This window comes from Falco biarmicus, chromosome 7 (assembly GCF_023638135.1).
Source record: "Falco biarmicus isolate bFalBia1 chromosome 7, bFalBia1.pri, whole genome shotgun sequence".
Classification (NCBI taxonomy): domain Eukaryota; kingdom Metazoa; phylum Chordata; class Aves; order Falconiformes; family Falconidae; genus Falco; species Falco biarmicus.
In genome coordinates this window covers 64,804,707-64,930,096 of record NC_079294.1, presented here as the reverse complement: position 1 = coordinate 64,930,096, position 125,390 = coordinate 64,804,707, and the positions used below count along the sequence as shown (strand labels likewise).

The following is a 125,390-nucleotide window of genomic DNA, read 5'->3' as shown; positions in this document are numbered from 1 at the left end:
GCCGGGCAGGCGGGGAGGGGGGCGCGGGGGGAGCGAGGCGGCCCCGCTCTCAGCGGGAGGGGGGACGGCACCCCCGGGCTGCGAGCGGGATGCGGGGATGCTGGAGCGGGGAGAAGCTGACCTTTCTGGGGTTTAATTTTTTTTTTTTTTCCCCAGTGAAACCTCGAAATAAAACATGAGAAGATGAAGGGGCTGGACAAATTCAGCTGGAGGAGAGAGAGCAAGCTGCTGTCTTAAAAGCAGCCAGCGGAGGCTAATGAGACCTTTGGGGTAGGAATAGTGTACTTTTTTTTTTTTTTTTAAAGTAAGACATCAGTAAACCCACAAAATTGGAAATGGTGACAGTGCAAAATGAATCATCCTTCTGTAAAGGGAATAGGAAATACTAAGTACGAAAGGGGAGGGGTTGTCTATCAGGCGTGGAGCATAATAAAAGTATTTTTTTTTTTTTAAAGGCAGCTGAGGAAGGTGGCAGGGTTCTCCCCATGTTTCAGGAGACAATATGGGCAGTGTGATGTGCTCTGACCTGCCTCCTATTGTACAAGTTCGCCGTTGGCTTCAGAGAGGGAAAGACGGAGCTTCAGCTGAATAAAGTCCAGCAAACTTTGCTGGATGGTAGCCCTTCTTCTCCCTCCTCCTTTAAGCCTCCTTCAGAGTCGATGTAAAACTACTCTGGATGTCAAATGTCTCTTTTAAGGCTTTTCCCGCAAGATATTTCGCATAGGCTTCTCCCAGAGTTGTTTATTATTATTACTATTATTATTTATTTAGTGACACCCCTTCTTACACACACACACACACACACACCGTTTCTTTTTAAGGCTAAGTGAAACTGTCAGCCGAGAAGATAAAATTTTAGGTCACCGTACAGTTAATTTCCAGGGGTCGTTAATTAGTAATGTTGCAGGAGTTAAGGGAGAAACTTGTTGGCTGAGATTAGATCCTGTAGGAAGGAAAACCTGCGATTGGACTCCATGACATCTACGGCCGGGGACGACTTTCTGACCAGAAAAAAATAAACGTTGCAAAGAATAGGGAAAGACAATGACCTTCCCGGGAGAGATGGAGGGCGGTGGGATGGTTTGGGATGCCCGGAGCCGACCCGTGTCCCAGCCGCTGCGGCCCCAGCGCTGCAGCTGCGGCCGGTGGGGAGCAGCCCCGGTCCCAGGGAGAACCGCAGCTCCCAGAGATGTGGCGTGGAAAAGGATCTGGGGCAAGGCGAGAAAAAAATGGGGAAGGGGCGAAGATCGCACTGAAGATGACTGAACACTTTGTGATCAAGGGAAGAGAGCGGCTGGTGAAGCGGCTTTCTAAAATTAGGATTATTTTTAAACCTGGGAATTAAAGAGTGGCTGAATCTGGCTTCGCCTGCGAGGAGGGAGTTTGTGGGTAGCGAAGGACAAAGTTTTACCCCGAGTACCTGACAAACAGAAATAATCACCGGAATAGTTAAAAAAGACACTGTAAAGAATCAAACGGGTGTGGGGGAAAAAAGCAAATCGCGAAGTTGCCCGAAAAGCCCGAAAGGGAACGAACAGGGCAACGCACGGGAAAAAGGAAAGAAAAATGATTCTGTGGTGCCTGGATATTCCGACAAGAATAAATGGAGAATGAGAAATCGGAGAAGCGGGTCTGCGCAGCCTGTCTGGTCTATATAGCAGGGACTTAAAAATTACATCTGGAGCAGAGCTGTCCTTGGCTGGCCTTTTTTTCACTTTGATATTATATATATTTTTTCTTTTTAGCCACAAGTATCCAACGATCTAAACTAATTGATTCTGGAGTTTCTTGGAATTTCTCCAAAGAGCAATATAGTTTTAATTGTATGTTGCTTAAAACTCCATTTCTCGAACAGTGTGAAACAAGTCATAAAAGTCATAAAGCGTATCACTGTTTTTTCCCCCACCCATAAATACTCAGCCGACACTCGCAATTCCCTCCTAATACTCCTAAGAGGTGCAAAAATAATTTCGAAGACATGTAACTACACCATAAACTTGGAAACTGTTAATCCGTGCTAACTGATTTAGAAGGCACTTCTGATTTTATTTTTTAGGGGAAAAAGAACAAAAAAAAAAATTAAAGACACCCTCCCAACTATTTCTACTTACCCATGAGCAAGAAAGATTTCGAAATCTAATTTTAAACCTGAACACCAATGTTCCAGCCTGGTTAAGGGGGTAGAACTGGGTTACTGTGCGAAGTATTTGGGTGGAAATAAAAAGGCCTGTAAAGTTTATATAGATTTCTGTTTTCCTCATCCCTCATTTGGAAACCCATCCAGCAGCATCCCTAGCTAATCAGGCAGAATCAACCTCAAAAAGTGAACTTTTTTTTTTTTTTCAATTAACAACAATATATTTTCCTCATTAGAGGCCATGGCTATAAATATCTGACCATTTCTCTTAAAAAAAAAGAAAAAAAAAAAAAAAAGACAGAGGAGTCACTGCCTCCCCCCTCCCTCCCCCACTTTCCCTGCACACCCACACTTTTCGTGTCTAAAATTAGCAGGAAAACTATGCACTGGAGAGAAAGTGCCATGTAGCTAAGGCAGGGAGGCTTCATTAGTTCCTGCAAAGGCTTGGGTTGGAGCTGGGGCCGGAGAGCCAGCCATCAAAGGAAGCCAACTGCATCTTTGCAGATCATTTTGGCGCTTCAGAGAGCGATTCAGGCTGGAAATCTGTAAAATCCGCGCAAACCTTTCTCCTCTCGCTACTAGGCACCCTTTGACACAGTTGTATTGAAGTTGGGGCTGGAAGGTCCTTGGAGGTCTCTGAGTGTGACAGTACTTAGAATAGCGGGTAGATGGCACAATTTTCTAACATTTAGAGAGAAGAACCCACGCTGGGAGCAATAAGTCCATTTAAAAGCCCTTTATTTAAAAGGAACAAAGATAACTGACAAACAAAGTACAGAGACATCTCAATGAAATTTCTAGAGAAGAATAAAAAACTCTCTGCAAAGGAAAATACAAGTTCTCGGGTTTATTTATCGTTATTTTAAGTACAATACCGAAATTAAATTAAATTAGATTAAAATATAGATGTATCTAACAAGCTCCTAGAACTGCGGATGTTTAAATCGGGGATCCAGGATAGTAAAATACAAGCAGCTATTTGAAAGGAAGGAAATTCAGAAAATAGGGTTAATGTTTCAGAATGAATACAGCTCTCGCATGCTTGTTGTTTAAAGGACTCCATCAAATCAGCACGGTTTTATTTTTTTGTTGTTGTTTTTTGGTTTGGTTTTTTTTTTTTCTCCCAAGGCGAATCGGAGAAAGATGTGGTCAAGGGGGGAAATAAGACCAGGGAAGGAGGGTGTGTGTGTGTGTGGGAAATCTGAGGTTAGGAGCTACTTTCTAGGAAAGGGAAATAATCTTAAGGATGCTATGTGGCTGCATTTCAGTAATTTTTTTACAGTGCTTGAATTCAACAATGAATGGTGGTCCTTTCTGAGTTCATTCCTTTTATTCGCATACAGGCTAATGGGTAGGGTTCAAAGGAAGGGCTAAGAAAAAGGAGAGAGAAATTTCAGCAGAGGTAGACAGCATCTCTCCCGGGCGGTGTGACTCTTAAGAGCCGCTCGCAGGCATTTAGGAAGCGACACACAGATAATTCGGGGACAATTTCACCACACACACACACCCCCCCTTTAATCACTCATCTTGGACTCTGCAACTCGACGACTTTTTATAGCGAATACACATATCGTCGACATTTTGGGGCTGAAGGAAAAGAAATAAGTAAAGGGGGTGGGGAGGGGGAAGAGAGAGAGGGTGATGTTGAGAAATTAGGCGTTGATCCGGGTTTGTTCGAGTCTGGGAGCTTCCACTGGCAATCTCCCGAACCAGACAGACACACGCTCCCAGCTCCTCTGATTATGTTAAAAAGGGGGGAAATAAAAGGGGGGGGGGGGGGGGGAGGGGGAGAAAAAGCGAAGGAGAAAAAAAAAAAGAAGGCGATAAGCGGTATGTTCCCTCGAATCTGTGGTGCTGTAAAGAAATCAGTTTCCGTATAAATGATTGTATTTGGGTGGGTGCTTTTCCGACTTATTTGTTGAGTAAATCTCTCTCACTGCGCTGAAGGCGAATCCCTGTTGATAAATCCATCATTACCGTTTGGATACAGGGAGACAGCAGCGCCACTAAATTTATCTTACATTTGTAGCGCTTTAATAGACATTTATTAAATGCTTTCAGAGAGAGACATGGGGCGCCTGATTACATCCTAGTTATAGATAGAACATAAAGACACACGTTAACAGCAATTTACAAGAAGGGGGGAAAAAAGAATAAAGAAAAGAAAACAAAAGAAAAGGCAAAGTTTGGGAGTAAAGCTGCTGGGAGACAGAGTGCGCCGTTCTGTATGGCCGCTAAATACCAGTTTTTTCTCCTGCATTTCTCAGAATATTAATCGTGGCCTATATATGTGTGTACATGTATACATATAGAGGGTATATGACATACACCCTCATACATGCAGATACGTGCGTATGGATCAAACAAGGCGACGCGCATTTCTGTTCCGTTCACCAACACATAAGAATACAGGAGAGCATTTACAATAGATTCATCACCCTCTTTCACACTCGCCCTCCACCCCCTTACCCCGCCACCCCCCACCCCCCCGCCAGCTTTTAACTCTAATTTCAATCTTCTTCAACTGGAGAATCTCCAGGGACCTGGGCAAACTTGTGTAAAATAGTTAAACCAAGCGTGTTTCAAAGAGGATTGCTGAGTTCCTCTTCCTGCCTTAATAAACCGAAAGGCCCAGTTCAAAGAAAACACACTGGAATCAAAATTCAAAATATCTCGCGACTCAGACGGATGGAGCAGGCTCCGAGCAGTGTGCGCAGTGTCATGCGTTGGTGGGCACGTAGTGACAAACATTTCGCCCTGCTTTCTGTGTGTGTGGAAATCCTTCCTTTGGGCTTTTTCTCCTTCTGTCTTTCCTTTTTAGAAACCTTTCTATTTAGCTTTTTAAAAATCCCTTCTTCCACTGTCTCTCAGGTACACGTTTAAAGCCACCTCTTGCTTTTATAAAGTTAACCCGCTCCTGCACAGAGATCTGATCAAATCCGCTCATCCAGCCCCCGCTCCGCACCGCAGCGCGCCCGCACCGCGCACCCTCCGCCGCAGGAGCAAGGATTTATTTGGGGGGGGGGGTTCGGGTGTCTTGCGAGGATCACCTCTGCGTTATCTTCCCACCATCCGAGTCCTGCCAAGGACAGTGTCGCCCGGATTTCACACCAAGCTCGGAGCTTAACCTCCTGTAATACCCCGTGGGTCGCCTTTCGCGGGGGACAGGGAAACACGCGCACATCCACACAAACACAGACTTGATCCCTGCACCTCAAGGGAAAGAAAAAAAAACGCACCAAACCACAAACCAACCACGCAAAACGTTCTCCCCACCTCTGCCCTTTCTCAAGAACACTTCTTCTATCTAAAAGTTTCCAAAAGAAAATAAATACAAGTGACACTGTGCTGGGGGAAAGCTCATTAGTTCGTTGTCCAACTCTAATAAAAGAACAGAAGTGCAAATTATAGAGTTCAGCTTCAACACACGCTCTGTCAACTAAAATCAACCGAGTGCAGGCTTGATTCAAATAGCTGCGAAGTTGGTCCGCAATTCAAAACCACCTTCCCCCTCCTCCCTTCCCACCCCACCTCCACCCTGCCACAGGGACATTTGGTTGGAAAAATATTGTTCCAAGGAAGGTAATGATAAAGCTTAACATTAAGGAAGAGAAGTGCGCAAACCCATTTCCCCATCGGTAATCCCAATAAAACGAGCGTGGTGCTTCGCTGGGAAGGGCTGGGATAGGGGCTGCGTGTGTGTGGATGAGGGGCAGGACTCCTGAAACAACATCTTCTTTGCAGCAAGGTAGAAGAAGAAACGGCCCCTTTGTTTTGATAATTAGCTAAGCCCAAACTAGGAAAGCAGATGTGTTTGCTTAGCTAATCATAAGACAAGTTTCTTTCAAAGAACTTCATTGAGCGATTGCAATTGTGAAGGAAGGAGAAGGATTGCGTTTTCCTCTCCCTTGTCTCCCACCTCCCCTCTCTATTTTTATTATTTTTTTCCCTAAGCTTCTTCTCAGATGATATAAACGCTTCCGATTACCTAGACGGGAAGAAGGCAAACCCTCTTCAGCGCAGCACCGGGCTCGCCCCCGGAGCCGCACAGCCACCCCGAGCTCTCCCTGCTGCACGTTACCACGCCAGATCTGTTGACATTTTACTTGGGGGGGGGGGGGGGGGTAGGAGAGGGGGGGATGGGATGGGTAGAGAGAGGGGAAGGAAAAAGAAAAAAAAAAAAGAGAAGAGGGAAAAATAAAGTTTTAATGACATGTATGACATTAAATTAGGCAGTTTTACAATTGGGTTTGAATGCGATGCTAACTGATTACAACTGTGTTATCAAAAGGGTGATAAGATTTATAACTTCGTGAGCACAAGCCTCTCCTCTTAATGACAATAGATGTTCAATAGCAGAAATCTGGTTTCTATTTTCCAAGAAGAGACGCTGTGTGTCTCCGTTGCCCCTTTATTACCGCAGGATTCAAGATCCTCTCTAAAACAGCTTGGCACTTGGAAATCCACAGGCCAGGAATACCTTTATGGTCCCTATTAACTACTGTGTTATTTACACTTTCGCTGGTGCTTCTCACTCAATACCCGTATCACATACGATGGATAACACAGCCCCTCTCCTTGCCGTTTGCTGGGTATTTTGGGTTTATATTTTGCATTTTTTTGCTTTACAAAAGGGGGGGTGGGGGGAAGGGGGTGGGGGGAAGACGAGACCAAAAACACCCCACCCCACAGCCCTGCTTTACACCCCTCTCCTCCCCAGCTCCCTAAACCAACACATTAAGCAAACTTTAAAAACTGGGTTCCTATTACAAAGCAGCGCCCAGGACTAACTGCTTTAAAATTACTGCATAATTAGATTTAGTTGAATTTCACCATTAATTAGGCAGCCGCACTGCGGGGAGCCTTTGAAATCTGAGAAAATGGGAAAAATCATCTGAAGCACGTTTTTTAAACCCAACTTCAATAAATCCTGACAAGGCCTGCGTTTCTCCGTGTATCTCTTTCCATTCTACAAAGCAAAGCGAAGCGAGCGCGATCCCCAGGACCCACTAAAGTTTTAATTAAAAAAAAAAAAAAAGAAATAAAAATAAAATCCATCTCTATTTCCACATCCCGCTCGTTATCAGCGGCGGCGGTTACGGAGCGCCTCGAAACATCCCCCCTTTCTCCTTCCCTTTGCCTTCTCTCTTCCCCACTCCCCTTCCCCCCCCCCCCCCCCCCCCCTTTTTTTTAAGGCACCTTCCCGAGGATCCCGCTGTCTCTGCAGGCGCAGACCCTAAATATAACACCCCGGGGTAGGTCGACTCCGCTTCAATGGCCATTGAGCCGCGCTCGCACGGGGGAGATGCTTCCACAGGTCATTTACATGCAGATGGGATACGAGCTCCGGGGGAAGCAGCTACACCGCCAGCCGCGGCCGCCGGCCCGGCAACTCTTCCCGCCGGCCGGCCCGGCCGCTTCCCCCCGCGGGCCGCTGCGCGGAGGGCGGAACGCCCCCCCCCCCCCAGCCCCGGCTCCGCGCGGCGCGGAGCGAGCAGGGCCGGGGACGCCATGTTGGCTGAGCTCATCGGACCCTGCGGCGGACTTTCCCACGCGTTGCCCCCGCGGCCGCGCAGCGCTCCGCGCACCCCCCGCCCTCCCCGCCGCCCGCCCGCCCACCCGCCCCTTCCCCGGCCGCCGGCGGCGCGGCCCCACGGGCGAGCCCCGCGGGCTGCGGGCGCTGCCCGGCCCCGCCAGCCCCACACGCGGGCTGGCACCGCCCGCCAAGCGCCTCCTCTCGCCCCAGCCCTCCGCTTTTGTCTGAACCTGGGGGAGCCGCCTCCCCTCCGCGCCCCCTCCGCGCCCCGCGCACGCACCGCGCGGGCGGCCCCCCCGGGCCCCGCCGCCGCGCTCCCGGCGGGGTCGGGGCTGCTTCGGGCGAGCGGCGGCGGGGAGGGAAGAGGAGGAGGAGGAAGGGGTGGGGGTGAAGAAGACCTTTCCCGAGATGTGGTTTGCACCGCGGGCGGCTCTGCAGCTCGCGCTGTCGTTCCGGGTCGCCTTTGGGTCTTTCCCCGCCAGTCCCCGCGCCGGTGGCAGGGGCGGTGGGGAAGGATACAGCGAACTAAGATCAGATTAGAGAGAAGAAAAAAAAAAACAACAAAAAAAAAACCAAACCACAACCAACAAATAAAAGGGAGGGTTGGGAAGGGGGGGAACCGCAAGGAAAAAAAATAAATTAGAGACTTAAAGGGAAAGAGTCGCCATGTTTAGCAGCTTTTTTTTTTTTTTTTTTCCCCTTAAAAAAAAAAATCTCCTCAACTCCACATAGAACAAGCTTCTCGATCCCAACCCTCCTCTTTTGTCCAATTCAATCTTTGGATAGATCTTTTGTTCTAACTCAGCATGAAAAGAAAAACTTTCTTTAAATGCTATAAACTTAAAACTAACTGAAGTCCCTAAACAAATCCTCCTCTGAGCATTCCAAACATATATACATGGGGCTGGTGTGTGTGTGTGTGTGCGTGTGTGTGTGTGTGTGTGTGTTTTTATTTAACCCTGGTGCATTTTCTGTTTACTATTATTCTCTGTGAACCAAAGCTCGCTGCAAGAAACTTATAAATACAGAGATAGCTTACAGGCTTTAAAACATAAAAAGCAGAGAATGTTTTGGATTTGAAAATCATAAATTATAATTTAATGCCAATAACAATTTACAACAAATGGTTGTTTACAATAAACTAACACAAAACAAACAAGTCAGGATCCTGTGTTCTTAGTAAGCATAAAAACTTCACACACACACACTCACATGGATAGCACTTGCAATAGAAAAAGCTAAATCTAGAGGTCAGCAATCCCCTGCAATAATAGTATATTTATATATTTATATATATTTATATATTTATAGAAAAGGAGCCACGATTCAGATGTAAAACTCTGCTCAAATTCACAGTCATACGCCCCTCAGCCCCCAGTACAGATGTGTCTAACTGGAACACACTAAAGATCAGGGTTTAATCGACTTTGCAGAATGATCTCTCTCCCTCCCTCTCCCCCTCTTTTTGTGAAACCACAACATGGTGTAGTTACGTGTGGTAAAAAGGGAGAGGGGGAAGCCTCAGACAAGAACAAAATTGCAAGCTTTCACATACAAAGCATCTGCTATAGACCAAGGGGAGGGCGGGTGGGGCGGGTGGGGGGAGAGAGAAAAAAATAAATGACACACACACACACAAAACAAAATATCAACCCCTTGCAAAACCACATCATCTTGCCTTCCTTCAGATTTGGGGTGGTTTTTTGTTTTGTTGGGGGGGGTGTCCCTTTTTTCTTTTTAGCTTTTTTTTTTTTTTTTTTTTTTTTTTTTGCCTGCTCGGGATAGCACTAAATTCACAAATGGTGTGTCCAACCCTGTGCCACTCGCCCGGGCAGGTCCCCGCCGCATCAGTGGGAACGGTGCCGGTGCGAGGGCTGCAGGAGAGGGCCCTGCAGCTACACGGGAGAGATGCATGGACGCCTACGCATGTATGTATGCAAGTATACATACAGACATATATCCCATATGTAAAATATAGAGATGACCTGTGGTCATGCTTTCACAGTCTAAGGTAAAAAAAAACCACTTGAGAGTATATATACATTAAAAACCGACTCCTCAGTGCTAGAAGCTAAAGCCACTCCATTTGAAGACCTCTCAATGACAACGATAGATGGCAACTACGGAGTATTATAAAAAATCACACATACTTAAAGAAAACTCATTGCAAACAACTGACCTATATTTACAATACTGCTATTACCTTGCTTGAATGATCTTGTGCGCGTATGTCAGACATTTACAAAAGATTTTTCGCCCCATTCTGATCATAAAATAGATACTGATCTCCAGATTTCTAATACTTTTTCACAACAATACCTTTCCTACGCAGGCACTTAAGTGTGACAAAAATAAGGGCCTTTTTTTTCCAGAAAATCCATTTTTAATTAACAGGAGGATTAGATGAATGGGGGTTGATGGTTTACCATTTCAGCATAGTACTTCCTAAAACCAGAGATAAACCACGAACTTAAGTCCTCCACCCCCATCCCGGAATTAAACAGGTAAATACACTACAATACATCTGCTACAAACTTACTGTGACAAGTAAACAAATCAATTGCCTATGGACTTAAATGACTGCAAACTATAGAGAAGTAATGTGGTTTCTGAAAGACATTTATGACAGCCAAACAAGTTTCAGATATCAAATAATATTTTAATTTCTGAATACTTTCAATTTTCCTTGGAATATAACACACAAAGACTCGACCAAACAGTTCAGTTATTATAACTTTTACAGTATACAGAAATGTTGCACTTAAAAAAAAAAAACCTTCAGTTTTTTAAAACACAAAACTGTAAACTCTAAGATACTGAATCAATCACGTTATCTATAAGTGCCAACAGTGTTATTTTGTCATGCTGATTTCAATGGTATTTTTTAAAAAGGGAAAATATCAACAATTATTATAATACAAAGGGCTTGCAAATATACAAACAGATAGAGGAGTTTAATAACAATTCATGATGAACTATGTGGAACCCAATTCAAATTACAAAAGTTCACTTTGCTTGTTTGTTTGTTTTTAAAATCAAAACCGTAGTGTGTCTTGGACACAAATTCCTTCTACCTATAATAAGTCCCCACAGTTCATTTTCTCTCCAAAATATCAAAAAACCTAGATTTGGGGGTAGTTATATGACACGTGTGGTTCATTCGGGTCTATATAATTATAGCTCTCTCAGCTTCAAGCTAGATTTTGGGTCACCACCTTAAGTGCGCTTCCATCATTGTGTTGTTGAGGGTTTTTTTTTCTCTTTTCCTTTCTTCCTATGATACTTTCGTGGACTCAGTTTTAATTCTTTCAGAACATATATTTTAAGGATACACAGTTGTGTTTTTTTTTTTAAAGAAGCCAAGGTTATATCAAAAATTATTATAGAACCACAGAATAAACTGGTTTGAAACCAGAAAAATACAAAAAAGAACAGCTATAGGTACATAGACACATAGGACAATTAATAATTTGGAAAAAAAAGACTTACTTTCTTCCGTTCTGCTAATTTTCTCCAAATTTCCTTTAAATGCACTTTAAGCGAGATTTTTTTTTAAAAAGTTTACCCCAAAAAAAGAAAAAAAAGAAGAAAAAAGAAAAAAAGAAAAAGCCCACCATCGTTTCTTTTCTTCTTCTTTCTCTTTTTTCTTTCTTTCTTTCTTTTTTCTTTCTCTCTTTTTTATTTTTTACAAAAAATGATAAGTAGCAAGTTTTTTTTTTCTGAACAACACGGGAGTTTTTAATGCATTCTGTAAAAGTTCATTTGACAGTCTCTTTTTTTAATTCACAGTCCATTAATTTTTTCCTGTCTTCTCTTAGCAAACTTGTAACATCCTTTTACATCCTTTCTTAGCAGAAGGAAATTTAAGAAACAACCAGAACCCAAATGTCATTTGCTTTCCTTTCACTCTCTTTCATCTCCCTTTTCAATTTTAAATTTTTAATTTTTTTTTTCTCTCTCGAATATTTTATTGAATGGACATATAAGGCCAGTTAAAACTGCTGCCAGACAGTAACATATCCCTGATTAGGGTTTCTATGGGGGTTTTACCTACCAAACGGACGAAAAACAATTGCTCTATGACAGAAGAGGAGACAGTGCGAAGGGAGGGGAGACGTAGTAATAGCTTCCCGAATCGTGTTGGCTGGTTGGGATACTGGCTCCTAACATACTCTTCCAAAGCACACTGTGACTTCTCCTGTAAACTTTCAACATGGGCTACATCAGAGAGACCACAGGCATCTAGAAGAAAGTGTATTAAAAAAAAAAAAAAAAAAAAAGAAAAGAAAGAAAAGAAAAAAAGAAAACAATCATCAGATTAAAAAGTTGTTGTTGGTTTTTTAAAATTTTTAATTTGATCTTTTTTATTGCTAGAATTAAGTGTAGATCGTGCGCCATCACCTCGCCCCCCAGAGTTTAAGTAGGTTTTACCAAAAGGGACAATCTCTCTCATGTGTGTGTGTTTGTATTTCTCTCTCTTTTCTGGAGGGTCTCCTTTAGGACAGAGCACAGCTCCCAGAGTCGAGATTTCTAATGGCCCGACAGACCTGAGGGACTGACAAGGAGGTGCTGGCCAAGCATAATTTTGTATATCTATATTTTTAGGGGGAAAGGCTGGGGGGGCAGGGAAGGCTTGACTCAAAAGGGGGGAAAGGAAGCCACTATTTCTCCTCCCCCCCCCCCCTTGGAAAATAATTGGGGAGAACTTAACCATGTGATGAGAAGAAACACTAATAATAGCGATAGAAATCATAATAATAATAAAAAACTGGCCCAGCCAAAGATAATGGCGCCCCGGATCCAGCAACAGATTCTCCCCCAAAGAAGACAACGCGTTTTTCTTCAGTCTTTGAAACTGATTTAAGTGGCCCTTTAAAACTGATCTTGTCAGTTTAGCCTATTCAGAGGCAGCCATGCAAACTGTGATCTCTCTGTTCATTTGAGCTGTTTCTTTTCCCCCCTCTTTTCTTTTCTCTTTCTTTCTTCCCCCCCCTCCACTCCCCCCTCTTTTTTTTCCTCTTCTTCTTCTTTTTAAACCTAAAGGCCCTTACAAGAAGAAAACTCCCTGATAGGGTCTGGACATTTTTTTTTCCTTTTTTTTCCTGATACGCTAAAATACAATAAGTTCCCTTTAAATCAGAGACGTCTGTGCTGAAAGAGCACAGGTTGTGACCTGACCTCCCTGTGGCTTTCCTAGGCACAGGGCTAACACATGCATATTCTGCGAGTCATTAGAACCCAGATTTTTTTTTTTCTCTTAAAAGAGGCTGCAGCAAACATTATATGCATCTATGTGCGTCTGCTTTACATCAGGGAGCGTTATTGGGGTGCTGCAGAAGCTGCACGCATCACCCTATTTATTTTATTTTTTTTTTTTTGCATGCGGCTATCTTCCCCTGAATCAGATAACAAGAAACGTTTATCTAGTTGGGAGGCAATTTACACGCCAGGCCTCACATTTTGAAAATAGTAATAAATTAAACAGTTACGACAGGATCGGACGATTGTTTTCTCAGAAGGCTAAAAAATAAAAAAAATAATAAAAAAAAAGTGATTTGGGAGAAAAGGCAGGATTGGAAATAAACTCCTCGGTGTGGGTGTGATCTGGCCAGGGGCTGGGGAGGGATGTGAGCGTGTGTGGGATCCTTACCGAGTGTTTGAACGAGGGAGAGGAAAATACATCCTAAGAAAACGATGGAAAAATAAAATAAGCACCCCCCGTACACCCCTTCCCACTCGGGATCTCTGTCTCCCTGTGGCTAGATGCACCCTGCTCATTGATCACCTTAGGACTTTAGCATGAGTAATTTGGGGGGGGAGGAAAAAAAAAAAAAGAGAAGTTTTTTATGTGTAAAGCAATAATATATAAAAGGAAGTTTAGGTCACGACCCAGAACCTGGACAAAGTCCAGAAAATGACTTCGTTCCCCAGACCCCCTTTAACACAACAAGGAACGGATTGTGAGCCCTTCTTTTCCCACATAAACTACATTTTTTTCCTGTTTCCTGATATCAGGCTTTAAAAAACTCCGATGAGTAATTATTTTACAGGTCCTGCTTCCATTCATATGTTTATCGCGTGGCCACTTTCCCAAGCTTTCAAATGAGTTATAGAAGAAATATAGGTATTTTTAAACTTAATCCCAAAACTTCTAGGGCTCCAGCACATTGCCTTGCCAATGCAGCCTTAAAGTTAGCAATCTGAGATAACGTATTGCACAAATTAGCAAGCAGATTTTTTTTTTCCTCAAAAAAAAAAAAAAAATTTAGCCTCCAGAGTTAATATCAGGATTATTACTCACCCAGGTTAAACTCTAGTGCAAGCTAATTAGATTTCACAACGCACTCAATTATTGCTTTATAACTCATGCACTATTTCTAGGCAGCAAAAGTTGACACATATCCCCCCCCACCCCCCCCCACCCCCCTTTGATTATCTAAGAAACACCTCGAGGTCTTTTCCTCGGGAGAGGCATGGCTGTGCCACCCCGGAATTACACTGCAGAGCGGCAGCTTCAGTCTCCTCTTACTTTTTCATACTATCCCTGTCTACTTATGGTAATGATCTTTTCGCACCCGCTACTCGCTTTCGACTATGCAGTTCCTGCTGGGTACAAATGCAAACTTTTCCCCTTAGCTTAAATGACACAGAACTGCTCACTGCCACATTCTGTTTAAATCAGAGACAGCTCTTTGGAAAGTTGATTTATTTTATTTTATGAGATGGCAGGGAACATATTTTAAACTCAGCTTTGCGCATTTAACTTTTTTTTTTTAATTCAATTTTTAATCCTGCAGGGCTTTTTTCCCTTCCTGGCTGCCCATAAAATGATCCTCTTTTTAAAGTGGTTTCACTGATAGGACGACTTGTATTTAACAACATCAAACAGATTTTGCTGCTGTTCGGATGCGTGTCATTAAATGCAACAACCCAGAGCTATACTGTTAAATAAAATATTATTTTCAATGGGAAAAGCGCAGTCTCTCGTGGCGAATGGGTGCCTCTCCCCGAGCACCCTCTTCCCCCATCCCCAGCATTGTTCAGCTAGGGTTGGGGTGTTTTTTGGTTGCCTTTTTGTGTGTGTGTGTATTTTATTTCCTTTTTTTTTTTTTTTTTTTTTTTTTTTTTAATTTTGCACTCCCTGGAAGATGGGATGCTCAGATCCGAGGCCCTGAAGGGGAGACCACAGGGCACCGTTTCCTAAAAGGAAAGAGACCACACTGGTTCTCAGGGGGGCTAGGGAGCAGTGATGGGGTGCAGGCAATAACACTTTGCAAGAGCAAACAGTTCTCAGGGAGGCAGGGGGCAGGGGGCCCAGGGAAGGAAAAAGGAAGAGCAAAGAAATGCTGCCTACCTGAGGTGAAGAGGACTATGGCCTTTAAACAGCTATATTCTGCAGAGTCGACATGCAATGCTTTCAGTTTTTCTACTTGCTCTTGGAAGATTCGTATGTGGTCCATAAAGGCGACCACTCGGTCAGCAGACATTGGCGAAGCGTGGAGGCCAGCAGCTGCCAGGAGCGGAGCTACGTGGAGGGGCATGGAGCACTGGGCAGCGTTGAGGACAAATAACTCGCTCCAGGTCAGCCTCAGGAGGGCCACCTGGTCTGTGATCTGGAGGTCTGGGAAGAAGGGGATATTCCTGGCCCACTCCACCGCGCTGAAGAGCATCCTAGCTGCCAGTTCACAAATGTTCTCGATGCCCATGATGTTGTTGGGTTGCATGCACTGACTGCCAAAGCGGGAGGTGGGGTAGGGCTCTGCTCTCAGAAGAAGGGAGATATATCCGGATAGGTAGGAATGGCAGTTGAGAGGGTCCCCGTTTGTCAAGGCGAACTGACCATGAGTTGGCTGTGTGGGTGGCATTCTGCCCCTCTGGACCGCTGCAGTAAATAAAGAAGAAACTACAGCTATTAATATCTGAATTGCAACCATCCGTTCAAATACAGCCTGCTTTGTGTGCTTCTGCGTGCGTGTGTGACACCGTACCAAGTCAGCTTAAGGGGGAACATGCATTTTTCCAGTCAGAGTTCAGCCCGTACCCCTGTTTTAAGGCTCCACAGTTCCCGGGTCAAGTAAAAGCAACAATAAAAGCTGAGCAATGCTGTCCGCTCGGCCAGCACTGCCTGAAGGAGCCCGAGATCCTCACTTCCCAAAACATACCACAATTCAGTTATTCCCCCCTCCACCTCCACCGCCACCCCTCCTTCAAGAGATGCAGGATACGTCTTTGTGTGCCCGAGTATTTTTCTTCATTACACCTAAAACAGCTTATTGATTCGAGGCTGGGGGAGCGGGATGGGGAGGGAGGGGGGAGAGGGAAGAAACACTTCAGTTCAAAATCCCCGGCACTGGTCCCACACGCGTTTCTCACCCCCTGAATATATTGTTGCTGCTACTATTATATACCACCCCACCCCCACCCCCCTTCTTAAAAAATATCAAAGGAGGCGAGATCACCCCACAACATCCCCAGCAGGTCCCCTGGTGAGGCTGGGGGCATTATCCAAAGGCACCTTCCTCAGCTGCCCATGGAAAGTGGGCCTTTCATTTTGTTAATAAATTTACACGGTGACAGCGAGAGAAAAAGGAGCGAGAAAAAGGGCTCAGAGGCAGAGAGACGGCGAGAAGGGAGAACGCCTAAAAATGTGCTTGATTTATATTTGTTATCGCATGTATTACAAGGTTAGTTACTCTTGCAGAAACACAAAGAGAGGAGCCCAGCGAGTCCCAAGCCCCCTAACCCTTAACCTACATAGCAGCGTCCAGACACAGAGCATGCACTGGAAAACTGCAGGCTCACATTTCTCGTCTAATTTTATATCACAAAGACTCGACTTCCAGAGACCCGAGCACCCCACACTTACTTCTGGGCTGCTCCTTCCCCCCCCCAACCCGTCCCTTCTACCTCCTCCTGCCTCTCCCGGAGGGACACGAAAATAAGAAGAGAAAAGTGAGATAATAACAATCAGGAAAGGCAGGCACACGGCAACGTGTAGCTAGAGATGCACACGCGCGGAGATGTGTGTATGTATATATATTTTTAAAGGAGGAAAAATCCGGCTGGGAATCCACAGTGGAGTGCTGTAGAGCCTCGGTAGGGTGAGTCCCATTGTAATAGTAATTTGAACCGCCTGTGTAAAATTGCAATCTAAGGCAGGGTGCTGGAGGATATATATATATATTGTCTGTCTGTCTGTGTGTGTGCATCTCGTGAGGCTCCGTGTGTGTGTACACACACGCACAGGGACACACACACCACACACAGAGACAGAGCTGCTCGGGGGACGGGGGCTAACGCTGAACATGCAGGAGGAAACATGAAGGAAAAGTAACCGCACGTCAGAATAATCATCTCGCTCCTAAGCAGCGTGAAACTAAAAATCCACTTCCAATAAACCTCCATCAGCAAAATCAAAACAAACACAAATCAATTACGAGTGCAGGAGAGAGCATGCAAGAGCCCCTGCCTCCCCTGCCCACCCTCTCCAACACCTCTTTCTTTCATTACCAGAAAGTTTCTGTCTGTTTATTCGGGGGTGGGGGTGGGAGGAGGGGGGCGAGGAAAGGTTCTGGTTGGGGTTTGGGGAGGGAGGTGAAAAATAAAAAGAAGAATAAAAAAAAACAACCCCAAACAACAAAACAACAACAACAACAACAAAAAAAAACCAAACCAAAACCCAAAACGCAGCGAGTGAAAAAAATTGCAAAACAAATGAAATCCCAATACCTTCCCGTCTCATGCCAACTTTGAGGCATTTTTTGAGGCGGCAGTACTGACACTGATTGCGGTGGTGCTGGTCAATGGGACAGTTCCTGTTGGCACGACAAGTGTAGCTGAGATTCCTCCTTACACTCCGCTTGAAGAAACTCTTGCAACCCTCGCAGGTAAACTGGCCATAATGTTTGCCACTAGACTTGTCCCCACAAACCACACATTCAATGTGCTGCTGCTGCTGCTGTTTGTCTCCTTGGTTCTGCTGGCTTGGCGGGTTGGTCTGGGCTGGCGTACTGGGAGGGCCCCCGGGCCCCGGGGTCTGTGGGGTGTGCGGGGCCCCGGCCGGGGGTCCCTGCACCGGCGGGGCTTGCGAAGGCTGCGTTCCCTGAGCTCCGGGCACATCGTCCTGGGGGTCTCGCCACGCACCGACTACCATTGCCATATCTATTGGACACCGTTGCCAAACTTCCTGTTCCCCCTTTATTTTCAAAGTTTGTTTGCTTTGCTTTTCAGATCAGCTTTGCAGCAGTCTTTTTTCCCCCCCCTCCCCTCTCTCTCTCTCTCTTTCCCCCTCTCTCTTTTGTTGTTTTGCCCCCCCCCCCTTTTTTTTTTTTTTTTTAGGAGGGTCGGGGTGGGGGGGATCTCCCGGTACCGGCGAAGGTGCAGAAGCACGGGGCGATGGAGGTGTGTGTGCGGGGGGGGCGAGTTGCGAGTCGATTGTCTGGGCTCCAGGAGAGCAAAGTAAAGGGGTGGTGGGGGTGGGGGAGAGAGGGGGAGAGAGAGAGAGAGAGAGGAGGAAAAAAAAAAAATCTCTTCAAAGATCTCCCTCTCTCTCTCTTAGAGCTGATCTGCAGCAGAGTAGTTGAAGGAGGAGAGGCGGGTGTCTGGGGGCCAGGTCCAGGGAAGCTCGCAGTCAGCCATTCAGGAAAGCCATCAAAATAAGAATGAATAAAAGGTTAAAGATTACACACACAGAGGAAAAAAACACGCACAGCTGAGGAGACTTTTCTCGGCGCGGAGAGCGGACGGTCTCGCCGTAGTTTTTGGAAGTCCAGCTTGCAGCAGCAACATCAACTGCGATCGCTTTGTTTTTGTGGGCTTTTTTTTTTTTTTTTTTTTTCCTCCTCCTCTTTCCTCCTCTCTCTCTCTCTGCTCTGTCTCTCCTCCCTCCTTCGCTCGCTTTAATTCTTCCTCTCCGCCGCTCCGCCCGGGCGCTGCTCTCTTTCTCTCTCTCTCTCCCTCTTTTGGGCTCGGGGGTGGGGGGGCTGGCTGTTGGGTTTTTTTCCTCCTCCTCCTCCTCTCCTCGCTTTTTTTTAATTATTATTATTATTGTTATTATTATTAATTGTTATTATTATGATTGTTTATTTGTTCCTCCTCTCCGTCCCCGCCGCGCTGCGCTGCGCTCCGCTCTGCCCCGCTCAGTCGGTTCGCCGCTCCCGCCGCGCCGTGTCCCCGCCGCCGCTCCCGCCGCCGCTCCCGCCGCCGCCACCGCTCGGGTGCTGCCGCCGCCGCCGCCGCCGCCGCCGCCGCCGCCGCGCTGCCTTATGCTGCTTCTGCCGCCTCGCAAGTGGGCTCTCGCCTCCGCGCCGCCGGTGCTCACGGCGCGGGCGGGGGGAGGGGGGCCGCGGGGCGGGGGGGAGGGAAGGAGTCAACTCGCCAGCGCAGCGCCCAGCCAGCCAGGATGATAAAAGAGGGGAGCGGGAGGAGGAGGAGGAGGAGGAGGAGGAGGAGGAGGAGAGGAGGAGGAGGAGGGAGAGAGGGAAGGATCATAACCCAGCGCGCAGCATCGCTCCTCAGCCGGGGGGGGAGAGGGGAAAATCACCGCGGGGAGAGCGGGGGGGGAGAGCGCCAGCCCTTCCCCCCCCCCCCCCCCAAAAAAAAAAAAAAAAAAAAAAAAGCAGCGGCCCCCCGGCGGCGGGAGGGGCGGGGCGGGGCGGGGCGCGGCGGCGCGGGCGGGCGGCGTGTGGGCCGAGTGGCGAGCGCGCTCCCCGCCGGCCGCTCGCCCCGCTGGCGGGAGAGTGAACTTTGACACGACTGCTGCAACTTAGCGCACGTTGCCATGGCGACCGCGCGCCTTATAAGGCAACCCGACCGGCGTTTGACTGGTCAAAAGCTCGCGCCCCGCCCCTCGGCCCTCATTGGGCCGCGACGCCCTGCGCGGCCTGCCATGGCCGCCGCCGCCGCCCGCGCGGTCCTAGAGGCAGGCGCTGCCCCGCCGCTGGCCGCCGCCACGGGGGCCGGGGCCGGGGCGTCCCCCCGCGCACCCCGCGCCGCGCTCCTCGCTCTCTCCGCTCCTCACCCCGCGTCCCCTCGCCGCGCTCCCCACCCCGCCGGGGCGAAGGGTTACGGCCATCCCGGCGAGCGGAGCGCAGCGCCGCCGCCTCACCTGGGGGGCCGCCTGCCGGGGCACGGCCCCGGCGGGTCGTGAAGGGGGGCGGCGGCGGGTGAAAATCAGAAAACTGACGCTAAACCGAGGTAAAACTCCACTGAATAAACCAAACCCGAGCGACCGCCGCCGCCTGGGGGAGGGGGGTGGCCGCCGTCTCCCCGTGAGGGGCAGGGCTGCGCAAGTACGGGGTGTCCCGCCGGGCGCTGCGGCCGGGGGCGGCGGTGCCCGAACCCCCCTCGGCCTCGCTGCGGAGGGGGCCGTTGGGCCGCGGCACCTGCGCTCGCCCCGGGCGCTCCGCGGAGTGCGGAGCGTCCCCCCGCGCCCCGGGACCGGCCACTCGCCCGGCCCTGGCGCGGCAGCGGGGCACGGCCGCTCCTCCCGACCTGCGCCCGCCGCGCCGGCGCCTCCTCTCCCGCGGCTTCACAGCGGACACCGTCTACCCCTTCCCCCGGGCACGGCCGTGGAACCGACCCGCAACGCCTGCCGGCACCGTGACACCCGTGTCTCTGCCCTCGCAGCCTCCGCGGCATCGCGCCGGCGCGGCTCACCTCAGCCCCCGTAACTTTATTTTGGGGATTCGGGTTTTTATTTTATTTTTTTTTTAGATCACACGTACCGTGACACGGTAACACAACCTCAGTGCTGTAGTGGGAGCACCGCTGAATAGGTAACCGATCTAAGTACGCGGGGATAGTTGTTTATTTCCCGCTGAATACAGCCACCGGGCAGCGGCACCGGGGCTTGGAGTTCATCTCCCGGTGAAATGGCCAAAGGACACCCGAGCAGGCGGGGGCACGGACACATACAAAGGAAAACACGTTAAAGAGCCAGCGGGGCGCCCGGCCGGTGCTCCTGCGCCAGCACAGCGTGCAGCTCACGGTCGAGCCGGTCATCGAGCGGGGCCGTGGGGACACAGACCTGTGCGCGACTCTGCGGAGGATTAATTGCCCCTCACCTCCTCACACACAGTTTTTCATGTTGCCACATGCACACCCCCTTCTGCCGCAGAAATAATATATGTGGCTAAAGCCGCAGGTGCTGGGGTGATGGGAAAGTTGTACAAAGCACCCAGACTTGTCAGTGTCCTGCCTGGAAACTCGGGGTGTGGAGACCCCACGAGCGAAGATGTGCTGCGGCTCAATTTCAAAGACAAGGCTGCGGCATTCCCATTGATCCTGACGGAGCAAATATAACCTTCCCCCGAAACCAGGGACCAGGAGAGACTGGGAAGACGGAAGGGGGGAAAGGAATCCTTCCCCGTTAAAATGTGGGCAACTGCCTCCCGATTTCCAAATAACCCAGAGCCGATCAGGTCACCTTTCGGGGAGGGTGGGAGAAGGTAGGGGTTCAAAATGCAGAACGGTCATAGATGGCTGCTGATGTTGAATTTCCTGAGGGGGGAAAGACCCCACCAAAACCCCCACAACCCCAAAAAAACAACCGACCAAAACCCCCAGCAAAACAAAACCAACCCAACACTAACCTTTCCTGTCTCGAACCTGACAAAGTAAACAAGATTAATTCACCATATGAAAAAACATTAATGCCGTCTTAACAAATGCAGAAATCAGAAGAGAAAGCGGTTTTAACAGGACGTGCAATATTAATAGTTTGAACGTACGATCGTAAAAATGAAAAGCCATTGATATACGCTTAAAAGCCGCCGTATACGCTGATTGCTCAAGCATTAATGAAGAATGCCCCAGATTAACTATTTGCTCTTCGAGGGATGCAGCAATATAACATCTATTAGCACCATTAGATGCTTTGCTATTTATTTGAAAACACCCGTGCGAGTGGGTTGAGGCAGAACAGATGAATGTAAAAATGAACTGCAGCTAATTTCGCTAAATAATGCTGGAAACCTGAGCGCCTCGCAAAGAAGGGGGATATTTTCAACTGTCCTTCCCCGAGCCTAATGACAATAGGAATGCTCTGTTTTAAAAGTAAGACCGTATTGGTTTTCCAAATAAAACAGATGTATCCCTCCTGCCATTTTACTGCAGATGTAAATTTATTTTAATGAGAGGGAGTGGAAGGATTTATTTTGCTAAAATAGAGTTGGGGATAGAACCCGTGTAAATCTTTAGGTTTTAAAAAAAGAGGAGGAAGGAGGGGGAAGCTGCTTTCCTGGCAGAAAGCTGCCTAACAGTCATCTAATTCTTTCTAGATTAAATCGCAATATGAATACAGCATCGAACAAATACCGAGTTTCGCTCTGAACTCAGTGGAAAGCAGTTACGTCTAACAGAATTCAATGAATTCCTCTTCTCCCTCAATGTAGTATGTGTGTGTTTTTCTCTTCCACCACACTGAAGTTCCATGAATAGGGAAAGTGGCTCCTATTGTGTGCCTCTGAACTTCCAAGTCAATGCAATTTTTAACCACTGGCTTGTGGTACTTTGAAAATCACCAGGGGCTGTCAGAGTTGGGTCCTCTGAAAAATTTACAGTGCTAAATCAGAGCATATGCTGGGAGAGAGGAAAAAAAATTGCTGAAGATTGGAGCAAGTACAGTATCCGGCTGCCCCCTAGTGTAAGTCCCTCATCTGCCTAAAATCCAACTTTAAAAGAAAAGGATCTCTTAAAGGGAAACGACTTTTGGCTCACGTATGCATACGAGAATGAAACTTCTGTACATTTTAATCTGATTAATTCCTAAGGATTTAAAATTAATTGGCTTGGGCGCTCCTAGACCGGACTATAAGATTTCTGCATCAGGGTTTCTGCGGGCGCTGTACTGAATAGGTATTTTTAAGGGACAGTGGTAAGGGATTGGGGGGGGGGGGGGGGAGAGAATCCTGTTTTGTGATTATTTTTTTTTAAACGAGGAACCGTGCCTCGCATGCTGTTGTCAGAGCAAAACACTTTTGCTGCTTAAAGTCAGATCTACGTCTTTTGCAGTAATACTTTAAAAAAAAAAAAAAAAAAAAGGATAAATAATTGCCTTAAAGCCTCAGCCGAACTGCCAACCACACCTTCGGATGGTGAGTATATTCCAGCTTCTTTCCATTGTACTTGCTTAGCCGGAGAAGGGACCGGAGGGGGAGAGGGGATCTCGGCGCTATACCTTCACCACCGACCTTTTTTTTTTTTTTTTCCTTCCCCCCTTCCTTAAATAAATGCTGCCAGCTGCACGCGGCGACACAATTCCGTGCAGTTTAATACCTATCACTTAAGTTAAGAGACTCGTCCTCCCCTCCCCACCCTCCCGAGCAGGTCAGTCCGCCGCTCCCCCCGAGCAGCCCGGAGCCCAGGCAGGGGCGGCTGCCACCGGGCTCTGTCTCCGGGACGCTGCTTTGGAAATGACTTTGAGGCGCTTTGCCTCGGACCTGGAAGCCGATTCCGGTCGTTGGGTTTGGTCGCTTGTTTGTTTGTTTGCTGCTTGCTTTATTTAGCTAAAGGATGTGCTAACTGATGGTGCTGCAATTACACATACTTGGGTCTGCCCCCCTCCCCTCTTCCCCTCCTTAGAGCAACCCACGTAACCTTAGAAACGATCGTTTAAGACGTACGTTAGCTAACATTTGCTTTTTTGGATTTTTTGTTTTCCTTAAAAGAGAAACACAAGAATCACAACACATTGCCCGAAAAAAAGTGTCAAAGAAGAAGAAAAAAAACTATAAGTAAACATACCAAAACCATATTTGCCTTGTTCAAGGTCCCAAATCGCTTGCATCTTCCTTTTTCTACCTCTCCTTTAGTTTGGCAGGTGAAACAAACAAACAAAAAAAAAATCAGACCGCTGTTTGCCCCCCAGAAAGATGTGCGTTGGGTAATTAAAGAGAAGTCTCCTTCTTGGTGTTTATCTAAGCGATTGTGCAAACTGATTAAAAAAAAAAAAAAAAGAGAGAGAGAGAGGAAAAAAAAAAAAGTAAAGTTACAGCCTTCAGGGGGGGAAAAAAGGAGGCAAGGTGAAGGGAATAGATTTCCCACAACCTAAAGGGAAGTGCTTTCGATGTATTATTAGCGATCAGCCTTGGGAGACAGGAAAAAAAAAATCCTGAACACACTCTAACTTTACACAGACAAGATTTCAGGGGGGGCTTTGTACATTGCTGCTTAGGAATGTGCGCCTCGCCTTTAAGAAAAAATCCCCAAGCCCAAGGTAGGAGATGTCTTTGAGTGATCCTTGTCTCTCATTTCATTCCTTAGAAGGAAGAGCGTCTCGCTACACCTTGTTTGGAGCTGGAAAGGCGAGACTTAAAAAAAAAAAAAAAAAAAAAAGGAAAAATATTCACAACCCACCCTTCCAATTGGGGAGAAAAAAAAAAAACCAAGAGAGGGAAATCTCCTAACTTAATGACTGTGGGGGTAGGATGGATGCGACCGGTTTCAGCGCCCCCCCCCCCTCCCCCAGCTCCCCCCTCCCCGGCAGAGGGAAAAAAAAAAAAGAAAAAAAAAAAAAAAGCCAACCGCAAACAACTACAGGCTGAACTATCAACACATGCACCGAAGGGGAAAAAATATATAGTGTCCTGTGTAGGGTCGGCAGGGAACGCAAGCACACGCTAAAGCAAGTTGGGAAAGAATCCGAGCTAATCAGCAATCTCTTTCTCTCTCTCTCCTTCTCTCCCTCTCCCCCTCTCTCTCTCTTTCACTGCCCCTGAGATCCCAGCTCCAAAGAGGTACTCCACATTTTTTCATTACCAAAAATCCGTTGCAATAATCATTTGTTGCTAATTGAAACCCTTGGAGACATTTTTCCCCACCCCCTTCACAAACATGGCAACTTTTAGACATGGGAAGCACGTTTAGTTTTATTTTATTAAAAAAAAAACAAAACACAACGCCACGGTTAGGAGGAGGCTGAATCTTTCACCCACGAGAAATATCAGCTCGTCAGCCCCCTTCCAGGGGGGTGTGGGTGGGGGAACGGGACCCCAGTACAGTGAGGGCTTGGGAAAATTTGGAATACATTATACCGCCTTTGGCAGGAGAATACTCTCCAACTAATGGATTCCTGCTCCTTTTTGTGTGTGTGTGTGTATCAGTGTGGGGGGTTTCTGGAAAGAGGGGTGGTGGTCGTGGTGGTGGGGAGCCGAGCTTTTATTTTAAGAAACTGTTAGGGTAAGAAGTGTGTCATACTTGACAAATGGAACAAACGCTCTTCCATTTCTTGCTTGTCCTTGCCTTAAAACAGGAATTAAGTTAACCACAGTGCTGCATGTTAATTGCATGTTTACTGGGCTAATGAAAATTACAAAAGGGTTTTGCCACCTCGATCGGTGATGGAAAAGTATGAAGGCGATTGTCATTGCAGCCTTCGGGGAGGGCCGGGGCGGGCGGGCGGGGGGGGGGCCGGGCACGAACAATATTGATCAGAAGAAGGATAAATCTTTTAACTGCTCGTTAATACCATAAATATGGTCTACACAAGTTTCCACTCTTGTTAAGTCTAATCAGTACATGGAAGATGGAGACATAGCCCACTTGAATGAATTTTTATTATTGCCAGAGGGGCAATTGCATCTGTGGGCTCCCTCCTCTCCTCGCTTTGCAGCCCCCCCGCCCCGAGCTCCAAAATCCCCCCTTGCAGAGGGGGATCGGGAAGGTGCGCAGGAAGCACGGGAGGCAAATTCAAGCTTTTCGTCCTTTCTCCCCTTTTCCAAACGCTCCTTTTCTGCAAAGCTGAAGGGGTCATGGTGGGGAAAGCCTAAAGGGGGGAGTACACCCCCCCACCCCCCACCCCCCATTTATTCTTGAGATCCGTGGATGAAAGGATGACCTAGTAATTCAGTTTGATGATAACCATTTTCATGCTTGAAAACAATCTGCCAAATTAAACCTAAATGGAAAGGTAGTGGAAGCAGGGCATCTGGAGATCCCCCCCCCACCTTTCCGGAAGGGATTGTTTGGCAAAAGGAGGAGGGAAAGGCAATTAAATAGACTAAAGATGATTTAAATCCCAACCAAAAATAATTCCAGGGAGAAGTTTCCCCCCTCCGGTGTTGCCCAGCCCTGGATTTGAAAACTTTGGCCCAACTTGTGGCGATAGCTACAACTTTGCTCCGGAGGGGTCAGAGGTGAGGGCTATTTTAACCCTAAAAGCCTGCGAGTGACCAAGGTTGAGGCCGGGCTCGCAGCACTAATAGCCATAATTACCTCCTCCCCTTCCAGGGACATTCCTCGCAGCAGCAGTGTTAGACGCCGAATTGAAGAAAATCCTGGAGTCGAACATATCTTGGGGGGTAAATAACAGCAATATGAAGGAATTTCAGAGCTCTCTCTTTTGCTTGGGGGGATTGAAGCCTTTTTTTTTTCTCCCCCCCCCTTTTTTTCCCTCCTTTTTTCCCCCTTTGCCAAGCATTCCCAAGGCGCTGGGTCTTTGTCTTAGAAGGAATGGAGTGTCTGAATGGTGTGAAAGGGACAGAGAGGGTTGCTTCAAATCGATTTTACTTGTCCTCTCTGTCTTTTCGGATCAACGCCCTTCAATGGACACATAGGTGCTCTTTCAACCAAAAACTTGTGCAACATTTTCTGCCTGTATTGGTGCTAAATACAATAAATGCTGGGCAGATTTTTTCCCTTTCTTTCCAAAGCAGAAAGCACCCTAATTAAATTGTTTTATATGGACAGTCAGGACAGACCAATTAAGTATGCATTAGTATAAAGATATATTCGAGAGATAAGCGCTCTATAGCAGCCCTGTCTAGGCAAGGTGTGTAAAGTGTCCTCTCGAAGAGAGGCTGTAAGCAGGGTTTCATATGGATTTTTCCCCTCCATTGCCTCCTATACTCGAGTAAGGGACTGAATAAGTTAGCGAAAAGCCATTAGTGAAAGTGGTTTCTAAACAAAGTTAACAGGTGGATGTACCTGGTTTTAGATTTGAATAACAGTCGCACATCTGTAATATACAGCCATATATTTATGCAGCACGTATGCATGCAATGTACACTTACAGGGACAAATGCCCTCGCCCTGTAGCTTGTGCGCAAATGCACGCACACGGAAATAAAATAAATAGCTGGGCACTTCTGTAGGCTACAGGACATGATGTGAGTAAACACACACACATCACAGATATATAACTGTGTATCTATTGTGTATAGGCACCCAGCCCTGCATCAAAGGCAGACACACGCACACCAGGCGTAGCTGTCTCGCCTGGGTGTGCTGCACAGACAGCTAGCCAGAGATCAGCGGACACACAGCACAGTCCTGGGGTAATTACAAGTGGAAATATTTCCTATTCGAGGCATAGGCTTTCCCAGGAGTGAAATAACAGATCAGGATAAAACATACACATACACACACGAACTTCTCTTTCTGTCCCTTTTATCACCCTGGGAAAGCTCTCGTGTATGGTTAACCACAGGAACCGGGCTTTAAGCTCTTCTCCATTTCCATTATTATTATTTTTTTTTCTTCACTGCAGCTTTTCCGTGTAGTTCAAAGAAAAAAAAAACCCAACAACCAAAAAACACCAAACCAAAACCTCTACAAATCAACAACCCCCCAAACCCCCTAAACAGGCAAACAAGCAAAAAAAGCAATCAGCCCCCAGCCCTGCCTCAGCCTGATCCTGGGGCAGGCAGAGCTGCGGGATGCGAGAGGGAGGAGGAGGAGGAGGAGGAGGGAGGTGGGCTGGAAGTTGCTGGGGCACCCTCCATCCCTGGGCACTTCGTTACCCACCCGCCGAGGCAGAGCTGTGGGAGCGAGTCCAGAGCCTTGAGATGCTGCAGGGTGGGACGGGGGATTCGCCCCTTTATCGTGACATTGCACCGCAGAGACAGGACGTTTTTTTGCTGGAGGGGTCGGGGGAGAGGGGATGGGAGGGGTACAGGGATGCGGAGCATCCTTGCGACGGCTGCCCGGGTTGATCCTCATTTTCCAGCAGCGCCTGGGATGTGTTAGCCCACCAAAGGGAGGTGGGAGACGGGGAAGAATAAACCATTCCGTGCTTAGGCGCTTTAATGTCACGGTAAACAGGTTAGAAACAGACGGTTTTAAAGCCTCAATTTCTCTTCACTGGTTACCTTCGAGGATAACTCATAACAGACTGTATGGGGGGCAAAGAATTCATCTGAAGAAGATCTCCGCAAGTCACTACCCGGACAATAGTCCACCTCCTGTTGGGTTGCGTATTGATCAGGAGAGGAGCTGAAGATGTCGCCACACTAAATATTTACTGATCACACACAAATAGCCGCGACTTGAACGATTTTCTCCTGTGAGGAGAGCAGAGAGAGAAGGGTAAATCATTTTATTAGTGTGTATAAAGCAAAGAGCACACTCTGGCTTGGAGTGTTTTAAGATGTGTCTTCAGCTGGATGAAAAGAGTTAGGGAAATCGATATGGAGTGATTAGACGAGCCAGTCGTGTCAAAGAGAGAGGCTGTGAATTTCATGGATTTGGTTATACCGGGAGGGGGAAAATATATCGAGAGATTAAAGGGAGGAACCCATTGTAGCAGAGCCAATGAAAAAATAATATCTAATCAGACCCGGCAAAGGTAGGGACGGGATAAGACCCACATTTCTAAAGAATCACATCAGCTGGAGAGGGATCAGGGACACACATGGAGGAGGCAAACGGGGGGAGAGCTGGCGAGTGGGAGCCTAGAAATGCTACAGAGCAAATCCAGGAGAGGCAGAGAAAAGTCGTCTCTGTGGAGCAATGCTGAGACACCACGAAAACGGGGACAAAAGGCTCAGGAGCGAGGGGAAGGCGAGGGCTGGAGCAAGCGGGCGCCTGACTTGGAGGTGAAGTTGAGGGGTCTCCAGCCCCCGTGCCCACCAGGCAGGCAGCCCTCTAGCAGCAGGAGCGAGGGCACGTCCAGCTCAGATGCCAGGGGTTTAAATCCTTCTCCTCCAAGTTTGTTCTCCCCTCTCCTTCCCCCCCCTCAAGCAAATGTGGTGAGTAAAATGGATTTTAGCGTTTAACCACCTCATCTTAGCCACGTAATGACAAGGCTCGTAATATGTAATCTACAGATTACTGCCATTCGAGAGTGACCACAAGTGGCATAAAAGAAAAAATAAAATAAAATCAGTATTTCTGCAAATGACAAAAAGGCTAAAACCAGCCCGTGCTTTACGTGTTGAAGTTAGGGAGTTGCTGCTGCAGGATTTTATCGGGCGCAGGGAGCAGCTCAGCCGTGGCTCAGGTACAGCCCGGGGTGGCTCGACGGATTAAGTGCTGGAGACAAGCAAATGTCTGAGTGCCAAAGGGCAGAAAGCTGGGAGCAGGGCAGGGGCTCTGCCAAGCGACGTTAAAATACGTGCTTTAGGGGATGCTCCTGTTTTTTTTTTCCTTCCCGCCCCCCCCCCCCCGAATCCTGATGTTTGGGCCGTGTTCAGACGCTACCTTCTCTCTGTATATTTTTCTTTAGCAGAAAGTAGGATGCGACTGCAGAAAACTAAGTCAAGGGAGCGAGAGAAAGTTTGAGCCGGACTTTAAATGATGCTGATTGCTGGGAGGGAGGAAAGGCATCTAAAGCTAGGAACCGAGGAGTAAAACTGATGTGAAAACAGCTTTTCACTTCTCCTCCAAGTGCTAATTTTGCTACTGTAAACAAACACTGAAGTTAGAAACAGCTGCAAATAGCCTGCCAGGCACCCAGGGCTCAGGGACCGGGCCGGGGGTGGGGGGGGTGTGGAGGGAGGGAGGGATGGGTGACTTTTGTTCATCTCCCGGTCTGAATCTGAATTCCACCCAAACTTTGCTTTCTCCCGAAATCAGTGGCTGATACTGTTTTTAGTTGTGGAGAAGGGTGTGTGTGTGTGTGTGTAGAGAAATAGGCATATTAAGAGCACTTCATGCGAGCCTATAGAGTGCAGGCAGCTCGGCTGGATCACTAATGCAACAGGAAACCTCGGGATAAGACTCAGCCTAATTAACAGTTTTCCATAGCTGAAGCGATTTTTAAGAATCCCAATGGATTAGCCCAATATGTTCAGGTGTGAGGCTACGAGGGCCTATAACTCCTTTCACTATAATCTTATAACCTCCTTACCTAATTCCTTAGATTGCAGATAGGAAGAGTCTGACCCTGGAGGTCGTAAAGAGCTTGGTTTCATTAACCCTTCCCTCCCCAGCGCTGCTCCAAGGTTAACTGCGCTGGGCTGTGTGTTTGGGGGAGGGAGGGAGGGCAGAAGAAAGGGATTTGCAAGCAAGAGGGGTCGATCCGACCGGGGTAGGGAAGGCGGCGGGGGGGGGGGGGAGGGAGGGAGGGAGGGCGGGCAAGGCTTAAAATGATTTCTGCTCCCTTCATTCCCTTCCCCTGAACCAAAGGAAAAATGGAAAGGGAACTTTTTTCTTTCCCATGAACCGGGAGGTGCACAATAGTATGGACTTTTGTGAGACAATTCTTTCCCTTTACACTATTTCAGAGTTTTTTTGTGGTTTTTTTTTTAATATTTTTTTTCCCAAACGTGGAGGAAATGAAACATTCTAGAAATGTCAGATATTGCAAAAAGCAAAACGATCTCCATCTTTAGGACCAGCAGCAATCTCTTGAGCTTCTTGTCCATAGTAAAGCTGTAATCTTTAAAGAAAAAAAAATCTAGAAAAGCTTCTCAGACTGTATTTGCCTGGTAACACACCTGGTTCATATTTTAATAGGTAGTTACATTATATTGATTCAGGGTACATCATTGATGTTGAAAGTTAATAACTCTCAAATTATATCTATCTGCCTACATACATAATTGCATACACAGTATAACACTGTAAGAATTTGCATTTTGCAGCACATTCTTTGTTCTTAAATCTTTTAACACATTGAATTGTTCCTTTGAAGAAAATGCTATTGAAGCACATGTTTAAGGAAAAGATGCTTCTAAACTATATGTTTAAGCAATGGAATTGTTGAGTGAAATATAGGTTTCTTTGTATTTCACACAAACCTTGCCATACGCCAATCTTAACCTATACATCCGACCTGTTTTTTTTTTTTTTCCTTTTTTTATTTTCCCTCCCAGTCAGAAGGCAGAAATATGTGAACTGCTGAGAGAGGTGGGTACTTTTTGGTAAGTATGTTTAGATATGATCTTCAGATAGATTTATTTTACTTTCAAATTCTTGGGATACTAATTGAGCTAGCAAACAATATCCCAGCTGAATGTCTCAGCTCCTTCCCTATTTAACAAGCTTTTAATATAGAATTATATTGCAGCCATCCTTCTACTAAACAATATAGCTGAGAAGTCAGCAAAAAAAAAAGTTAAAACCAAATTATAATTGCTGCCTTATATCTGACTCTTCTTCCTTTCTGCAGTCCTAATGAACTCTTTAAAGTTTTTTTCTTATTTCTGAGTGACAGATCAAAAATTATTAGCAGAATCAGAAGCAGATGGAAAACTTGAAATAATGTGTCTAAATATTTCATATTGCTACTTATAATACTAGCCCCTTGTAAAAAGGAACCATTCCCTATTTATTCTGTTTATAAATACAGATAGATAGGTTCTTTTTTTCCAGCGCCTGCCTCAGAGATGACATAAATAGAGATTGAACTATCAGGAGGAAAAAAAAAAAAGAAAAAAAGAAAAAAACCCCAAAACCCTGGACAGGAATAGAGACAGACAGATAGATATGTAACTGTATCTGAACGATGTTACGTACCACATTAGGGGATGGTAAAAAAACATAAATAGATTGCATATTTATAACCTCATAATTAAAATACATTCTTATGTCTCTCCTCCGAAAGGTTGCAGCTTTCTCGGAAATATTTTGGTGGTGCATATTTCAAACTCTGTGTCCCAAGCTGAATTAAGATGAGCTGTTGTACCCAAAAGTAAACCACTTGTTTACAATTTTATATTTAAGTTTCAACTGCCTATCAATCACTATCATTTTCTTTATATTTCACCTACTGACATCTGGAGACTTTTATTAAAAATGGTGTTAGTTTATATCAAATTCTAATTTCTGTTTATAAGAAATTAGTCAGTATTATCCAAAACAATCCCCTGTGTTTGACTGACATAAATTGGATGAGAATTTTTCACATTCAAAGGGTTAAAGCTAAACTGAAAACTTTAAAGCAAAGGAATACCAGCAAACAGTGAAAAATAGCACGTTTGCTCTCTCTGGGCAAGCTTGCATTATATCACATGTAAGGAAGCCCAAATTTTTAAATCTAAGACCAGTTTTAGTTTTTAATAGGAAATAATTACATGGAACTTTATTTCCAGAGAGAATGTCCCTTCCAGCTACAGTGTTTTGCTTTGATCTGAGCATTAGCTGGTAATAAAATAACCATATTTTGGATCCTAAGCATATTGATGCTTAAAGGAATGTTATGCTTTCAATCAAATCCTAACTTTAGATTATCCAAAGGTATTCATCCTTCTTTTGTCAGAAACCAATTTGCTCTCTTGCTCCTACAGCTACTCACATGTGTTTTAGTATACTTTTGTTGTTTTATGGTAGAATTTGCACTGTCGAGGTGGAAAACTTTTCAATGGAGCAAGATCATGTTCCAGCCTGGCAATTTGGGCTGTTTCTCATACAGCTCCCCCATCCAGCCCTTCTTTACACTTGTTGTACACCACCACCACTGCTCATCTCTGAGGGTGACTACCTCGAACATCCTTGCAGCATTATTTTGTTTTAAATCCCTGGATTTTTATTTATTTATCTAGGTATCTATCTATCTATTTATTTATTTAATTATTTATTTTACCTGGGGAATCAATCATTTGGACCCATCCTGAACAATTAACCTCCCCTTTATATCACAGCCCCAAGTGCAGTACTTCATAAAGACATGAAAAGGACATCCCAGACAGCAGGACCCGAGCCCAGGCTTGTCACAGAGTATAAAAGGAGAGAGAAGGGGAGTTTTTATCTCTTTGCCCAGCCAGTTCTTAATAGTTCTAAGTTTCAGTGTGACAATGAAACAGTTTTGATAACATAGCTCATGGGTTTCTCTGCCACATAAAGTTTTCTTAATAATAAAAAAGAAGAAACTTTATCCCTGCTAAATTAAAATAGGGCAGATGTTGGATATGGTTCATATTAGCCAGCCTTTCACCCCTTTGCCCCTGGCACTAAAGTTCTGACTTTTTCTTTCTACTATGTCTGTTTCTAACTGGAAGGTATTATTCCTGCCTCGCTCTCTTCTCTATTTATTTTTTCAGCGTCTAAAATTAAACCTGTTCATTTAGTAATATACATTCTATTTCAGATTGCTAAACCTGGCCAGAGAGGGGAAACACTTTCCAAAAAGTGATGCACCACTGACCTTAAAAGAAAACATAAGGCAGGGAAAGCTGTTCTTAAAAGGTTTATTTCTAGAGAATTTTGTAGCTCTGTTGACATTATGGGGATAATGGCTGTATTGCAATGGGCTTTCAAAGCCCAAGAGGTTTATGTTTTCTTCTGACCATAAGTATAATAAAATTTTAAAGGTGCACAAAGTCTCATCGCTTTAGATATTTAAAACTAGATTGAAAAAACCCTTGGGAAACATACATTATAGTGGACAGCCCTGCTGAGAAGGCAGGGGATAGAAAAAAAAAACCAACTACCCCAAACCCAAATAAACCCCCCTCCCCAGTTATTTCATGCTAGCTCTATGAAAATCCTGGCTATTCAACTCCCAAGGATAGCACAACTCTTTTCTCCAGGGCTGTGAAGATAGAATTTATTGTCCATTTGGAACGATCAAGTTTAGGCTAATAAAAGGCCTTCTGTAAGCAGAAATGCCCCAGCTGATGCTTGGCAGAGTTTTCAATGGTAGAGTTTATACAGGATGGGGGCTCTGCACTATTTGAAATTGCTCATATCTCAGCAGCTGAAGATGATTTGACACACAGAAGTAAATGTTAGTAGGCAATGGCTGAGGGTTAATCAGCGTTGCTTTCTGAACCGGGTGGTTGAAAGCAGGAAAAAGTGAAAGCTGCTCTCTCTAGCCCTTCCCTTTGCTAAGGTGCTGCTAACTTTTATGATTTTTTTCCCCCCCTCTTCCTCTTTTACTATCTGTCTTTGTGCCTGAGGGCCAGTGAAAGAACACTGCAAATTCTAGATTGCTTTCAGAGTTTCCCTTTGCTGATGATGGATTACCATGTCAATTTAAACGGCATAGGATTAATTTGTTTCAATGATTTCTCTTTAGGCTGAATGCCAGTCTTTTTTTCTATCTCTCTCCTTTTTCTTAATAATAATAATAATAATAATAATAAAAACAACAATAATAATAATAACAACAACAACAATATCAATAATAATAATAACAATCCTTCTAAACCCCAAACACTTTTGATATCCCACATTAAAAAGACAATAATAGAAATAGACAAGTTAGGTGTAATGTTGCAACACAGTTATAGGTTTGAGAGTTTTTATCTCATTCTAAGGGGTTGAAGCATACAGTCAGTCACATTAAAATGAAATTGGATCCTACGTTTATTCAATAAATACTTGTCTTGTAGGTAATCCAGAGCAGAGTGCTTTTGACACATAAGGACTTAATTTGTCTTGGATAACAAGTTATTAATATGGCATATTTAAACTTGCCACCTACAATAAGGTCATTTAGATCTATAATACGACTCGCAAGAGAACTTCATAAAGCCAGAAACAAAGTTTGAAACTGCCTCCGAGTTGCGGAGCAGACGCACGGCTCACGGTTTGCTCTTTTCAGAAGAAAGTTCAGAGCAAGTAGAAGCCACCCAAATCCAAATGGTGTGCATCTGCTCTGCTTTGAAAGGCAAACGTAAATGGAGTAAGGAGGAAAAAAAAGAACCCAAACACACATTTTTGAATGTGTAAGCTTTAAAGCTGTGCTGCGTCTGCTAGCAAACTCATCGCAGCTTTGAAAGTGAAAAAACAACATTTGGTTCCGAGTGGAAATTCGCCTGCATTTGCACCCTACCTCTTCCATGTGCTTTGCAATTTACTTGCTTTTAATAATAAGTGAGGAAGTTGGAACATAATCCACCCATAAATGTTATTGCTGTAATTTGGCTGCGCTGTGTTTGTTCATGCATTAGCCGTATATGTAAAGCGAAGTGGGGATGTATGGTGGTGATCCCTGTACAGCCTGAACAAACAGAGATGTTTTGGTACATGCTGGATTTCAACCCCCAAATACTCTGCAATTGTTTTAAAACTTGGGAAGCTGGAGATGCGGTGTTTAGTGTCAGACCTGTCCTAACCAAACAATGCCTGCAAGAGGTGCATCAGGAGGGGAATACTGTGGGCGTGCTACACAGGACCTGTTTTGTGGCTGGCGCTTCGGTCTCTGAATTGTATGTGTAAGCTTTATTATTCTGCTTTTATGTATTAAGCTCTTGGTTGCTCTTGCCCTGGCAAATTCTGTCTCTTTAAGTAACTAAATCTCGTTTTTAAGCTCTTCTTGGGAAAAGGATGTTACACATGAGTAGAAAAATGCAGGCAAGAAAGGCTAATTGAATGAAAAGAGAGAATTAGGTTAAAAATAGAGTACAATCTAGTATCACATTTTCACTAGTGTAACCTGAAATGAAGGTGTCTCCAAGTCCCTAGTGATGCCAGAGTGTTTAGATGTTGGGCACAGATGGAGACACCTATTGAAATGTGTCTGAAGAAGATTAATAGGACTTGTCAGTGTTGGGAAAGCACTGCTTTGCTGTAAATTTCTACTAGCACAAGATGAATTACCGATGAATGCTCAGTTATCAACCCCATCACTATCATTGGACACTAAATCAAATTGAGCAGTTATCTACAATCAGAAAATTTCTTTTAAAAATAGGCATGCACCTTTAGGCTTAAACTCTTTAATAAGACAATATCCTCTATGGTATGTGTGTGTTCACGCAGGGATATGATTTAAAGTTTCTGTACAAAAAGCTTCTGTTCGGAAATGAACTTCAAGTTTAGTGTGAAATCAAGGCTGTCAAACAATAGAAGATATTCAGAAAATACTGGTTGTACGATATAAGGTTCTGCTGGGGGCCTGATCCAAGATGGATTTTCATACATGTCATTAGATTTTGGATCCGTCCTTATTTATGAGCGCTTTTTTTCATCACTCCTCTCCCCTTATTTTTGGTGATGATAAAAACCCCCTTCTCTCTACCTTAGAGACTGAGCATCCAAATCATATATTAATGCAAAATAGCTGTCAAGACTCAGGATATATCTATAATAATAATACCACCCTCTCAACATATTTAGGAAATTACAGCTTAATATAATGAAATATGTAATGAAAGAATCAATTAATAATATTTTAACTGAGAATATTTCCTTCTCGCCTTTATAAACGGGGAAACTGTCACAAGCAAAATTATCACAAGCATTTACCAGCCCACTGCTAAAGTGTATTAGCTGTATTTACTGTGTGATGCTGATGATGACAATGATATTAAATAAGTGTTATATATTTTTAGTTTCTAGGATTTCTTTGCCTCCCACCCAGGCATTTTATTACTTTATCCAAGGAGATTTATCGGGGCATGTTTTCTGAAGTCAATTTTTCCGTTTTATTATAGACAAGGGCAGTCATTTATGTTTAGGGAGGGAGACAGGTACAGTGCCTTTATCTGATCTGTGTCCTCAGCCACAGCCACCTTCTTAATCGACGGCAAATTCCCACTCTGGAGGATCAGGCCCTATCTGGGCTACTTCTCAGCCAAGGAATGTATCCTTCCCTTCATCTCCATCTATCTTACCTGTGATGTATGCTACTTTTTGAGGAGGGAATAGTACGCTATTTACCACAAAGCACAGCTTCAAAGCCTTTGTGTGTTTCTCATCTCCAGCCAAAGCTTATTATTTAGCGCCTTAAAAATTTACCTGGGTAAAGGATAGTAGCAGTTACTGTCTTAATTTTTACATCCTAATTTTAATGCAGCAAATGCCCTGCATTAGGGCCAGATTCTCACTCACATGGAAATTATTAAGTTTAAGCAGAACAGAGCCGATTACAGCCAGCTACAGCCCGTGCCCTTCTAACACAGTCACTTTACAGCATCCCCTTGTTTGTTTTTTTCTTTGGAGGGCATGATTCTTTAAACATGTTTGTTTTACACAGAGCAGCAGCTGATTCCTAACATTTTTTTCCCCACAAACATGTAAAGAGAATATTAATAGGGAATATTAATAAAGCTGAGTGCAGCACGATGCTAGTTAGATTGTAGTAGCTGAGAAATATGAACTAGTGAACATAATCCATAAACTCCATTTGGTTACTATAATACTCCAATCTGTATTTATTACAACCCTACTCTGATGCTTATACAACTGCAATTGCTAGATTTATACACTCTAATGGTTTCACAATAGGAAAAACCTGTGTTCTTTATCTTTCTTTTCCTCTCCAAAATAACCCCTTCCACATATACTTCAGGCTTCTCCGGACCTTGTCTGGGTTTAATCACAGGCTCTGGGACAAAATGTGCATTATTAAGAAATATAAATATTTTCAGAAGCAATCAAAGGGTTGAAAGATTGATTCGGCATGTAGATTGGGTTTAATTCGAAGCAGCTTTGTTCTAATGAGGACTACTGGGATACAAAGACGGCAGCCGCTTATGGCCACCAGTTGGGAACTTCGACTCGCTGCAGCAACCTGTCAAGGATTTGAAGAAACTGCCAGGTATTAGACAGCAAAGTGGTGGGGAAGCCAGTGGTCTATTGTTTTCAGCCTCCTTCCGAGGCTGGATTAGGATTTCATAGTCCCCGTTTTACTGAAATGAAAATTAAGGTTAATTTCTTGCTGCCTATGGGGCCAAATCCTGCAGTCCCTCACTCGGGGGAAACCCCTACGGACTTTACGGGGGGCTTTGCCTAAGGGAAAGGTGGCAAAGCTTGGCTGAGCCCCAAGACCAGCACATTTGAGAGCCCCAAAGCAATTTTTACTGCTTCCAGACCTGGTGTGGTTGCTTTCGCGGTGACTTTTTCTGTTAAATTTTGCTACTTGCGCTCCTAGACATGATGGGACGTTTTTGCACAGGGAAGTGTTTTTCCTTAAGGAGAAATAGAGCTCCGTGTTGGCTTGGAAGCTCTTGTGTCCTTGTTGGGTGACCCAGCAGAACTGCCGGACCCGTCCTGCTTCCTGGGGAAAGCCTGCAACGTCCAACAAAACATCCTTGAGATGATGCTGAACAAAATGGAACACTTGATAGCTTTCCCCTCAGACTTAAAGTAACCCAAGAGGAAAATTTCAGTGTGCACTGTGTGAGGGGGTGTCATGTCACAGGCACTTGGGGAGCACAAGACCCTGGCAGCTTTCCTAAATGTTGAGCATACAGTCAGAATCACAGTATATACAGGATCAAACACTGACTAGTTTCGCTCTCCCCTTAGCCCCCCCTTGCCTACTTTTGTCCATAAAAGCAATAGAAAGAGAGAAAGCTTGAATTTTCTGAACTGTTTCACCCATCCACAGCTGGAATTCCAAAGTGAAATGAAAATGCCTTTAAAATCAACCCTACATGGGAGCCTGAGAGAACAAGTTTTCCTTTGTTGTAGGGTATAGTATTATTTGCTGTAGGTTTTTGATATACATTCTAAATTAGGCCTGCAAAGGAATGCTTCATCTTTAATTCATCACTCTCAGCTGAAAGAGATTAGCAATGTCTAGCACGCACCCTTCGTATGGTGCTGACCTCATCAAGTATGGCCTGAAATTAATTAGCCTCATTCATTCCAAATGGAAAAGGATAATGGAGCTGCATTTTAGAGATGACCATCACAAATTGTATGCAGCATATTTAAAATCCCTCCCCCCTCACTCCCCTCCCCATTTAAAAAACTATGTAGATTAAAATTCTTTCCAGAACTTGCAATATGTCAGAGTTATCAAGGCATTAGGAGCAGAAACCACTCAGTTTTTATTTGTGGAACTGGGAGCCACATTTTGTGTGTGTGGCTGTAAAAGCTGTCTAAATGGCAGAACACCTGGAATTAATTTGACATTTCCAGGTGCTCTGGAAAACTGGGGCATCAAGCACTTGATGTTTAAACATTCTTCCACTGGCCTGCTTAAATCAATATGAAAGTGGTGTCCCTTTGTCATTCATACATGCAAAGTGCTAGCACAAACTCCAGCTTGGCTTCAGAGTCCTACATCACTCATAATCTAATTAGAAATCAGAGCAGAGCTGAAGCAGCATTCTTTGTGGATTCTTGGGCAGCAAATAGGGATACTTGTCTTTTGTTTCCCTCCTCGATTGCATCGTTCACAAGCTTTCACACCACATCTCTAAAGGTGGTTAGGTGCCTCAAGATGTTGACAGGCATGAAGGACAAGATTATTTAGGTATTTAGGTGCCTACCCTGGGTGATTTCAAATGGAATTAAGCAAATGGATGTTACTGGGGGAGGAGGAGGGGTGGGGGGTAGGAAAAAAAAAGGAAAAAAGCTTCCAGTGCATATGAAAAGCTCTAATTTGTTGTCCTAAACTCTAGCAATGTGGGTGATGTTTTTCCAGGGTAAAATTTCCTGCAGGGTAAATTTACTGAAGTCTGCTAATTTTTAGCGAGGTCAGTGGGTACTCGGTTTTGGGCAGCGCAGCCCAGCCTGGCAGCTCAGCCAGCTTCTCCGTGGCAGGGCACGGCGGTGGCGTGTGCCCTGGTTGCTTCCCAAGAGACAGGGAAAATAGTAAAGAATGCGGGATTTCCCACAGGAATTTGGAAGATGCCCATGTCTAAGACAATGTTAAGGATTGGGTCAAAATCGAGATCCAGCCTGGATTCCTCCATCTGAGTAGTCCTGTCTTGACCTACGAGTGCTAATGGATTGCAGCGACGCGGACCTTCCTCTCTCCTCACTCCTCAGCGTCAGATCACCAAGAGGGCCTGAGATAACGCTGTGAGTAAGAGACACATTTTTCCTCACATCAAATAATTCATTGTGAAACTTCAGATTTTGAAACACCAAGGTCAAAATGACCTGTATCTGCAGTGCCACGGCTTGGGGAATGTTCCTGCAGTTTGTACATCCAAGGCTGGATACATAGGGAAACTGTTTTGTGATATGTGCTGTAAATCACCTCATACCCAGGCAAACTGAGAATTAATTATTTCTCTTTAACACAAACAAATATTTGCCTTCTAAAGACTCCATTCATTAAGACTGCCATTGAATCCAGTATTGAGCCCATTGTTATTAATCCTAAATGAATTCAAGTTTGTCTACCATGAACAAAGATGCTTGCCATCTGATAATCCAAATTTGCTCAGGAAAAAAGAATGAGCAAATGTTAGAAGCAGCAGGTGAAATCATACCACAGTTATTAAGCCTTCTTTCAGGGGGAGCACAGGATAGATTAAATTGTTATGTTAGGCCATGTTGTGAGTCCACGTCAATTTTGTTTGAGATCTTATCTTAGCTCAGAACTGTTTCCTCCTAAATTAAACTAAATGCTGAAGACATGAGAAGCATATTGACCCAAAGATTCAAAACTTTGGACTCAGCAGCCTTCTGATCTTTTGTCCACAGAGTATCGAGTTGTAAAGCTGTGGAATATTAAATAATCATGATTATCTTCAACTTGCCTAAGTTCATTTGTCATGCTGAAACACTGGCACGGATTTTCCTTATTTTTTTTTTTCAGAACGAGCCATTGATTCTGCCTGCAAGATGGTTTCATTTGCCAGTGATCTTGCAGACCAAGGTCCTATACTAACCTTAAGTCTCATGCACTAACCATGGTCTCTAATTCTGTCTCTGGTGCTCTTAATCTCTCTTTTGCAAACATCACTGTCCAATAAAGCAACAAACAAAAATCTTACAATCAAAATGACCGACCTATGCTGGTACTTCGATCAGCTGTTATCAGGCGCAAGCAGTTCTTGAGATTCAGAAATGCAGTATAATTCACCTGGGATAAGAAATCAAATTTAAAAATGAGCTGAACAGACATTTTTAGGAATAAGTAAGTTTCTAAATAAACCAGGTTTTTAATTCCGCTTTTTCTATATTAGTACTGTAAATCAATAATGGTCTGCACTTGGAGAAACCAGATGAGTTTGAATTGTCATAATTAAATATCATCCTGTTTCTTGTAGCACAGCCAAACAAGGAATTTTACTCCTGCACAAGAATTTTCTCAAGTAGGGACAACTTACTAACTCATTACAGCAATGGTTTAAACTCCAAGTGGTTCCATCATTTTTTAGAAAACAAACCTTTACCAAAACGCATAGCACAATTCATCCCTGGTGTCAGAGCACTGAAGAGATGGAGTTACAGGAGAAATAATGTTGTTTAGATGCTTTTAAAAATACAAACATAATGATGATACATTAAATAATGTGATCTACTCAGCCGGACTTCTAATTATCTGCATGGAAACTGTGTGTTCATGGTAGACATTAACACTAAGCCATTAGTTTGAATGGGGAGAAAAACAAGGAGAGTGCAAAGCTGTGTATTAGCTTAAACAAGTAGGATGTCGTTGCAGCCTGAATTTGTTGATGACACCAGGCATTAAACAAGTAAATCTTCAGCCACTGAAGCAACAGTTCACTTACTTTCGGGAATGACATCCAGGAGGCAATGCAGTGGATTTACAGCAGTGGGTACCTATGGACTAATAATGGCCAATTAGCCCCAACCACAAAATAATGAGCCAAAATGGAGATTCATCTTTCCCCTGAAAAAAAGATGTTTTTATCTTGTTTTAATCTCATTTCAAATGTTCAAGAGTCTAGGTTTGATCTTATTGGCAGTGGGGAAGGATTTTTGTCTGTAAAGTACCAAGCTCATGGAATCATTTGGGCAATTTCTATTCTCACCTAGCAAAGACTATGGTACAAAAAGGCATCCAGCTCCCAAGCTGGAGGTTTCTGTGTGAGGTCAGGCCTTTCTGTGGGCTGTGGTTTGTTCCCAGTTGTACTAGGCATCAGTGACCTATAGTGGTTTTCCCTAAATCCCTGGACATTGCAGGTCCACACACACACACGGTGAGCTCATGTGTTGAAAACAGAAGTGTGTTGAGTAGCCATCGTAGTTCTTTGTCCCAGCTAAATTATTTGGCTCCCCTTCTGCAATATTTTCTTTTCATACATCCTAATTCTACCATTTTTTCCCCTAATAACAACATAAATGAGTACTCTATAGGTGTAATTATGATAGTAGGTCTTTTACTGCAAATACTAGAGGCCTGTAACCTGTAATTCACTTTTTCTGATACTCTTTGATTTTAACACTAGACACGTTATTTTAAAATGTTTAGGACCTGAAAGCTAAATTTATATAGTGATACATAATAGTAATGGAAACTAAGCTTCCTCCTTAGCTCAGGCTTTAGATCTATGTTGCATCTCTGCAAATTGGTGCCTTGTTCACCTATACATATTATACCTACCACTCCCATAATGGTTCCAGTATCAGAGTTAAATAGAAGGAAGCAAGACATGTCTCCACCTCTTTAATTTAAGGTAAGAATCAAGCTGTACTAGCATGAAATGTCTTCTGTTGCATTATTCCATGGCAAATTCAGGGGCAATAAGGGCATTTGCCTCTCCACAGTGAATCTGCCACCTCTCTTGTAACACCAGCTACCTTTCTTTCCAGGGATGAACCATCACGAGACCATGATTGGAAAGTGTGGGGACCAAGCACACAGAGCTATGGCTGATGCAGCTGGTTCCCTGACTGTCACTGGGTGGTGGTTCAGCCCTCACTCACTGCAAGCTACCAGAGGCTGGAGAAACATTGTGTGGACTGTTCCTGTCCTCTGCTCATCAGTGCTTTGAGTTATATGAAGCCCTGAGAACCAAGGCAACATGATGGTATGACCAGGTATTTTCTCCTCTCATGGCCTATACCAGAGGCACAGCACAAAGTTTCATCCTTTACTTCTGCAGGTAGGAGCTCAATCTAATTTACAGATTTAGTGTTAGTGATGAGCAAGACAATAATGCTAAAATAACTCATGTGAACCTTCGCCCTCTTTTAGAACTGACATTGTTCCATCATTTTCTCTCCATTTTCTGGATGAAGCAACCAGCATGAGGAGGGCATGCTGGTGCACATCCCGCTTAATAGCTGAAAAGAACAAACCAACAAACAGTTTTAATATGCTGCAGCTTATCAACATCCCAGTACAATAAAGGGTGAATGATATTTTCCATTGATTATTCATAGATGTACATGGATAGGCTGATAAACTGCCATTCAGTTCAGAGGCTGGACAGAAACAGATCACCAGCTAAAATACAATATTCCTAGTGGAAACCTTTATGGAATGTGTTCTTGTCCCAAACCCCTCCTGGAATAGGCACAGTAATGCTCCCTGAGACCTGGCAGCCCTTCTAAGTGAGCATATGGTCTGCTCAGCTCTTGTAGTACCAGTGCATGGTGAGCAAACACACAGCAATGTCAGAGTAAACAGGAGGCAGTTTAATAGCATGAAATTCCGTGGCTACTTCAAACCTCATCGGTACTTCAGATATGGATTCTCCTTCTCTGCTGGAGCATGCACCATTAGCAGGAGAGGCAGGAGAAAACTGAGACAATCTCTTTGGGAGCGGATGGTGTCTGTAGGCATCTGCCATAAAGCTGATGCTGCTGTGGAAGGGTCCTGGTGTGTCAGAAGTTGCATTTTCTGGTGATGCTACATTGACTTCTTCATTTTTCTGAGACGTCCCCTGATGCAATGTAACTTGTACAGTAATTGGAATAGAAAGAGGGACCCGAAAGTAAAAATCCCATTGTTAATCAAGGCTGGCAAAGGGCAGAACATTAGCTGCAGTAATTGTATTTCTGAGGGATTCAACAAAGCCAGGCTTGTCAACGCTAGCAAACAGATCTGGTCCTGCCTCTGTGCTTCTCGCACTGGCAGAACATTGCACTGAAATCACTGGAGTAGGGATCAAGCCAGGAATGAGCGGCTGAGTTGCAAAGCAAATTAATTCCTGCCAAAAAAGTTCAGCTATGCTCAGAAGTATGTAAAGTGTCTGATTTGAGAAGTGTCAAGTAGCATTTGTGACCAATTATCCAAGATGAAGGGGGCAGAGCTATGTTTACATGTACTAATCTTCAGCCAAAGTTTGAAAACTCCAATTCATGGACACGCATCAAATTTCCTTTCCAGGCTTGGCATTTGCCTGTACGCACGCACGCACATTGCTTGGGGATGACAGAAAAACATGATTACAACTTGCAAATAATACAAATAAAAAAAAAATAATGCAAGGGGAGCTGCCACGCAGCAGCAGCCTGGTAATTAAGCCTATATTGTGATATGAGAAAAAAAATCATGGACCACTGTGAGTAAAATAGCTTTATCAGCCGAGCTGAAATATGATGTGTGGTGTGTCTGTATTGTTATTTTTCCACAACCTGTGAAGCCCTGAGAAATGATCTACACAAAAGAATAAGAGGTAAAAGCTGCCTCTGCCATCTTCTGTTTAATTAACATAGGTATATCAATTTAATGCAATTAATCAAGATAGTAGGGATTAAACAGTAACTCACAGTTGACAACAACAATGACCTTATCATTGCTATGGCATAGCAGGGCTACAAAATGGTAGTGGTGACTGGAAACACTATGAGTAAGAATGAGCTGGCTGGAGTTTTGGGTGGCTTTCAGAGCTTTATGCAGATCTATTGCAATTAGGGGCAGCTGATTTTTCATGTGGCTAAGTGTTTATCTGCCCCTGCCTTTCCCTTTCCCCTCTTGGACCTTCCAGGGTAACTCCCAGAGTGGCAACAACTTTTAAAGTGATTCCTCTTTCTTCTAACAGGTTCCTGATGCTGAAGGTCTGACCTTAAAACAAGCAGTGCATAGGGCAAGAATGGGTACAGCGGTGCGCTTCTGGCCTTCAACCCTTCCAAATACAGCTATTTTAGTAACCAGAACAGTATATTCATGATGGGTGAGGGAACAGAGCCTTCCAGTGACGGAGTTCTCAGCACATTAACTCTGTCAGTGCTGGATGCTGTGGCCCTATGCAGGTTGCCTGTGTCTATTTAAGACCCTAAGTGCAGATTTGCCGAAGTCTGCAGCTTTCTGTAACTTCACGGCCATGCTTCAGTGCCTGCTGCACCTAAAACCCAAACCATTCTTCCTGGGGATTTCCAAGTAGATCTGGGATGTACTGCAATCACATGCCACTGTGAGTAGATCAGATTTGGATTTCTTGTCCGCAGGAGAGGCACAGCCTGGTTTGCTACAATGCAACTGTCCTCATTAATGTTCTTCAAACCTTGATGTACTGGGACCGCCATTGTTGGGTAAGAAAATGGCTGAATTTTCTGGGCTCATTCTTTTGGCTTCAGAATGTTAAATTGGGTGATAATGAGTAGTAACTGTGTCCCTTTTTATGGTGTAGTTGACACTTGCCTTCTAGTAAACAGACACAGAGATGACCCTCCTCATTTCGCACAGGTCACCAAACAGCCCCTAGGATGGTAAGGGTTATTGGCCATTTACCAAACTCTGTTTGACTTGGGTTCATGGCTGAGAGATGAAAGGCACTATATTGCATTACCAGTCCCTGGGGCCAGCTGGTCTCCCTAAAGAAGCATTTCATTTAGCAAGGCGACTGCTGGCCTGTGTGAATCGGAGAGTTAAGAAAAAGAGGATGCAGTTTCAATTGCAAATGCTTCCTTAGGGCAGATGTCTTAAAGCCACACAGAAACTCACTTGCTTCTGTGTCGCAATAGTTGCTCCAGGACACTTAATGGCTAGTAGATTTTCCCTATAATTAATCTCTCCTTCTTCCCACCAAAGCATTCATTAAGTTACTCGTGGTGTTTCTGCTTCTGCCCTGTTCTGTTTTGCTCCATCGTCCTGGGGGAGATGCCCCACACCTGGGGCAAACCCGGTGCAGCTGGTATGAACTGTCACATTTTTTAAGAGCTGCTGAGTCTAGGCAGCACGTGCCTTCCTCATCTCCCAGATGAAACAAGGAGCCCTGGTATCACACTTAGAGCTGTGTGAAGCACCCTCCTGAACTTCCCGACTTTTTCAATGTCCTAGACCTGAGATGCTGACTGTTTTTCTTGGCTATAGTTGGGTGGTCCTTACTATTGAGCTAGTCCAAGGGTTGCCTTTTTACAGGTGATGGAACCAGTGCTTAATGCTGCAATGGTTACAGGAAGGAGAACGTCTGCTGCTCAGACAGACCAAGAATTCAACCTGGGCCCATCCTGAATTTCTTACAATCACAAAAGCCACTATTGTTCCAAATTCATTAGCACTGGTCAAAATCCTCCGTCACTTTTCTCCCTCGCTGTTTGTGATGTGGATCACATGATGTTCAGAAGTTGCATTTGTTGTTTGATTGTTTTACATAATGGTTGTAATAGTGCAGCTGCTGAGTCAGCAGTTCTTCCTTTGTTTGTTTGTTTGTTTATTTAATACTCTATTGCCAGCAAGTTGTTGTTACCCAGTTCCTGCTGACAACCAGGGAACAGGCACAAGTCAGCTCAGAAAATGAACGACTAGAAGGTAAGTGAAAAGAATAGTAAATGCAGGCCATTCATGTGACAGGATCCGATTCATTTTTATGCCAGGGAGATTTTTTAAATGGGACTTCTCCCAGTGGAGAGCTCACAGTGCTCAAGGCCTGCTTCACTATAAAGACAATACATAATTATTCAGAGCTTATTATTATTTTTTATCACTCATTTTCCAGTCACACAGAGCGAGGGCACAGATGAGATCGGGACCTAGTTTATTGCCATGCACTGTACAGATTGTACAGTAAGCTGTACTGTAAGAGCCCTATAAAAGGTGTTAACTGTCTGCTTTATGGAGGCAGGCAAATGCACCCAGGCTGAAGGTTGAAGCGACAGGTCTAAGGTGACAGAACTCAGCAGCAGCAAAAATGGGGACTCGGCCTGAGACCCTCTACCCCGGGATCCTGCTACTTAGACATCTTTTCATGTTTATTTTGAATCACTGAAACAATGAATTGAATAAGTGCCATGTCCTTTGAAGCACTATTTATTGTATTTATAGAAAACAGATTATCTGTTCTCTCAGGCTAGTGGAAATTATTAAGAGTGATAAACTCATCAGGAAAAAATGTAGGTTGGGTGTGACGGAGAAACTTGTGTTTTATTCCACAGTGCTGTCTTAATCTCTGGTTTTGGTATGACAGACTATGTGGTCTCAGTGATACTGCACCATCCTGTTCCCTGCTTTCAGGCTGGGGTCACAAGCTGGGTTTGGAAGAAGCAACTTCCATGCAGAGATATGACTGGAATATGAATACTATTCCAGGGTAAGTGAATTATTTGTTTAATTTGGGTTTTACACAATGTATAAAGTCCATACAAGGTCTGTTGTTTATCCTAGCCTGGTTGTGAAACTGTATGTGACCACTACTTGTTCAATCCAATAAAGCATACCTGTGTACCACAGCAACACCTGCTTTATTTATATATTAAAATAATTTAACCAGGTCAGCACTTTGGGATTTAGCATTTCATTCATAAAGGATTGTATAACACACACCAGTTGTACTGCTATCTCTCTACTTTCTGATGAACTGGGTGATTTTCTTAAGCCTATTTATATTTTCATTTATTGTAACATTTTTTTACATTCTTATTTGAATAAGTGAGACAAAAATAATAAGAGCTAAAAAATAGCTCTCAAAGACTGAACAGATAATCATTATAATTTTCTCTTTAGTACTTGCAAGGCTTGGGTTATCTTATGCAACCTTTCTGTGTTAACTACTCTTTGTTAGTTCTGCTCAGACACAGAAGGTAGTGAAAATGGATAATGTGTGTTATAGGTTTCTTTACAGATGAAACCAATGAACTGTCCTGAAGTCTAGTAACCACTCAATACCAGCAATTTATACGACCCTCTGTGCTACTACTGTTGCTTTGAACCAATTTGTTTAGTCATTTGGACTAATTATTCAGACTCATTCCTTCCTGCTGCAACAGCAGTGATACAGCAAGGTGTGTTTTAAACCATGCATTCATTGACATCCTGGCTTTCATGAGGGGTTATTCTTGTCTCGGAGATGAATCATTAAAATGCCCATCTACAGATTCCAGGTGAGTTACTCAGATTTGGATGCTTCCAAGTAATACACAGAAAGGTGCTGAGAAAATGATGACTCTCTGCCTAGTAAAAAAAAAAAAAAAAAGCTCAGAAAAGTAGATCGGAGCAAATTACAGGTACTAGTGCTTAAAATCTTTCTAAGGACACCTGGGGCCAAAGGGCTTCTGCCTTCAAAAATGTGTGGCCAACAGGGATGCACAGTACTTGCTTTACTGACTGACCCATCAGCTGCTCTCTGTTCCCCAGAAACAGTTCAGGAAATGACTGAAAGTATCTGAAGACATAAAAAGGATAATTAAGTTTCATTGTGGGAATAAGAGGGTAATCTGTCCAGACAAATCTAGGACCTAGTATTGAAAACTGTAGTATCTGAATATAAAAAATGAGTAATTTTGAATAAAGATGTCTATCAGGACTGTAAATTCAGAGAGTAAAAAAGTAGCTTTGCTTAATAGACCATCTCTCTCTCCATCTTCCTCTAACTCATTTTCTTGTTCTTTTTCTTCCTTTTGTGTTATTGCAAAAAAACGCATGTAAAATCTGATACTGAGAATGCTTTTAGCTTCATTTCAATCTTCTTTTCTCAAAATGTTTTGTTCCACTGTGAAGATTCCCCCTACAAGATAACCTTAGCCGTGACCGCTCTAGGCTGGCGGGGCCACTTATTTGCAGAGAGAACAGCTATATTTTGAAGGAGTCTCTGAGGCAGCCAGGTCCCCACTCTTCGGCGGCTCTTAAAAATGTTTTTGAGCTGGCATGAGAAATCACCTGGGACTCAGAGCAGATCACAAGGTGCTTAGGACAGTATTTTCTCTGCACCTTTTTTTTGCTGAGCAGAATTGCTGCACTATAAACAAATGTGAGTTTTGCCTCATTCTTAGATACTGTGAGTTATGGAAGCCCACTCTAGATGTAATGAATGTATAGATCATTTTGACCAGATCATAATCTATTAGTAAATAATGTTCCCTGAAAATGTGTAGGTGAAATAAAGAACTTCTTGCTACTATTGCTGTATTTGTATCAAGGATTACTGATGATGCCAACATGATCCCAAAGCTTTGTGCTACTGATGTTTAAATACAATGCAGAACTAACTACAGGGTTTGGTTAGCAAATTCCTTCCTGGATTAGGATATTTGGGATAAATGCAGGAAACACAACCTGAAACTGTACAAGGCTTACCTGTCTTCAGACTTTATCACACACCCCGCACTTCAGTTGGCTGACATGCTCACTAACATTTATAAAACTTTTCCATTAGGCTCCCCTGATTTTGGTAGTGATATTAATAAAGTAAATCACACAGGAATTTTCAGAATGAGCATGACCGATACAGCAAACCTTTTTAACACCTATGACTTCTTCACTGTCTGTGGAGGAAGCCCAAGGATACCAGGTTGCCTAAGACCCGTGGCCAATTGTCAGCACAGTCTCCAGGCCATGGGAAGGTTAGGTTTAAAGAAGATGGCACTTAAGGGACATCTGTGTGACACACACTACAGTGTCCAGAGATTGGTGTCTATGTATTTTGCTCTAAATCTAGTGAGGAAGTCACTAGGAAAAAAAGAGAAAGAAGCACGGGGGAATAAAAGTACTTTTGAAAGAGAAGAAATCTACATTTCAATGAAAATCCTTTCAAGGCATTTCAAATAAGAGTCTGAGAGAAATAATTACAAAGTTTGGAGAGAAAGAACGTTAGCTTTGATATCTTTTTCTTCTATGAAGCAATTAAAATAAGCAATTTTTCAAATACTAAGCAGAAAATTACTAATGGCTGAACCCAAAAGCTTTCATTTCCTTCTTGGGGCCTTTATTCTTCTAAAAAAAGACAAAAAAAATGTGAAGGTGGTTTTCCAGATAGATTAATGCATAAAGCAGTCGCTAGTTGGATGTCATAAAAACTACAGCAGCATAGAATAGCTGAGATTAAGAGCTAGATTTAAATCATGCAACAGTCCAGTTAATATCAATGTCTAATTAAGAAATGCATAAGAAGTCTGTAATGTTGATTTGATGGAGAAAAACTCTAATAGGGTTTCTTTTGGAATTTTCCATTTCAATTGCTGTGTAGACTTTTAATGGATGTCCTATCCAGTCTTTGGTATTAGCAGGAATCATCCTCAAATTAAAACCAAGGCCTAAAATGGAACACAGGTAGACAAATTAGCTCGTCTGCGAAGCAGTCTGGGTAGAATGACAATGTGAGTTCAAGCCGAAATTTTAGTACAAATAAAAGAGAACAAATGTCTCCAATCTGGTGTGGAAACCCTATCTGCTTATCATTTTAAACAATGGTAAACCCTGTAATTTTAAACAATGTAATGTTAACCCATTTCCCCACCTCCCTAAGCCTGCTGAAATCCCTGACAATTCATACTTAGAAATCTAGACCACTAAGCATTATTAATTAGTCTTTTTAAATAGCAAGGCTTTCTGTAGTTATGTATATCAGTAGTATGTAGAGGTGGGCTCTTTGCTTGCGATGGGATTTAGAGCACACAGTTCCCCATCACTATCAATGAACGCCATTAATCTCTCGCTCCTCTCTGGGCAACTAAAGCTCTTAAACATTTTGAGCAAAACTAAATGCGCAGCATCCGCTGTGTCACACAGATCATCCAGGACATTTGGTCTCTAGATAGGAAAGGGGAACCGGTTTTATGCTGCATGTTACTAATGCCCTGAAGTTGTTAAACTAGGAGCAGTGTAACAGTTAGTACGCACAAATCCACATTGCAAAGAGAGAGAAAGCATAGCACTGGATTAAAGCAGCAGTGTATTTGTTATCACCACTTTGTTGTTGACCCAACAAATCCGGAGGGAATTACCTTAAGAATCCAGGAAGACAGCAAACTCAGAATAACCCCTCTGACCCAGGCAGCAAGCACACTGGGGAGTAATTTTAAAGTTCATTAGAAGACATTAAAATACAATACATTGGCCATGGTAAAGTGAGGCATATGATTCCATCTGTCTACATATTTCTTTCCAGTACTAAATCCATCTAAAGACCTTTCAGAATTATATCATTGTCTTGTCACTTCACTTAGCAAACAGAGAGTGGAAAAGGTAAAAATCAGACTAACAGTGAAAGTTCAGCACTTCCAAATCACCACCATTGCCTGAAATGTCACAGTCCAAATTCATGCCTGACACTACTCCATTGATCAATGAGGCACAAATATGTCATATTAAACAGTGGTACCATGGCCCTGGGGGGTGCCCCAAGGTTTTTTCTCCTTGAAAGAGATGGGAACAAGGATGCTCTCAGTAAGGCATTTGCCTCCTGAATGATACAGAAGGTCTAATGTGAGGACATTCAGGTCATCACAAGAGTCTGATTTTTTTTACCCCTCTATCTTGACTGTGTGGCTGGGCAGGTACCACGGGTAAAGATGCTTCTAAATCATGTGTTCAAATGGAGCACTGCTCTAGCATGGTGCTTTGTCTGCAAGCTGTGTTGGCTTTTGCAACACTTAAAAAAAAAAAGAGAGTATGAAGCAGGTTGTCTTTAGCAAAAACATGCAACAGACAAAAAAAGACAAACTTGTCCAACACATTTGAGAACGGCAAATTCTGTTACAGTTTTGCTAAATGAGAGGAAAATTTCTCCTTTCCTCCATAAACCCATCCTTTTAGACATTACTGCAGTCATGACCTCACTGCAGTTCCTGGCTTCTTTCTGAAAAGATTAACATGAACTAATACACCAGTGATCTCATCACAGTGTAAAGGACATCTTACACAGGGAGGGGGGGGAATCAGAACTTCAGTGCTTCGTTTGCATCACGAGCAGAAAAAGCACTATAACTTCATCGTGGTGAAATACAAAAGGTACAATTCCAGACAGTCATTTTTCATCTTCTTATAAACTCTTTGGATTTGTCCTACCTGATCCTGCCTGTCACACCTGTCATCTTTTTAGCTGTCTCCACATCTGTTTTCTTTCCTCTTTTCTTGCCTTTATCTATACCTTCCTACATGTTTTAATGTACCTGATTTGAGTCACATACACTACTATTCTCAACTACATCCAAAACACATTTTGCAGAGTATATACAATCATGTTACACAAAAGTATTCACACATACCTCATCTATAGCTTATGTTATTCTGGATAAGAAAATCTTTCCTACTTTCCAGTATTCAAGATGTGGTCTCACCATTGCTGAGTACAGGGGGATGATCACTGCCCTGGTCCTGCTGGCCACAATATTTTGGATACAAGCGAGGATGCCATTGGCCTCCTTGGCCACCTGGGCACACTGCTGGCTCATGTTCAACTGGCCATCAGCCAGCATCCCCAGGTCTTTTCCCACTGGGCAGTTCCCAGCAGCTCCACCCCAGACTGCAGCGCTGTGTGGGGCTGGTGTGACCCACAGGCAGGACCCAGCACTGAGCCTGGTTGAACCTCACACAACTGGCCTCAGCCTGTGGGTCCAGCCTGCCCAGACCCCTCTGCAGAGCCTCCTGCCCCCCAGCAGATCAACACTCCCACCCAACTTGGTGCCATCTGCAACGTACTGAGGGTGCACTCCATCCCCTCATCCAGATCGTTGATAAAGATATGAACCAGAGCCAGCCCCAGCGCTGAGCCCTGGGGACACTCCGTGTGCCCGGCACCAGCGGGATGTGACTCCATCCCCACCGCTCTCTGGGCTCGGCCGGCCGGCCAGCCTTTAACCCTGGGCAGAGCACCCCTGGCCCGGCCACAAGCAGCCTGTGTCTGCAGGAGATGCTGTGGGAGACGGTGTCAAAGGCTTTACTAAAATCTGGTAGAAAACATCTACAACCTTTCCCTCAGCCACTAAGTGGGTCACCTTGTCACAGAAGGAGATCAGGTCAGTCAAGCAAGACCTGCCTTTCATAACCCCATGCTGGCTGAGCTCGATCCTCCAGTTGTCCTGCATGTGCCCAACCCCAAATACTCTGCAGATGATAGATCTGCTTCAGTGAATCCATCAGTGATGAATATTAGATGAAAATACACACTGCAGCATCAGAAGTCCAAAAGGCCAAAGGAGCAGTGCAGAGCATGTTACCAACAAGAAAATAGTGGGTGAAAAGCTGTTGTAATTCCTGGCCCCAGGAGCCTGTCTGAAAGTGCAGACCTCCCAAGGCACAGGGGAGATTGAAAACTTGGGATGCTCAGCAAGGTCTCATTCTCCCTGAGATGTTCCAGGCCAGCTCAGTCCAGACCAAAGGAGCTGGGCAAGGTCCTCGGCTCTGCTCCAGGTTCATTGCTCTATTGATGGTGAAGAGGTATTTGTAGTAGATCAGGACCTTGAAAAAAGACTGGCCTACCAGCTGAAGCTGTACATACTAAACCATATATTCCCCAACTACAGATAAAACAAATGGCCAGTTTTAGCCTAATCATCACTTCTGCCAAAGGAAAGAGAAACTCTTTGAGGTAAGTTCCCTTGGATATAATTCTTTCTTTCCAGGTTAAAGAAGGGCTGCAGCTAATACACATCTTGAGTCGTAATGTGGATTTGCACCTTTCCTGTTAAATATAGCTGGTTCGTGTCCAAAGCATCACTTCTATTCCTAATGCTCACTTATATCGTTACAACTTCTACATTAGTTGCAGGTGTGAAATGCCAACTGATCCGCACTTCTCTTGCTGTCAGCAGGAGAGTAATGTATGTCAAAGGCCTGATTCTCAGAGGTGAGGTCACCAGGATCTCCATTTGCACATCTGCTTTGCTAAACACAAAACTCTGGAGATTTGCAAAGCTCCAATACACACAAAATGGGATGAGTTCACTGGGGGCCATACATAAGAAACTGTTTGTGCTTCTTATTTAGTAGGCAGGTCAGAATTTTCCCTCTGTACAAAATATTTGCTGTTTTACAACAGGCAGGCAGCATTTTGCTAGTCTTCATAAGTGGATACTTGTATATTTTATATTAATAAGGAAAAAGGCTAGACTACTCCATGTTACATGATACAAGAGAAGTCAGGTTACCAACAGGTTAAAAAAAGAGCCCAATACATTAAGCAGCTTCAGAAAGATGCTAATATTCAGTGTGTGTCCCTGCTTGGACAGGTATTGAGACCATGAGACTGCTTGATCAGAGCTCCTGGAGGGACGCTGCTGCTGGAGCCTGCCTTACACAGAGGCATCCAGATTTAGTTTTGAGGGCTCCAAGTGTTCAAATATTTCTACTTCCTGCTCTTAGTGGAATTTTTTTCATACCTCTGAAAAAGTCTTCTGATTGTAATGTGTTTGCACTTGATGCCTAGATAATGGTTCCTGCTCAGGGACATCTAAAACAAAATATTTTCTGCCTTCCATGTTTTACATGAGATCAAAGATTAACATATATATATATATATATATATATATATATATATATATATACCCCCCCCCCAATACTTGATTTCTGCTAATCTATAATAGCCTTTGGTATCTGCAATAAAAATTCCCATGAATAAACTATACAGACTCTTTTTGTCTTTATGTATGGTAAATATTTGGTCCTTTAATGTCATCTGGTTATGACATCATGATTCTGCTTATTCTGGACTTATAGGACATTTTAAACACATGCATCCAATCATCATTCACCACTGTGCACTGTAGTTTTCCTACCTCAGCTGACTATTTCTAAAGTTTTTTTGGATAGTGGAACCAAAACTGATCTTAATATCCAAAATTTAGTCATCAGCTGTATGTTTTGTTACATGGAATTTAGACCTACCATCCACATAGTGACTCAATTTGAATTAAACCCAAGCGATTTCAAGACCCCATAGCCTACTGGGGAAAGCCATTAACAGAACACATGGGTCAGAATGTTTCGTGAACATCTGAGATCCCAGCCCTGAGACTATGCTGCTCAAAATGAACATCTCCTTAAGGAAGCTAAAAATAATTTCCACAAGGATCAGAAAAGATGCACTTCTAATACTGAAGAAGAGAAGCACTTGCTTTTTTTTAAAAAAAGTTTGATTCTGGAAAAAACTCATTATGTTTGTATGTTAAAAGAACTGTGCTGTAGAAGACAGGGTGGCTAATATGGCTCTTCATGGAAGTGGCTATTGAATTGAGGCGTCTTTTTTTCCGCTGAAATTTACACCAGAAATTCAGAGCAGAAGTTTGTCATGTTTCATCAGAATGACTTCATTACTTTCCTGAGTAATAAGAATTACATTTCTTTCCCTGGGCTGTAGAATATAGACATAATAAACCCATGAAAAGAAATGGGGAAAGAGATACTGATTTCCTTGGAATGAAATACAGAAAAAATGGTCTTGAAAAACAATTGACTATAATATGCCCTGGATTTTTAAAGAAAGTTTAAGGAAACATTTTCCCAGTACATGCCTATTAGTTTTATTTCCATTTTTGCCACATATAATTATGAGAAACTTACAGACAACTCATAAGATGTTTAGTTTCTGTTGAGAATTGCCTTTTCCAAGATAATTCTGTATGTTATTACTTTAGCCCACTGGGTATCATGCAGGCAAGGTGTAAGATTATGCACATGAATATTTCTGTCTACCACTTACGTGTGCTGAGACAATATCAGCTTATTCCTTCTCCTGTCATTGGTCCTTGTTCCACAGAGGATATTCTTAATTACCAGCAAGACAATTTGGTAATATCATGTAAAGTGTTGCAGCATCATTTCTGTGATGATTTACACCTGCTAAGGATCTGATCACTGCATTTTAAACTATATTTTAAGTTCAGAAGACAGAGATTTTTTTTTTTACAGGACACTTGCTATTTTGAATAGAAATACTCTCCTCTGCTTAATTTATTGGCACAGTTCTTCTAAGTGATACAGAGCTTTTCAACATGAAGACACCATTTTTGTACATTTGTACTGCTCTGAAAAATTTAGAGCATACTTCTGTACTGGATTAAATCAACTCAAGTCTAAACACCTAAACACTGTTTTCGACAACTAGGCATGAATGACATACATTTACAGGGATTCTAAAGAATACAAAACTAAAAATATCTCAATTACGGAACAAATTCACTGTATTCCTTCCTCCACTTTGTGATTATAGTCATTTATATATATATATATATATATATATATACACACACACATGTTTAACCCTTGCAGGTTTATGCCTGAGTCTGCTGGAAATGCTGGAAATGATTCCGTTGACCCCAACAAACTCTGCTTTACATCAGAGTTTTGCTGGTGATGTCCCACTAATGAAATAGGGAATTTTATAAACACATCAGGGAGGGTAAGTGCCCAATAAAGAGATGTCAGAGATCTAGAAATTACAGTCTACTTGTAACAGAAATAAAACAAGGAATGCCTACTAATGAGTCATGAATGAATTTCTGTATAATTGCTTCCACATTTGGGGCAACCTTTTCCTAAATTATCTACAGTAACCTTGCAATTCATGGGACTTTGATAGTGGTTATGATCAGAACAACACACATAATATATGATGAAGATTAGTTTGGGAAGGATTTTTTGCTCCTCAAGTTACTTTTCTGAGGATTTATTTCACTCTCCAGCTACTTTCTTATCCTCCTGATTTTCAGTTTCTAATATGAAAACAGGAGTTCTTATCAATTTAGGAGAGAAAAAAAAAAAAAAATTCAGACAGAACTGTAAAGCACTGTCTATTTTAAAGTTCCTCTCAGATAATAAGAATCTGTTTAGTACCGAACTTCCCTCATGAACTCAGTTTTCCATAGTGCATTCAGTGTTGTAATAAAGCAAATCAAATACAATTTTAATAACTCCTTCCATTAAAATGATCTATTAATGTTTTAAGACTCCAACACTTACGAGCATGATTCTAATTGCATGATTTTGCCGCGGGCAGGTTTTATAGATCTGCCTGATCTTCAGATATTTGCACTGTTTGGATTATTTTAAATAATTAATTTTTGGAAGAGTTTCAGTCTCAGTAACAACGGTTCAGTTTGATAGGGGTTGTCTTGTGGGTAATTGTACGTATTTGCTTCCACACAAGGAAAAAGTAGGTAAATTTAGAAATCCTTGGAAGGAGATGGCCGAGGTTTATATGATGATAAATGTTATGAAGAATGTTCTGAAGAAGGGAGTATTTACTCACTATGTTAGTACAAGTTGCAAAAGAGGTTTAAAGTGAACAAAATTTTATGTTTGTCATGCAGCACAATTAAACTGCAGGACTTTCTGCCACAGAACACCAAAAATATAATCAGATTAAAAAAGAACTAGAAGTTCATGAAAGGTAGTTCCTCTGATACCATTAAACATTCTTGTTTTATGTAACTTCTGCTGTCAGTCGCTGTAATGCACTGAGTGACAGGAACAAGGAAAAGACCTCAGGAGAAGAATTAGTTTGTGTTTGACTTCTGGTATTTTCTGTCTATCTGCTAGTGATGTCTGCCACAGATGTGGTAAGGGGTTAGCTGGACCTTTAGTCTAACCCAGCACAGCTACCTCTAGGCAAGAAAAACAGTTGTTTGAAAGCTTGCTCCTTTCTCCAGTTTCTCAGATTTTTTTTTTTAAGAAAAGAGGAACTCAGATTTCCTGCCATTTTGCAGAGTGGGATGAGGACAACAAACAGGACGCGCCTTGGGAAGAAGGTAAGCAGGGAGCAAGAGCTGGGAAGAAAGCATTTGCTGAGTGGCTTGTGAGGGCCCTTACCTTGACACAGTTCCCAGTCTTTATCTCTAGTGGTAGGCTCTTGGCCACCGGCATGCTGGCTCTCCTCCTCGTACGTGCTGTTCTTCCCCTTGAGCATCACTTCAGATCTACAGCAGAAGGTTCCCTCCTTCAAGATGCACCGAAACATCCACACAGTCTTGCACTCTTGATTCAAAGCTTCTGCAGAGAATTTACTCCAACTTTTATTCATGACAAATGGCTACATAAGCCTCGAACAAACAAGCGTTAAAACTTGAAGTGATAATTTTCTTTGGGAGTTAAAGTCTTCCTATGTACCAAATGTTGCTAGCTGTATGCAGAGAAATGATTCCTTGCCTGCAAAAAATAGCGTGTTCTTTAGTGACTATGGCTTTACCCACCCCAACAGTGCTAGTTCTTCTGCCTTTTTGGTGAATTCTGCCTGGTGTGACAGAACCGAAGAAAATTTCCTCTATCAAGTGTGCCTTTTCCTTGCAGGATGGAGTCCTATTAGACTTGTTGCGGAGTTCACGCACTGGCAAAGAAATGGTGTGCAAGTTGTGCATAACCTATGACAAATTTTTACTTCAACAGACTTTAGATCAGTCCCGTTTGAGAGTAGTGGGAGGGACAAGAGGCTGTGGGCATACAGGCCTTGAGAAATGTAAGCTTTAACATTAACATATGCTCAGAAGTGTGGATAATTTCAGCAGTATTTGAAATTTCCAGTGCTGGATCAACTCAGAGCATGAAGTTCTCAATTAGCTCTCCTCAGAAGCCATCCCAAACAAGAATACCCTGAGATACTGAACTGATGATACAAGTGAATTATGTATGGGGTTTTCCATGAAAACTTTGTATTGGAAAATGCCAAACAGGCAAACAGGCTTGGAAGGTGGCTTTCATGAGACTTATCAACTGAAAAAAAGACGTTAAAGACATTTCAAAATCATTGCAAGTGTCCCAGTAGATATTTTTCTAAATGAGCATTTGCTTTAAAATATGTTTTGGTTCTAATTTTTAATTTACAAATGCAAGAAAAAAATGAAATATTTTGAAATTACAGAAGCAAATGGCTCAGTGATTTTTTTTTTTAAGCAGCTTATTTGTTAGCTAGAGAATTAGTTGGAAAAAACCCAAAATCTTGGAAACTCCCAAAGGACAGAAAAAAGCACTTCCCTGCTAGCTATGAAATGAGGGAAAAATATAACTACATTTTCATTTAGCACAAAGATTTGCTAAAATACCTCCATTTTCTTAGATGTTGCAAAGATTTGAACTCAGACACACTTTGCATTGCTTTCTAAGTGTGATGCTTACTTATGGTAAGTGATAACGTTTTTACTAGACCTGGTCATCTATACTCCTAAGATAAATAACTGGAGGTTTTCCAGCCTCTGCAAGGGTTATAACGTCTGTTTCATATGCTGTTACAAGGAGGAGGGCAGGAAGCATGAGCAAGTAATTTTAGAGTTTTAGTCTAAACTAATGTGTTTAAACTGCAAATTATGATTAATTCTCTAATAATTTAAAAGTGGGGTATCCAAGGAGAAAGAGCCCTGGATGTCAGGAAGGGTTAAGCTTTGCAGGGGGGAGAGGGAAGACCTCTATAGCTACACCGTGCCATGCTAATGGCGTAGGGCAAGAACATCTTTAGATGCCTACTCAATTTGTCAGGAATTTCTCTTCTGAACTATTACCTCCAGCTTTCTCCAGAACACCCTCAGTCCTTTTATCTGTGAGCTATCTTGAAGTTTACTGTCTGTCTATTGCCTCAGCTGAACCACACTAATAGTCAGCTAATTACATGTGAACACTCTAATTTGCTTTATGTCTTTCTCAAAAATGTACGTGTGCAGGCATGCACAGGAGTAAACTTTTGCTGACGCTATAAAATTGCAGCACTGTGTGGAATTGGTACACCAGCCAAAGCATGATAAAATTCGATGCATGTTTGCTGCCCTCTCCATTGCTTTCCCCCCACCAGACCACCACTACCACTTGTTATTCCTGATGTGCAACACCACCTGTTGCTCCGACACCAGGCTTCTCTAGGCCAGAAACTGGAGCAAAGAAGAGAAATACGTGTTTGTCATTGAACTGAACTGAGAAGAAGGAAGAGGAGAATGATAAGATCATAGCCTGCAGCACTTTGTTTATGAGAACATCCTTCCAGTGATATATGTCTGCACCAGGTGAAAGTATTGTGTCACCCCTAACATATTTTAAATGCCAGGGCTGTCATGCAAGAAGACAATGATGAACAAGTTTAAACAGAATATGGTATTGTAGCCATGTACAGTGTTACCTTTTAAAGGTTTGCACTGGTAGAGCTTCTTAGCAAAACATTTCTGGACTGTTATATTCCCCTGCAGAACTTCTCTCACACAGAAGTTAAACTAAATGAAAATATTTCTGTTGCAGATAAGCTGATGAGTTGTACATAAACCAGTGCGTTTCCTCACACAGGTTTTTCAGGCCATTTCACATGTCCTCCCTGCCACGCTGTCTGAGCTTCTCATAATAACGCCTCGGACAGGAACCCTGCTTCGCTTAGCAAATAAGCAAATAAAGGTAGGTCTAGACTGTGCACTGAAGAGCAGGGACTGGCCTCAGGTCACTGCATGTCAGAGGTTTACTTGGACTAGCTCTAGCATGCTCCTGTGGACTGAATTTCCGTTAGCTGCTGGAGCTCCCAGGCCACATCATCTAGTTCAATTTCACACAAAAGAACTCCGTTTGCGTGCTGCAAGACTGCCTCACCTTGTGGGGCAGGGTAAGCAGGGTCATTTGGAAGATTCACATCAAAAGTGCACTCTCCTGGGCCAGAGTGAAATGCTGATGTAGAAGCACCTTTTGTCACAAAGCAGGTATGCCAAGAGCCATCAAAATATTGCAGTCTTCTTCCCAGATATTTATCTTGAGCTCAACTGCACGAACACCATCATGGTGTTATAAAGCTATTGCACAACATGACTCATTTGTTCAGACTGACAGTTTAAACTGAGCCTTGGGAAAGCCAACATCCAACACTGATACCGAATATGAGCATGACCCTATCCACCTTGGATTCATGTGGAAGAGCTTTAACCATATGTGTCACATAGGAATGAAGGCAACTGTGACACCACAGAGTTTTACATCTTTGAGGCAAGTTATGGTCAAAGCTACTCCATGAACCATCCAGGAGAGCACTAATAACACTTTACAAGAGAGAAAGTGGAGCTTCTAATTTCCTGAACCAAGTTCAGGGAACTAAGATTTCTTCAGCACTTACCGAGGTCCTGTGTGGGCTTGTGTAATGTGTTCAGCATCTCCCATCAGTTTTCCTTTCTGTAAAACAGAGATACCTTATTTTTCTCACAAGGTTATTAGGAGGATTTTTCCAATTAAGGTTCTTTAGAAATGAAAGTGTCTTGCTAACAGTATTTAATCACCTGACTAAAAATGGACGCCAGCTTCTTTAGGCAGAACATTAGTTTTTTAGGGACTAGTCATGGTGCCTAGCTTAACATAGGCTGCAGGATCATATGCTGCATCTTTAAGACATAGTTTACTTCTGAATCAGTAAATGTACTAGACAAAGCAGCCATTATTTATGCATTCCTGCATACATGGCAAGGTGAAAATAATAGAATAAACATCATATACTTCATTATGATATCGGTTTACACTTCCAGGGTACACAAAAAGAGGCCATTTCATCAAGCTAATTGCCTGAAAGTAAAAGAGAGAGAACTTTAGCTATTAGTCTATTATGGGGCTTTTTTCTTAATCACAAATAGGGGCCGTGTGTCCCCAGGGGGATGTGTATTCTAATTTACAATTGAACTACAGATCAGAGCAATCAATCTTGTGCAGCACTTTTACAGTGTAATTGCTGCAACATAACAAATAAAAAAAAAAAGCAGCCTAAGTTGAGTTTCAGCTTGAGGTGGAGATATTTACCAGGCATTGGTTCGGGGTGGGAGGGAGGCAGAGAGAGAAGAGAGGCGCCAAAGCCATGAATATGCAATGAGGGCTCATTAGTGCCCCAGTGTTGCCATGACGAATGGCATTATCCCCAGACTGGTGCAGCCTAAACATGAATTTTATAACGACCCATTTATCATGACTTGTCATGGGTTTCTTTACTGTACTTTCTACTGACTCACACCTTCCACCATTATCACCTCAGAATCACATCCTTTTGTTATTTCATCTTATTCTGGTTTAGTTTTTGGTAATGATTCTCAAGAAGAGGACTGCAAATAGCAATATGCTAGTGTTCAAGAGTTTAGAGCTTCTTAAGCTGAAGACCCACTGCCAAATGTGTAGGTGGTCTTCAGGCCGCTTACTACCGGATAAGTGTCCTCATTGTCACACATATCTACAATCTTGTCAGTTGACTCAGCAGAAAGGTCTCGGGTTGACCGAGCATTGAGACAACTATCTTTCCATTCTGGCAGATGTGATGGATGAATCTGTTTTGTTGACCTAGGCCTGTCTAAAAAGGCTCTTCCTCAGTCCACTCCAGCTATGTGCACGGTATAAAAATCCACCCCCCATCTTTCACTGATAAAAGTACTAAATTGGATAAATAGGCAAAAACTGCTTTCTCTCCAGCTTCACTTAAACTGAAAATAAAAAAAAAATACTAGATGTAAACCCTAAGTGATAGGAAAAGTGTTTACCTTCCAGCGGCAAGAGATATTAGTCAATTCTAAAGCAAAACAAAATTACAGCAAAGTAATTAGTGTCTGGCTTTAGCTCATTTTTGGTCACTGCACGTTGTCTCTGTTTTACTGCTGTCCCTTTGGCCTACCCGATTCCACATTTAATATACCACTGCTTATAAAGAAATCCCTGTGGCTCAGAAGGCTGAATTGCCACTGCTGGGCTAGGGCCTGCTCTCTAGTATATAGAGGCTTTCATTTCCCAAGTTACGAATCTGACATCTCATGGCCAAATCCATGCCAGTTTATTTCTGAGAAGTCTGTCCTCATTATTTACCCCAAATAGTTTCACTGTCAGTATGTCTTTTTTCCCCGCTATGAAGTGGCTGGAGTATCTGAAAGTATCAAGCCTCTCTTTGTTGGGTTTTACACTTTTGCTATTACAAGAATTTGTCTTTAGGGATAGAAAAATCACGCAACTTATTTCCAGCTATTACTTGGATAGGACTTCATGTTCTTAAACAAGTTGTGAGCTCCCATGATCTCTGAAAACAACTCTCCTGAGGTCTTACATCAGGATAGTCCTACATTTCTTTCATTACTCTACTGGATGTTTGAAAATATTAAAAGGCATCTAACATCCCAGTCCAGCAATTTATAGACTCAGAGTCTGGTGCTGCAGCCCTCAAAGACTCTATTTCTTCTACAAAATCTGCACTTTGCTATTATTGTTGCCAAGACAGGCACGTGTTTCACTAGAGGAGTAGTTTGTCAAAGCAACAGTCCATTATCCAAAGATTCATCACAGGTTCCCACTTCAGGACTCAATGGAAGAGAGTTTGAGTGTGAGAAAGTGAGGAGAAAGCAAAGCTTCCTCTCAAAGAGGTGCATTAGGTAAATGACATACCTTGATTAAACAGGGCATAGCTGATTAGGCCAGCACGTACTAATGTGTTCTTGCTTTTTTTTTAATTCTTCAAAAACATCGGTGTTCTATATATATGTAGTTTTTTTAAAGCCCCAGACAGCACCTTGTACAAGGCCCTGACCTTTGACGGAGAACCCCAACTCCCACTGCAGTACAAATGATGTTCTGTTAATTATCAGGAGACAAAAAGAAGAAAAGAAATCTCTCAAAGCAGCAAACCACAACTTCTAATATTGCAGAAAATGTCCACTGCCTTTGCAAGGATTCAGGACACAGCAAATACTGTCATTATTCCTGAGAATAAATGTTTGCTCTATGACCCAGGTGATCTGGATCATCTATTGAGTGGAGAGAACAGAGAGTTGTCAGAAACAATATGCCATAATTAATTTTTTTTTCAAACTCCTGTTAGGAGTTCTAAAACTTACTATAGTCAGCCTATAAGGTCAGGTTGATATATCTGATTGCTGGGCCATTATCTGCAGTTTATGTGATGGAATAAGTAGATTTCTGTTTGAGTTTTAGTAATTCACAGGTTCCATCCAGGGAGCTTATTCTATTATTTTATACCAAGATGCGCAGGCCCCTCAGGGGAACAGGCTCATCTTTCTCCCATTCACCTCATCAAAAAGAAAGACATTGAAACAAAGATTATTAAAGGCTAGCCCATGCAGATGACATCTAGCTCGATGTCACTTTAACATCCAGCACCACTACAATCACGTCAGAGATTTCTAGGTTGAGATCAACAACCATATGGAGGGCAGCTGCCTAAGACAGAAAAGCATTCACTGTTCCTCAGTCAATGCACAAATGGCAATCATTAAAATAAAATAATTGCAATCTTTAAAATGTTAAGTCCTTGGTTCTAAACCAACAGACCTCTAAATGATAGGAAACACCCAAATTTGAGGAAAAAGACAACTTTGTCACACGAATCCAGCTTCCAATAAAAATATTGGCTGTGAGATTGTTTCAAAAAAATTAAGAAATATAGACAAGTTTTTAAAATGGGAGAAAAGCCTATAAGGTGGAATGAGCTGTGTATCCTGAATTCAGGGGAAGTTTAGTGACTGACTGCTGTAGAATCAGAAGCAGACTGTGAGCACACTCATGACAATTCTGCTCCAAATGTATATTTTAATGCAATCAAGTCCTGACCATATAGTAGAAGTCTGAAAAGTTATATTCAGTAGTTTGCAACATTTACAGATGGAATTCACAAACTTAAGATGCAAAAAAAACCCCAAAATGGAAAAGAACTGCAGGTGTGATTGCTATATAATGTTGTTCAGTAGCTGTTCAACTGACATATTTACAAGAAAAATTAAAAAAGCAGATACTATTTCCCTATATAAAACACTACACTTTTAAAGATGTGATAAAGTGCTAACCCTGAACACAGAACTCATTCTGAGTGAATACTTAAGTATTTGAACACCTAGGTAGTGCCAGGAAGATACCCGTCTGTGCTTGTAAAGACTACTGGCTGTACTACATAAACCTGACCAGTCTGGTTTTTTTTCTATTTCTTTTTGCAGAGAAATCATCCCTCCTTCCTCAGTTGTGTTTCTAATACGGCCTAATATTTTTTTTCTCCCTTCAAAGCTTAGCTTTAGCCATCCTCACGAGCCAGTGGTCTTTTCCTCTGGATAGACTTCAGCTTTGTCTAAGCTTCCTCCGCCTTTCCCTGTGCGGAGCCAATGGCTTGGTGCTCCCCATTTTTAAACAAACAAACAAAATATCCTTCTTCCTCCTCCTCCCCACTTTCTTTAATGACATCTTCAGTCATTAATGAGTTAATAAAAATCTCAAAGTCATCTGGGAATAGATAAGGGGAAAGAAAGAAGAGTATTGTACACATAATGACAGGCTCCCCGCTGGCCCTAAGATGTCATGGGTCAGCCATGTCAAGAATGTGTGTGCCCAATCATCTGCTGATTTTTATCAGCAAGGCCTCAAGCAGAATCTGACACGGCCAGTTTGGGAGTTACAATGAATAAACAATGACTTCTTGGATTGTTGGCGGCTGTATGATAGAGTGAGAGGGTTTATATATACTAAAACATGATGACATTAGCAATCAATATACCAATTACTGGACAAGTTATTGGACGAAGAATGCACGTCTTGAGCTTTGTGCACTTTGAACATGCTACCAGCAACGGGAGGCCGTAGAAATAGTGTTACTTAACCCTTCGCAAGCTAGATATGCTCATACCTGACAATGCCTAGAAGTTTCTGAGAGCAGGCGGCAAAAGAAATCCTGGAAGATTTGGAAGAAACAGAAGACATAAGCCTGACAAATTTCTTTTTCATTAGGACTTGGGGAAGAATAGATTTTTTTTCAAGTGATCAGCTGGGTGTTGGAACAATGGAGTCTAACGAATTTAAATTGTGCTCCATAAAATTTCAGAGGAAATAAATTTCTTTTCACCCAAATGTTCCTAGTGTACTACACAAACCTCACGACTGAGAAGTTAGAAAATATCTTTTACAGGATGTTTAGGCAAATATCCCAACAGCTCTCACCTAGCTATTCTGCAGTAAAGAAAGGAAAATAAAATGCTACCATACCTTTAGTATTTATGTGCTACTGGAAATGCATTTCTGCGTCTGATCATTGATCACCCTCTTGCTTCCTTTAGTCAGCTCAAAGGATTCAGTGCTTATGGGTTTGTCTTCTGTTATTCTGGAAGTGATTGTGAAGATTCAATGCCAGTGTTACAATCGAAGCCATAGTAAAATGCAGTTTACAAAGTCATCTAATTCAAACTACATATACACAAGACAACTAAGGTGGACATCCACGCGGCAGACAGACCTGCTGTATCTGTGGGCATAGCAGAAGGGTTGTCTAGACTGAAGTTAAATGGTGTCAATTCTCCATTGTCTGTTAAGATGGACAAGTCCATGATCTAATGGAAAGCTCACGGGGTTTGCCCTGAGGTGCATCATTAAAATGTGGGAAAGACTGATTTTATGATTGTTTTATGATTTTCATGTTTTTATATGTTTTATGATTGTTCTCCATCCTTTTCTGTGTGGCTATGAACGACAACTGTTAATGTGATCTGGGAAGCAGCGATGCCACATACCCTTTGACTTTCAGTCAGGTGGGAGCAAACAAGGCAGTGCATAAATGTAAAATTTAACTTGGTCTGCCAGGGCATCAGCCAATGCAGTAAAAATTGTGCAAAAGTAGGGAGGTAGAAGAGTTCAGACACCAGACTGGCACGTGTGAACTTACTGTGTATCAGGGGCTGAATAAAATCTCAAGTTGCATCTCTTACAGATTACTTTTGTGATCTAAGGGCTAAAGTGCTACTCTAAATTACAATCAAACCTGCTCCTGCTTCTCAGAGTTGTGTTGGACAGTAATGGGAGAGGGACCAGTCTCAGACAAAGCGGAAAAATAGATGAGACTGCATCTGGTTTTAACTGCAATGGTTATGAAGTGTTCAGCTGGATACTTTCAAATGGCTCTTCCTTTCCCACTGAGTAAGTTCTTGAAAAGTTTGGAAATGAATTTGTCCAGCATGTCTGATATGAATAACAAAGTGCTTTTAAACGTAAATGTTTCATAAAATAGCACCATTGCCATACATTACAGTGAATACAGTTAAAAAACCAACTCAATAATTCCTCCTCTGTAATTTATAATTAACTTTTTGCCTCAAGGTAACAGCTACATTCACAAAAATAATGGTAATAGATTGACCTTGTTATGAATGGATAACAAGCTGGAAACAATATAGTTTGTCACAGAGCATTAACTGTTACTGTTGAAATTGTAAATAATGTGTATAGAACTTACAGTGTAAATGGCTCCCCTTAAAAATATTAATTATGTCGATTAAACACTTGATGCATAATGGATTATTCTGAAACCTATTTAAGTCCATGTCAGACTGAGTACACCATTTTCTAAGATCCAATTCCCAGGCTGCTGGAAAAATCTGTGGCTGTGCTCTGACTGCTCAAGGTGGACAAAGGGCTTACAGTGGAATATCGCCTTAAATTAAAGATGTATGGCTGCCTCTCCTGTTCGGATTGCTTGCCTGCTTTTTCCACTGAGTACAGCACCTGAAGATTAGACTGTGTAGAGACACCAGGCTCTTCTGAGATGCTTTTAGGCTGCTTTGGAAACTAATGAAGAGCAACCCTTATACAGCAGTGCTGGCTACTCACTGGAGGATCTCAATGGGATATAGAGCACTCTGCTGGCTTTTATGCTTCTTTGTAATTACTGGTAATGGGGCAGAGGAATATAGATAATATTCTTACACCTGACTGGTTTCTCACACAGAAGTGATGTAACTCATCACCCACAAGCCAGTGAAAGCTGTGAGGGCTGATGCTACTCAGCTGATCTCTTTGTAAGTCCTTTGGAGCCAGCACTGTGCTCATCTGGGAGGAGATTGCTATCACATGGCTTTAGAGAGTGATCCAAACCCAGTATATAACACATGGCATAGAAAAGATTAGACTTTTCTCCCAGTGCCTGGGGACCTCTAATTCATGAACAAGAGACAAAACCATATTTTTGTGCTTCCCAACCACAATAAGTACTCCTCAGCTGTAGCTCAAGACTGGACTTAACAGCACAATACTTCAGTGTTCTGGCCAATTACCATGTATAGACTATTGCATTATAAAGGAGGGATTCTCGCTAGATTATCCACAGAGCAAGCGATATTAAAATGACAAGCCACCAAGAGGTCAAATAACCAGTTGCCAGAAGTTAGAATAACTAGGCTGTAGAGCAGCAATATCTGAGGAACTGGCATGTATCCCAGGACTGGTTGTCACACAAATAAAAAACCAACAGCTGGAATCTTTTCAGATTGACTGATATTTTCTTTGAACATAGTGTAAATCTATCACTTTGGATTTTCAACCAAATGCCTGAACTAGGAGTTAAGAAACCAATTCAGCAGAATATAAGGTCTCCTTATACCTCATTTTTCCATGCAAGCTTCATCTACTTTGTTTAGCTTTATCCTTTGGGATCAAGGACTGTTCAGACAGTCTGAGCATAAATAATCTGATTATAGGTAGGGCTTTTCAGTGCTCCTGTAATCCAAGCAAATACAGTACATCCTCTCATGCAAAAGGTGTGTTCTCTCATTTGGGCAGGAACAAAGTCACTGCACATGTATAACTGAGCAGGCACCTCTTCCCCCACACGACGATGTCAAAAGCCCCAGCATGAGGCTGGGTAAGGGACACTCAGACTTCCCTTTGCCCAGTGTTTTTGTCTGGGAAGCTCTTATTTCACCTGCAGTCAAAGTTTAGCTGTTTGCTATGCATTCAGTGCCATCTCTTTAAAGATGTACATCTGAATGGGCAAGAAAGTTAGGGATTAGCAATGGGCAGAGGTCAAGTCCATCAAGACTTTAAGCATGTCATTGGTTGTAAAAAAGATTACATTACTGGCAGCTCTTTGCCAGACCTGTACTTCGATGCCAAATGTTAATCCTTGCTGGGGACAAGATGGCTTGTAAATGTTATAGTAGAACATAGCTTTTCCTGTAGAAAACAGGCATTTATGGGTAAAACACAGGGATTATTTTCACATGCTTACATTTACATTTCATGCCAATTCACTCTTGCTTGCTGTGAGCTTCACTTCAGTACATACATTTAATGGTTTAAGGTCTTTATTTGTATAGCTAAGGAGAGTATGGTTGAGTTCTTAAAGCACTGAGGAGCAGAAGAGCCAGAGCTCAGCCTCAAGCTTTGCCAGAGAATTTAGCCTGTTTGCTTGTTGAACCTTAGTTTTCCCATCTGTAAAATGGAGCTGCATCTAAAAAGGTCCTGTACAATTTTATTTATGACTGTCAGGAGAAAAGTCTTCATTGGATTTATAAAGCAATCTACCTATTTTAGTGTGGTTAACTATATATCTGTGGCTTTACAAGTAATGTCCTTCCCTACAATCAGATAGCTTTGGTTGAGCTCAAGTTTCCAAATCAGATGTTTACACCAGGACAGCCAAGGCATAAGCCAACACAAGATTTTAAAATAACAGAAGACTCAGCTGGCCAAAAGTTTATCCTGCTGTGGACAGAGAGCATAATGGTGTAACGAGCAGCTGTTATCAAATGCGTGCAGGACACTGCGTGTGACCAGGCATGGTCAGGAAATTAATACTGTCCCAGTAGATCTCCAGGAGCTGACTGGGCTCATACAGCTATACCTCAGCGTCCAAGCTGCAGGAAGACCTTTGGCTGTCCCATGTGAGAGGGAAGCAAGCAGATCTGGGCTCATACCTGCTTTTGGCATCTTGAGTTCTTCATTGTCTCTGTGCCTCAGTTTCTCATCCTGTTTTGGGAGGTGATGAAACTCTATGCTAAGGCAGAAATCAATAAAGTTTCACTTTAAAGGGTCTGATAAGGTCAAAACCACTAGTGCCTGATGCACATGGATTCTAGAGTAAAGGGGACCACTTAAGTTCCCAGGTAGATTTGATAACAAAGTTCATAAAATAAGAAAAGCAAATTCAATCCGGGAAAACCTGAGCTTCTAGGTTTCATGCCACATACACTTAGCACCTATAAAATTAGAATACTCTGGTAGAAGGGGATTCAGCATTTCTGGCAATAAGTAAAAGTGATATGCAGCATACTAAGTATTAAATTGTGTTAGTTCGGTTTTGTTATGCAGATGGATTTTTTTTCTCCTTCTCTTCTACTCTTTAAAATGTTTTGAATTAAAATAGCTTACCCAAGGTCACCAAAGGCATATGGTCCTGCTCAAAACTTTAAACAAAACATTAGTTTTTACAACCTTTTGTAATTTGGTATTGTATACAACATGGTTATAGACGGAGTTTCTGTAATCTTTGCAGTGGGTGACAGAAATATGAGAGCCAAATTTATAAGCCATTTAGTGAAGCATTTAATCAATTTCATGCATAGGAAATAACTCCGATTGCTTTGCTTTATCAATCTTGCTTTCTCAGAGCCCTGCAGTCACCCCAACCTCAAAACACTTAAGTGCGTGTGGGGGGAACCATATGCAAAAATCTAATGCTGTACACAGTGTCAGGAACTTCTGAGGACTGCTTAAACTTGCCAGCATCAATAATCCCTCTTGAGGCTGTTACTGTATCTCAGAAGGAAGGCAGAAAGCCCAATATTTATAGGAAGTTGCAAGGCCTCTTTTTAGAGCGTTTTTCATTAAAGACCCTTTGTCTAAAATGAGTCTTTGACACTGTAGTGTTATGCAGATTAAGCTTGCCTCTGATGCTGAAGTGTTTGTGTATGTTGCCTTTAACCACTTATGAACACTTAAAAATCCTCCCTGCTTCCATGAAACATGAATAGCATATATTTTGACAAATTCAGAGACACACTGCTGAAGACTATATTGCTCACTATGGCCACAGCAAGAAAAACAACACATGAGGTCTAGACTATCTTGAAGCCTGTGTAAGAGTTAAAGGCCACACTTACCCAGGCCTGTAACTGGGGAAACCAACTGGGGGGCTTTATCTTGTAAGAGACCGCAGGACTGGAAGGGTTCCTCTTCTGGTCTTCAAACCATGGCTCTGGATGGACCACCTGACCCTTGGCATTGGGCAAGCAGATGGGAACAGTACTTTTCACCTCTTCCACAAGGCAACTGGTGAACTGGAAGACCCTTAGCTCTGCTCTTTATCTAGTGGCATCTGCACTCAACAAGAAAGGGGATAGGGCTGGTCTACTGGCATATACCAGCACAAGTTACTACTCTTTCTATAGAAGGCAAATAAAAATATTGTTCAAACCAGCCTCATTGACTTCTCCTGTCACTGAAGTCCATACTTGAAGTAAGAGGTGGAGCTTAAAAAACTACTTCAGAGCACACTTTTTCCTCATGTGCTACAACAGCTTGTACACTACCCTAAGCAGAGTACTACACAGCAACTTTTTTTCTTGAGTGAAAAATTCCTGAAGGAGCAAAAAGGCAATCTCTCCGATAATCATCAGCTGCTCAACTATATTAAATTTAGACAAGGCTACAATAGTGCCAGAGTTGTCCCCTGCCCTCTAAAATTAGAACTGAAAGAATGGTGGGCATAGTGCTAAATATATAACTCATTTAAAAATAATGTGCTCTCAGGCTTTCCTAATGCTTGAAAAACTGATCATCATAAATCCCTAAAGATCTGTTTGCACAGCCAGCCCGCCTCCACTAGCCCCAAACATGTTTCAGGAGGATATGCCCTTTCCTGAACATCCACTTTTCTTCACAATGCATAGGAAAAAAGTAGCAAAGGTCTGCTGTAGTTAAGCAGTACACTTCCTAGTTATCTAGGAGGACAGAAGCTTAAGCTGGCCTCTACTTTCTATTTAGAAACAGATAAAAAGAAAAAAACAAAAAGGAAGAGTTAATATTTACTGTCTCTCATAAGTACTAGTCCTTGAAAAGTTGACAGAGACCACCCATCTGAAATGATCAGAAGTGTGAGCTTTAGCCCTTCAAGCTATAGAAAAAGCTTAAAGACCTTCCACAGAACACCCCCCACCCCCCTAATAAAGTAAGAAGCCTCATTTTCCTACTTTTATTTCTCAGGTCTAGCAATACATAACACTAAACATTTCAGAAAAAATAAAATAAACAGGGTGGATTAAGAGCAGTTATACATAGAAACAGTACCACAGAAAGCCTACACAAAACCATTTTTCCTTCCTAGATAAAGAAAAAACTTTTCCTTTTCAACACCCACCAAGCAGCACATAAGACCACCCCCACCAAGGAAGAGGACACACTGGGGGAACAGCCCTGGGGCTGCAATGAATTTATAGCCAGTTGGGACCTGGCATGTAAATTGGCCCAAAGGAATGCTGGGACCTTGGAGGACTTAAAATTTTTCATCTCATGAGACAAGGGGTGTCCTGGAAATTTTTGGCTTTTATTTACCAGCTGTTTCTCTTTTTCAGTTATTTCAGCTACTGGAGCATCTGCAGCAAATGTTGAGCCTTTGAGAAAAGTAACATAAGGGGATGGGAAATCTTTGTTTGAGAGGTTTTCATGGATGTACCCAAAAACGACTGCCCTGTTTGGTGTGGTTCTTCCTGGGGGTGGGGAGAACAAATCTGGGCTCTATAAGAAGCCAGACCACCATTTACCTACTGGTTGTGTGTGGAAGTGGGGACCTTGGTTAAAGGTGATAGTGATGTTTCACTACAAAATTTAGCTAAAAATAGTGGTGTTTTTAATTTTTTGTTCTGTTTTAGCAGGGGTGTGTTTGGGTTTTTTTTTTTTTTTTCCCCCATGCTTATGGGAAACTGTAGAGAACCCACGTCTCCGCTCTTGGTCTTCTGTAGGGCTGTGAAAGGTGTCTGTGCCATGAGAAGTGGGTCTGGACTTGATCTGCTGCAAATATAAATGCTTGTTAAGGAAGCAAACAGGTCATATTACACTATTCTTGTACCTTAAATAAATCAAGAAAGGTGTAAATGTGCTAGTCATGAACTTATTTCTCCCTTGGGCTACTTCCATGAGATGTTTCTTTCTCTTCTTACCCCCCCCTCCTTCTTCTACCTTTGCTGTTTTGGATGGTATCAGCTTATTGGAGGGGTTTGCTGAAAATAGTAATATTAAAAAGGCATGTTTTTGGTTTGTTCATCTGGAATATTCTAGGAAGGATTAACTCTTCTAATTCTTCACCCCATAAATTTGGCCTTCCCTTTCTAGTTTTGTCTTGCAGAAATGTTAAGGCAATAAAAGTATAAGTAAAATAAGATGCAGCTTTTTTTTAAAACAGGTATACCTCTTGCAACCTTAATCATCAAGTGATCTGCTGGCTTTTTTAATGACTAGCAAGTGAAATAAAAATTTCTATGCTTTTCTGCTGGAGAAAGGCAGACCCTACCTGGAAGAGTTTCTTACAACATGAATCTAATTTTCTGGGAGGAAAAAAAATAGTATAGGAACTCAAGGTTAAACTTTTTTTAAAGGAATCCAGCATGTGGATCCAGCGATGAGTGGGCAGTGCAGAGCTTGTGCCTGGGGCCAGTGCTTTTCACGAGGGGCATCCTGGTTTGATGTCAAGGGATCTGCCGTTGATTAATGCTCTTAAGGTACTCCCCAAAACACATCTGGCAGAAAGACCCTTCCCCACCTTTTATCCTCTATATCCCCAAGGAAGTGGAGGTTTGGATTTGTTTCTCCTCTTTGCTCATGAGAGTGTAAACTTAAAATGTTACCTCTAGGAGAATGCCTTAACTTTCACTCAACAGGCTGTTTCTGGGGAAACTGGTGTTTTTGATGACCCTATTCTGAAAATGATTACTTTATCACCCCTAGGAGCCGTTTGCTACTCTGTGGACTTTTCTGGACTTGGGCTAGAGTTGCTGAGTTTTAACTAATGAAAGTAAATGAGAATTAAAGAAATGCTACTGTCTGCTCACTTCCTAAAGGTGGTTTTCTTGAAGCAGAATAGCTGCAACAATTCGAAAACCTCAATCAAGTTTTTTTTTACTGTTTAAAAAACACAGTATTTTATGGATGCAATTTATACACAGAAAAGAGGAGGGCTATTCCCAATATTATCTTTATCTTCTAGACATAAATAACAAACAACTCCGGTAATCAAAATTTACTGCAATTGTAATAGGTTTTGGCATCGTTTATGTATTGCAGGGAATGTTAACATAATGTTGACTTTCAGGACTGAGGCCAGGTTTTTTTGATTGTTTTTTTCTTGTTTTTTTAGGCTAGATCCATTATATTAAAAAAAGACTAGTATATTTGTGGCGTTCAAGAGATTAATTCTCATAAATAACACTGTTTATATCTCCTAATCAGAAAGTTGAAATTATCTGTGACAATGTGAACACTAAGAAGTATACTATGAAAATATTTCAATAATTAATGCATGCACTATCTAGAGCAATTGACAGTGAGGTCATAAACATAATGGGCCATCTGTGTTTGATTTGTATCTGAAAATGCTTAAAGGGAAAGGCAGGTAATTCAGGCTTCTCTTACAAATGTAGACAGGCAAGATTTTTCACCTTCTCAGAAGGTTGTTGAACCATTTCATTACTTTAAATAAGAAAAAAAGTTCTTCCAGACTAGAGCCTTTTAACACACTTGCATTTTGCTCCTGTATTCTCTGACAAGCAGAGCACACCGGTGGGACTTTAGATTTCTTTTAGAGTACACAGAGGGTTGTCAGTCTCCCTTATTTACTTTATGTTGTTTGCTCTATAAAAAAAATGCCACTTCAGGCTCCTGAGCAATCCCACTGGCTCACTCTGCATTCTGGGACCTGGGTTTAAATAGTTTCCTTTGGCCCTTTCCAAGTTCAAATCTGCGCTGGGCTGTTGAAAGACAGCAAAACTTTTATGCAGGGATCTGGCTCATTGCACTTTTATGACCCTTCTCTGGATTTGTCCCAGCTTGTCTCCTGAACCTTTTCTCCCTTTGAAAGTCAAGGTTCAGGTTACCTGCATATCTGGCATTGGATTTAATTTAGCACTAGATTTCTGTGCCGTAATAGGGAGAAACGGATTGTGCTGGTATCGTTAGGAGTAACTCTTTATCTCGGAACTTATATGCATTGGCATAATGCCAATATCAAGCTGGAATGACTCAATAAATAAACAACCAAATACCCCTCTTGTTTTCACTGGCTGATCTGATGACAGTCAGACCTCTGCTCTTGGCACTGACTGAGGTTCTACTGAAGGAAATGCCATTATCTTTCCCATGCCAGGCAGAGATTAATACATTCTTAGAAACTGAATCCAGGCAGGACTTCTAAACGATTTCATGTGACCTCCTGTATATCAGGGCTATTAAATACTACAAATTACCTGTGATAAGACCAGAGATTGTAACCTATTTAAAACTCTCTACAGTTGTTTCCCTCTGCTCTGCCCTTTCTTGTTCCCCAAATATTAAGTGTAGGCAGAGAATAGGTCATAGCAAGGTAGCACTATTGGCTAGAGAAACTGGCTGAAATGCAGCTGGGTAATCCCCCCCAGTAAGAATTCCCTCATTGTCCCTGATAATCTGATCTGGGGTTAAATTCTTTCTCAGATCTGAAACTGGTGATCAGTGCGATCCTGATCATGAAAAGAACAGACACCAGCTACCACCTATGAGATCTCAGCATTGCTCCTGAAAATTTTGACCACCTCTTCAGCACCTCATCCCTAGCATTGCAAAATCTTTGGTGTAGCCAAGGGGAAAACCATACTGGCATAAGGCAAGACCAGAAGCTGAATTATATCACCAAGGTGTGAGAATTACTCTTGATATTGCAAGTACCTGTCCAATGCCAGAAGTCTGAGGCATAAATATTTTCTTAATGTTGAACTACAAGGGTCATAAAAGGAGACAAGAAAAGGCCCCGGATTCACAGAGTAGTAAGAGGAAGACTTTGGTCTGTGGATGCTGAGGCTGGCAATGCATTTCTCTCACTTACATAAGCATCCTCCTTCTTTCCCCATACCCTCTCAAATATGAGTCCATCTAAATTGCTGGGTGTTCCAAGTCGGACCACGAAGAAGACATTTTATGTTGTCTCAAAGCAGGTAAACACCCTTTGCCTATGTTTATCTTCAGCTGTACTGTTCTATCCACAGATCAAATAGTTTCTCCTAAGAGCTACAGCAGAACCATTTTTTGTTCTTTTAAGAAAGCAAATTTTGCCTTAAACACTTCAAGCCCACTAGTCTCAAGGTTTAGCAGTTTTCAGTAGTGGGAAACTGCATTTTACTTAAAAACAGTTTCTGTAACTTCTGTTTCCACTTTTGCATCTTGTCATGTTGGTGGCAAGGTCAAATGCCCCATGATATCCAATATTCTCCCCGCGCACAGGTACCGCTGCTTAGAAGTAGGCGATGACTCCTTACTTTTTGTTAAACAGCAGAAGCTGTGTTTATATGTTGCGCAGCAGTGCTTGTTTCTAGTGCCTAGATTATTTTCATCTCCTATGGTCTTACTTCACTATTTGTCTCCCTTTTTAAAGCAGAGTTGGACCCAGCTGTCTATTTATCTTACCAATGCTTTTTGTTAGAAACGAGATAATCTCCTTGTTTCTATTTGGATCTTTCTTTTTTTATTCCAGCTCTGGACTCCAGAGAGTTTTGGCCTCTTTATGCTGTAGCACTGAGTAGAGGTGGAGATTAAATCCTTCAGGTTCAACTGTTTTGAGACAGTTTCCCAGTCTATAAAAGTAGCCTCATTCCCCAACTTTTGCTGTATTTAATTACGTTACAGGGAATACAGAACAACAGACTGCTCTGAATCAGAATCTTGTCCTCTCCCATCATTTGTTAGTAATTCTTCCTGTCATCCACAGATTTTATTACCACCATTTTATGTACTATGTGAAAATTTTGTAATAAAGTTCATTATATTGTAAACTGCAAGATGGCTCAAACCAAAGCAGAACCTGACCCAAGCACAGTCTGTGACAGATGTTGGGCGAAAGAGTAGAAGGATGGCTCTGTACTCCCCTGGTTTCATAAGCAGTAGTTAAAGGACATCCAAAGCTGATGTTTAATATTACTCAGTGAAGTTTTCTGTTTTTTTTTTTTTTTTTTTTTTTTTTAAAAAAAAAAACCATATAGACTTCTATTCTCTGCAACATCTATGAAAATGAGTTTCATCATTTAATTTGTGCTGAGGAGAAAAATACTTTCTTGTAACAGGTGCCTTATATTGTATTTTGAAAAATAGTGAATAATCATTCTCTGCTTACCTTCTTCACTCTATTCCAGATTTTATAGGCCAGATATTGTCCCCTCTTTCTTTTTTTCAGCTATTCTTTACTTACAAAAAGGCAGCAAGGTGTTATAATCTTCTGCATCTACTTCGAGTCAGAATGACCAGAACTATCATGGATTTACACATGACATGAAGATATTTTCTGGGTTTTCATTCTCTACTTATATTCTTCTATCTTCCTTTCCCTTTTGCGGAGCACTGAATTGATGCTTTACAGTGAATTATTCACAATTGCTGAGATCCTTCTGGCATAGATGTGCCTAGAGCCTGTGTGTGCCTATCATACCTGCATTGCTCTCCACCCAGTGACACTGAATTTCTCCTGTTGTTTTTTTTTTAATACCCTGGATCTTTTAGCTTGGATAGTCTTGCATAATTGTTTGTTGTTGGTCCATATGTGATCAGCACAGTTGGTAACACAAACTCCTAGGGGGACTCTGCTCAAGAACTCTCCCTGGTCTGAAAATTGAGTATTCATTCTTGTAACAATCTCATCTTATAACAGCCCAGTTTAAGGGCCTTTGCCATGAAACCTTCTCCAAATCTTTCGAAAAATCTGTGTACCCTTCCTGGAGATGCACACACATTTCTTGATTCCTTCGACAGAATTTAATTGGAAAGGGTTTGTGCAGACCAAGGAACGGTGCTGAATATCACCTGGCATTAAAAACTGTGGTGGCTTTGCTTAGTTAAATTTAAGATAATTTGAAAAGGAGAGGGTGAATTTCTACTTAGGACCGTGGTCTGACATTCAGGATATACAGGCTATACTCCTCCTCTGCCAAAAATCTGTCTTACTGAGCAAGTTGTTTCATCTTTCTGTGGTGCAGTTGCTCAGAGGTGAAATCACTACTTATTTCTTCCTTCTCTATTATAGCCTCCAAGTTTTCCAGGATATAGGCAGCATATTTATATGTGCATTTCTTTAAAGCATTTGGTTTGGTAACTCTGGATGTTGTAATCCAAACTGATAATGCATTTGTTAAGGTCAAATAGTTTGATAAGGACATTAGGTGACTGCTTTTAATCAAGCTCTATTTCACTTTTTCAATTAATACATATTTTTTAAAAATTTTGGTGATACGTTATCTCAATGGCTATATTTGTTTTGGCCACTAAATCAACCAGCATGCCATAAGCAGCTTTCAAATTCTGTGTCATTTCAAGTCAAATTATTTTCTTGCTATTCTGCTGTTTTAAAAAAGCTAGTTGGACTCCAGCACTAATAAAGTCAGCAAAACGCCAAGGACTTATTTTCCTGAGATTTCACTAAGGTGTGATAATTAAGAAATGTGAAGAGAACAAAAACCCCACAGTGCCTCTGCACTGAAGATGTTGTGCCTTGAGAGTCTGAGTAATAGCTGTTGGGTCAGTGACCATAAAACAGTCCTATAAATGCAGAATATAAGATCTGAAACGGGGGCATTGCCTCACAACAATTATGCCAGCAGCTAATGGTAATATCCAGTGGGTTACCCGTCCTTCCTCCCTCACCATTTAAAGTGACACCATCCCCGTTTTCACTCTGCATCTATCATAAAGACACATTGATTTCCTTTCGGAGGAAAACACATATTTCTTCCCTCCTGCTAAGAAGATAAATCTGACAGATTTTAATCAAATGTAGTTGTTCACAACTATAGAAATGTTTCCAGTGTCATAGATGAAAACCTTTTTGTTTTTCCCACCCCCTCTTCCCTTTTTTGAAAAGGAGGAGATTTCTGGAAGCCAAGTTTATTTGGAGAGTACACCTGTGCTAAAAATCTTACTATATGCACCGGCCATTAACATTTCAGAATGCCCTATGGGCAGGTTTAACTTTACTGCCCTCCAACATAATGCCTGTCTTGTAGTGGTAACCATGAATACTGCTATAGTTAAGGGTCTGTCAGTGGTTCTATCATAAACTCCCCTGTTTCCAGGGTTTTTATAACTCAGCCATAAAAACTCTCTCCAAGCTAAAGCTTAGCTTACCAAGGCAGACATGATTCTGATCTTGGAAAGGCAGATGATACATATCCCTCTGTCTCTTCTGAAATTAGCTATGATCCCCCAGGAAGGGCTCTCACAAACCATGGGTGCCATACATGTCCAGCAATATATGATAGATGAAGGGGGAACAGTGTCTTAGAAAGGCTTTAATCCTCTTCAAATGGCAAATAAATTGGTCTTTTTACTTTGAAGCAAGAGGAGTCAAACAACACAGTGCTTTCCAATTTAAATTGCATTTTTACTTCAGTCTTTTATTTCTTAAAGTAACTTTAGGAGTTCATTACATCTTAGCCTGGGCCACAGGCAACAATCTAATAGCATTTAGAAATGTGGAATATCATTCACTATTTAAGTATTACTCTGGATTTAAATTGGTGGGAATGAATGTAGAAGTGGGTATCCTGAAGGAAAAGATCAATCAAATCAGAGTAGAGCCAATGTTCACAGCAACGTAGAAACCATGCCTAGTGTGACCCTGAAAGAAAGGAAGCTGTCTTAGAAATGTAAAATTACAATTTAGATTTCTGCTTATTTGACTGTAGACTTAGCCCAGCTTGTAGGCGAGGCTGGCTGCAATGAGCTCCAGAAGCAGAGCAAATGTTGGTGTGTAATACTAATATTCTATAATGGCAGCTAGTATAGATTCATGAGTCATGAACAACATTTTGGTTATACGTTCTTCAGTGAAATTAGAATTTGATAGATGGAGAGCTGTATTATGGTTCTGATGCTGTGTTAATCCCCGCTAATGAAAAAAAAAAAGTACAGCACATTTTGGATACTGGAAATGCTTTTTTTGGGAGCAGGAAGAAGAGTTCAACTCTGCCAGGGTATCTGCAGGTTTTCCATTCTATGGTGGTAGTTACTTACTGATGCTTGAGGTGCTCCAGTCCTCTTTATTCCATCCCTGAGTACACCAAGGCTGAACACACTAAATATTTTGAATTTGAACCTGCATGTACGTCTGGTCAACAATGAAGAGAAAATAAAGGAAATACCTTGAATGTGACTATTTAGATCAAAGAACAGCAGGCCAGTGCTGACTCCTGCTAAAGTGTTTGGCTAATCTAGGCTAATATTTGACTAATAAAGCTCCATCTCTGATAATTTTAAACTTGTACTCTGCTATTGTAAGTAAGAGATTCTTCAACAGCCTGAATTTGGCGCAACAAGTCTTTCCACTCCTCAGCCTGATTTCAGCCACGGTCTCCAGCTGAGTGGTAGCCAGTGGGCTAGATGGTTGGGTTTAATGTGGGCAACTGTTGCATTAACCTGCTAGAAGAGGCAGCACCTTCACACATTTTATTCCTAGTGCTGGGTTATATCTCTAGTATTTGACATTTTTACTATATTAAAATTTGGGCTCTAAGGAGCAGGAAAATAGTGACTCAAATTGTCGCCTCTCCTACGGTGATTTTATTTCTGGGTGCCATACGAGGCGTGTAGCGTCTATTGCCACTCCTGTGCCAAAGTGAGGAAGAGGCATATTTGCTTCGCCCCATCTTCTGGTTGTCATTTTGGCAAAGCTTGTTTGGCTTGACTGGGGGAATAACGTGGGCCATGATGTGAGCTGGCACTGCCTGCAGGGAGAGAGGGAGAACAAGGGTCCAGGTGTGGTTTGGTCCTGATTCCTCCCCTGCTCTGCTCCTGGGACAGCTGATCTGCTCAGTGCCTCTGGATGCTTCACGCTCTGACCCAGGGGAGCAAGGGAGAGGGAGGAAACTACTGACCCACCTCTTCCAAAGAACAGTTTGTAACAGTCCAAGGAAAACTATGGAAAATGAAAACAAATTAAGTAGGAAGGGGAAAAGGGTCTTTCATTTGCTATTTCTACACTGATAATGCAACATTAATGTAAACCAGGACCTTTTTTGGAAATGAGTCAGAAGTAAGCCCTGGCATATACTTGTACACAGTATTTCTGCTTCTGTGTTGCCGGGGGCTGTTATGGCTCCTGCCCCTAAACCATTCAGGCCTTACGCTTTTTAGATCTAAGCCAACAAGACGATGTTCTGGTGACCAAGCTTTTCTCTAATGCTTGGGCCTTTATGAATCTTCTTTCTTCAAGATACCAAGGAAGTTTCTGCTTTTAAGGAGTCTAGTCTCCCAGTGATCTACGGGTGGATTTGCACTTTTAAGTCCCATCAAATGCTAATAGGAATTCCTTGGTCAAATCCTCTGCTCTGTCCCTCTTCATGCCTCACTGGGAGAAAAGAGCCATTAGTGTGTTTAAAAGTAAATTTCAAGGTTTCCTTTTTGTGTGTTCCAATGGCTGAGGTTTATTCCTCTCGTCCTTTTTATTTTATTGTGAGGCACCTTGAGTTATTTGCATGATAAGACACCCTGTAAATGGATTATATTGTAATGCATTGTGTAGGTTTAATGCTGACAACAGCTTGGTTTGGAAGTAAGATAGCAACTTAGATTTTTAGTTTCTGATGTGCCGTGCAGAGAAATGCCTTTTGAGAAGCATGAGGCGAAGCAGGAGGGATGAGGAGGAGGCAGTGGAGTTAAGTTGTATGAATAACACGAGGGAAGGCTGGCGTTAAAGAGGAGTTGAATACATTAACTTCTCAGCCTCCAAACCGGAGAGAATCAAGGGCACAGATGCGAGTGGCTCTCCCCTCTCTGTTGTAACAGTTAATGTGTTTTTCCCCTTAATTTTTCCAAGAATAGCAAAGGGATGACAATATGTTCTGGTAACAACCTTTCGTATGTGATGAGTGTACCTTTGCAGTCACCGTGCCCAGAATATTATGTCATTATAATACTTATAAACTGAAGTTGGTCCCCTGGAGAAGCCTTATATTTCAGAAAAAGTAGTGAAATGAACAAAAATCTGGGGTTTTTTTGGGAGTTAGATTGCTCTTGACTCTCACTGGACCATGTAATGAGTGCTGGTGCAGGACGGTCAGTAGTTTGAGTGTAAAGCATGGAAAACGTACACTCCCCAGGAATGGTATGTTTAAATCCTGTCAGAAACAGCTTGGCTTTCCCTTCCAAGGTAAATACACAGTGTGCATTGAGTGGGTATTTCAGATAACACCATAAAAATATAAACTTGGTGTGGAGACTAAAGTGCTCGTCATCTATGCTGAAGTCCTCCACATGGCACTACTTAGTGTTACACGTTTGAAAGATTCTGTGAAAGTGGTGGAAATATTCCTCTTTCGCCCTTTCATTTGCAATAATTAAACTTACCAGTTTTCAAAACTTTGCTCCATACAACTTAAAGCTTGAATAAAATGATAGCAATTAAATTGAAGACAGCTACTCTGTTTCACTTTATTTTGTTGGCTGAATTCTCCGTGGTACCCAGCACCCCTGAGCTGGTTTAAAGTTCTTGAGCACCTCTTCAGCTTTTGGCACGCACATGGTATCCTTTCACACTAATAGGACTATTCACATCTTAATCTGCAGTCTGATAGGTAATGGTAAATATCTTAACCAACTGTTTATTACCTATAGTGATTGAATGGTGGAAGCTGAACTGTGATGCAAAATTTATGCATCACTTAAATTAGAATGAAATGCTGCTTGGAATCACTTTAGGTTTCATTTTTTAACTCAAAGGACTCATGAATAGCATTCTGAAAATTACTTTGATCATTGCACTCTTTTTTTTTTTTTAAAAAAAAGGGTGTATCTTTTGGGAAGAAGCCTTTGAAATCATAAAGTGTAACTAAACTTAGTCAGCATTCTGTGACCTGTCAGGAAAGGACTGATCCTATTAAAGCTCCACTGCATGTGGTCAAAATACTTTAAAGAGATTTTTGTAGGTTTCTGTGTTTACTGACGTCAGTGTGGCAGAAGGGGACAATTGGCTGCTAAGTTGTTTTATTTATTTATTTTTTTAAAGAGAAAATGAACTTAGACAAGCCACCAAAGCATTCCTGATTTATGCTGCCGTTTTGGTGACGATGCAGTTTCTGGGACATATTGTCACTTGATTCAGCTTTCTGAATCTGCAACTATTTAGAAAAAGGGACATTTTGATTTACCAATCCATTCTTTTCAATTAAAATATAGAAAACTGCTTGTCTTCCCTGCAATTTAGACTGACTCCATGAGGAAGGAACTCAGCACTAATCGTCCCTTATAGATGAGTGGCACGTAAACCTGGATTAAGTCTAGCAATCTGAGGAAGCAATATGAGGAAATGTCTCACTTAAGTGCATGGTCTTTGTGCCATTGCACTCCTGCATTGATAAAGAGATGCTGTACAGTTGTATAGCTGACACCAGACTCAGGGCAAGAAACTTTTAATATTTAAATTAAAACAACTGGTGCTTTTAAAGAGGGGAAGAGGTTCTTCATAAAGTACGAATAAATTCTCCATTTCTGTCTGTGAAGACGTCACTAACAACTCATTTAAACTCTTGTAAAAAGAGCGTTTGTGTTTGAACAAGAAGTTTTGCAATCTGGAACAAAATGTTACTGATTAGGGAATTTGGATCTCAGCTGCTCCTGAATGACTCCAGATTTGATTTCATTCATGTCAGTGCTGTTATTCCAGATTTGCATAAGGGCAATAGACTACACTTTAGAGAAATCAGTGTTACTGAACTATTATTTAATTAAAAAAAAAAGAACCTTCTTTTGACCCTAGGACCAGTACTTATGGCCTTTTGCAGCTGAAAATGTCTGAAGCAGGTGAAAGCAAAGCTGTGCAAAGGGTATGAAATTTCATGAAAATGTGGCATGTGCAGCATCCTTTCCTTTTGTGGGTTCACCTGTTTGTGTGGCTTCTGTGCTATGTGGGCTGAGAGCATTGTATCCAAGATAGCCTAGGATGCAGTAAAAACATTGTAAAATAAATCAGTCTGCATTTGAAATCAGAAAAAATTTTGCTTTATGTACAGGGACATGAAGACTAATACAATACTACTGATATTTTAAAAAAACGTGTGATCAAAATTGGTAATAATTCTTCCATTAAATGACAGATAAAACTTTAATTAAGACAGCCTACTTGAAGCCTAGGATGCTTCATGTGTGACTAATTCTGATTGGCAAAAATACTAATTTTAACAAACATAAATTAGCAAGTTTTAGTCTGTAGCTGAGAGGATAGTTGCATGCAAGCGTATGTGCATGTGTATGTATATATGTGCACGTAGGAGCATGTGACATCTAGTGAAAAAGCACGAGGGGTCTCCCGTATCCCGCAATATTTAATACAAGGTTTTCTGGTGTTCAAGCAATGTGCCTAAGCACATGCATGCATGAATTTCTCGGTACAATAGCCTGCACTTGGCATACATAAGCACCAAAATGCCAGTGGCTAACATGAGCTATTTGTACGTGATACCGCATCTAGTGCTTTCCAGTGGTTCACCAGGTAGACACTGGTTTGGGATTTCTCCATTTCTGTGTGCCTAAGCTGAGACAAACTGGGTGAAAACCTGGCCGCACTGTTTCAGGCTCCTGGCAGCCCCCAGGAGAGGCTACTTTCTTCTCCATCTGAGGCTATTTCCATCTTTCTAGAGCCCTTCCTGTCTGTCCAGAGTTTCCCCATGGCTCATAACCCTAACGGACTGCACGGTTGCCTTTCCTAGAGGCAGATCAGACTGAGGTCAATGGCATAACTTGCCCTCCAGTTTTTGGGGACTAAGGTTACACCATTGATGTTACAGGAGAAGTGCTAAATGGCAGAATCAGCTGGATGTAGTGGCTACTTTAGAGTATTTTAGCCCTGTGGCTTGAGCACTTGGGTTATATTTTAGCAACTGAGATGACCATTCTCTACAGATATTAAGAATGCAGAGCCTTGTGAATAGCGGAAAATTTAACATTTCATGGATATCACAACTCACACTCTTTTTTTCAGTAATACTAGTGTGTTGTAATTCTTTTTTGCCCTCTGTTATCCTTCTACACTGCCACAGACTGTACTTTCATCTTTTGGAAACAACCCTTTAATGTAGTGGCTGAAATTTAATTTAGGATATTTTGTTCTGCAAGTGTGAACTTTGTTTCACAGGAATAACACTGGAGCTTCCATGGGTTTTTTAAATTGTGACTTTTAGAGCAAAAATGCAATTTTGAAAGAAAATGATCAGATTTTTTGCCTGACTATTTTATCTGCAAGCTCTGCCTAGCCTTGCACCCCGGGCTGTGTCCCTACTGAGGTGTGAGTTCCTGCTACCAACATGAATTCTGATATCACATCCTTTCAGTAATGGCTGTGTTGCCTCTTTCATGCTAAAACAAGCATAAAGTAATTAAAACTTATTTTTCTTTACAAGATATGAAAAAAACCCCATGATTCTAAAGCACCTTGGAAAATTCTTTTGAGAAACAAACCGCTTTTTTTAATAAGAGGTTCTCCCCTTCCCCTCCCAGCATAAGGCAGAACTTTGAATTCTGAATTAAGTTCACCCTCCTGTGTGGGCCCTAATAGGAAAGTTGTTACTCACTCTCATCAACTTCCAACCATGTTGAACTGGAATATCAGAGACAGTCCCTTTGGCTGGCCAGAATAATTTCTGTTCCAAACATCTTTATAAAGAAATGTAAGAGCAGATGCTTGGATCTTTTTATTGTCTTAGTGCCTAATTTACTTGACTGTAGTAGCTACAGAGGGCTTTTGCCTGTATCACTGCAACTTTTAACAATTTTTCTATGTGGTTATCAAAGTTTTCTTCCATTCCAGCTACTGATTTTATTGCCTAATGTTGGCAATACTCAGTTATCTTTATCTCATCTTGATCTATGCTTTTTATTTGAGTTGCAAAAGACCACAGCCACAATTCAGCCTAAGAAGATAAACCTAAAGTAATTCAAGCCCAGTGAATGGTTTTATTCTCTTGTGTTCATACTTTCATAACTTACTACTTGTCTGATCCATTTTAAGCTGTGATGTACATATAATCAACCTTTTCAGACTTCTCACAAGAAAAGCTTTTGTTCACTGTGCAGTAATCAGTATTAAAGGCCTTTAAAATGGTGAAAGTCAATGACACTGTCGCATTGTCCAGATACATTGTTGTTGATGAAGCAAACTGATATTACTGAGAAAGACCAATTTAATCTCAGTTTTTTCATCTGTGGTGATCACAACATTTTTCACATATTGTTCTTCACAATCATGTAAGTTGGTACCCACCTCTGATATTTCATTCTAGCTGGGTTGTTTTTTCTTCCCCAGAATAACTACAGAATGATTTGATGGCTTGGAAAAAAACACTGAATGGCCTCAGTCCATTAATAGAGCCTCTACAGACACCATTATATATGGGATATATATATGTTACAGCATTTGAATCAGTGAAGAAAAAAAATCTTATGGCAAGAAGATACTTGATCACAGATATGATTGTGTCACTATTAGATTTTAAACCTAAAAAGAGCAGCTCTTTAAAAAAGAATAAGAGGAGCAAAATGATCAGGTTTTATTTTCTAGGGGAGCACTGTATTATATGTCTAATTATAAATCTAAAACTGGTTCCAGAGATTTTGAATCATTTAACTTTAAGCTTGTGATTAAATGCTTTGGTGTCTGGAATTTTTGGGAGGTAATCATGTATTCCTCTCCCAATTTTTAAATGTTTATTTTTGACCCATTGCAAATTAGGTTTCTATTTGGGTGCCAGATAGAAACAAGATCCTTCAAATTTTAGTCAGCAGTTAATATGCAGCTTGTGATGGTCTCCACTGCTTTATAGCCTGTTAACTGAAATGACAGTCAACATTTGGATCTGACACAAAGGTGGGGAACATCCTTGCACCACCCAAAGCTGTCCCACGGAAGAAGAAAACACTAGCTGGAGTTTCTGGCTCTGACTGCTTCCTGTTTGCCCCCAGGGTGTCCAGCTGCTGAAATACAAGCTCTTATTAGTTTTACCACTCTATGAAGCAGCTTTGAAGACAGTTGATTTTGGGGCACCTTTTTGACTGAGATACCAAGCGGAAGCCCTTACAGAAGCTGGCATTCAAAATGAATTGTATCTGACACAGACTGATACCTTGATACTGTCCTAAAACATGTTTAGATGCAAACATTGCTACTTTTTAAACTAAGTCAAAGGCTATTGGGTGCAATGGCTTTTGTTAGACCCCATAGTCAAGCTAGAAAGAGAGAGACAGCTATGGGGCATTGGAAGCCTTCCTTATGTCTGAAACACAGCAGCAGACTTAGCTAAGTACAGTGGGAAATAGTTGCCACATGTTAACTGTATTAGTTAGAGACAGTTGCTGACAGGGAAATGGTTGGTATCCACAAGAAGAGAATAAAGCAAAAGCTTCTTTTCAGATTTCCTTATTTCTATCTTCTGTTTGAAATAAATATTAAACACCTATTTCCTCATTTTTCCCTCCCCACCCCCCAAGAGAATAAGTAGTGATTTGGATTTTTTCCATCATTTTCCTCTGTCCTCCTTTTTCACTCCTCATCTTCCTTTTCCCTATTTTTCCTATTTCTGGACTAAATATTCCACATATTTAAATCTGGAGAAGTTACAGAAGGGAACAAAGGGAAGTTGAAACTCTCTTAAGTGGTTGAGCTAGTTTCATTTTTCTTTCTGCTGTTATAATTTTTCCAAACCAAACTGAAATTTTGGATATCGTTCACTTATTTAACTAAAGTAAGAAAAAGGAAAAATGAAAGGAATTGGACAGGGAACAAAAATAATTCCAGTGCTTACAAAAACATTGTGTAAACAGTAGAAAAAAATCATTGCATTTTGTACCTTATCAAGGGGAGAACGCTTGAGTTTTGATTTTTTTAATGAAAAAGCTCTTCCATTTTTCAGCTGCTCTGAGAAATCCAAAGACCTCAGCTGTTTTCATCACTAGTGTTACTGCATTTCTACTTGTCTTGGATCTTGCTTTTACAAGATGCTATCGCTGCTATGCTGTGTCTCTTCTGAATTAACTGAGCTTTTCAGCTGCATATTTTAAGTCTACATGAGTCAAACGTTCATTGGACTCATCAGTCATCAACCCCATATATCACTAATGCCAACTTTGATACTAAGATGACTCATGTCCTAATTATTTTGAATAACAAGTGTGCTCTTGTGGTTGTACAATATGATTTTGCTTGTTACAAAATGGGTCAGCAGAAAGTGGCCACATAATGCAGGCTTGTAAAATGATCATGAAAATGCATGTTGGTACAAAATCGTTCACTCTTATTTTCACAAGGATGATTTCCCCCCCCCCCCCCCCCCCCCCGCAGTGGGTCCATTAAGCAACCCCTGGCTCTCTGTAGATAACAGGTACTTGAAAGTTTAAACCTGACAAAGTACATGCTTTTAAATTACTTCTATGCTTTAGAATTATTTCACCTGCAATGTGTTCTGAAAAATAACTAGGCAAATGAGCCACCAAAGAGACTGTGGCTATAATTTTTTTTGCTACTACACTTTCCTTTTTGATTGTTTAACATCTATAGTTCAATAGAACATTGACAATACTACTTTACATCTGTTGCATCTTCTATACCTGTTAACAAAAATGAGGAAAAGAAATCTCAGGCAATCCTGGTGAGATTCATGCAGGAGAAATGTGAAGCCTGGGGAGACTGCTGAACCGTGCTGGGCTGAAGATCATAGCGACTTCAGTGGTGGCATGTCCTGTTCAGAGCATGGCACAGGACAATGAATGGAATGAAATGCTTTGGACTGTAACTGCCTTTCCTATCCCAGTTTAACTGAACACCTCAATGATTCAACACCTCAAGAATCTGCGAAAAAAATAGGTGGTGCTGATCTTCGGTCTCCTTCAAATAGTCTCATACCAATACCTTAGCAGGCTACTTCAGAATATCTTTACGCTGTTCTTTAGTTCACTGAATACTTCATATTTACAACATCAAACACAGAAAGCCACCTGTTGTTTGCAATCTTTAGATGTTATTGAAGTGGTTGTTATGTTACAACAATGTCTATCAGATTCATGTGACCAGGAAGGCTGTTGTGCAGTTGTTGCCCCCACCTTTATATCTTGTAGCTACATGTTAATAGGTAGAATTAATTAGCTGTTTTACAACTGTTTTGTTCCCATCAGTTATACTACTACTTCAAGGAGAAACGAGCAAAATTTTGCTTCTGAGTTTGCGTCTTTGGAAGTTTATCTTTTATGCTTTGAGATGTGAAGTTTTCCAGACTAGCCATGTTGTACAGGTGGGAGACAACGAAGTGCTTGGCAAAGTTATGCCCCAAATACTCAGCTAGAAAATTATTTTTTTTCCTAAGATGAAGTTGCCTATTTCAGCTCAGATGGAAAACTGAAGAAGGTAAAACAGAGAGGAACATGTGGACCACACAAAATGTGAACAGCTAGCTGATCTTTGGCCTGATCCAAACAAATGCTGTTGAAATAATTGAAAATATGCCGATTGACTTCTGTGGGATTTACAGCAGGTCTAAGTTGGCAACTACCCCTTCTAGCAAACAAATCTTGTCTACTTTTACATTTCAGGCTTATAGTTAATCAAGTTACCAAGACAGAAATGTCTGGCACGAACATGTTTCTCTGTTTCTTTTCCCTGAGACTAATAATGTTTCTCCAGAAATTGCTTCCAAAAAACTCAAAGGCCAGTATTTAGATAAGCAATATCACAGCATTAAGCTGTGATAAGTATTTCCTCCTGTTTGTTGTAAGAAAGAAGGTTTTACACAAGCCATGTAGTCTTAACTTTCACCAAGTTAAATAAAGGTTTAGTAAAAGGATTTTGTGCCCTTTTAACCTGCAATAACCAGAGTGCATCCTGTGTGACCATTCATTACATATGAAATGGCTGTAATTTATACCAAATGGGGTAGGTGAATTCAAACAGAAAGATACCATCGATGATAAAAAGATAACACTTCTCTGTAACAGATGCTTCATTTTATGATGGAAATGGGGAAGCTGAATGCTGCAGGTGCCGGGCTGACACCAGGCCTGTGGAGAATCATTAGAGCCTCCTCAGAGATCTAGGTTTACTCTGTGTTTAATCAGCCACAGTCAGAAGAAATGGCTTCATTTCAGCTTGATGAGAGCCAGATTACAAAAGGAAGATAGATGGCCAATAAGGTTCATCACTATAAGCATATTGTCTTAATTTGAAGAAACAAGCTGGCATTCTGTGCTGAGGAAAAGTGAAGTGCAATATGGCTAGTATCAAACCCTAGTTATTTTAAGTCTCTGTGCTCCCCACAATGAAAATATTCTGGCTGTTCTTCCTTTGACTAAAATATTAAAAAAATACCGCACATGCCGCAAGTGACCGCATTTGCTCCTGAGATACTGCTGCTTTGGGTTCCAAAACTCTGAAACCTACTGAAGTAGTTTTGCTCATCTTAACAATTCTCCAGCTGCTTATTTATACATACATATATTACAAATATAAATATATTTGTGTGTATACACAAGTGAAAAGGTTTGAATTGACTATTGATCAAAAAAGGTCTCTGAGCATAATATGAACATGCACCTCCTAAAAGGGTTGTGGTATAACCATCTATCATGACTTCCCATGACAGCCATGGGGACAATGAGACTGTCAGCTGGGGCAGTACGCTTGCTGTGATGGGGGATGGGACTTTACATAAAAAAAAAAAGGAACCCAGGCCAAGGAACTCGTTCACACAAAAGATAAACAAAACTAGAGATCTCTGCTTTTCAAATGAAATGCATGATTCATTGCTATTGCTTAGCTTTTCCTTAGTGCTGGTTTTTTTTTCTTTGTGCATAGACTGACTTTTTGTATAAGCTATTTCTCCAGTGCTCTCCAGAAGAAAGAGTGCTCCTTCAAGCCAGGGGAGCTCTCAGGATAAGAGTATGGGAGCCTAACATGATGATGGGAACAGTATAATTTTTACTGTTTATTTTACAGTAGAATCCAGATGGCTTTATTAAAGTCAGGACCTTTTAGTATCAGGAAATCTACAAATATTTACAATTACGATTTTTCAACTCATTTTGAATTGTGAATCCATAGGAATGTCCTCTCCTATGGCAAATATAAACACCTTAACAATAGGTTCACATTTCCAAATTACCTCTCACAATCTCTTAATGGAAGTTCTCTCCCTCAGGACTACCCAGATCGATCATGCAGAGCTTGAGGTGCAAAACTGCCAAGTGTCATAACCATAGTTACGAAAAGTTGCGAACTAAATTTAAGGTAAATTGGGAACAGTAGTAAATACATCCCTGCCCTGAAAGAATTATTGGGATAACAGCTTGATCCATAAAGCCTAGGAAATCAGTATTTCCCCCCCTACCTGAACTTACTGGATTTTGGAGCAAACCTAAAGGGGTAAGAAAGCAGAAGGCATTGTGTAAGACAGACATGGAAACCAGCAGGATTCAAAGAATGCTTTAGCAAATGCTATAGTGTGTACAATTTTGTAAATGCAATAAGCAGGTCATAAGCAAGAAGGCTAAGATAGAGATTTTCTATGTGTTGCAGAATAAGAGTGCGATGGAACGTTTTGAGGAGTGAAATTATGGTTAATTTATGGAGTTTGAGAAGTTTTGAGACTGCTGCTGCTTGAGGGAGAAGTGGACAGTCGGGCTTGATCGGTCTCAAAAACAACTGAGAAGGAAATGGTTATCGGGGCTCTAACTTGTAAACGTTGTGGATTATAACAAGAATCTTGCGCCTTGATGCAGTGGACGAAGAGGAGGAACAGGTGGGCCATAAGCTGGACTTAAACTGTATTTTTAACAAAGTCCCAGAGGATATTGTGCTTTGTTCAAGGCATGCTACAGCCCAGAAGAGTCACCATGGCAGAGGAAATAGATGAGCAGAGGACTTCCCAGGAGCCAGGGCCTGAGTAAGTATTCTGAGATAAGTAGTATGTTATGCAGAATAATAGTTTTCTTATGCTTTTGTCCTTACACCAAGAACACTGCTGTTTCTTTTGGTATTTCTTAAACTCACTTTATAAAAAAGCTCATTTATTTTTTTTCCACCTTCCTTTGTTCTGACTTCACCCATCTTTGCATGTTAAGATGAAAGTGAAGCAACTCCTACTGACTTTACAGGTCTGAAGGGAATTAGGAATTTGACTCATCAAAATTATCTCTCCTCCCACACTTTTTTCCCCTGAAACACTGAAGAAACACACTCCTTCGTCCCTCACACATTTTCCTAATGTCTATTCAGAGTAAAAGCAGAGTGCTCACAAGCAAGCAGCCGCTTTTAAACAGCTCAGACTACACCACATCTGTGTTTCTGCAGTACCTGCTACACTGCGAGTCCCAGACAGCTTGAACTGCCGCCTTATTTTATGACTGTACTGACACAATCCTGCAGTGAACCATGCGACCCCTGAAGTGTTTAGAAAGGTGCATTTGTGTAAGGGAGACTTTTTTCCTCTGGAGTAAATCAGTGTCTCCTAGGTAATCTCGCATGAGGACATTATTGCCTCGTACCTTTCCCTAGGCAAGGAAGGCTGCGTTTTTCAGAAAATGATGCACTCAAGCATTCACAAAGTGGAGACTTAGGAAGCTTAACAATTGGTAGAAATATTATCATCAGCTATCACGGTAACATTATCCAGCCATTCCCACCCACAGATACACACACATGCACCCTGGATTTCTGCTTAGAAAGCCCTGCGAATAACACGCTGTAGGTGTGTGGTCCTCAAAGTGTTTAAATGTTTGAGGATGAAGTGAGCAGGAACATCTTGCATGCACCAGCTGAAAGAGGGTTGGGAGAAGTGGGGGGTGGATTTCCCTGGACAGATGATAATTCTCTATCTTTCTATGTGCTGCCAAACTGCCTCAACTAGTGGGGGTTTATAAACTTTTTTTTTTGTCTCTGAAGAGCAGATCTAGTGTTTTTTGGAACACATCAAATGCAGTACAATTAAACAGGAGAAAAAAATATTCCCAAGGACCTTCATTCCCTTCCTTTCCTCTGTCAAGTTATTACTTAATTTAAATGCTGCCAAAGTTACTAATGAAAGATGACGTTCTCCAGTGTGTTAGAGCTGAGTGCCCAAGCAGAAAAGCATGAGTGGCTTTCTGCGCTCTTATCTTTGCTAAATTCAACCTGGAAAAAAACTAGAGCAAATTCAGGGATACTGTAATTAGCAGGATTTAAAATGGTCTCTTCAGGTCACTTTTCTTGGCCCAGAATTGCCCAAGAACTCAACATCTGAACCGAGTATCTGATGTGCCTGGGCCATCACATGGTGCATAAGGCTAGAACTGCCACCAAGTCACTCAACCCAGGTACATGCCACCCACAGGTACCCCATAAAAACAAACTGCCTTGGAACAACATTTTTCCCTTCCAAAAATGATGGAAAGTGGAGAGAGTACAGGTCAGAGATACATACCAGGATTTTGTGAATATAATCACCAGGACTTTTTGAGGGGGAGGAAGGAAGGGTGTTGGTACTTGTTGAGGACCTGGGAAGTTTTGGGGTGAAGGAGGTGATAGGAGTGAAGGCACCCTCCATGTTTTCTTCTTCCTCCACCTTTCCACAAACCTAACATGGCACTGAGGTGATGAACTGAGCAGATGAGCAGTGCCAGACCTCAGTTCATTGTTTTTTTTTTAAAAAAGAATGAACATTTTTTCCCTTTTCTAAAAATAATTTGTGTGTGAATCAGGGGGAAAAGAAAGGTAACGCACAAAGATACAGAGCAGCTTATTAATTAGTTTGAGGTGCTCTCAGTGCTCCTGCATATACAGAAGGGCTAAAAACTTAAAATACTGTTGTGACATTTTTGCTGCTGCTGGGCCTGTGGAACATTACTATGTGCAGACCTTTTTTGCCTGAGTAACTCACTCTGTGTCATCCCCCTTGGGGTCATACAAAAACAAATGAAGGTTGCACAAAAAGAACTGAGGTTTTGACACTGAGGTTAGGGATTAGGATTTGTGCTGGATTTGTGCAACAAGGAGTATTTTCCTGCAACATGTCCACTATGTGCAGGTGACATTTGATAGGTTTGCTCTCCCTTATCCCTACCCTCAGCAAAACTCTATGCCAAAGTCTTCTTGCAAGGGGAGCTTCATGTTCTCTAGCATAGCAGCCTTTGGAGGCTTGCTGGTACAAAATGAATGTCCTCCCCAACATTGTCCCCATTCTCCCCAGCCTCTGACAAGGCAACAATAGTCCCTACTCCAGAGAGCAAGGTAGAGCGCTGCAAACCATGGTATTCACCTGCTAAAGGTCAAGGTCAAAGCCTGCCTGGCTGTAGATCGGCATACCTTAATCACACAAGCCTAATGGCCTTTTTCTGTAGCTGATGGAGCAGAACATCATGTGATGTCTATCGCTGACTTCCCAGGTGCCACTTACAGCTCAGTCATGGCTCTAAAGCAAAGCTTGTGCTCCTTTCTCCAGGTCTGCAAGAAGATGCTTTAACCACCTCGATCTTGTGCCTCGGATACCAAAATGTGGAGCAAGGGGAACCTGTGATACCCTAAACTGCAAGTAGGTGGTAACTGAACTTGCTTTGGTAACCCTGGGAAGGAACTGTGGCAGTGGTTAAACCCAATGACTGTTCGGCAGGCGCATATTGCTTGTGGGAAAGGCTGTTCACCTCCTCTAGCTATGGCTGTATTCTCTGTTCCTTCATCTTCAGGTATGGAAGCTTACACTTTAAAAGAAAAAAAGCAGTATGCCTAAGCTGTTAATGAAATCAACTGGGGATCACTGCATATACATGATGAAACAGAAAAGCTGCATCTGTCTTGTGCAGCAAGTACCAAGAGCAGGTTAAAGATCTGTCTTCAATGTGACCAATGACATTATGCTGAGGATAGTCCAACTTCTGTCTGTAACATCTCTCCCCTAAATAGCTACTGTTTACGAGCTACAAGTTTTGGGGAATTAGTAAGTGGTGGTTTTGATGAGAGATCATAACCTGTATGGTACCAAAACAAAGGGAAATTCGTTACTAGTTTTGAATGATTTCTGAAACAAGTTACTTTGTTAAATACAGTGAGATCATGCAAAGCTTTTAGAAAGCAGTGAATGGCCATGCCTGGATCCATCACCCGAATGCCATGTACCTGCTTTCCTGCTGTATGTCCCCTCATTTCCTTGTCAGGTAGAGGGAAGAAAAAAGGCTGGTAATTTATGACTCCTATTAATACAGTAGGCTGGATGTGTTGACAATATATCAATAATTATTTCTGGCAAGACCCGAACAGTATAGTATGGGTCTCTGTAGGATGACTCATTTTACCAGAAGACAGATATGTGTGACCTGAGTTTTATGACAGATGTCAAATATATCGAAATGTGGTGTGAGGAAGATCATCTTATTGGCAAAGTAATGAGAAGCCAGTGGGAAGATTAATGTTAAAGCTGAATTGTGTGGTGCCTCCTTCACTCTGTGTTTTTGATAAGTGATGCCGGGGCAGAAGGGAAGGGGTTATCCTCTGCCTTGTGTGGGCCAAAAGTGGGAGAAGTTTGGAGGAGCAATAATATTAACCAATGTGACACCTTAACTTTCATGGGGAGATCAAAACATAAACAGCTTTTTGAAGGGGAGGGAATTGTTGCGGGGGGTTGATAAATGTGACAGTGCTAGGGGAGCGGCCAGCTAACCAGACAGCGTGGCCTAAATCTTTCAAGGTGACTGCTGTCGTGACAACTTAAATGGGTCTTATTTTCAGCAAATGCTAAGCCTCCCACCTTCTGAAAATCAAGCCCTCATGTTTCACGCTGTCTGCCACAGAGTGGAGATCAGCTGCCACCTTGGGAAGTGTAGGCTCAGAAAGCCTCTCCTCCTGCAAAGCCAGCACAGCAAGGCTTTCTTTGCAGAGTTGGGCTCTTTGCTGCTGGAAAGCAGTTCCCTGCCTCAGGCTTACCCACTGGTGCACCTCTGTGATGTCTTTGGAGCCCTGGTGTGGGCCACCGTGGTCCTCAGGTGCCATCAGAGTGGTTGCTGCAAAGGGCTCCCCACTGCATCTTTCTGCTGGCAAGCCCTGCCTCCACATCCCTTACCCTTGGCCCCTGCTGATCCCCCAGGTAGAGGAGTTCCAAAAGACTTTGCTTTCATACAAGAGCTCTGGATCCCAGCCTCGCCGTGGCAGCAGGGCTCCAGGCTGGCATTGTTTTGCTGTTGCAAAGACCACCTCTTTTGTAAGGGAAGTCCAAAGGATTACTTATCCCTCCGTTCCTTGCTCCTGATGGAAAAAGGGTGAGGAGTTGTCTCCTCAGGCAGTGAGGGAGAATGTCTGATTCATAGTGGAGGCAAGAACCTCCCCCCACCCTGCAGCTGGATTGGTTTTGGTCCCACAAAACCACTGCTAGCGCTTCACAGGGGGAGAGTTGTCTGTTCCCCAAACCCACAATGTTGTTCAGGGAGCAAGGTTTGGGGGAAAGCCTGGATTCCAATATGCAGGTATTTTTTTCTTGTTTGTGCAAGAAGGCCGCTTTCGAGTGACACAGGTGCTTCAATGTAATAACAAGGTCAAGCCTGAAAAAAAATTTATATACTTTGAATAATTGAGCTGTATTTTTAGCCCTAATTTTGTGATCTGTGTCACATATATATATGTGTGTGTGTGGCTCATTTCCCTGTTCACCAGAGACGCTTTTGCCATATTCAGGTTTGCTACCTAGAGAAGAGGCACATGGGCCCTTGGTGAACTAAAGGCACCTCTTGACTTCTTTCAGCACAAAAAAGAGTTGCAGGGTTTTTCTTGCTTTCCCTTTTTCTTGGAAAGGTCATGATTATAATTTCCCCACAAATAGGACAATTTTCCTTCATTCAGCTCTAATAGTGGCACAAATTTAACTATATTGTGCTAGCAGGCACTGATATATTAATTAAAATACAGTCTAATTATTTACCCTAGTTAGTTCATACAAATCTCAGTAGTGTAATCAGTGGACTCCCTTAAGGATTTTTGCTGTATTCAGCAATAGAAATGGTTTTTCTTTTTTACTTCACTCAGGAATAGAGTTAGTTTGGGGTTTTTACTTCCAGGTTGGTAGTTCAGTGGCTGCCATGGCCCTAGTCTATGCAGAGGGATTGTGCAGCCACAGTCTCACTGGCTGATGCTAATACATGGAAAAAGCCTGTGAAATAGTTATTGTAGGAATTACAGCAATGGGGTGAAGTGACTTTTCCCAGCCCCGACTTTGAGGAAATTCTTGGGCTCGTGCTGGTTCCTTTTGGTACATTTGGTCACACGAAGCCAGGACAGTTTCTGAGAAATGGTGCTCTGATGTTCTTCAGTGCGAACAGATGTGGAACAATGTTTACATGGGGAAAATTTTCAACCTGTTTCGTAAGGAAGGAGGAGGAATGTCTCCTGGCAAAACAGAGGCAGAGGGCTAAGATGATATGGATCTGAGCCTTTATTAAAAGGACAAGAGAAGCTGACATTGGGAGCTGCAACATAACTTGGGGTGCCCAGCTTGTGTATACTTAGGGTTTATTTGCTGTCAGGTGTTTATTTTAAACACAGATGGCATGAAAGATGCAGACGGTACTGTTGAAAGGGAAGGAAAAAAAGGTTCAAAGCTAAGAGATGGAGGAGAGGAAGGATGGGGTGAGGCTGAGGACGACTGAGACTGACCCAACCTGCGACTTGCAACCCTGGCCACATCATAAACATCTTTTCTTTCTCCGACATACAGCCATCAGACTTCAAACCCTGTCTCCAGAGAGCATGGAAAATTGGAAAGTGTTGGTCTAGAATTCCTGGGTTTTCTCCCTTTGTGTTTTTATCTCATTGCCAATCCCTACCTTCTCATCACACTTCCACTTTGTTCTTTTTCTCAACAAGATCAAGCAGCATTGAAGAAACTGCATCATCTAAGCTACTGGAATAGAGATTGACACAGCTCTATACAGCCCCTTATGCAGGCACTGTAACTAAGCAGTGTGTCCTTCCCACTGCTGAAGAGAGAGGCTTGATGGATACAATTTGGGGTATCAAATACCGAAGCCAAGTTGCCCGTTGTCTCTATAAGTAGCATGGGTAGCACCTGTGAACCAAGTTCTCTGTAGGAATTGTGGCCCTCCTTAATTAAACACTTCCTGCAAACAGTCACTAAAAAGATCAAAAGGGAATTAACACACGGCCTGAAGAATCAGACTTTTTCAGTGAGACAACGCAAGACTATATAAAAACCTGCCCTTAAACAGCAGTGTCATCAGCGTTCCTGGTAGTGCAGCCTGGATTTCTTTGGAAATCATGTACCCTTTAAGCACACTTTCATCATAATATAACCAATATACCTTTTATTACATTTTTCTCTCCCTCTTCTACTTCTGGTTTAACCATGTGTGAACCAAGCTAACATGATTAGACACCTTGTTTTTCACCAGTCATTTCTGTTTGCAGTCTTCCATAAAGTGCTTCAAATGAATTTTAATATGTTGATGGTACTTACTGGAGAGATTAATATTCATGATAAATACCCCTTAGAAATAATCTTCAGCAAATCCTTTTGACAGAGGAGTCAGGGCTGCTAACGACAATAACTAGTACAAAATGCAATTTGGTCAATTACTTTAATTAAATTTCACTCTGTTATGTCTTCTCATTTATATAGTAAACTAATAGGGGAAAAGTACATCATCCTTATTTGCCTCCACTTAAATGTCCAAAAATGTTTCCTTATGTTTTAACATTTACAGCTCTCCCAGCTTCTCAGAACATTTGAGATAATTATAGGTTTTACAAATAAAGCTTATTCTTCACCAAGAAAGGTTAAGACTTCCTTTTGAATATACTTTCCTAGAATAAAAACCATGGCTACACAGATCCTAATCTGGTATTTACAGACTGGATGATTTTGGATGATGCCAGCATTCCAGTGTAAATGGTAGAGGTGTCTACATTTCATCAAATGCTTTTTTAATTATATTGTTTGAAATTGGAGTAAAAAGGAACACAGCTGTCTAGAGATTTTGGTAGCGTACAGGTTATAATGAACTTAGGAGAAATAGCAGCAGCAGTCTTTTAAATGCACTTTACTGCACTTAACAAGGAATTTTACACTGTGGGCTACATTCTCAGCTGGAGTAAATTGCCGTATCTCTGATTTCCTCACTGCACGACAGTCTGGCTCCGAGCTCCCTGCTTAAAAAAATTGAACTCTTATTTTCAACAGTTCATATAGCAGAAGAGTATTTGCCCTGGGTTTATTATGATGCAATTGTGTGTAAATATTAAGGTCATCTTTTATCTGGAAAAATGTATGAATTAAGTTAAAATCAGTAACTCCGATCCCGCCCTGTATCAATAAAATCAATAAAGCGGTTTCCATGAGCACTCTGCATATTCATGTCAACAATCATAATAAGGCATATGGGAATGTAAAGCGAGCATGTATGCCTGTTTAGTGACAATTTTAGGGGTGGCATTGTTTTGGGGAGCTGGTGCCATAATTCTTCTGCTACAGCATTAGCAGCAAATTAAGCTTCAAGAGGAAGAACCAGCTCATTTTTATCGTGGGGTAAGCTGGGGAGGGGTGGAGGGGGGAACCCTCCTTCCTCAGCATACGTCTTAGACGCTGAAGTAGAAGCCACAATTTTTTTCCCCTGCGGTTTCACTGAACTCCTGTAAACTGCAGCAGTTTCTTCAGCAGGCTTCCAATTTCTCTGACGATGTTATAAATTTTGTTGGGACGATGAAGTCCTACAGTGCAATTAACTCCAAAAGTGGTACAAAGCAACAGCCCGCAGATACTGGGCTGCAGTACTTAGCACTTAACTCTGAAATTCTGATAAGCCCTATCAACTCAGGGTTGTGTTTAATGTTCACTCCTGCTTATATACTGAAGATACAACCTAGCGGTCACAGTGTTAACACTCCCCAATATCTATTACAATTAGTTTTTGATTAAGAGGCCTAGCATGGCTTTTGAAGCCTTTTATGTTGTGTCAAATGGCTAGTGATGGAGTGAGATGCACAGACACCTCCCAGTAACAGAGCATCTTGTAAAAGGTTTCAAGTGAACTATTTTATCATCCTAATGGAAACCAGATGACTCTAACTCCCCCTTTAATTTCAACTATTTACTGAAGAGTCCTTGTTTTGAATTACTTAAAGATTTATTCCAAACCACTATCTCATGCATTAAGAATCACTAATAACAAAACCATTCTGAGTGGAGCAAAGCTTTTAAAGAATGCGACTGTGCCATTGCATTTATCCTTAAGTTTAAATCCTGTTTTTTTAAATGGCTTTCACATTTTTATATCTCAGTTTATTTTCTCATTTTTGGTTTTTTTTTTCATTTTTCTCCTTGAAATCCTGAACATATTTTTCTCCAGCCGTTTCCAGTCCCCTGCCGATGAGACGGGAGCTGGGTGGTGGAGCTGAACCAGTGCATACACTCCTTCGCTCCTTCATCCCGTCATCTGGAGAGTGACTATTTTGGATCTCCTTGGTGGGTTTAGCAGAGGAAGGATTGCTAAATGAGGGCCTACGGGGGAAACTGTGTCCCCCGTGCACAGCTTCATTATTTCCACTGAGCACTAAAATTTTCAGAGGACGAAAGTGTCGGTTCATGTTAGCTGTTCTGGCCTGATGGCTGGAGTCACCCCGGCTCAGCAGCTCTCCCCTGGAAAAACAGGAGGACCCGGGGGGATCTGCTTCCTCTGCCCTTGCTCACTATCTCTTTCAGGCTCATCCCTTCCTCCCAGCCACACCACTCTCTGCATTGCTGCAGAAGGAACCCTGAAATAACCTGGATTAACTGGATTAGTGGTGCAAAGCGAGTCTCCTTTCTGTGCTGCTGTGGTATCTGCTGCCTGGGGTGCAGACCTCCCCATTTCCGTGAAGCCTCACAGAGACACAGAAATTGCTCTTAATGAGCACGACCATGAACTGGTTTTCATCTCAAAATGTGACACTGTTATTTACATCTGTCAGTATTTTACTGAGCTCTCCTGCTCCCTGTGGACACTACCTTCTAAGCTGTTTCAGGTGACACAGCTGCAATATTCTTTCGCCAAAATGCCCTTTTGACTCAGACCGTGAAGTTCTTCAGTATATGTTTTAGTGGCATTAAAAGGATTAAAAAATGGCATAGTTAATTAAAGATAGATTTTTTAAAGGTAAATTTATGAGAAAAAGATACATGTTAAGAAAAATAAGAGTGAAGAAATACAGCTGTCTAAGAACAAGAATATGTTGTATATTAAGGTGTAGCCATTAAATTTCTTGAGAACCTTCGCTGTATTGAATAAGGAATTTGGACAAAAAGAAGATGGTCTATTTTTAAAAACATTAAGCAGACTTCTGTTGCAACGCGTACCAATAACTATTGACCTTTGGTGACCGTGGATCTTCTAAGCCACAGAAACAAGTAGTTAACAAATCAAACACCCACTCCAAATGGAGAGCTCTTCATCCTTCACAGGGATTTCTACCTTGTGAATATGTGTTTTCAAATCTAGATCAAACAGAGGTCTTTAGTACCAGCTTTGCATGTGTTGGCCTTCGGACAGAACTAGAGTTCATGGGATGAGTGGAGGGAGTGAAGTGCTTTAGGTGGGATGGAGCCTCAGGTCATACCAAACAGGATGCCAAAAGATGAGGTGCATTTGGTATACAGTTGGCATTTTAAAAACATCAAGGACAAGGATGTATCTACAGCTTGTGTCCTCTTATTCTACTGCAAAAAGAAATATTTTTACAGTGGTGGATAAAACAGGTATTAATTAATAGCTCACTGTCATTAACTAGACCTCAGTATCACAAAGTAGATCTCATTTGACAAACAGGGAACAGGAACCACAAAATGGTCACATGTTCATGAGATAGAAATATTAATTCTCAGTTCTTTAGTCAAGTTATTAGGCTGAGTTGCATTGTAAGCCTGAGACTGACTATAAACTATATGCACACATAAATACTTTTGCATGTGTAAAATCCATATGCTGGCACACAGAGATGGTGACTTCTGCATTTCATTAAGAAAACTTTAATAAATTACATTTTGGTAAAATTCAGGGAGAAAGGCTCTTCTGCCAGTGTATCATGAGCTTTGTGTTACACCTGCAGACCCACAGAAGACTACTGGTTCTTCAAGTCCATCATCAGGAACCCTTTCTGTTGCACCATGATATATTCCATCTACTTTTCTTTGGCTTCCCTAATATGTCCTCTATCCTATTGCTCTGCCTTCTGACTGTACCTTCTAGATGATCTTAGATATTTTTTCAATTTTACTCGATGTTGAATAGCACTATTTTATTTAATATTAAAAAGCAGCATTTTTCTTAAACACTAGAGAAGTGTAATATTTAGCTGTAGAAATATTTTTCTACATTTTCTTATAGTGTAAGTACCATGATGATTATTGTTGAAGTACTGGAAATTCCACTCCCTTCTCATACGCAGTTATATATGCTTTGCACCATTTTTAGTTAAAATAATAATTAAAAGTAAGAAACCAACTGATTTGTGTCCATTGCAGTTTGCATTGTGAAAACATGCTGGGAGAGATGCAGTTAGTCTCAGACCTGGCTGCCTTTATATTTCCTAGCCTGAATGACCAGGAACCTATTTACAGTCAAGTCAACTAGGACTAACTGTGGACCTAAGAGCGAGGTCTAGCTTCATGGTAATTTTAGTATTGGGCTGGAATAAACAGATAGAGCTGCACAGGAAAGCTGCTGCTGAGCTGACAAGCCAAAAGGAATTGGGAAAAAAAAAAATCTCACTTTTTAGTATGTGGGAAAGAAATGCTGAGACTTTGTATTTTAGAAAAAAGGTGTTAGTAAAACTTTTACCATTGGCAATTCAAAGTATATTTTACTAAGAATCAATAGGCAGTTCTGGTGAGTGTTGATGGAACGTTAAATTCAAATATTCATACATTTTAATAACTTTCCAGTAATGAACAAAGGGAGGAGCTATCCTTTTTTTTATTTTATTTTTTTAAACATATTTGGGGATTAAATCAATTCCTTAAATGTTTTATATTCTGCAGAGTTGTCAACAAGACAGCATCAGTCTGAGAATCAATTGCAGAATGAACAGCTGTGCAATACTTTTTTCAGCTATTCAAATAACTTTACTCTCCATGAATTAAAAAATAATTTGTTCATAAGTTGAAAGAGAGAAGAAAAAAGAATGAGAAATGAATGCCTTAAAATTAGTCTCCTCTAGGTTTAAGTTTTAGATGTTTTTTAAATATTGGTCCTTGCCCTTTCCAAAGTTATTTCTATTAGCTATTTTCTTAAGCTTGCTGTAAACTGCCAGTTTTCCTCTGTGTTAATTATTAATATGACCTGTTTATGTACCGGTTATCCAGCTAACCATTAATGTCTGTTTACTCATTGATGACCTTTGCAACTACATGCCACGCTCTTGGCCAGAAAATGTCAACATTTTTTAATAACTTAAAAATACTCTGCATAGCTTAAGATCATCTACCTAAAATTTTTTTGACATGAAAACCAAAAATTAAATACCACTTATAATTCACAGATGTTTGTACAAGGCTGTTTCAGCCAAACGGCACAGTGAAAGTAAAAGAAAAAATAAATCTTCACTGGTATTCTTTGCTTCTGGTTTTGTTTTAAAATACATTACAACAGGAAAAAATACAGGTCCATCATGCAGGCATAGTAAAATGCTTCTCAAAATGAATTACCATAGGTAAATCTTAATTTTTACCCCCTCAGATTTTCAATATTAACCTGAGCACAAATAAGATAGCTCTTCCACATATTCTACTAATAGCTAAAGGCTACACTGAGGACACAATTGGGTTAAAGCTGAAAGTGGTGACACTAATTTTTACCCATGATTACAAACTCTGTGTATATTTTTGCTCACTAAATGCCTAATTTAAAAAGACAAGCAGTAGCCCAGGACGAAAAAGAATTTGAGTGCGCTTCCCACTCAAATTGATGTGTAGGATGGCCTCATCCAATCTGCTACAGAGATAAGTGGAACGAGCAGGTTTCTTCTTCCTTGGTCCACTAACATCCCTTCCTAAGGAAAGCCTTGAAATATTGTCAAATATTTTCAAATATTAGCATCATCCCAGCCATAAGTGGTGGTGATGGCATTTACAGAGATTGCAGCTTTGATATATACATAGGTATATGTTCACATTTTCTTGTTCATTGGAGTTCTAACTTCAGTAAAAATTAGGTGTGGGTTTTTTTTTTTTTTTTTATGTTACAGCCTTGAACGCTTGCTGTGACTGTCACTTCATGTGGAATTTATCATACAGAATGTAAGTTGTAAGGCTGAGGAGCAATCTGTCGCAAGCCATTGTATCAATAATCTCTGAAGGGGTTTGTTTTAGTCGTGGGTGGGAGGTAAGCTTTCTAGATTTCTACCCTCACTTGCATAGACAATTTGGGCTCAATAGGATTTGTTTCAGAGGGATTTGCCTGGGCTGTAACACATTTACTTAAGCAACGTGCTTCTGTACAGGATGGTTATACAGTACTTCAAGCATATAAGTGCCTTTCAGGTTTTCTGTACTGAATGATAACTCACCTTGTCTTTCTTGGTGAGGTAGGTAATAAATAGAAATCTGGACTGTAACTGAGATGTTCTGACTTAGTTAGATCTTCTGGTGTCCTGAAAAAGACAAGTAGACTCAATTACCATGCCAGCAACTACATAAAGATTGTCAAATTAAATCCAAAAACCTATGTTTAAATAACAGTATGACAAAACCTGAGAAAAGGCAAGAATATCAAGCTCTTCTGACATTTTGACCTGAAGTTACAGCACTGTGGAAACAAGGAAAAATACTCTTTAAAATGTACATCATTATCTTGAAAGACTGAGGGGCAGGACTCGGTCAAATCCATCTTAGCCTGGAAATGTGGACAAGTGGTGCTGCAGCTGTTAATCCATGCTGTCTTCCTGCTTTTTACTGAGATAATCCCATGGTTTATTTGGTAAACTGGTAAATATATAACTGAAAGGGGAAAATAATAATATGATACACTTTCTCAAGATTTTTCGACAGCACCTTAATTAAGCCGCCAAAAGCCTTGTGAGTTGGATAATGGTTATATTGAATCAGGATCACCTACCACTGATACGGAGTTATCCCAAGGTTCAAGCACAACAGCTGTTTAATGGTGTATAGTGACACTACACACCAGGGTAGAAACTGAAGAAGCATACCACATCCGATTGAAACTGCAGGGAGACCTGAGAGAGAATTCAATTATTTCTGTTGGAACTTCTTCAGAACATTGGCTTGGCACCCCAGTCTTGCAAAGCATGCCGTGGAAACTTTAATGAGCTGCAGTTGTAGAGAGTAGGCTTTATTTTAGATATCATTGAAAGACAACAACTCAGCACACCTCAGCGTCAAGCTAGAAAATGAATTCAGTGCTGACTCAGAGGACAGTGCATAAACTAGAATTGTCAGCACCATTCGTTGCAATAACTAGGTCTTCCTTGGAGGTCTCTCATCTAAGACTGACCTAACTTGACACATCTTAGCTTGTGAGACAAGGGATGAAGCTCAAATGTAATATTCCTGTGGGAAGTGGTGTTCTACGTTCATCTGCTTTTATGTGCAAAGCAGTGACATATTTAATCAGGGCTTCCCTGCTCCCACCCCTTCCACGATGCTTATTATTTATAGGGAGCTGTTTAAATTTTCCAGATAAATATGTATTCAGAGTCTTTCCAAGCTATATAATGTGCTCTATAGATCAGAGCAACTCCATTTAAAATTGTTTTTTAAAAACACAAATTATAATTTGATAGACTGGAACAGCTCTATTGGTTTCATAGATAGCTGGGCATTTATTTTCCACTGTAAAGATCATAATATTTACCCAATGGACCAGAACAGCTCCTTCTTAGCCTTTACTCCCTCTATTATGCCACATTATTTAAATACAGATTCTGCTTGCATTACTTAAATTTTACCTAAGTGGATGGGGATCACTTGGGTGAGTGAGTAAAAGGGGCAGGGGTTGTCTCATACATCCCATCATCTTCTGTGTAAAGATCTAGAGATAATAAGAAGAGATTAAGAACTGATAGCTTCCATGACTATTTTTATTTATAATGTATTGTTCAGTTCTCTATCTAGTTCAGTGGAAGGGTGGGTTATTCAGCCATGTGTTCTGTGCATTGCAGGTGGGAGATATTTTAAATGCCTATATGCTGACAAGGTGAGTGGTTAGGGCATGATTTTGTTATATGCATATACAAGTGTGTGTGTGTGTGTGTGTATAACTATGAAAGCACAGGAATAATTTTCATGATTATTTCTCTCCTGCTTTATTTTTGTATGACCTCAGAAGGCAAGAGCATAAATCCATACTGCAGGGATACGTGCTATCTTCTTATTTATTTTGGAGAGCCAACAGAGTGCTTGATACCATATGGACTGCAGCAGAGTAGATACACATTCAGAAGCACTTCTGAGTGGTGTAATGGAGCTGCTACTGCTGCAGTGGTTTCCTCATGTGCAGGCAATGCTACCTCAGACTTTCAAAAACCTGGGGACTGATTTACCCACAGAGGAAAATTAGCAACTGTCATTGTCGTCAGTGGGCATTGCCTTGGTGTTCCCTGATGCTAAATGATGGCCATTCATGTGTATTTTACATGCCATTTTATATCACTTAATTCATAATCTCTGTTCCCAGATTTAAAAGAACCATTTTATTGCATCATATTCCCTTATTTTTGAACATGTTCTTCATTTCTTTTAATAATTTTGTTTCATAATGAATTAATACAAAGAGTCAAACGTCACCATTATGGCATTAGAGAAATACATATCCAACCCATCTTGACTTGTGGTGAAAGATATGATCCATCAGTTTATTCCCTTCTCTAACTTGTTTTTCTAGACTTTGTGTCTCCCTTAGCCAGTATGTCCTCACAGCTCAATATGCAACCATAGAAGCAGAGGTAAGGACCATATTTGGTGTCCATGGTTTCCTTCATTTCAGAGGTTAACCTAAGATGTTGCATGGTATGATTGCATTTTTTGCCTACACGTGATGACGGCTGAACTGCAGGATGGCTAAACTGTTGAATTTCTTGTTTTTCACACTGTACATTTCATCTGGCTCTGTGTCTCCTTTCTTTCACAGCCCCTTTCTTCAAAGAAAATGCCCTGTCAGCAAGTTCTCAGTCCTCTGTCATGTTCTGCTCATGCCTCCCCATATTGAGCTGGTTCAGTTCCAGTTCCACTACAGGCCTCCAAAAACACAAAATATTTTCTTTCTTCCAGAAAGCTCTTTCTGGTTTATATCCCAGATAAGAAACTTGAAAAGCATATGAACAGTGAAACACAGTTTGGGTTTTGAAGTTATACTGAGCTAAAAGAACTGAAACTTCCTGAAGTTCAGGGACTGTCTAGTATGGCGTTTGAGCCAAAGGTGTTCTCTGAACAAAACTACTTGAGCAAAAAATTTTTCCTGATTGAGAAAGGAATGGATGAATGTCAAATGTTTGAGTTGCAGAGATGTGCAGGGTTACAGGAGCAGTTATGTGATGGGTGCATGGTCAACCCAGCCATAGGCTGCTGATAAAAGACTATTCTGGCCTCAGTTATATATTTTTGCAATCTAATTTGCATGTACACCAGGTATCTGGACAGATTCACCTGCTGAGAGCTAGTCTTTTCTATCCCTCAGTAAGGCTGGCTTTCCTATAGTTCAGTGAGCTGACCCTGATGCGTATGCATTCACCCAGCTGCCAGCACTGATACAACGGGACTTCGGGGACGAGGAGCCCATGAAGTTGGAGATGAGGTTGGCAGCAGCCTGGGCACCAGTAAAAATCCTCTGTCTGGGCTCAGTTTTGGCCAGGACAGCACAACAGTCATGGAAGTTGGGCTCATCCATTAACGTCTGTCTAAACAGGGTCATAGCAGGGTCTGTTGGAGAGATCTAATTAGAAGTCTGTTTTTTCTTTAAAAGTCCTTGCCTAGTATTTCCCTTACTTTTCCAAACACCCTGAAGTAGACAATACATCACAATGAGGTCAAACCAGAGGAAGGAGAAAAAAAATGAATTCCAGCAGCCCCAGAACAATGACAGTTTTCATTTATTATCCAGAAGTCATGTGAGTTTTAAAGTCACCAATCATCATCAAGGGAAGAATGGAGCTAGATGCTTGACAAGGAAGATGCTGTCTGTGGCAGCATAATATTCAATTTACTGCCAAGGCTACTGACTCCTGAAGCAATGGGAGAATAAGTGAAATAATTGATTTCTTACCTCAAAGGTAATATGGCATCAGAATTACACCAGCTATGTTCAGTTGTCTTTTTTTAAACAACTTTCCTAATTCTATTTTAGTCCTTGAAAAAGTAGAAGTTCTTAAGGCTGTCTTGGAGTCTTACCATGAAAAAAAAGTCTTAGTGTATTGAGGGTGCATAGAAAACCCTAAAATATATGCTTACTGAAAACCAGGTTATGTTGCCTGCCTGAGATTGCAAACATCTTGCAACAAAGTCCAAACTGCTCCTTTGGTATTAATTATATTCTGCTCCAAAAGCAGCATGTTCTTGTTGAAGTTTTGGGTGGAGGTCCTTGCTGAATGAGCTGAGGGCATCGGATTTCCTTAATATGACCCTGCCCCATTCCTACGCCTATGTATTGTCTATTTAGGGAAACATTCCACTGTCCTTGCTCATGCTGAGCAGTCCTGTAGATATAAATCATTCTGCTGTGGAAGCAGGCACAATTCAGCGTGACTAACGGACCCTTCTCTGCTGATCAACATTAATGGATGTGGCATCATACATGCTCGTAGAGCTGAAATCAGTGGGACTGCTCATGGAGTAAAGTGCTACTCACTGTAAGTAAATGCAGCAACACATCGCCTATGGATAAGTAAACTATTTGGGATAGGAATCTACCAAATAATAGAAAAGCACTTTACTGAGCTGGATGGTTTAATTAAGTCTTAACTTATATGTTTATGTCAATAATCACACTTCACAGTTGGAAGGAGCTGTAAGAGTAGTAAGCTAACTAAAATACATAGGTGCAGTAGTATAATCTTACATTGTGGGACTGTCTCTCTTGAAGTAATTGTCAAACATGATCAATATGCAGTAGTTTTTAATGATCAGCAAGTGGTTAAATTCGACAAACTTAAATATTTTCCAAAACAATTTATATTTATTAATGGCTACTGCAAAATCCATTTACCCATAATCAAGTGAAACTTGAAGGTGCTGGCTTTCTTAAATGCTGAGAGTCAACAATATTAAAGTAAATAGTGGAGGACATTCCAAGATAGTATTAACACAATTGATTTATTGATGATTGCACAATGGGAGGTTATCTTTTGTTAATTGACTCTGTAAATAAGCTCATGGGTGTCTCAAGCAAAGAAAAAAAATCTATTGCTACTAGAAAGTTTACAGGGTGAGTTAGCTATGCTGCTCCATAAAGTGCCTGCTCTGCTGTAAAACTCCTTGTGGCTGGATAACGGCTGGGAGGCATTTCTAGCCACAAATCCCAGCAGGTGCTCACACACACATGGCAAGTAACACTCAAAAAATCTTGTTAGCTTATACTGTTCTGTATGTGAAATAATTCCCCTTGGATTTTGTAGAAAAAGTCAGGCATGGAAAAAGAAGGGACCATCCCAGAGGTCACAGATACATCTACACATCAGGTGGTGTCCATACAGCAGACAGATCTGATCTTGTACTGTTTGATCTTTCCAGGTTATATCTGGGAAGTCTTCTTCACTCTGACCCAGGACACACCTCTGTCACCTCAGACCTAAGCCCAAATCATTGCTGTTTCATCCAAGCTATGCTGCTAGATACCTCCCCATGGAATGTTTTACAGATGCTTAGATCTTATTATTGCTTTCCTTTGGAGTTCCTTATCTCCACCATGTTCTTTTATGGTTTGAGCAGGGCATTGCCCGTTGAGTAGCACTTTTACCATGTTCTTTTCTTGTTATCGCTTATCGCTTGCTTTGGTAAATCTGTGGTGAACAGCAGGGACACTCCTTATCCAGTGGCTATGGACTACCTTGTTCATTAATTTCTAGCCTTCTTGCCTGAACGGATCAGTAGAGCCAATTTGGTAGTCTACTTTTTACCACTTTGGTTTCCATTTTCCTCCCAGCACTATTTCTTTCTCTCTTTTTGATTCCTTTCTGTTCTTGTTCTCTCTGGGAATCTCATTGTCATCCCACTCTGACCCTATCTTGACACTAAGAGCGAGCCATAATCAGTCTGAATGTCCTACTTCACTTGGCGTAAGATCCAAGAGGGAACTCCTTTGCTCCTTATTTAACAGCTCTGAACTGTAAGCAAACAGAATTTCTACTTTTGGGTGACAACAGCAGACAGAAGGTTGGAACAGGAACACCGTGGCCACAGAACCACTGTGCAGGGACAACCCACTAGAGCATTTTTATTCCTGGTCTGTAAAACATCATGAGCTTTCAAAGAAACTGGCTTCTAGTTGGCGGATCCTTATGAATCACCTGCACTGAGTCATGCTCCTTTCCCTGTCATATCCACAACCCCAACATACAAAACCCAAACAACTTCCGCCACTTCTCTAGGAGAGCACCTAGGCTGTGGGAACAAAGGCTCTGCTGTTTCCTAATCTCAAAACCAATTAAGACATCAGATTAATAGAATCTTTAAATGCTTTGGCAGATGCAGGTGGAACGCCCTCTGTTTGCATTACTATAAAGCCTATCAGTACCTTTAGCATTAAAGGGCACCAGGGAACGCAGAGTATCAGGGTTGCAAACAAGAAAAGCATGAAGTCTTGCACTAAAAAAAGAGATTAAAAAAATAGCATGTGTCATTTCTTGTATCTCTGGCTTCTGAAAATTCTGCTAGACGTCACCAAAGCCTGAGGTTTACCTCTGAGAGGACAGGGAATTCCCTTCCCCTCGTGAGATGTAGTTTCCTTTTTTACCTCGTTCCCTTTGTTCCTCAACACAAAATTGCATTCAGCAGTTTGCTTAATGACTGTAATGCCCTTGGTTAATAGGATTTCGCTGCGATTCCTATCTTTTAGCTTGGCACTGGAGTCCGATGTGCATCTAGTGTTAGCTGGGTTTTTTCAAGTACTGTCTGCCTGGAAACAGCATGACAGTCCATTCTCCCAATATTCTGAGCAGTAATCCTTGGAATTACCCTGGATCAGGCAGAAGTGAAGATCTTGTATAGAGAACTCAGATTTCTCTGCTGGGATTGCAGCTCCTGCAAAGATTAAAGGCCATATCCACAAAGATATTTTGACACTTCAGTAGGAGTGAGGTGCCTGAATACCTTTCGTGGGACTGACCCTAACTGCATCTAGCACACCTGCCTGGCAGCCAGGAGTCAGAGCACTGACCTGCAAATACTGATGGGAAATTCCCTTTAAAACAGCTGCCCAATTTCTGTGAGGATTCTGTAACAAAGTTTTCTGGGAAGAAGCCCTGACTAAAGATAATACTCTTTGGATCCTTCAGCTGGGTGAGGGTGGTGAACATCCTTTCCCCCGCTCCCTTTCTACAGTTCAGGAGATGAGTTTCATATTTTTCTTTTCAGTCACCTGATCTGTTGTGACCTCTCCTGTAAACTGTGACACTCCTGTACACAAAAGTACAAACTGCTTTTCCATTCTTCGTTCCATTGCTTTGGGATCTATAAAAAGAGCGATAGTGTTGAGGGATTTCTGAACAGAGCGTTTCATTCCTGTCACTGTCCCAGGAGGATTAGAGCTGCAGAAGCTTAGAGTTAGGCTCATACTTCCCTCTATCCAAATGCCTGGCTCAGAGATAGGCATTGTTTAGGAGGCCTTAATATTCCTAAGGCAGTACTTGAGATGATGTGTTTTCACATTGCCTCTCTCCCTCATATTTGGTACACTCTTCCTCATATGAATTCAGTAACCCAAGCCATTCTCTGGAAGCCTCAGTGACTCCCATTTACGTCTTTGCCACCTTTTCTAAGAATGTGTTCATTTCATTGATCCCATGTTTCAACGCAGCAGTTGTCCCTGCCATTATCCTTGACCTAATCATAGCATTTAGGGAACTGCGTGTCTCATGGTCACAGATGAGCACATGGACAGAAACTGCCTTACAGACCTACCCATATAGCTCGCTTTAGATCCATGAGAATGGCGTGTGAAATTCCTATTAGGTCTAGTTTCTTCTGAGCTGCTAGGGCCAAGATAGTTGTACTTCATAATCTGCTGGAATGCTTCTTCGCTGGCTTGGCATAGCCAAGTCCCGCAGAGGGAAGAGGGGGGAGAGGATGTGCTCCAGCCCTAAGATCAGATGTCGGGCACAGGTGCTGGCAGTGCAGCAGCGCTGCAGCCCCCGGTATGAAATCGCAAGCTGGCCTCGTTCTATGGACCTTCTGAAAACAGCCCAAGATTGTGTATCATGAGTTATGACAGCAATATAAAACTGAAAGCTTGACTGCATCTGTTAGTTAAAAATTGCTGTGAGAGCTTGGGAGGCTGCTAGCTCAGTGTTTTAGCTAAATCTCAAATAGGGTGGCTGCACTTTACCTTCCTGATTAAACTCCCTCTTAGTTTTTGTTGCTCAGGTTCATTTTTACTTCCCCTTTCCCTCAAAAGCTGGCATAGGTTATCGCTATCGTTGGAGACACCTATTCAGCATGTAAACTTTGGATCTGGATTCACCTCTTGCTCTCTTCGTCATATGTTGTGAGGTTCTTTGGCATGGAGCCGCCACTTTGTGTCCCAGGGGCCACATGTCAGGGGAAGAAAAGAGATCACCTCTCACAGTGGGCAAAGTTTTAGTTGACTGGAGACATATGTTGAGGCAAAGCTGTCATTTTTTTCTCAAGTGGGCCAAGAGCATATGTAAATACTGGTACTACACATCCAATTTTGCACTTTGCAAGGAAAGAAGCAGCTTTGTAAACAGATACAGAGCACATACAATCTTTTACACCTTCATTTTGGTAGATGTATGTGCTTTTTTCTCAGTCTGGCTGCTCGTGGATGTTCTGCTCTGTGTTATTTTCTCATCTTGTATCACAAGTGAAGTATCTGGTCCTGTTCCCGTGCAAATGAATGTTAGACATCTCCTTGGCTTCCAAAGGGCAATGTCAAACCTAAATGAGGAAAAGGTAGAACGATGCTGGGATGAGACACTCCTAAAAGGCTCTTAAGTGATCCAGGAAGGAGCATTCATAAGTGCTCCTCTTCCCTCTGACACTAATGAGTCACTCCTTAATCACAAACTGCCTGTGCAGAGCACTACCCTCCTGACACAAGAGCAAGCTTCACCTCTACGGACCTTTAAAATAAGTCCTCTAGGCTTTCCTTCTTTTACAAGAGATAGCTGACCTCAGTGACCTTGCTCCTCTCCAAATAATGAGCTCATCCTATAGATGCGAGGGGATATAGTATTCCTTTCACTTCCTGTCTTAAACCCTGGTCTTAGCCTGAGCACGGGCTGCCCAGGGGATTGCTGTGCCTCCTGTCCCTCTTCCAGCACTGGCAAAGCTCCTGTCATGGGAAAAATGATCCTTTTAATTGGGTTGCACATCATTTTTGGGGCATATGAAGCACTTTTGAGATAAAGGGTACTGTCTAAATGGACATCCTTGTTATTAAATCAATAAATAATAACAGAGTTAGCTCCCTGCTGTCAGACATGTTAATTTTCACCTTTGTTGCCACAGGTACAATGTAGCATTATTTTACTGTTTCCTTCGTGCTCTCAATGGCTGAACACATTATCGAAAATGATTCTGGTAGAAACTTTTATGTCGGCCAAACGTTTTTGGCGCTGGAGGGGCCTTGCAGAGTTGAAAAGGGAAACTTGCCTTCCTAATAACTCATAGCTGTTGTGGCTACTATGTAAATCTCTTTATCCAATCAATCAGACATGAAATAAAATACACTGACCTGATGTTTGGCTAGCATGTAAATTCCAAGTCACATGAGGCCTGGGGAATTATAGTGCAGAAGGAGGAGTTTTCATTCCCCATTTGTAAGCTGATATCTGCTGGGCTCATTAAAGGAAAATATTTTGGGGCCTGTGTCTTACAAGGTAAACTTGCTCTATTGTGCAGAAGAACACTCACTAAAATAGCTAACATGGATCATCTGATGACATTAGCTTTGTAAGTAATTTCCATGATGTCAAGGGTACACTGGAGATTAAAGGGGGATTAAGGCCTACTTGCACAGTCAAAGCATCACAGTAAATTGACTTGACTTGGCAGGCTGCACCTAAAGTTGGCAAGTTTTCACTAACTAATCATATAAAATCCAGGTTTGTGGTGTTAGTTAGACTACACGTTCACAGAGGCCAGGAAACGTTAAGCTTTCAAGGTGGGAGGTTTTGGGAGCTGAAGGAGGAAAAGGGAGGGGAGACTGTCAAGGAGACTTTTGCAATGTCAAGGTGCCAAAAGGTGCTAAGTAAAATAATGACCCAGTTTTACCGGAGAAGGCTCTGCCTTTCAAGAGGAAGCTGGTTTGATTTCTACCCAAAGGGCTTTTCCTCCAGCAAAGTTTATTTTTTCCCTCCCTCTCTCTGTCACAAAATGCAATCTCCTCTTAAAGGATCAGACCCTGCACAGGAACTTCACTGAATAAAGATGAGTTTATATTTTAAAAAGGAAACAGCTGGATTGCAAAAGCAAGGGAGGTAGGCAGCTCTTGTTTCATTAGCTAAGGGAAACTCAGGGCCCCAGAGGAGAACAACTGGGAGAGCAGCCATGACAGAGAGAAAAAAAAGAAAAAAGGAAACAGAAGATCATAAGAACTAATAATGAAAAATGGAAAGTGAGAATGAGCCAAGAAAAACAGGCAATAAATAGATTAAAAAAAAAATAATAATTGGGGGGGGGAACAGAAATGTGAAGTGACCAAGCAGGAAAAGAGCAGCACAGAGACTATGGATTTTCTGGAAATGAAATAAATTTTGAAAATTCTCAAGAACCTGATGAAAAACTGGAAGTGTCTCATGACTGATCTCTTGATCTCCAAACTGGTGGCCAGTTCGATATGAAAAAGAAGGAGGAGTACTGTGTGTTAATTGCCCAGCAATTTGTTTGCTTCTTCCACTGGAAAAAACAGAGTGAGTTTAGCTGGGCAAGACAGTCCAGGCTCCATCCATGCTGATGAATTAGGGTCCTCTAAGAGCAGCTTATAAAAAAATGTATCTCACGATTGTTTAGAGGGATCCAGTCAACTGTTTATCTGTGCAGTAATCACTGAATGATGAGTTGGAGGTAACCTGGGTGTGGGACTGTGCATAGCGGGAGTCTCTGAATGGTTTCAGATGAGGCAAGAGTAGAGATTGAAGGAAGAGGGGGCTAGGAAGAAAACCAGATACTAGTCTGTCCTTCGTCTTGAAATCTGTTCATTGTGATAAAATATATAAACATGGCCAAGACTTCATAGTCCAAAAGAGAAAAGATTTTTTTCAGCTGCCCTTCAATTAGATCCATAATAATCCTGCAGCTTTATATGGTTTACAGACGACACTTTGCCCAGCAGAAATGGTGCTATTCTTTAAATTGTGCTGTGCTCATTAGGTTTTAATAGGAGCAGTTGTTTAAAGGGTGGGTGGGGGCAGGAGGGGGAATGCACTTGGTGATGCATAGTGGAATGTACATTAATCTTGTTAATGACAACACAGTTAATGGCTGGCAAAACATTACTTTTGAATTAACCTTTCTCTTGTGCAGGCTATACTTGAGAAACAGAGCCAGGACACCGAAGATACAAGGAAAGTACATGAAGACAGGGATACAGGATTTCCTATGATTTTATGTTGTTCTTAATTAGGAAGCATATTGGCAGCAAATGCTAACATGTGTTGGGATGTTTAGCTGTAGCCAAATAAATGTTTTCTATTACAACTCTGAATTCTTTGCCTAGCCAGAGCCCATGCTGTTCTGTTCATGTCTTACAAAATCCCTTTATAAGTCATTTTGGGGGCCAATTTTCTGTTGGCTTATACAGCATAGTTACTTTGAACATATGCACTCAGACTCCAGAAGGGTCGTTGTCCTCACTTTTTTTTTTTTTTTTTAATTCTGATTTTTTTTTTGAGTGATAAATGGGGAAGCCCTTCTTATGAAATGCTTCTGTAAGGCAACTAAACAATAGCCTGTACTGAGCAGGCTCATTTAAAGCGAAAAAGTAGGGAATGGATATAACTGGTTTTCTCCAGTCACATGTTCACACATAGACTGAATGAATAATCCATAATGAATCATTTATCTGACATTTAATTTCTTTCCCCTGTTTATGAATGGTCTGCAAATACTCTGCTGGTTTTTGTTTTGTGTTTTGTGGTTGGGTTTTTTTTGTTCTGTTTGTCATTTCAAATTATTAGTTAAATAATTTCTTATCTGGCTTGTAGGTTATTTGAGAACAGTTTGCTATGAGTATTCACAATTTATAACTCCTGTTACTTCAGTGATGTGAACACTTAACTGCAGTCTGACCTGAGTAGTGCAAGTTTTTCTTGTGCCAATGGAAATTTAGGGTTTTCCCTTCACAAATATCCTGCTACATTTAATTTAATTATTGTGTGAAATTTTTCTTGATGATCTAGCCACCTCTAGGTAGGAAATCTGACTAATGTCTTCCACCTCTGTGTTTGAGTCAAGACAGATTCTAGTAGAATAAGTAACTAGGGTCAACTTATTCTAGTAGAAGTTGAAACTTTAAGCTGGTTATCAGACAGTACAGTCCCCATGTATCGTCATAAGGTATGGCTCCTGCTTGCATAAACCCAAGCAGAAAAATTGTCACGGAGGGCAGATTTAAATGAGAAGGGAATTTAACACAACCTTTTGAGTTGCTGCATCAGCCTTCTCCAGGCACAGTGCTTGCTCTGGTGGATTCTGACATTGTGTTATCGTGCACTCATGTAAGCAGGGACCTGATTACATCCTGCAAGGGGTGGAAGACCGTCAGTCCATAGGTACAGAAACTCTTGATTTCTCTTGAAGAACCAGAGTGGAACATGCTGAGTTTGGTTTACATCCATTTCATAATGTCTTTGCATCTTTCTATTCCAAACTGCTAAGTTACAAAGGTGAAGATAAGAAATATGTCTTCTTGTGAAGAGCCCTAGTGTGTCACTATCGAGGCAGTCAGCCTAATAAAGCCTTCAGCACCAAGGTGAAAGAAGAAGATGGAAAAGATTACCCTTGTGTTAATGACCCCTGTCTGGGTTCAGGACATCCTTCATCCTTTCTGAAAGAACAGAAACACTCCAGAAAGCTGGAACAACTCAACATATAAAAGCAGAGCTTCAGACGCCGCTAGTGGGTATAACTACTGGAGGACATAGATCACTTAGGTGGTTAAAGGTAATTCTGGCTAGAATGGAAAACATAGCAACTAGTCACTAAGCTTGTCTGTGAGTGGAGAACCCTCTTCTCCCTGCCTCAATGTCTGGTAGCAGAAGAGTGCTGGTGGTACATAGTGTAATGTTTTGAGCTGTGAGACAGTAACAATTGTTTTCACAGCTTTCTGTGAGTGATTTTTAAGGTTATGTGTATGAATTTGTACTCTAGGCTGATGAAGATATTTTTATTCAGACCATTTTGTAAATAATTCAAACTAACGAGTCTTAAATAAAGTATATAATTTATTATGAATGTATACTCCTGATGTTTACTAGTGCACTGTTTGGCTTCCATCATATTTTGATTCTAAGGTTTCATATTTTTTATGATCAGAAAGCCTTTTTCTTCCCTTAAATGTTCATGGGAAAAAAAAGGGAAAAAACCAGGAAAAAGTTATCTGCCATAGCTATTTTGCATGGACTCCCTTGCTGCTAGGGGGGGAAAGAAGGTGCTCAGGGACTGCCCGTTAAGAAGCATGTATAAAAGACAATGAACAATGGAGCTAAAAATAACTCATAACCATATAAGTATAGCAGTTGTTCTGTGCTGCTGCATGTATCAATTTATGGTGAAAAGAAAGAAGGCAAATTGCAGTATTTAATTACTTGTGAATGTGATTAGTTGCTTGAAAACTTAAGGACCATATCATATCAAAATCCCATACCATATAAAGCAACTTGCTCTTAGTTTTCTTCTCAAATTGGACCCCATTAATCACTGTAAAAGTTTCAAGACCATTTGGCTGAAGAACTCTGATAACGGAAGGCTTTCAGGAGGTCATGCTCTCTGATTGGCATTCTTGACCTTCTGTTGTCTCAGGTTCTCATCTTCTGGCTTCACTCTGGCTGTGGCAACCTAGCTGTCTCTGGGCTAGGTTGCTCCATTACGCGTCTGAAATCCTCCATGGGCTCATGTTGCGTTGGACTAAGCTGTTCAGCAGAGCATGCAGGAAAGAGAAGTGGCACCGGTGGCTCAGTCGTGCCTTTAGAGTTCAGCTTCAAAGAAAGGTAGGGGTTCAGTGGGATGGTTGTGAACCGGCAGGGATTATAAGTAGACCTTTGGAGTCCAGGATGACATTTAAAGGCTTGAGGCCTGATGTAGAGCAAAGAAATGTCATTCTTTAGAAAAGTGGACCAGGATGGTTAGTAGGAAAGAATGTCAAAAGAGAGTTTATAGGCATCTCTTAAAGTTGAAGTAAATGTATTTCATTCCTTTGATATGAGCATGTTTCTTCTTGATTTACCTGTGAATGAACGTCACAAGAGCTAGAGTTGGTTAACAGATGCTTGGAATGACATGAGGGAAGCACAGAGACTGGGAGACCGGTTAACATTTGACGGAGGGCACATAACACGTAAACCTGCCTTATATTGGAATTAAATCATCCCATCTGATGTGTTGGGAGCTGGATCTCCACACTTGTTCTTGTGGCTCAGAGACACATTTGAACCCTTGAGTGGTTATTCACACCTAACCCTTTTTAGAATCACCCATTATTCTTATTAACAACAGCAAGCACTACCAAGAAGGAAAAAAAAATAATATCATTCTTTCTGCAAAAAGGTAAAAACATAATAGTGAATTAAAGTTCTAAATGATAGCACTGTTAACATAATGCCTTTTGTCTAGAATGAACTATAAAACACACATATATACAATGGAGAAAACCCTGTAAATGTGTAATGGACAAAAAATATATATATAATAAAACTGTTGAAAGAATGCATTTTCTCAGCACCAAGGCTATCCATAAAATTTTTACAGTTTTCCACTATATAACATTATCCTTCATAAAAAATGATATTTTAAAGCAAAAAGGTTGGCAAAAGAAACAATTGGTAGTTAACGGAAGGACGGGATTACAGCACTGTGCCTTTGCTGTGAACGGTGGAATAGAAAATGAAAAACATTTGGGGCATTATATGAAGCCCAGCAGTCATGCTCCATATGGTTTGAAGAGTTGAGCAATGCTTGACAAAGATTTTATGACTTCATTTTCTTAACATTGAATATTATTCCTTCAATCTAGGCCTCCCACCCCATTCCTTGTCTTAAATTCCTCCTGTTTTCAGACAAAGAAAACTGTTTTATTAGTGTATATCATTTATATTGAGTTTAATCACATCTCATTTAATACGCTGTTTTGTTACCAGCATGGCCTTTCTGAGGAATGTCCTGTAATCAAGGTATTGAGGCAAAATTGAGGTAATTTGGCGCCCAGATCATGCAACAACTTCCTATGTGACTTGATGCAAGTGATTTCATCTCTTTCTATTTCAGTTCCCCATCTGCAGAATGGAAAAAATAGTACTTCTGTATATCAGACATTACCATGATAAGTTTTAGGATAAATAGCTAGAGTAATCTGTATAAGAGGACAGGTCAATATTTCTGGATAATTGGATTTGGAGCACAGAACTTCCTCACTACCAAACCTGTGCTCAGAGAGTTCAAGAGGTTAAAATTTTATCTCCTAGCCTGCATCATGACTTTCAAAAACAAATATTGCTCCTCTCTGTCATAATATACAGATTGATTAGCCACTCATTCGTCAGTCTACCATCTACTGCTGTGTGTGCTGCCATCAGTGGAAGAAAGTTCACAGCCTTCCCCAGAAACGCACGTGGATTATCCTTATTTTTATTTGACTTTTAAATCATTAGGCACAGCTGGGGACTGTGCCAAGTTGTACATTCATAATGATGTGCACACTCATCTTGAGATGGGAATTCCTGCTGCAAAATATACACCATAAGAAGAAAGGATATTTGTGTCTCACCTTCAAAAAAAGGTTAGAAGGTTCATGGAGATCTCAGCATTGGTACACAATCCTCTACGTAAGAGAGAAGCAGCATGATTACTGTTACTACAGATGACCTAAACTGAAAACTTCAGTCCTAGATCCAACCTTTTTGAAAGTCAAAGTATTTGGATCTGCAGTCTTAGCTTGGATGAATCCCTAAAAAGGAGTTACTGTTGTCATTTATTACATCAATTCACATACTATGCAATACAAAATAGCTCTTTCCTGAAACACCACTTTTAATTTCATTTCTTTTACTTCACAGCAAAAGGCAGCATTCCTCTAACCCTCCTCCTGCTGTATCTGAGTGCATGCCCTCACATGTGGATTTCACATGCAGTGGTATTTCAGATGGCACATTCTGCATTAACTGGATAGAGTATCACTGGGGGTATGTTTTATCCCCTAGACTCAGTACACTGGGGAGCACTCAGCTGGTTAATATTTCATATGGATTCTTTTCTCTTTTCTTTCCAGCCATCTATGCAAACTTTAAGACAGCCGGTCTGGTTTTAGGAGGTGATTTCCTTGCTGTGGATTAAAGATCCATTTGTGAGTCACTCTTCAGGCACTTCAGAAGAGTAGATTTCAGACCTGAAAGAATGTATTGCAAACAGAATAATGTGTTTTCAAAATTAGCTCATGTACCAAATTATATATTTACTTAATACACCTTAATGGCTTTTGAAGAAGCCATTAGGCTCTATTGCGTAAATAGTATGTATACCAAAATATGTATTTAACCTAGATAGGGCAGTTTCCCATTGTTGGTTTTCCTTCCTTCTTTACAGAGTTTTATCTTCATGGCCTTTTTAAAGTCTATTATTCTTGAAGAATTTATCCTCCAGGAGATTGTTTCGGACAGTGGCAGCTGTGAGGGCATGGAGGAGAGGGAGTTCCTGAGTTCTAATGTGTAGCAAGGAGGGACAGCTGTCAGAGTGGCTAATAGGACTTTTCAGATTTTGGAGTGGGGAAGGGAGAAATTAAAATATTGTTCTTAAAGGGAAGGGAATATTCTCTTAAAGGGAAGAATCCTACAGGGCTCCTTGTCCTCACCCTAGCTTAGGGAACACGAGTGGGCTCCTGCATAAGACAACTTTGCGTTTTCACATTGGGCTGTGAACAGCCCTACACATCCATGAAAGAGGTGTGCAGAAGAGAAAGAGCCCCTCTTCTGCTCCCAGCACCGAGGTGCAGGACCTGCTGATGCTGGAGGCAGACTGCTGTGGTGAGACCCTTGGAGGGCTCCTGGTGCTCCTAACCCCTTAGGGTCAGGGTACAGCCTGATGCTGCCAGCCTGGCAGTTCAAAGGGGTCTTAAATTGTGTTGGGATTTCAGGCAAAGAACCTAAGCTTCCTATTTGGTTCTCCATCCACGTATAAATATGGAGAACTGGGATAATGATCCTTGACGGTGGCTTTACTTGATCATGTGATTCAATTCTCATCTCATGATGAGTGTGCACATAATTATGAATGTACAACTTGGCTCAATCCCCAGCTGTGCCTAATGATTTAAATCAAGTAAATCACTTGATCAAGTAAATCAAGGGGATCACTTGATTGGAATGGAATTAGTTTTCAGAATATTAGATGTGAGAGGGCTACTAAACCGGTTGGAACTGGTGGGAAACAAGTGGGGAAATAAGTACAAAAAGCCAAAATCACTGTGTTTCACTGTTTAACTGCTACCTCCTGTGACTGGCACAACGAGTAAACTGTATATCTGCTAACGTTACAGGTGTGCTCACAGCTAGCTCATAATGGAAAAAATATCTGTAAATAACTGCTCAGTTACGGCAAATGCCAAAAATTAATCCACGTTATTCACAGGTGATTCCATCAATCCTAGCCATGTTCATCAGTTTGGAAATAACAACAAACCCACATCAAAATTCCAGAAAAAGATATTATCTTGCTCAGGAAATGCAATGAGAACTAGCAGCTAAGTGCTAAAAATAGGAGTGTTGTATGAAGCCTTGTAACTTTAGCATATAGTCATGAAGTGCAGAATGAGAGAGAGAGTGGAAGCCATTCCCAGCACCGGGCAAGAAAGAAAAGTGAAGGACACACAGGGGTAACCAGTATGAGGGGAGAAGAAAAGTTTCCTAAGTTTTAATGGAACTTCTTATAGACTTACGTGTTTTTGTGGGCTCTGGAAAGTTCCTGTCTATATTAATCAGTCTATTAAACAAACACTTCCGCAAACAGTCTGTGCAAACTCCTCAAGTTGGTTCATCAGGGTCAATGTGCAGGATGGAAGGGGACAAGAAGACGTATCGGTCTTAAGAAACTTGTTAGCTACAAGTGCAATCAACATAACGAAAATGAATTCAGCATTACGAATCTCTGATATGAATTGCTGTCCTGCAAAAATCTCTTTTTAGCAGCCCCCTTGCCTATGTGACTTCAGGCAGCTATCTCCAGTTAAAACAGGTTTTGGATATACTTGGAATTGCCTTGACTTGATTTCTAGAAGAAACCAAATTAATTCCAAATTTAAAGTAGGAAGGAGAAAAAAAGGATAATAATACTAGTAATAATAATAATAGTAGTCCTGAAGAACTGGACTAGTGCTAGTAGGTCCATTAATGATGCAGTTTTCCATTATTAACTTGAATGCATGTATGAACAGAGAGGTATACCAGAAATTATTTTGTGCAAATGCATCCAAGCAATGTTATCAACTGCAGACCAAAAATGCAACTGGAGCTGTATTGTTCTTTTTCATTGACTTTTTGTTGACCACAGGAAAAACTGGTTTTAAAGTACAACACAGTAACACAGTCTAAAGCAGTGAAAAACTTGTAGAGCCAGTTTGTTGTAAGGGTGTGCTGACTTGTGACCCAGACAAGATGGTGGTTTTAAAATAAAATTGAAACAAAGGAGTTCTGTTGTGCTTTTTATGTATTCCGTCTAGGAAATCATAGTCTGTCTCCTCCAGTCTTGTGCTACAGATCTTCCTCCCACCTCTATTCTCACCTACTGTGCCCTGCTTTCTCCTCTTTTATTCATGATCTTTGTACTTTGCCGTTTCCCTTGGTAGTGACCATCCCATCCCTTCCGAGATACCTTGGACTGTACATTTTTCCCATTTAACTTATTCTTACTCTGTTTAATAAAATGGTTCAAAATTTTTTTTCCCATTCAGTTATGAACTTTAAAAAATAATTTGGGTTTTTATGCCAAATTACTTTTTTTTTTTTGTGAAAGCCTATAGAAGGCTAATTTTATATATGTTTACAATGTTTTCTGATTTATAGGATTATCACCCTGAAAGAGTTTTAGATATGTTTATGGATGATATAAGGTTTCCAAATGACACATGGAAAGGTTCTCTTTGAAAATCAAAGTAAAAAGTATTTCCTGAAGTTATTTGCAAAACTTGACCAGAACTACGAAAAGTATGGCTATGCCCCTTTTGTTCCCTGTGAAATGGTATTTTTATTTTTGGTGTTGGGGGAAGAAAGAGACAAACTGAGCTGTTTGATGGTTTAGATTAGACACCATTTACAGGATAGAGTTTTGGTACTTCATAAAGTTTCTATCACAATGACACATTTTATTAATCTGTAGCTGCTCCCTTAAAAAAACCAGGCAGTTTGCATCTTTGTGTTTTTTTTTTTTTTTTTTTTTTCTTTTTCTCAGGTACTGGGAAATTATTCATTCCTGGTGTTCCATCAGGCATGTCAAAGACAAATATTTCTATGTGCATCTGTATTTGGGCCACCCATCCTGAATCTGTAGCTCAGCTTTTCATGCCAGAAGTCTCCTGCATTAAATTTCATGCTGCATTTTCTCTGGGTTACTTACAGGTGCTGTTTTTCTTGTTTTTATTAAAAGGCTAAAGCTGAATTGTGTTCATAATAAAAAGCATTTTTTTATAGGACCTGTTGGCCACTCTAAGATAGAAGTCCATCGTGTCAGAGAAGAGGTGCAGTTTTGTCTTCACTAAAAGGTTGTGCCTTCAGTTGTAAGAGATTTGCCTGCAGAGCTCCTGGCAGATTAGTGATTGATAATCTGACATATTTCTGTGTTTACAAGTTTCTAAAGTTCTGCTCATGGTAAGTTTTAGAGACATCACATGTTTTCATACATGTTCAAAGAAATTAGGTGGCTTCCAATCGTATACATGTGGATATGTGTAGTTCAAGAGAAAAATGGGTAGTGTTTGGAAATACTGTTCCTTAAATATTCATACATACGTGGTAAAATGCTTAGACTGTATAACTTTAATTGAAAGTATTTATCTGATTCTGATTTCAACAGATGTCTGAACAATGCCCCCCCCTCCCCGTAACAAAGCATCAGCCTGCTTCCAGACTTGCCATGCTGAAGTTTTTATGGTGGTCAGTGGTAACATGTATCTATTTTTCTCTCATACTTTTATAAAAACTACCTAACTTTTTAAAAATACTTCTTTTTCCCTTATGTAGTTTAATCCTGTCTTCTCTGTACTGGCTGATTTTCAGATGAGTGTTGAAGATAGTTACTTTTTCACGCTGAGGACACCTGTTTTTTAACTCTATGTATCAGTTTAAGGAAACCGGGGGAAAAAATACAGCAAAACATTTGGATCCATCTGGTTGGATGTGGGAATGTTGTGATCATCTGGACAAGATGGCAACCACCATCAATCAATTTGGAAAATAGTAGATTTGCCCCTGCTCTAGCTCTTTCTGGATGATCCAGAGGTTTTTCTTTGCCTAATGATATGCTTGGTCATCCTTCTCCAGCTCTGTCTTTCTTCCCTCTCTCCATCACCACTGGAGGGGATTTTCCTCTCCTCCAGCAGTAGCAGCCCTTCCACTGCTCTCACTACTTGCCATGCTCTCCTCTAAGCATCTTTCCACAGGGGATTCACAAATCCTGTTGTTTTACGTCATATTGTCATTGCAACCACAGGCATGTGCCTGCATATGTCCCCTAGCAGGAGAGAGAAATGCGCTTCCTCGTGCCTGTGCTCTCAACATGTGCGATCTGCTCCCTTCCCCCAGCCTCTCCCAGCCACATGCATCCTGCCTTCTGGGGCTGTGCCTGCTGCAAGGCTCCAACCAAAGCTGCCTCTGTCTTGGCAACGAGCGTGGAAAGGAAATGGGATTGTGCAAGTGGGGAAGTGAGCCACGTGGGTGCATGCAAGAAGAGGGAGTCTGAGAGGTGCAGGGTAGCAAACTTGCCTCTGCCTCCACATTGATGCTGCTTTTAAGCAGAATGCAGCTCAACGTGCAACTATCCCCTTAGCAAAGGGACTGGGCTGTCTCTGTGGTCACTGGTGTCGAAAATGCTATGTTAGGTCTAAACCAAAAATATTGCCTTAGGCTCCATTTCATAGTCAAACCTGATTTAATAGGGCACATATAGCATCCCATAGCAAGATGAAGGGAGCTGCCAAAACACTACTGCAGTCAGTGTATCATACTCCATGACGGCTGGGCAACGGCTGGAAACTTGCTCAGTACCGCTCTGTGTCGTTTGACGCTATACACTTCCATATCTGGCCCATACGCACATGCTGAAATTCCTGAGCATGTGCGTAAAGTTAAGTACTTAAATGCTTTGCTGAATAAGAATTGACTGAACATGTGCTTAAGTATCCTGCTGAATTACAGCATTAATCAGTTTTACAACTGACAAAATCACTGCCCCAGAAAAATATTCTCCAATTAGAATGAGTGGGATTATTTCTTTCATTTGTGTGAAATAAGTGTGTTCCCAGTTGTATTGAACGTGTTCTATTTTCTG

At 41.7% G+C, this 125,390-nt stretch overlaps 1 protein-coding gene and 1 long non-coding RNA gene across 10 annotated transcripts; one reads left to right on the top strand and one right to left on the bottom strand.

Moving 5' to 3' along the window:
- Window positions 1-10,311: 10,311 nt before the first annotated feature.
- NR2F2 (nuclear receptor subfamily 2 group F member 2) lies at window positions 10,312-23,957 on the bottom strand. 4 transcript variants are annotated; one of them, XM_056345105.1, is made up of 3 exons: window positions 23,418-23,957; window positions 15,028-15,555; window positions 10,312-11,915 (listed from the first exon to the last, which is right to left on the bottom strand). In XM_056345105.1, exons 1-3 carry the CDS (start codon window positions 23,458-23,460, stop codon window positions 11,641-11,643), a joined length of 846 nt encoding a protein of 281 aa, XP_056201080.1. In that variant the 5' UTR covers window positions 23,461-23,957; the 3' UTR covers window positions 10,312-11,640. The 4 variants fall into 4 exon arrangements, with proteins under 4 accessions (XP_056201080.1, XP_056201077.1, XP_056201078.1 ...); XM_056345102.1 differs by lacking the exon at window positions 23,418-23,957 and adding an exon at window positions 17,403-19,077 and having other exon boundaries at window positions 15,028-15,576; XM_056345103.1 differs by lacking the exon at window positions 23,418-23,957 and adding an exon at window positions 17,403-19,065.
- LOC130152119 (uncharacterized) lies at window positions 19,276-54,027 on the top strand. 6 transcript variants are annotated; one of them, XR_008822883.1, is made up of 4 exons: window positions 19,276-22,768; window positions 30,707-30,754; window positions 39,349-39,533; window positions 40,279-54,027. It is a non-coding gene; the product is annotated as an uncharacterized LOC130152119 (long non-coding RNA). The 6 variants fall into 6 exon arrangements; XR_008822884.1 differs by having other exon boundaries at window positions 19,277-22,768; window positions 30,711-30,740; XR_008822882.1 differs by having other exon boundaries at window positions 19,277-22,768; window positions 30,707-30,740.
- Window positions 54,028-125,390: the final 71,363 nt, after the last annotated feature.

What these genes read in the sequence shown, in the direction of transcription:
- NR2F2 (XM_056345102.1), bottom strand. Translation starts at nt 17,832, where the DNA reads ATGGCAATGGTAGTCGGTGCGTGGCGAGACCCCCAGGACGATGTGCCC. An exon ending in AGTTGGCATGAGACGGGAAG is followed by an intron (nt 15,577 to 17,402) that starts GTATTGGGATTT and finishes TAATAGCTGTAG; the next exon opens with TTTCTTCTTTATTTACTGCA. An exon ending in CATAGTCCTCTTCACCTCAG is followed by an intron (nt 11,916 to 15,027) that starts GTAGGCAGCATT and finishes ACTTTCTTCTAG; the next exon opens with ATGCCTGTGGTCTCTCTGAT.